Source organism: Chelon labrosus (genome assembly GCF_963514085.1).
Source record: "Chelon labrosus genome assembly, chromosome: 6".
NCBI lineage: Eukaryota > Metazoa > Chordata > Actinopteri > Mugiliformes > Mugilidae > Chelon > Chelon labrosus.
In genome coordinates this window covers 16293108-16416813 of record NC_140342.1, presented here as the reverse complement: position 1 = coordinate 16416813, position 123706 = coordinate 16293108, and the positions used below count along the sequence as shown (strand labels likewise).

General features: G+C 43.0%; 1 protein-coding gene across 3 annotated transcripts; it reads right to left on the bottom strand.

The window, feature by feature from the left end:
• Positions 1–3678: 3678 nt before the first annotated feature.
• Positions 3679–117276, bottom strand: agap3 (ArfGAP with GTPase domain, ankyrin repeat and PH domain 3). 3 transcript variants are annotated; one of them, XM_084546541.1, is made up of 18 exons: positions 116488–117276; positions 65571–65629; positions 63001–63088; positions 59748–59833; positions 57226–57367; positions 56643–56777; positions 53157–53284; positions 52760–52915; positions 47775–47858; positions 43604–43708; positions 41647–41818; positions 36207–36356; positions 30097–30252; positions 18737–18891; positions 18170–18260; positions 17197–17419; positions 7722–7977; positions 3679–7080 (listed from the first exon to the last, which is right to left on the bottom strand). In XM_084546541.1, the coding sequence occupies exons 1-18, from the start codon at positions 116855–116857 to the stop codon at positions 6856–6858; spliced, it is 2781 nt and encodes a 926-aa protein (XP_084402667.1). In that variant the 5' UTR covers positions 116858–117276; the 3' UTR covers positions 3679–6855. The 3 variants fall into 3 exon arrangements, with proteins under 3 accessions (XP_084402667.1, XP_084402666.1, XP_084402668.1); XM_084546540.1 differs by lacking the exon at positions 116488–117276 and adding an exon at positions 71883–73023; XM_084546542.1 differs by lacking the exons at positions 3679–7080; positions 7722–7977; positions 17197–17419; ... (5 more) ...; positions 43604–43708; positions 47775–47858 and adding an exon at positions 49748–50049.
• Positions 117277–123706: the final 6430 nt, after the last annotated feature.

The following is a 123706-nucleotide window of genomic DNA, read 5'->3' as shown; positions in this document are numbered from 1 at the left end:
GCTTCTGGAAGCAAAACAAAACAAACAAAAACCACTTAAAATACACATACTTTCCTGTAGAAAATAAATACAATTATTATCAGTATATATCATAAGAATTTACTCAAATTGACCTCACATGAGCAAATAAACGCAATAGGACTAGGGATTTTACAGGACGTGGCAGCAATATTAAAATAATCCTTAAGTAAAACACTGTCTGGCCGCATACCTATCCCGTTACAGGAAGGAGCAAAGAGGGTTTGATGTTTTTTATGGAAACTTTTCATATGCATGTTTCTGGGTTTGCACCGTTTCTCTGAGCTGCCTCCAGAAAGCTCTCACGTTGGAATGTTTTCACTTCACCTCAAAGCGAAGAAGAGGTGACTGGTCTCGCTGTTTCCGAAAGAGTCTCAGGCCCCGAGCCCCGTTCGGCCTTTTGCGTCCGTCGACTGACGCGGCAAGATTCTTCAAATGTTTTATTAGTGTTTCTTAAATTAACCAGCTCAGGCCCTTTTATGTTTCAACTTCCAGTCCTGACATTGTTGAGTATAGGAGGAAACACATTCTTATCTTACAACCTCACTTCCCTCCATCCTCCTCACGGACGCACACCCTGACTGACAAATATTTTTTATCTCAGTTTGACCTCAGAGCATAAACAGACACTTTGTGACCTGGGCACCCATGAGTAGTAAAGTTTATTTCACCGTCCACCTCATACATCAAGACTGTGACACTTGGATGGGGACTCAAGGAGTGATGAGCGTGCGAAGGAGCGGTGGGAAGTTTTATTATGGTCCAAGAGCTGACTAATATAGATGGTCAATTCCACAACATTGTGCCACAGTGCGACGGCTATTTCGGTCCCCATGAGCTGCATGGTGGAGGTGACGGTGAGGAGCAATGACACAGCTCGCCCCACTAACTTCACTTGTGTTGTTCATATCAAGACCCTGTGATCTGGAGTGGGTTTATTTCAAATTCTCTCCTAATGCACAGCAAAACATCCAGGTGACCTGTTGGTGACCCATTTTTTTGGAACGGCTCTTACTCATAAGCTTCCATTACAGCTCCTTTTTCAGTGAACACCTCAGTCTCAGGACACTGCCCATATTTTGCCACTCCGCTACTTGAATCACAAATTGAAATATCAGAAGTTCTTTCCAGCAGAGACGTGTAACTATGTCCTCATTCCCACCTGCAGAAGGAGGAGAGAAAGAGATAGAGAGAGAGGAAAGTGAGGGACCTCATTACCGGCTGGTTGTTTGAGTGTGCAGGCTGCTCGGCGCCGACTGGAGGCCTGACTTCTTGGGAGGGTCCGGACGGCCGTGGCTACAGTGATGTATGGGCAGATGCATCAAATCGCACAAGATAAACAAGCGATGAGTTTCATCAGGGCCATCATAGCTTTAATTTGGCTGCCTAATGAGTCAGATCTAGTGGCGGAGATAAGAGTTGTCAGAGGCCCGGCTCTAATGAATTTCTTGCCACTTGTAATCAAGGTTGCCTGTCTGAGGGGGGATGATTAATGGAACCCTGGAGGATTCCCTCGGCCCTCAGCCTTCATTACAGCTAATGCATTCTCAGGCAAATTAACAGCGAAATGCAGGCGAAAGCCAACGGGGAAGGGGAGAGAAAGAGAGAGCGAGGGAAAGAAGAGGAAGGGAGAATGGGAGAGAGTGATGGGAACAGAGCGTTTATATAAGACAAAGGAGAGAGAGGAGGGTGAGGAGGACGATGATGGCGTGGCGAGGATGAAACAGGTTGGCGGCGGGAGAGAGAAACAGGAGGTGGTGTCCTGAAAATCCGCAGATCAGTGAGAGGGTATGGAAATTGAGACATGAGTTCGGGGCAGTCAGAAAGGGCAGAGTGCAACGTGGACATGCTTTGCAGACATGATGGAGCTGAAATTAATAAATGGATGTTCAGGTCTGTGGGGGATTCTGGAGACGGGAGATGGTCAGATGGAGAGAGCAGAGTGGATATAATTACTGGTTGAAAAGGTTAAAGGGGCACAGAGGTGGAAAAAAACAAACAAACAAAAAAACAGGGAGCAGCAGTAACATATCCAAATCAAGACAGGGCCGTGTAAAATAAACCGCCGCTTAACGCCACCTTGATGTAACATTCACGTCAGGTCTGAGCACATTACCGACTGCCTGCTAAATAGGCTGTTAAAGTGGCCCGTAGCCAAGCACCTTCTACATGTTATGGAAATATGGATTTAATGTTTGCAAATATGGTCTCGTCAGGTCTTTGTGTACCCATCCATCAGCCTCAGACCCACCTCTGCAATCTTGGAGGCAATTTGTCTGAGAAGAGGTGGGCGGCAGAGAGCCCTCCTCACTGTTTAGCAGGCCCTGATGAAATATCAAAACACACAGCAGTGCAAGCAAGCGCTCTAGTCTCACCGCAACAAACACAAGTGGCCGGGGTCTGCCAAGACGTGAGGCGTGGTAATAAATTACAGGACAGATTTTTTTTTATTTTTTTGGGGGGGGGTTGGTGATATTTCTCAGGAGGTTTTTATCAAATAAGCAAACGGCAGCTCGTGTTAGCATAGCAAGGCCTTCTAATTTTGTCATTAAATACCCTGAAGAGAAAGAGTTGTCAAATATTAAATCTTCTAAAATTAGTTTTTTTATATTAAGAGTAGTGACACACGTGCAGAAAACTGTCACCTGACTCTGCAGTTTCCCCTCAGACTGTCTGCCTGAAGAGACGTATTTTTTCCACAATGTTTGGGTTTGCTCTGACCAGTAAAGACAGACACAATATGCAACTATGGTAGAATTATATTGTTAATGATCCAGCTTCTCAGAGGCAAAAAAGTGAAGGAGTTGTGGTCTTAAATGTGGCAGATTGAGAGAGCAGAGTGGATGTCCTAAGTGGAAAGCCTTATTATTGGATCTAACATCCAAACGTATTTAAGATTTATCATATACACCGAACATCTCCCATCAGATTTTGATTCAGGTGTTGCTAAATTGCAGTTGGTGCAGGGATATGAAACTCAAATGCCCTTAAATGAGCTATGACAACTTCTAATCAGCGAGGAGACCGCGGAGAAAGTATTTCTGATTTGAAATAATCCAATTACTACTAGCAAGGAAGCTGATTGAGAACACTGATTTTTTTTTCTTTAAGAGCCTTGAAGCGCGACTCGGTGCATTGTGGCTCCACGTCAAGTCAGAGCTGAGGGAGGAAGAGGAGCAACTTAAGGGAAACCAGGTGATAAAACACAAACAATGCAGGCCAACAGGGAGAGGAAGTGGATGAAGATATGCTGAGACAAGATTAGCAGGAAATAAGAAGTGGATTAGTGAAGGCTTGACTGCCCCGAACACTGAGATCTTTCAGTTTTCCCCGTGGTGTTGTGCTGCCTGACACTAAGCCCAGCTCTTTATCTTAATCCTCTTTCAGCAACTGTTTGGGGGAGTGAGGGGGGGGGGGGGGGGGGTCACACAAGCAGGAAGTGAAAAGGTTGCTTCACTTACCTCAAGAACAGGCCTGGGTGAGCGGTGTCAGACATGAAGTGTGATCAGGCAACAACATGCAAAAGAGCAGAACATGAAATGGACTTTTTGCTGCGATGGGGAGACTTTTAATTTGAAATGGGAGTCTCACCTCTTCTGTTAGGTGTCAGCAGGTCACGGGTGGATGATGAATTAACAACACTTACACGAGACAAATGTGTCGGATCTCCCTAAATCCAGGGAAGGCTACATGGTTTTATTTGAGTGTTTATTAATAGGTCAACAGTCAGCCAAGCATCCAAGCATACAACAAGTTACTCTTTAGCTTTTGCTTTGTTTCACGTTCTGAACGTAAAGGAATTACAATAGGAAAATGAACAAAAAACAAAACAAAACAAAAAAAAAAGATATTTACATACTGCATTATAAATATGTCAAATGTACATCATTATACACAAGTACCAAAGATGGCCAGTTAATGTCAAGACCAACAAAAGTACCTTAAAAATATGCCTAAGGAGAAACGAAAACAACATATCAAAATAAGGTCTGAGGGTCAAGAGGACCTAAAACCAGCTCATTTTGTTTCTCAAGGAGCATAAGCTAATATGTACACTTCATGTAGTGTTGGAGAAAAAAAACTGGCAGGTTCTCGTGTTCTTTTAGTTCTTTTTTTTTTTTTTTTTTTTTTTTTTAGTATTTTTGTTTGTTTTTTAGTCATCTACAGTAAATAAGGGTTCAGGTAATATCACTGTACACATTTCACTCCTATCAGTAATCCCTTTGTACACTGAAATGGTCAAGTAACGATCAGAAATAAGGCCAATATCACAGTACAGTACTAGTGAATTCAAAACAAATGCGGTTGAATTTGTAGCTGGTTTTGGGGACGCCTTACTGGAATCATTCAACATTTTCGGCAGTAATGCTCATTCGCCTTCTTGTTGAGAGTGAGACGAGAAGATCGATACCATTCTTGTGTCCGTGCGTGAAGAACAAACCAAAAAGCAGTTAGCTTAGCTGAGCTAGCATAAAGACTTAGCTCTGTCTCCAGAGTTTGAAAGTGTACTCAAAGCATTTCTCCATCTAAAAACAACATCCTATTTGTTTAATTTATAAAAGCAGAATTATGAAAATGTCAGTTTGTAAATTTCAAGATGGTGCAATCTTTTGCTAAACCAGACTGACTAGGCCTTGCTAGGCTAGGCTAACTGCGTCCAACATCTCTGTATTTATGATGTCATTTTGTCACACACAGAGATATTTCTTTATATTTTTCTCATAATATGCGCAGGAAATGATAATCTTCCCCATCTTTTGGTTATGCCCTCGAATTTCCTTTGTCGCCACTCGTTAGCTTGCTATATCGTTAGCCTTATTAGCTTTTAGTTGCTCAGCACCTGTGTTCTCACGACTTATACTGGCCGCTGTTACAACTTGAAAGTTGGCAAGCATTTACCGTACGAGTTCATAAAATCTTTTAGCGATATACACAGGTATCCACCATCTCATCAAACTTTTATCAAGAAAGCACATAGGCGCATTTGCAAAAAAAAATGTCAAAAAATTCCTTCAAACATCACTACCTCCTGGATTTACAGGAGGACGATATGGTCTTCTGGCCACAAATTCATTTTTCGGAGAGCTCTTAAAGCAGGAATACTGTAAAGCAACGACAAAATTGTGTAGATAAGGTACCAAATTAAAAACTCGCTCTGTAAACACACATTCTGCCTTTTGTAAACCCATAAAATTAAGAACCTCACAAATGGCAGTTGAATAAAAGGTAAGGTACACTGTAGACAATGTGCCAACTTCACCTAAAGTCTTACCCATGTTCTATTTACTATAAATGAATTGACTTATCATTTCTGTAGAATACTGTACATATGCATTAACTCAAACTAATTTTACTTCCCTCTATGAGCCTCTCTGCTCAATTTAATCCCTAAACGTCACTCTCACTTCAGTCACATTAATGCATTCTGTTAACTCCCTGCTTTTAGGCTGACAGTTTCTCAGGAAGGGGGAGAGCACATAGCTTTAAGGAAAAAGATAAAAGGGTTGTTTTTACCACGCTAAAAGTACTGTTCTTATATAAGGAATAAGGCAGAGGATCAAGAACTACTTTTTTTTTTTTTTTTTTTTGTTTTTTACAGAGGTTTGTACATTAAAACACAGTTATGTTCCCAAATCTTCACTGTAGGCGTTTTCTCTCCAGTGTCCTTTCTCCAACGTTTATGAACAGAAATGCCCAGTCGCTCTCCGCCGCGCACATTTACCGACGAGGACGTAAGCACAAACGCGTCGTACAGTTATGCATGACACACACACACAGTACCACATATGTATTTCACAGCAACGACAGTGGATATGCTCTTTAGAGTATCAATTTTACAGCCTTCGGCCCCCGGGAGGTGAATGGATATTCCAGTACGCTTGCGGCCTCGAATCTGTGTCAAACAATTATCAACACAATCTAGTCAATCGGAAAATTACTCCAACAAAGACATCATAATGGTACAATTTTACTGTTTCAATCAAACCTTTGAATTTGAATGAATTCTGATTGAAGAGGCACGCTGACAAAGCCATGAGGCTCAATGGTCATAAAACATTATACCCCTTAATTCCTTTATAGTCACGGACACTTTTACTCATGATAAGGATGGTGAAGGAAATGACTCACTTTCACCCAATAGGAATTCCGCAATCAACTCCTTTATGATGATCCGAATCCATTTCCCTGTGAATTAAGTATCTAAATCATTTGGACTCTTTAACCGTAATCGCTTTGCCTTTGTATATGAATAGTATGTCAAGAGTTTGATAGCTGCGTTGAAGACATGCATCATTACGAAAGCTTGTAACAGCCATTGATATCACGAGAGATTTAGCGTCTCCGCCACATCAGTGTTTTGTCACTTGTAAAACTATTCTTTACAGTTTTATGTTGTTATGCTTAGAAATCTGACACTCGTTACATAGTCAGTTCATATCGCAGAAGGGAAGACATAAAAGGAAATGTTCAAGCATTAGGGAAATGCTTTTCGTAGGGTAGGTATGAATGCCAAAGTAAGTCATTTGTTTGGTTGACGCTTAAAAAACAAAAAGCTTAAAGCTCATCGTGATCGTTTCAGACCAAGACTGAATAAATTTAACAAACAAAAATTATTAAAAACAATATAAAATGAACAATGTACAATGTCCGAGCCCCAAACACCCACTGCTTTCAGCGTAGCAGAATATCAACAGTAAGTCCATCGCTCCTGATGCCTCTGCGTTGGTACTGATTCTTGGTTACACAGTGTGAAAAAGAGGAGGAGGTACTGGGAAGAGAGAGACACGGACGGGTCCGGGTTTGGTTTTTTTTGTGTGTTTGTCTGCTTTCTGCCTCCTACATGATGCTGATACTGCGATTGAGCTCACACTGGGCGTTGTTGTTGTTGATGTTGGGGTTGCGGCGGCTCATGTTGGGGGTGGCCACGGAGGTCAGGCTGCCGGAATCGTTGGGGCACCCGTGTTGGAGCAATATGTCCGAGCACTCCTGGCTCCCGGCTCGCCGAGCGTAGGAGAGCGGTGTCTGGCCACGGGCGTCTCTGCTTTTCACATCCACGCCGTACTGTGGAAGGAAATGGGGGGCGTTGAAGGCAAATCAGATTTAAGAATTTGAAACAGTAAAACCTAAAATATCCAGACTAAAACATTAGGCTTTAAACTCTTGAACTGAAGTTTTCCCTTTTCAATTTCCTGTAACAAATATGTTTTCCAAGATGATATCTTACGCAACCCCTACAACCTCAACCTCAGTAAGTTTTCTTCTGCCAAGTTAGATTTTAGACTCGGTTTGTTAAATCTTCAAGGCCAACGTATTCAAATAAGATGTCGATTCTGTACTTCTCACAAAGAATTGTAGTCCTGGAAGCACGGAGATGGCATTAAGGCAACATTTAGGCGTTCATGCTGGGAACTACTACTCTGTTGTGGAAACTATGTAATCTAATACAAATCTGAACACTAATTTTGAAAACAAAACTTGACTGAGACAGCTATTTCATGCATGTGTTCAGTTAGTCGGGTTGCGTGTTTGGCGATTGACTACAGAATTTTTAAAGTCAAGTAGCAAGAAGATACCACATATGCCAAGGTTAACAAAGAGGTCAACAACTTCAGCCACTTGCCCAAACTCTTAATAGCGCAATTTAAAATGTTCACGCCGCTCTGACTACTTTTATATGTCAGAGCTCAGCGGAGCCCACTCACCCAGATGAGCAGCTGAGTGATGACCACATTGGCCATGGCGCAGGAGAGGTGCAGAGCGGTGCGTCCGTCTCCATCCCCGTAGGTCTCATTAACCTCCTCCTTGGTGCCGTGGGCCAGCAGCAGCACCACCAACCTCAGGTCATCTTCCACCACCGCCCGAAGCAGCTGCTGCCCCAGAGGCACGTCCGACTGGGGCAGCCCCACCAGGAACAGCTTCTGCTCGTACTTGGCACGGATCCAGCGCTCCTTCTCCTCCCTGGGGAGAGGGAAATGACAGGGTTGCCACAGGTCAGGCAGGGTGAAATATAGTGAACATGCCACGAGCAATTTCGCACCCAAGTTAAAGAAGTTTCAAAACATATCTCATGTTTTAAAGGCTGTGATTTAAAGGCAAAGACATGTACAAAGGGAAGAATGTAGAGACACAAGGGAAGCATTATAGTAATTGGCCTAAGAGGCTCACTGGAGTAGGGTGACATTTCCAAATTATTAGAGCACAGGAAAGTGACTAGCCTTCACTATCACAGTGGGAAATAATACAGTGAGATAGGATGGAGAGATGAGAGAATATGCCAAAGGGTGTGACGCTTTGGGTGATTATTCCAGCTTCTAGTGATTACGGTCGTCAGCGTGGCGGTTAGAGCCTGGCCGGCTTTCTAAAGGTTACACATCTTGAACAGCATGTCTGCTGCGGACAATACGGGAAGACGGGGGACGTATTTTTATCAGCGCTGTCGGCTGTCAGTCTGAACTGGTGGATCCCCTCCACAAAAGAGGCAGTGTGTCTCCGAGCCCCAGTCTCCCTTGGGGCGGCTGGGCCCTGAGTCAGATCGATGGGGCTGAATGGCAGCCAGAAAGGGACGGTGGGATGTGGGGCTCCTTCACTCCGGCCTGCAGCAGAGAATAGAGACTGAGGGAAGCTCCGTCCTCTATCGCCAGGCAGAATTCTATCTATTGCTCTCCATCTTGACCCCCCAGTTTCATTCTCTGCCCACACACAAACTGTCCAAATAAGAAAGGGGGTAAAAAAAAAAAAAATCAATATCAATATTTGACTGACTGAGCATGCCCAGTGTGGTACTAACCCGGTGACCCTGTCAGTCGGTGTGATAAGGGGAGCAGAAAGAGGCTGTTGTTCGGATTTGTGGGTGAGTGACAGAAGGGAGAAGGTTTGCGCGGATAAGTTAAAGCGGCAATGCTGGCGAGAGTGACAAGGCCCTCGTGGGACTCTCTATCAACCGGCCGGGGCTTAGCTGGCGGTCTGACTCAATTGAATTGTATTTTGTCATGGTAACGATGAAAACAAACAGAAAACCGTCAAAATTGACAAAAAAAAAATATATTACTTTTTGGACAAGAAACTGAAAATTTCATTTATCTAATCTACACAGCATAAATTACAAAGTATATCTAACTATAATATTTGATTTGAGGTTTGTGGTGCCCACAGGTTTGTGGCATTTTAAAGCAGCTGCATTTCTTATCGTCTAATAATGCCATTGAAAGACCAGAAATGTGTTCGTTTGTGAATACTTTCTGACTGCCCTACCCTGTCTGCACCTAAAAACCCTCAAGTCCATTTTGAATACAAACTTAAATCCTCAAAAACCTGGATAGTCCTACAACTAATCTGAGTCATTGTGTTTGCACAAATTCAACTCCACGGTGCACAGATGACGTGTATGACTATGTCGCCCAAAACAGAGCGACTGCTGCCAACTTTCCTCCCGGGCTGGAGGAAGTTCGGGCTGGCTACCAGGCTAGGGCATTGCTCTTTTTTTGCGAGATATTACTCATCTTGTGAGTCTTGTGATCTTGTGATTTTAATGAACAGCACATTTGGGATTGATGTGAAATAAAGTGCACTGCCCCTGGTGGTCAATATAAAGAAACATGTCACAGACAACACCTCTTTCCAGAAATAATGTCCTTGTTACACTAGCCCGACAACAAAAAGGACTTTCTAAGCAAGAAGCTGCTATTTAAAGTGAGTATTATTGAGGCAAGGGCAAATATCCTTGGGCTAAATCTCAAAATCTAGGTGAGTAAAACCAGAACAATCTGCGTGGCTCAGCACTGCAAAACAAGAATATATATCTGTTGTAATCTGTGCAAAACATCCCTTTGAGTGTATCCTCATATAGCTTATTCTCAATGACAGCAACCTCTTTAACAATAGTAACCAGCCCAACGTTAGTCACTCCTCTTTTATTACGACCTTAGCAGCCAGGTGTCAAGGCTGCATCGTGCCACAGACAGCAACCATTTTCAGACTCATATGTCAGCTGCCAGGCTCACTTCACGGAGCAGTCCGTCTTAGACTGAGAGCAGCCTGGCACCCGCCCCAACCGCGGGAGTTAAACATGTGATGGAAGAGGGGCAAGGCTTTATCAGCAGCCAAGTAGACATTGATTAACTGCAAAAAGCTCATAAAGCAACTTAACGTCACATGTTAAAATAGTCTTACAGCTACGAGCATATGGGGGCATTTTTTTTTGTTATGACCCCAGAGGAAATGTGGAGGAGAAAGTCCTTCACCCTGCTACACCATAAGCAAATCTTTTCTTAAGGAAGAGGGTATTATGTGAACAACAATACAGCCCTAATGGCAGGCAATTGCGGCGGCTCAGAGTTTTATGGTGTAAGACCTCCATCAATCCCTACTCAGTCATTATGTGTGGACAGGCCTGTTAGCAAATCAATTGCCCTTAGAAGCAGCGGACTGCTCGGAACAGGAAGAGGCTGTCCTGCCCCCTAACCATTATTTCCGGTGGACTCTTGGAAAACAAGTGTTTTTTTTGTTTTTTTTACTTTACTCCCAAAAAGATTAAGATCCGCCTGAATCCTTGCACGATTCTGAATCTACAACCTTTAACAAAAATCGAAGCGCTGTTAAAAACAATCAAGCAAGAGCTGTTTGTCCAAAGTTAGTTTCAGAAAGCTGAGCCATGAATGAGACGCTGAATCTGTGGAGCCCAGTGAATTGATATGAGCTAAATGAGGCAGAAAGTTAGCACCAAGATGCGAAACAAAAAGGCTGAGCAGAGCCATTAAGAGGACGTCAACATCTCAAAAAGGAGCCCTGAGGACACTTTGTTAGCCTCCGCTACGAAATCAGCCCCGAAGACCTGAAAGGCCTCGCTCACTGATGAGGCTGAGCTTTAAATTCAACAAATTCACAGTTCTTTCTAGGCAGTCCACTTTTTCAAATAAAAAAAGAAGAAGGAAAAAAAAAGAAAAGAAAGCAAAAGCAGCCAGGCAGTGGTTTCTTAAAAAATTCCTCAGCTGCTGCCACTTGAAAGCCAAAGTGTGAAAGGAAGTGAAACGGTAATCCCGCCTCTGTCTTTTGTTTGGAATAGAAAAAACAATCCAAACAGAGGTTGGGTTTAGACAGTAAGGGGGAAAACTGAGACCCTTGAAAAGGACACTTCCTCACCACAGGAGGAAGAAAAATAAAATCAGCAGATTTAGCATGTCAAAGCGCCAGGACAGAGTGGGAGGGGACGTGGAGGGGGGGAAAGGAGAGTGAATTTTCACAGCATGGGGGGATATTTAGGAAATTGAACTGATGGTTACTCCTATATATCTATATATACACACACACACACACACACACACGTCTAAGCTTGTAGACACCAATTTCCCCACCCAGGCTCGAGCACATACTTGCTCTAAATTTCTCTGTTGCTTAGGGGATAGAGGGGAGCTTAAAGTTCCCAATAAAAATGCCTCTGTCTCTTCCTGCTAAAAACAAGTGGCGTTTGCCTCGCTACAGCCCACCTCCATTATCCGGAGTTATCTCGCAGCTGATCGTTCACCGTTTAACTTCTCTTTCATTGGCTTCAGATTTGAATGAAATCTCGGGCAAACATCAAAACGCTGACTGGCTCTAAAGTGGAAATGGGATTCCTGTCTGGAGCTGGTGTCCCCTTTCATTTCCCTATGCAGAGCCGACTTAGATAAAGGCAGCCTTAACAGTAGAGAAAGGCCTCTTTTATAATTCTATTAGAGCTCTGTCCCTCTAGCTCTCCGTTGAGCAATGGATTCTGACCCTGACTTAATTAAGTGGCAAATGGCAGAATGATTCTCCTAAACCCAGCCCACGGAGTCAAGAACACATGACTGAATTCAAATAAAGAGGGACAAACAAGGATAATTAGTCAAGCCTGAAAGACAAAGGCGAACAGGAATTTATAGGAAGGGAAGGGAAACTGAGACGGCGGAGGCGGAGCTAGCGGTGGAGGAGACACAAAATGACCAATGTGACTGCCTGCAATAAAGGTGCATTGGTCCATAGTAAGCGGAGGATGTCCGTCCCACCACTCGCCCATCTTTCAAACACACACACACACACACACAGATTCCTCCTAAACTATCAAAGCTTCCCGAGCTCCTCCTACTCTTCCATGACCGTCCAAATACACTGTGGATACATCAAATAGACGCAGTGAAGGGGAGAAATGGTGGCAGCGGTGGCGGCGGCGGAGGCAGAGGCGGCGGTGGGGTCTCCGGGTTTGACCAGCCTGAACAGACTTCACAGTGGGGGGTGGGCGACTTGTAAGGGACCAATTCCCATGCAGCCAGCAGCTTCACTTCCACAAACCGAGGGGAGGGAAAGGAGCAGAGAGCGGGGAAGAGGGACGGCAGCAGAAAGACGGAGAGGGGGCCGAGAGGGAAACGACAGGGATGAAAAAAAAGCGCACACAACGGGGAAAGAAAGCTGGGCCCCAAAGCATCAAAGGTTGCTAAGGGCGAGAAATGAAGGAGCAACACAGTAAACGCCGCAGCAAGAGTGCTAAATAAGGCCTCCTATGGTCCAGCGGGTTACAGTGTGGACACAGTATGCTCTGCTCAGAGAATAACAACTCCGAAAGAATTAAGACAAATATTTTTTCAAGTGGAATAGATGCCACTTTTTCTTTTTCTTTTTTTGGCCTCCAGAGTTAGGTCTAAATTTCTCTTTCTTCCAGTGAACAGATGACCACAATTCAAAAGGTTGTTGTGTCGAGCTCTATAGAGAGGCCAACACGGGAGAGAGCATCTGGGTGCTGTAGGCAGGCAGAGGGGATGAGTTGAATATATTGTGACATTAATGAGGTTGTCAGACTCCTCATGATGGAGTGGCTGTGTTTTTGTGCCAGCAAGACTAACACCCTTAAATGTTCATGCTGTTAACCCCTGCTGAACCCTCGGCTCGCGCACAAAGCTGAGGGGACGACAACACATGCCCCGCTTAAAGCGCGCAGCCGGCTTCATGCACCTTTTTTTTTTAACGCCGGACTTAGAGGCTTGATCTGTTTTCTTTCAGGTAAATCACCCGCAAGACATTATGATTTTGCAATGCTAACATAACGGCAGCTAAATTGCACGGTTAAGGATGATGGGGCTGTAATGGAGCAGTCCTTCCTTCTATGTCCACCTGGCCCTGAAACCCGGTGGCATGTGGGCAATTAGCGACTGTGGTACCACTTCTCCCACACAGGGCTAATTACTGACCTGTGGGTTTCATTTAGAGAGAGAGCCAGAGCCAGAGCACGGGAGGACATGGGAAGACCCACTCGTTCATTTGTCTTAATTAATTACTCTTCCTCCAACGGGGCTCCTGGCAAGGCCGGCTATTCTAAATCTCTTCAGAGGGTTCCTGCACTTTTAACCTGTGAGCAGCCTGGAAGCTTCGCTCTGCGTTTTGGCTACTACTGTGAAGGACAGCGGCAAATTTAGACGAATCCTCCTCTTATGACCGTGGCGTTGATTTTTATGAACAGACACAAACAGCTTGAGCCGAGATGCCACTGCCGGAGCGGGAGGGGTTAAAACAGGCAGCGGGGCCAGGTTTGGAGAGGTTAGCGGTGTGATTCATTTTTATTACCACGCAACCCCTGCAGGCGGCAGGAGTGGCAAATTATTTCTGAAACAAAGTGGAGGGCTCTCATCAGAGCTATTACCTGCCTGTGGCCGAGGGCGGCGCGGAGCCTACAGAGGGTGACAGTGAGAGGCCCACGTCAGTGAGGGATAGCCGTCCACATCCGTCCACGCTCCGGGACATCTCCCCCAAATGAGAACTGGTGTCTGTGTGTGTGTGTGTGTGTGTGTGTGTGTGTGTGTGTGTGTGTGTGTGTTTCATTTTGTGTGTGTGCGAGATAAGACTGAAGTTAGCTGTTGGACCTCTCCTGCAGTATCCGTCACAATAATCTGTAGCGTTTTCTATCACAAACATGCCAAGCAATTAGAGGTGACGTGCAAAACACAACGACTCCCAGGTGCTAATTAAAAGAACAACTCCCCTGCAATATGCTGACTGCGGAGATCAGCCGCAACGCAGGGCTCCTACAGATTTATTATCGCACATTTAACTGTAGCTCGGCCAGATTATGTGTGCAGACCGCTGGCGCCGCTTTATACATGAATTAAAAACTGTAACTGTGGGTTGCCTGGTTCTGGGAGACACATTTGACTGGTGGCACCACTTCACTTCTAACCTTCTGGGAATGATGTGGAGCAAAAATCTGCACGGGTGATTTTTCAAAAACTCATTATTTATGGCTTAAAACTGAACACTGAACCGCACTTGATGTTTTATCAGTGTTCACAAACAGGGAAATAAGCAGGAAAAAATAATATTCACAACTATTCAAAAAGTATTCCTGTTTAGGACTGACAGAAAACGTGACAAGCTGCATGTTTAAATGAGATAGGAAGGATTGAAATGAGCAAAAGGGATGTTTTGCAACTTAGAAATCACAAATTTGTTCCTATTAGTGGATCATAATTGATCTACAAATGACAGGAAGCGACTTATAAATACTTTAAAAGCGTGCCTTAATAGGAAGTGGTACCATTCTTCTCTAAGGTGTAAAAACAGGTGATCAGTATACATGCATGCATATAAACAAGCTTCCCATTATGACTCCTGCAATCACTCTGATGTACGCCAGTAATCTCATCGCTGTGCGGATCGGCGTGCGACAAATCTATACGTTGTGTTCTTTCGATACGGAATATCATAAGCTAAACCAATCTTGTGGATGAACGCGTTTAAGTTAAATCTAAAAAATGCAAGGGGTAAAACTAGTCTTGCAGGAGACATTCAATCAGACACCGGGTTGATATTCAGGTAGTTACTGAATCGTTTAGATTAGGTGTCACTAATGTTTAGTGGGAGTCAGGCGCCATATACCGCCTGCCTGGGTGCCATCACAAAGCTGCTACATGTCACCAGTGTGACACAATTAAAATCCTCTCATTCGTATGTGCGTCGTTCACGTTAAGAGCAGCACGCACAGAAAGAAGAGGAGAAGAGAAAGATGCATCATATGAATTAGTTTGAATCCATCATTCATGATAAGGCATAATAACCAGCAGCATCCCAATAACCAGTGGCCTCATATGATATTTACAACTGCTGTTTTTTGTCTAGAGATTAGTTATCCCGCAAATGAGATTTATCGTTTGACAGTGAAACCTAATGGAGATGCTGCTGCGGGATAAGATCGGATTTTTTTTTTTAGACAATGAATAACCTCCCCGCTCGAGGGGACGCGGGGCGACTGACAGTGGTAGGGAGAGGAATCAACATCAATAATCTTTCATCAAGACCACAGTGGAGCACTTCAGCACAGATACCATTCAATAAACAACTGTAGGCCATCATTCAGTCCTGAACTGGCTGGAGAGCCGATGGACGGATTCAGGAGGAAAAAACTGTTCATTAGGACACTAAAACTAAAGATTAAGGTTTTAGTGCGGGCTGAACAAAGTGGACTCACTTTCACAGTGAAGAGAGACTTATATTGCTTTTTTTATTCTAGTGCTTTAAGTTCCAAATCCAGAAAATAGATAGTGTTATACGAAAACTGGATCTTATGTTTCTGTTGCAGGTGGATGTGAACAAAAACATATCAAAGTCCTGTCTGTCAGGCTGATATGAAAAAGGCAGAGGCCCTACCTTAACTACAAACTACAAACCATCTTAGATTGCATTACTCAAGAAAAAGCATTGGATTCAATGGGCAGTTAAATCATGTCACATTATGATCTAAATAAAAATGTGTTTTTATTCCAATTCCAAACGAATAAATGCTTTTGTTCTGGTACGGAAATGAAGAAAAAGACTTAAGTGTGAGATAAAATCTATAAAATCTGTTAAACCTTCTGTATTATCTGAAAGCTGGAATTAGTCGTCGGAGTGATGACGGTTTCCATCTTTTAAAACCATCATCATGAGCCGATCTGAAGCACAAAATGTTAGAAAATACATTTCCTGGAGCCCAAAATGCCATTTATATCTTTTGCATCGTTTTTGATACCAACACTAAAAAAAAAAACACGGTATCTTGATGACAAATAATTCATACCATATTGTATACCGTGTCTGCTCACTGGCATAAAAAATACTTACTCTATCAAAAATATCAAATTAATCAGCAACAAAACATGCTCCTCATGAAGCAATAAGATGGTTTAATGTTATTATATTTAAGCCATGAATGCTGTGGCTGCAGCTACGCTTCCTGCTGGTATATCGCTTTTTTTCCTTAACAAAGTTACAAACCTGTGATGTTAAAACAGTCTAATGCCACCAGGGAAACCCTACAGACAGTCTTTGCCGTGACAGACGGAGTGATGACTCGGCCCCGTGTGATGGATATGTGACAGGGCAGCTCGGGGCCCGAGGGCCTTGCTCTTGGGGTGGGGTTTAGCCATAATGGTGTGCTTAATTACCTGCACAGCCACACAGCAGGTCATTAGTCAGACTGGGACGCTAGGTCTCACCTGTCACCACGAGATAAACAATCCTCCTACCAGATCTGGGTACCTCAGAGGAAAGGGAAGAGACACTTGCCGGGGTAGGTTAGGTGAGCAAAGCGAGCAAAGGGTGGAGAGATAAGAGATGCATACTAAAATGACATAAAGGATGCACAAGTAAAAGACGCTGACTTTGCCGAGCACGTCGGGGAAAGTTCCACAGTCAAATGTTTAATTAAACTTCACTCTGCGTCTGCAAACATCCAGCTTCGGATGTGGTTTAGATTGTAAAACCTTTTCTTGATCAACGCTCACATGTCAAGTGACAAACTTGATGGATTTGTGGCAAGTCACAGCATTTATCATGCAAGTACGAAATTATGTCACACTTATGTCGCACGCCTTGCATGAATTATGGTTGAGGCACTGAAGGGATAGATGTGAAAGAGAGCAGATATGGTGTTGGAAATATTGGATATTGTAAAGAGAGCGAGTGTATGAGTCTGATACAACAAGGGCAGACATAAAATACAGTGTTTTTGGCTCGACAGGCCGACATCTATCGACCCCTGGCGCTTCTTATGGAGCATTTTGTGGAGCGAACTGCCTGCGCTGAAATGTGGGTGGCTAATAAACGGCAGCTAATGGAGAGAAGACGGTGCCGCTTTCTCATTCCATAATCTCCGCACGCTTCATTAAGCAGCACCTTTATTTGCAGAGGGATGCTAACCTGGTGCTGTCGCTCCCCGGCTTGGTGTACCCCTCCAGAGCGCCCTCCCACACGCTGTTGGCCATGGCGTTACCGATGGCGGTCATCACCATGCTGAGCTCCACCGGCCAGTCATCCAGGTCCAGAGAGCGCACGCGGGACAGGTGCGTGCCCAGGTTCCTGTGGATGCCCGAGCACTCGATGCACATCAAGGCGCCCAGGTTCAAACTGGCCCAGTCCGGGTCTGCGCGATAGAAAGTAAGAAATTATGATGTGGTTCCAGTACAAGTTGCTAAATACCGACCAGTTTGAGGGAAACGCACTGTGAAAGCAGTGTTTCCTCTGAGGCAATAGTTAAATGTACCATAACAGTGGGTGTGACGTTCTACTGGTTATTGCCATATCTAAACCTGGCCACCAAGTAAATATTAAATCCACTGGTGTAAATGCACACATAAAGTTGGCAAAATAAAATGATATCTTATCTTACAGAAGGAAATCTTTTCTTCTTCTTCCATAAACACTAAAATTATTTTGCTTTGTGAAAAATCTTTAAGCTTGGAGGCAGGTTCTTTCTATTCCACAGCTGTTACTGTAGTTGCATAAGACTGAATTTAAGCAGAAAATAAAACTCTGCCGTAGCATATCATGGTGGAAATTTAAAATAAGAATAGTAAGAAAATAATATATAAAATAACATCTGTCTTTTAATGTTTACTTTAGCTTCACTCAGTTTCTGTCTCCAGCAACACTGGCAGTGAATAAGAGAGCAGTAAATCCAAACCCAAGTCATTAAAAAATAATAACATTAGTAAATTAATGAATGCGACTGCATGTCTTTAACTTATCACCAAATGTATTTAAACCTCCCAGAAGGCGTTTCTTTTTCTCAAATGCTGAACTGCAAATACTTACTTGGAGAATTTTGGTAGTTCATTGCTGTAACTTAGCAACTATAACACGGTTTATATTAACTATAGTATATTATACTCACTGGGTGCATCGCAGTCCACACAGAAGCTGTTCCCCCTCACGTTCCGTATGGACTGAATGGCCATCGCATCGCTTTGGCTGCCTAACCGAGACTGTGAGAAATGAAGGGGAGAATAAGTCAACGGGAACTAATTATTTCAGTGGGGAGTAAGAGAAGGCAAACAATTACAGCTGGACTCAAATCATAGACAACCAGTCTGGAGGAGCGGGAGGGAGGAAGGTTTTCAAAGTCTTGGGAAAAGACTGAGGCAGAGAAAATATGAATATGAAAATGAGGCCGTGTCTCCCCACTATGCTGACACAAGCCGTGTTCTATCTCTGATGTCTGTCAGTTCTAATAAGAGATCCCCCACACTGCGGTGCACCTGTCTGACAACCTCCCACATGTGACAGCTTGAAGAGGGTGAGGAGGGGCGGAGGAGGGTGAGGGCACAATAAAGGTTGGAAAAAAAGAGGAATGTAAATGAAGCTGCAGAACTGTGGGACGGTGGCGACGCTTTGATTAGGTGATAATTGCCCGTCCCGTCCGGTTCTTCGTACATTTCTCATCTTCCGTGAGCTACTGTACCTTGTTCTTTATGCTCTCGCAGGACTGCAGGCTGGCGAAGATCTGGCTCTCTATGGCTTGGACCCACAGCTCCCTCTCCTCGTATGTGGACGCTTCAAAGTTCCAGGTCTGACTCGTCAACGACACGATGATGAACTCAAAGGAATCCTCTTGCTCTGGAAAACAAAAAGAAACCGCGACTTAGGACTTAGTCCAGAAAAGAAGGGGGTTATCTTGTTTCACAGAAGGGACTGCACAGGTTTTGGTGCATCCATTGGCTTCACATCTGTAAAGAGGAAAATCAGCACCCGTCACCAGACTGAGCAGCACGCCAGTTTGAGCAACACTCATGTTGATTGTCCAATATGACTCTTCAAGTTAGCGGCACAGTTTAGTGACAGAGGCCCATCCATGCACAAATTCACTGCAGAACGGACTTTAACTCAGCCCACTGAAATTAGTTCTGGCACTGTCTGGAAATCTCTGACAAATGCATTTTTAGCCTCTGGACACAGACGACGGAAACTTCCAGCTAGCAACACAAATATTTCACGGCCAACACGGCCATTTTTAATGAAGCTTGTCACTGGGTTTTATCATTTACAGCCACGTAAGTCTGATGTTTTAAAACACAGATCTGATTTAAGTGTACTTAATGGTGATAACCCCTAACCCCTAAACCCCTAACCCTAACCCAGACATACAGACAGATAAGACAAAAGGTATGAATGAAAGAGAAAACATGCAACAAAGGTCCCAAGCTAGACAACTACAGTTATCTATCAACTCATTCAAAAGAGTCAAACAAAAATATGCAGCTTTGTGGGGTGCAAATGGAGACAAAGATGTAACTGTGCGAGTACAAAATACGGAAAATATGATATTACTACATCCCCAGACAAATGCAGAAATACAAATGAATCCGAAGGGTATTACAAACTGGTGCAGACAAAACATCACCGTCAAAAGTTGTGACATAGTCAGTCTGGTTGACAACGAAAATGTCTCAACTTCACTCCTAAAACAGGCCCCGTATTATGCAGGTTAACGGTTATGATTGGCTCGCCGTCACGGGCCACATGAACAATATTCTGTCAGAGCAAATGAAATGAGCTCAGATTCATCTGGTGCTACCTGCAAACACAGGTGCACACAGTCAATATGTGAGTTTGCTAAATGCTTTCTGCACAGTCTGTGCTTTGGCTTTTTGTAGGTGCTAGACAAGGTCTGCATGGAAGTGTCATGAGTGCTACAGGGCAGTGACTTGACTATGTATCCTGGAGTTGCTACCTGCACTCTCGCCACCAATGAATCACTGCTTCCTCTCACCACAACCAGCTGCTGCTATTGTCCAATTCACTGGAGTGCCACCCTTTCTGTAGAGCCTACTTTATATACAAATAATCAAGCTTCCCTGGGTACGAAATCTGTGTTCATCATTGCATTTGAGTTCTTGGTCTAAATAAGTTACATTGCATGAACACTAAATGATGCTTCATTAGCGGCGGTAAGAAAGACAGAGAGAGAGTTCTGTTTAGACATCAGCGTGTGACAAATTAACTCATTTGACACTCACTTGCAACTTTTCTGGCAAGACCTACTTTTGTCAGCTTTGGTCTCAGCCCCACTTACTGCGGCAATCCCGGAGAAACATAATTTGGGCTACGTGACCGCTCACATGAGCCGGAATAGCTTTTGATAAGACTTAAAGAACTGCTGCATCGTCTCATGCGGGTCATACGTGACCACGGCAGAATCTCTCGTGCCGTTTAAAGTGCACGGCATTTACTTTTCCCTTCCACTGTATTCAAACCTTAAACTGTAACGGTGATTGCTGAGATTATTATTTTGGATGTCTCGGCACACAACATTAGGGATCTGTTTTGGGTGAATGTGACTTAATTTGAATCGTTATTTCCCTCGTAATGATGTTAGAACACAATAATCTTACAATAGAAGATTTATAGTCTTGGTACACTGAAACAGGTAAGATTATAGTTGCAGAAACCAAATGCTTTGTATATTTTGTAAATTATACAAACTGCTATTGATTCCACATCTTAGTCTGAACTAACCCCATTAGTTTAACATTTCTTCTTACAACTAAAAAGACCTTATCTTATCCCCTTTTAATAATCCTTCATCCTTAAATCTCTAAATGGTATCGCTCCGTCGATATACTGCGAAGGCTTCAAACGTAGTGAATCGGCGCCTTTTTTTCCACATCCATTCTTCGTGTTTAACTAAGATTTATGAAAATGTCACCTGTCGTCTTCAGAGGAGAGGCCTGACACGACATATGTTCCAACACATGCTGCAATGCCTCCGCTGTTCAGAAGCAATTCATTAACTGCGTACTGTACAATGTGGCTCGTGTAACGTCTCTGGTCTCTGCACATGCTCCAGCTCATAGCCAAATGATTTGTAATTACCTAATTATGTCTATGCAAATAGTCATCTCATTTGCATAAACCATGTTTTGAGGACTGGAGGCAAATAGACACAAGAGGGATGTTTTTTTTTTTCCTTTCTCTTTTTTGTCTGTGATCCACAACGTCCTGAAAATAGTTCTGCTGATGAGCTACTCGTGTTTATTGCCCAAGGTGTTGATGCCATTTATCATTAAAAGAAGTTTTCATTCCCCTAATTACATTCTGACTTCTACTACGATCCATTCTGACATTTGACGCGCACGGAGATGTTCACTATTAAACCAGCTCCGTGTGAGTTGTGAAATTGCAGCAGTCTCATGATGTTAAGACCGTAACGCCAATCATTTAATCAAAGAAATTACTACACTTTATATTTATAATCAATTCACCCTCCTTGCTGCGAGACACGGCCCTGTGCTGTTAAATGACAGATGTCTGATGGACGCCACTAATGTAGCAATACCCTGCGCCGCGGCGGAGGCCCATCTCTTCAGGGGGAAAGCAATAATCCAATTAGCTCGACACCGACTTCAATTATCTGATTTAGTTTGTGGAATCGACTCCAGGTCACAGAGAATCAATAAAGACTTGGAAGCCTCTTTATTTAGACTCGCTGAGAAAAAGTCTGTATGTGGGTGTGACATTTTAAAGCACGGATGAGATCACGATATAAACATTTGACAACTACGGTGAAAGCGCAAGAAACAAATATTAAAAGCAAACAAATGTGAGTCGCTCTACGCACAATAGAAATCAATTTTTTTCTTGTCCAATATAGCTTCAGGTACAGTAAGTAATGCATTTGATTATAATTTGTGATCCCGGTCTCAAATGTTGTTGTACTTGTGTTTTCATCTTTTTAAAAACCTGAACAAAGCTAATTATTCTGTTGGCTGCCCAGGCAATAAATTGGAGGCATTAAAACACTTTCATTATGGAGATTAAAAAAGCAACGGATGGCTGGCTTCTTAAACTGATGAGTGTACAAGGGAAAACAAATCCAATTCTCCATGCATAGTAATGCACACGTGAAACATACTACAGCCAGCGAAGAAACACTGGCGCATGTTGTGCAGGAAGCTTTTCCATGCGACGCGTGTATTGTCATTGCACGCGGCTCCTTCGCCCTGGTTGCACTTACCAATGCCGCCAACAATGTGGCGGTCGGGCCCCGTGTAAGCACGACGCAGAGGTCAGACAGTAAATCTGAGCATGAACGATGTGTCAAAGGAATCGCTGCTATTTCACAAGAACCTGCCATGATGAGCTTGTAAAAGAGCCATTAGCGCTTGCGTTATTACTCAATTGTTGCAGCCGGCGCGTGGCCAGCAGAGGAGCGATCACCTCGTCACATTAACACAAGCATTAACCTCCTGACCATATCTATCTGCGAGTCCACGATCAACAAGTTCTTGCCAATTAGAAATAAATTAACAAAGCTCTGCCAGTGGGCGGACAGGCAAGAACACAATTTAAAGCCAACGGAGGCGCCAACTGTGAGGAACGAGCAAAATATGATTTTCCTTAATTAACATGGCATAATAAAAAGGAAATTAGAGCGTAATGGCCACGGAGCTACAAAGAGGAAGGAACAGATTAAGATACACATCTTGGTCCAACATTTACATGGATCATAAAACTGGTCGGGAGCCACTCAGTTACAGATGTTGTTCATCTGCTACTTGATGTTTTCTTGCAGCAACGCAACAGCACAGCAATTGTTCCTTTGAGATACAAAAATAAATGGCGAATGGTTAAAATTTTTCTTGGCTGCATTTGAGTGGTGGGGAGTATATTAATCGAGTAGTTAAGTGCAGCCTTTTAAAGGTGGTATTTGCATTTTCCACTTTGATCTACTTCAATGCATTGCAGGCTTATAGTAGTTTTGCAGGTTAAGATATATGATAATCTTATTAAACACGGTTTACTGTTCATATACTAAACTTGAAGCTTTGGGCTAAAGTGTAACGAGCATAAAGACTCAGATTAAGATATATATGTTCATCAGCAACATGATAACAAGTAGTTTCATCGAGATACAAAAATAGATGGTAAATAGCAGCAGCTAGGCAAAGTTCATTTACTTGAGTAGTTAAATAAAGCCTCTTGAAGGATTGGGATATTTCCAGTGTGTGTTTTTTTTTTGTACTTCTATCTCATTACACTACAGAAGGAAACAGCGCACTTTTAATTTCATTACGTACCGTATATATCTGAAAACTTTTAAAGAAAACGCTGTATTGTCTGCTACGTATTAAACGTATGGCTAATCATTTTTGGCTAACGACCTCTTGTTGCATCCCCGTCTCATTTTTCTTTTTTTAAGAGTAACTTGGCCATAAACTTCTCAGATCATTTCATTTAAATATAAGTAGTTTAAATAAAATAAACTGTCCAAGAGCCAAAGATCTAAATGCGTCACATTCCACAAAAAAAAAAAAAGAAAAGATAATTATACATACAACAGAATATTTCTTTACTATTAATGAGCTATGACCTCCTGGTAATTATCATTCGTCCCTATAGAGGGTGGGAATCACCGGACTAAACTATACGAAGCAGCAACTCAACCTTGTACAAGAGTAAAATACTGCGTTATGCATCAGTATTACGGATCTAATTACTTTGATACATTAGGTGCATTTAGATGATAATACTTGTTTACTGTATAGCATTTTGAATTAAAGATGAGTTTTAATAGATTTTTTTTTTTACATTGTTGCACTGTAATAATCACATATTCCAACTAAAGGATCTGACTGCTTCTTCCATCACTGACCAGCTCTCATTAAGGGTATTTGCTTGACCTGAAAATCAAACTGGAACCTGACAGAAAAGAGAGGGTGACCCGAGGATGGTGATTCTCTATCGCTGGCGCGTGAGCAGCAGATGCACCGCCGAGGACCTGTGGACCAGATTAGCACCTCGGGCGGTTTTCGGTGTTGAACCCAGATGTGCTGTCTGTAAGGTAGACTGCACCGCGGCTTCTGTTCTGCCTAAGCCTCTCAAAGATCTCCGGAGACCGGTGTGACGAACCCTTTGAAAGGACCAGCGATCAGCTCTTCACCTTGAGAACTCCTTATTTCACCCGTTTGCGTGACGCTTGACTGAAATGATGAGTGCGGAGGTACACAAGGTGAGCTATTGTTTTGGTGTGTGGGGTGCGTTGTGTTGTGTCGTATGCATGCATCAGGCAGTCACTTAAAGAAGTGCTTGCCGTTCCCGTGAATTAACGAGCAGTTGGGAAGAACAGGCCAAGGCGGTGCCATCTGTAAATGTCACAGGCACTGCTTGCTCATTTTACACATCATTAAAGCCAATATTCCTAACCTGTATCAGAGCAATCAGGAGCAGGCCATTACTGCGACAGGGCCCCAGGGGAACCACGACCAAACTCAGAAAGAAAAGAGCAGCGAGAAAAGAGAGAGAGAGAGAGAGAGAGACAGAGAGAGAGAGAGAGAGATAGAGCACACTCTTTATCTCTCTGACACACACTTCTGCACACTTTTACATGCGCACGCACAAACAAACAAGGAGCGCACCTTCCTTACGATAAACAAACACATGAAATCAGCACCAGCACCACCACCCTAATAGCTGGTGCATTTAACAACAGAGCAGAATGAAACAGGGCCAATTATACATGTATCTGTGGGCAGTGTGTATAGAGCCCAAATGAGAATCTTGTTATTCCTTTCCCTCCATACTGTGGCGCTCAGAAAGCTAAGCCATTACAAGAGTGGAGGCTCCAGGGACAGCTTTCGGAAATGAGAGCGAGTCGGGGAGTGACAAAACAAAGTATTGAGATAAACACCCACCATTAGCACAGGCAGTTAAACCTCCATTTCCTAATCCTCAGCTGGACTCCAGAGGATATTAACCCTTAGTTTACTAAGGTGCAGGACAATAGGGTACTGGATTGAGGTGGCTGGCTCCCGATGTAAACTTCACATTATTATTGATCGGCTGCTTTTCTTTCTCATCTAAACCTGGCGACTAGCGTAGTGTAGTGAAACACAGTCGAGGGCCGGATATTTGAGACTGATCTGATCAAGGTTTTAAAAATAAACAGACAAATGATGACTGAACAGTGTTGTGACGCAATTAAATCATCTCTCTGCCTTTAAGGCTGTTGTTTCAGAAGTCAAGGAGGCGTGTCGTCTGCACCTTGGAAATCACCGTTATCACTTTTAAGAATATGAAATGGCTATGAAGGAGAAGATCGTTTATTGTACAAATGGATTTATTTTTTTCTCTCTCTGCATTTAACCAATCTGTTTTCGTACGACACACACACACACACACACAGACGAGGTAGTGAGCAGTGGGCTGTGCAGTGGCTGGGGAGCGCCTTGCTTTAGGGCACTTTAGCCATGAATGGCACCTTGACTCCACCCACCAACATTTCTTCCTATCCGTCTAGGGATTCAAATCAGTCCCAGGCCCGCTTCTCAAACCACCATCATCTTATTCTTTCTTGCTTTGTTTTTAACATGTTCTTTTGTCATTGATCCCTGTGGATCCACATTATTCTGTACTTACGGTGAAGATAAACTAATTCGTTGTTCAGCTGCTTCTTATTCACACATTTACACAAACTTTTGCTTCATCCACGTTCAGGTTTTTAAAGTAAAACAATTTAACCAACAGTTTTATCCTTCCTCTTAAGCCAAAGAAGTCCACTCCTATTAGATGTACACATGAACATTATCATGATGCTCTTGTTGATCAGACTGGTGCAGATTTCCTCTTTCTCCCCTTTAACGGTGGCAGATACTGTTTTCCACTTTCTCCAAACATAAAAATGATCCCCGCATCCCCCTGGAACTGCTGAGGAAATCGAGCCAAGCGCTTTCAATCACTTTAAATTAAATTAATTCAAATGCAACATGAACCTACTTGATAATTTAAACCGATTATTCAATTTCTAGTCTTTTTTTCCTAGTCTAAATTTCTCCTAGTAAATTGCAATCTGTGAAATAAACTGAGCTGAACCAAGTCCTGCCCCGTCACAAACGAATTCTTTACGAAGCATGTGAGGTTATTACAGGTTTGATTACAGGATTTGGGGTCTTTTAGTGTCTGTTGTAGAGAAGGTTTCAGTAAAGAACAAAAAATTTGAAGGCCTTTGTCTTCTAATTAGGACTTCTTATTTTATATGTATGGAATTTGGCACCTGTACCTGGATTAAGAAAAGGTTGAGGTGGTTATCAATGACTGTAATATGGCGTTACCTGATTTAACCGGCTGCTTTGATAATTTTACCAAGGATTAAGTGCACAGCTAAGAAAGCTAAAACCTGCTTTTTTAGCCTATATGCATTTACCGACACACTTGAGTTCCCAAAGTGTGTTGCATTTGCTGTTAAATGTTCATCTTTGTTACGCACCATTGAAGTGAATGACAACTATCATTAAATCAATCTGATGTAGAAGAATAAATAAAAACGCGATGATTCTCAGGCAAATCTTCCTTGGCTATGATTCTCAAGCGGTTTTATGGATGATTATTTACAGCAGACGTCACTAGATGAGACCGAGTCGGGGCTGATTCTGGCACCTAACCCTAACTTTACATTGATTTTAGTTACAAATAAAATCTAAATACACTTAGACACAACTGTCCCTTTTCACCTTAACTGTCCTTCACCCCCCTGAAAACATACTGAATACAGCCCAACTTTGTGTGGATGGAAACTGCAGTAATAGCACCAACAAACAGATCAAATCATAAAAATCTCCCCAAATAAATTTTACCGAAACAATTAAAAGAAAAAAAAATGCTAAACATGTTGGGGTCCCATTAGTCTACTGTATACACGTGATGAGGCATAACATTATGACCACCTTCCTTATATTGTTTAGGTCTCCCTTGTGCCTCCAAAACAGTTGTGACTCATCAGAGAATAGACATGGGCCTTCTGAGGGTGTCCTGTGGTGTCTGGTAACAGGATGTTGTTAGTGGGGGTCTTTGGGTCCTATGGGTGGAGGGGAGGGGCCTCTGTGAATCATCCCACAGATACTTGATCAGTTTGGGATCTAGTGAATTTGGAGGCCAGGTCAACACCTTGTGCTGTTTTTCATGTTTTTTTTTTAGTTGTTCCTAAACTGTTTTTGTGTGTGTGTCTGTGTCAGGCTGCATCCTGCTGGGGATGGCTGCTGCCATCAAGGAGTGTCATTGCTATGGGGTGGGGGTGCCTGGTCTGGTCTAGGTGTGTGCTACATGTCTAAGTAACATCCACACGAATGTCAGGTCCAAAAGTTTCCCAGCAGAACACTGAATTGTCACAAGATGGTCAATGTTATTTACTTCTCCCGTCAGTGGTTTTAATGTTGTGGCTGATGGTGTATTAACTCATAGCTGATTTCTTATCTCATATTGTTTTTCTTGCATAAGGCAATAAATCTTAACCATGACATTCAAAAGTCATTTTTTTAAATTTTTGTTTCAATGTGCTTCCACACTAATTCAGCCTATTTCTATTATTTATTGTAATGTGTGAAGAATTTTGCTTAATTTGTCAAGGTATAAAAAGTAGAGCTTGAGCGACCCCGGTTTGATGTCATGACTGAAGACATCTTCTGAACGTTAAAACACTCAGGCCTTCAGGTTTCCTCCCTAACACCTGTGACCTTACTCAGAATTAACATCTTCCTCCATAAAACTGGAAGCATCACCAAGGAGCTCCTCATCACAATTTCCCTCCTCTCCTACACCTCCCTTTCTGCTCGGATTGGACAAGCTAAACCCCACAAAACAATGAGCATTTGATACACTTTCTTTAAAAGAGAAATACATTAATGATGCTCCCTGACAGTCTGCATTAATCAGAAGGGGGCTCCCCCTGAACACAACTCTTTATCGGCCATCGATTTTCCAGTGGGTTTATGGCGAGCGACACACCGAGAGAGCTCGTCGGCGGGCGGCTGCTGGGAAACACATTACGGGGCTGTCAGTTGTCTCGCCATGCATCCTGCATCATTCTTTAAGCACATGAGAAGTTCATTACGCCACACAGCTCTGACAGAGCATAGGATATTAAGGACTGTGTCCCTTCTGCATATCCTTGGTGGAAGTGTGGTAGAGTAGACAAAACGTTGATGAATTCAGACTTTATTTTTACATTTTTAGATATAATTTAGACGGCTTTAAATTGATTTGAGCTGATTGTGGTTTTAAAGTTCAAATTTCTATTTTAAAGTGGGCTTTACAAAGGGAAGATTAAGCCTATTTGAAAGTTTATTCCCGACTGCAGCCTGTTATTTAACTTTTTATAATCATAATAATGAACTTGAAGTTGTAAAATAAATCTAGATTTTGTCCTACTCCAGCAGCCGCGTAGAAGAGTCTTGATAAATACTGTAGCGCCGTATTAGAAAATGATGTTGCAGCAACAGTTTCTCCGGGCTCCCTTGTTCATCCTACACGTCCCATGTTGACCAAAATGATTTCTCACCTTAAGACGCTCGCGCTGTTTTGATTTATGACGCTTCACAACTACTAAAATTCAATTTCAGCCCGCATTGCATGCCTCTGATTGCCCCGTAAATGAGATAAACTGATAGCAATTTATTCAAGGATCCCACCTTTCCTCTCCTACTTTACTCTCCCCCTCCCTTTCCTCTCGTTCTCTCTCTCTCTCTCTCCTGTTCTTTTCAACGGGAGACACAGCTCACGCCCCAGACTTGGGTGAATCCAATATTTAAGGGATACGTCTGTATTCCAGAGCGTTCAGCAGAACAGACAAGCTGATGCTAATAGAAAACCTTGCAGAGAAATATGAGAGAGATAGAAAACAATGTGCATGTTTGATGATGTGAGAAACATTCAGAATCTGCCTCTTCTGGTCTGACTACTCTTAGACTTCCTCCTCGGGAAGTCCAGGAGTAAACGTACGTGGGAATGCTTATTGATGAGATTTGAAGACGTCAAATAAAACTGATACGCAGTCAGAATACAAACGAGGATGCAGGATCAGATGTGAAGTGCTCGGGCCGAACACGGCTGCTACTACAACCGATGCTGATGTCACCACATACGACTCCAACAACAAAAAGAGCACCACTCATCTCCTACCACTTATCTCCAGCGATGCTGATGATGTTCCCTCCACACAACAATGTGGTCAACAGACCCATTCAGACTTTAAAGAGGAGCTGTCAGAGACCGTGATAAAAAAGTATAATGATTATAAATGCTAAGCCCCATTTAGGAGGCGTCAATGCCATTGTTGTTGTTATCCAGCGTATCAATCTTGTTGATTGATCATCCCGCTCGGGTGACATCAGTTTTATGGCCTCTGAAATGCGTCTCAGTGTTTTCACAATGCCATCCAATTAGGGTACTCCATTCATCATTGGGCTGAAGAATCATTATTAATTGGGTGGAGAGGCGACTGCCACTCCCCTGCTGAGAAGGGCCACATTCACTATTCATACAAGAGTAAAATAAAAAAAAATTAAATAAAAAAAAAGGAGGGCTGTGAGGGTGAACCGAGCAGGGGGCCACATGGAGACAGAGAACTACACACCTTCATGTACCCCATAGCCATTCAGTCCGAATACAGAAGATTACATGCTCTTTGACTGTCGCTGAATAAGTGAGGGTCAACTTTACGACTACGGTATTTAAAAAAAAAATAAGTAAATAAATTATTCCACTTCTCCAAGGGCATCCTGAGGTCAGTGGTTAAAATCTGACCCACCTATCTCTGTGTACGTGTACAGACTGATCATGAGTGTACATTCAATTTTACATACTGAAGTCTTCAGTGTGCAAACTCTATATTTTGTACTTGCTTTAGAAACATAAAGTCTACAACAGCAGGTGAACGTTGTACCGTTTAGGTCCCCGCGCAGCACAGCGGACAGTTTCTTTTTAGAACTTTTTATCATTTCAAAACTAATGTGGCGTCGTCATTTACTTATTTTATTTTATTTTCCGCCATACCTTCATTGCCTGCAGATAAACCGTCCGGCTTCGTGATGCCCGTGCTCTTTTTCCGTCTGTGTTTCTTGCGGTTGGCGTGCGGCGAGGGAGGCGGCTCAAGTTTGGGACTGGTCGCGCTGCCCATGCTGGAATTCGCGGGATCGCTCATCCCATTGGCTGAAAAAAAAAAAACAGAGAGAAAACGGTCATTATGAAGAGTTTGGGTTTTGAACTGTATCCCTGCATTTTAATTTTCTGCTGTGATTAATCCTCACTCATTGAGAACAAAAACACACCACGAGAAAATACAGGTGGGACGCTTCACAAATCTCTCTTCATTAACTCCACACATACTTTAAATGCACCTGTCTTGTCATTACTAGAAAATTGTAGAGTAAGCTTCATTTAGCTAGTAGTTAGCCATGGAGACATACATTTCTCTTAGAGGAAATGTGCAATCAAAAAAATAGTATGATGGGAAATAGTATATTCTTACTTTATAACTATCTATGGGGGAAATTTGAAAACGTGAAAAGGTGATCTAGGTCATGTTTTTTTTCGGTACGATGAGATTAAGAACTGCAGAAAAAGGACGTAAAGTGTCCAGTTTAAGAATTAAAAATAACTTGATGAGCCAGAATTTGCTCTGTGGGATCACGTCGGCTCGTAAATTGCGCAAATTATTCTCCCAGTTATTGCATTAACTGCTCGCAAGCTGCAGCTGAGAGTCCTGTTGAGCGCCGAGAAAACAACGTGAAAACAAAATGCAGCCCGTAAGCAGAGTGTAAAACGGAGATTGGCCTGAAATATGTTTAACTTCTTCCTTTAAACAGACACGAAAAGCGAGGAAATGCGTGTATGAATCCCTGGTATTAATGAATGAACGACATTATTAAAGCTTTGTGGAAAGTAAAGGCAGACTTGTCACAGTCTAATAATGTGTCCGCAGTCGGAAGAGTTGAAAATGACTTTGAGTGCTCCAAAAGTAACTGTGCAAGTCTGGTTTTAGACGGTGTGAAGGACAGGTATGGGGCCATCAGTGAACAAATGGTTACCTAAGTTAGCCCGCGGCAAAGCTCTCTATATGACTGTCTGAGAGTGACAGGGGGCTAAGAGCCGGCTTTGTTTCTTGTAAGTGATTTTATAAATGTGATATTAACCTGTGCTACCGTTGGGCAAAGGGATAGGAGGGATGGGACGATCGGAGGGGGTTGTCAGTTTGCCATCTTTCTGATTTCCTGACATTTGACATCACTTTCCCTTCTTTCCCCCTCCGGATGCCATTATGAATCTGGGAGCGGGGGCCAGGGGCCTGGGGGAAGCAGGGAGGGAGGGAGGGAGGGCCAGAAGATGGGCCCCATATTGCTCTCTTCTTACCACCCTGTGTGGTGCTGGCAGCCTCCTCCATTGTCTCCCATCAAAAGCTCATTGTAGTGTGGCAAACTCCATTCATTTCCCTGTGCACCGTCCCAGCCCCAGGGGTGGAGTGCAGGAGGACAAGGGGCTCAGGGATTATTGCTGTTGTCGTTGCCAGTTGCACATGCTATAATGTGCGGCAGTGTGCCATTAGCCAGTGTACAACATTAGGCCTAATTCGGTCATTACCTTTAGGGAGATGGGGCTGTCTTGGAGGAGTAAGATGGGCTCAGCAGGGGATTGAAGATGCTTACATGGGGGGAGAGCAGATTCAGAGGGCCGGGGGATACGCCGTTTGAGTGTGGGCAAAATATAGGAGGCAACACCTGAGACACACATCATTATGTCTGTCCTCGACTTAGAGATTAATCTTGTGGAGAGTTAATGTATACAAACAAGGACGTCATTAGGAAACATGAACAAATCCATTACAACTAATTTGATGAAAAAAAGTCCATCCTTAAAAATCATATTTCAGCACAAACAGTTACTTGATAAATAATAGTATTGATTGTACGCCATCCTATTAATAAACACAACACTGGTGCGTGTGCTGGAGCACATATATCGGGCTCTCTGGTGTTTTGAATGGCAGCACGCAGCCACACATGTAGCAGCTCCTAGTCGAGGCGTCTGTTTCAATTTCCCTGCTCTCTTACAACAGCCCCCCTGAGACGAGTCATTAGCTGGCTCAGACAGCTGGGGGCACAGGGGTCCTCCATGTGCCCCCCCTCCCCCTCCTCCTCCTCCCACCCTCTGCTTCCTCCTCCCTCTCCATACCAACGTCTGTCCCGCCAGCACAGCTCCGTATGGCGGGTGGAAGGCTTGAGCTCCAACCTGCCTCCGACGTGACAGCCAGCATTTGTTTAATGTCGCTTGAGGTTAAAGGGGAGGGCTGCCCCTCGGGGGCCCCAACCGTGTCATAAACACCTCTAATTATCAATTTCTGCCCCTAATGTTGTGGAAAATGACCTCGGCCCTGCTCATTCTACACCTGAAACATATACGGGGTGATGCACCTTCCTTTGTTTGCACCCATTAGGCTTTAACGCAAGTCTGTGACGTAAAGTGTACAAGCAGGAAACGGATCCGACACCAGTACGTGTCACTGAGCAACAATGTCAGTGCACCTAATGGATTTATATAAAGTCTCTCGCCTTGAAGTGGTTCGGCTCCAACCTATGCGGGAGAGGCAAATTAAATTTCTTAAGTTGAGAATTATGAAGTTGAAACTGGACTGATTCTGCAAGCAGAGAATTCACTGTGGTGTTATTAGCGAGCTGTTAGTGTGTATGAGGGCCATCAGGACCAAGCTGGGTAATGAAGCACACTGGGGACCAGAAGTCTCTTTACCACTCAGCTCAGATCACCTGGGCAGCAGAATAGGTATCAGCCTAACCTGTGATTACAGTGTATTACACTCCCACCACGGAGATGACAGTTTAAACATGCTTCAGGTTGAAGGCTGTGGGTGAGACAAAGAGGGCGCTGCTAACAGCTTTCTGCCTTTACCAATGCCACATTGAGAATGAATGGGAATGAAAATGGGTAAGAGAGCGAGCGGCGGGGGGGGGTGGCGGTGAAGAGAGCAGGGGAAGGGGGGGAGTCATTTCATTGTTATTCAAGAGGCTCCGGGTAAGGAGCACTATGATTCCGCCAGGCCCCTTGACATGGCAGCCCTGCCTGTCCTCAATCAAAGCCAACGGCTGCAATTAATGGCAAAAATTAGAAACAATCACCGCCTCCCCCTTATTATCCTCAATTAGAGCGTACTAATCAAGGCCTGATCGCGCTCTGCTGCTCTCTCCAAACTAAATGTCAAACTTCATTACGGCCCCGGCGTAGAAATCAAACGCCCCACATGCTATCACCCTCGCATCAGGAGGCCAAGGTATGAAACACAGTGCCACGGGGAAAAGGCTATCTGTGCATTAAGTACCTGTGTGCTGATGTGCAAACGTAGACGGAGAAAAAAAAAAAAGCACTCGCATATAAATAAATTACCGCAGATCAGAAGTGAGCAGCAATATTAAATTCTCAGAGATGAAAAAGTGAGTTGTGCAAACTTCACACTGATATATATTTAACATAAAAATAATTAGTGTGACAATTAGCGCGGCGTTATTTACAGACTACAAGGATAGGTTTTTTTACTCATAAGGTACAAAGTAAAAACAGTCCTCTTCAAACAGGGCTGCAACCAGTAATGATTTTGTTATCATTAATGAGTGCACTAATTAATTGACAAATTGTTTTTATACATAAAGTGTGAGAAAATACTAAAGAAATGTGAATTATAATTTCCCAAAGACGACATTTCATGAGTTTCACCCGGCCAATCCTTCAAAAATATTAAATTAATTCATATTAACAACAAAGTCAAATGTAAAAATATTTGCTTAGAAATTAATCATTGACTATAATCAAAATAATTTCCAATTAATTTCTTGATGAAATTAACGATAATTTGACAAAACTCCAAAGTTAATTCTGAAGTTGGGATTAATCTCGTACTGGGACGCTGAGGCATAATTTCAATAATTTAATCTTTTTTTTTTTACATTTAGAAAAAAAAAAATAACGTGCAACTAATTATGAAATCAGCAGTGAACTCTGACCTGCAGCAAATCTTTAGACATTCACTCACACCTTGACCACGTCTTAAGTTACCGTCATCAGCGAGCCTTTTCGCTTCTCTCAGATGAGCGTTTGAGCCCCTTGCTTTTAATTCAGGCTCCAAGATTGAGGTGTACGGAGGAGAGCGGGATCTAAAAAAGCATCCGCCGCATTAAGGATGGGTGTCTTTATGAATGCAAGCCATGGGAAAAAAAAAATTGGGCCCGGGATTTAATCAAAAAATCTGCGCTCAATATTCAAGAGATGTTGCTACCTCTGCTCCTGCCTTTGCTCAATGGGTTTACAAATGAGGACATTCTTTAAATAATATGGAAATGGTTACCTAAGATGCATTCATTCGCCTGTGAATCATCAATCTGCTGTTTTTGCATCTCAGAATCACATTTTATGTTAACCTGCAACCTTCACCAAGGATAATGGAGTGATTGGGCTTGGTTCAAGTCAATTCAAATGGCAAAACATGAGCACCCTTCACCGCGGAACACCCTCTATTGATTATTGAAGACACATTAAGATGAAAAATAAGAGGGCTGCATTTCAATCAAGTTCGTGTTTTCTGATGGGGAAGTCGCACCTTGACGCTGCACATGTATTTTAGCTTCAGTCCTTAATTGTGAGGAGACGTAAAAACAAGAGATTCAGCCAAAAGTTTTCGAGCCGCAAAGCTTTCAATGTACATTACAACCCGTTAACTGTCTGCACCGACTATGCACTGATTACTTCTCGACTTGCAACGCAATCTATCATTTGACACAACTGTTTTCTACTATTATTTTCAGCTCATTTGCCACATTCGAGCTCATTTGTGGTTACCTTAAGAAGTAGCATGGAAATAATTGAAGGAAATAGAATAATGGAGCAAATTGTGGATCTGGTTTACTTGAAGACTGGATGCTGGTTAATGAGCTATGTTAATATAGAGGGCTTTTCAGTTTACCAAACATGAAGATAGGAAATTCTAGCCTGCTCGTTTCCGCATCGCAATGTTTAGGAAGTCCTATTTGTCCTCTGCAGTTCGGCCGTTCACAAACATCCGCTATGAAGCCTCTCCCCCCCCTCCTCCCCCTTCCCGTACACACATTATAATACAGACGCAAACACGCTCTGTGGAAAAACCTCACATACAAACAGCCCCACAGTAAAAAAAATAGAAAAAAAAAAAAAAAATCAGCGAGAACACATACACAACACACGCACACATTTGCGCTCATTTATTTGAGGACCCCACGAATCTAAGTAATTCTGCTTTGGGCATGCTGCTGATGGGAGACAGGGGTAGGGGGTGATGGAAGTGCCTGCGTCCAGGCAGAATTGATCGTTTGGCAGCTCCAAATGAGAGACAGGCTTGTCTGCGGAACCACGAGGGCCGTGCAGTTGGACTCCAGCAGCGCTCGTAAAGTGCGCTCTTTAAACTGCCGGGGCCCCTGGGAGCCCATGGGGAGGGGGGGAGCCGCCGCCGTGCTAATGAGAACTACCAGAGTGCAAACATGCATGGAAATGACTGTTATTCTGTTGATGTGCATTTAAGTGCTTTTTTACTGCCAACCACAAAGAGAGGGAAATAACTGGTGATGAATGGTACCCCCGAAAAGCATTCATTTTCCTCTTCGGAAGAAAAGAGAGGAAAACAGAGGAGGGGGGGCGGAGAGTAAGATGGAAGGTAAAGACAGGACGGTTGGAGGGGAGGGTGGTGGTGGCGGGGGGTGGGGGGGCAGACATGGCGAATATATTATCTGACTTCACTCTAGTACGGTGACAAGGCGCGATGTGACAAGGCGGGAGTAAGCGGAGATGCATCGATGGCAGAAAGTTAACCTTCGCTGTTCCTCTCCTCTGAACGCGCCGCTCCTATCAAGGAGCAGCAGCCAAAAAGGTCACAGCGATCACAGCTCTGATCACCTAATTATGAAAATGAGGCCGGTCCCACCTGTCTAAGAAACCCAAGAAACGGCATCTCCATCTACACACCGCACACCTCCAGATCAAATCCCCTCAGTTACGTTTCTTGGTCTTTGTTGCAATAATGTGTGTGAATTCTGACTGCACCACGCGTGGCGAGGGACAGGTGAAGGGCTTACGGGCTCCGCTGCTTGTACTGGTGTTGATGGCTTCATTCCACTGGTCGGCGCTGGACACGGAGAAGGAGCGCTGGTGCATGCCGTCTTTGCTGCCGCCGAACGCCGACCCGCCCGTCTGGAGGGACGTACTGCTGTTGGAGTGAGGAGCGCCTGGAAAATAAATCACAAGACACAAGAAAATTACCACTCATTTCCTGCGTTCTGTACAGCCGTTTAAATTCTTCATTTAGTCTTGCAAGATTGTTTTCTTCAAACTAAAAAAACAACCTCTCTAAAGAAGTGATAATTGAGTTTTTAGGTTAGTTTCTACATCGCTGCAGTGCTGCTGCCACTTTATTTGTGCACATTTCTCTGTCAAGCACCCCCCTCCCCTCCATCACACACACACACCAAACGCTTCTCCCTCCGCCTCTGCCTCTAATTAGCCCTTAATTAACAAGATACACTCTGAACGCTAATTATCTCGCCTCATCCCTCTGACTGCCACATCGATCTCCGCTGGCGTCAGCAGGCGTTCTCTCCCTAACTTCCAATCAGGCGAGCCACGGACGCCTGGCTCTCTTTACTAATTCATGGGCTAGGCTGCGCCATGTGGGGTCCTTCCCTCCTGTTCGCGAGCAGTTGTTACAAAGCTCCCTAACTACTCTGGAAAACTCATCGATACGCTTCCAGTCACGTGAGCGGAACCAGGAAAAGACATCAACCTGAACGACAATCCTTCATATGATGCGATAACTCGTGCAAATGCGTCCCAAAAAAATAAAACATCTGAAGCTCAGTTTAGATAATTATAAGATGGAACACTTATAAATTAAAGATTTATACCAGAAAGGATCATTTTCGCAGTATTTTCACTATAAAAATCGACTCAAAACTGCAAAACTACACTGTAAAAACAATTCAATTCAAATTAAACGAGGCAAACAGATATTGCTTCGGCACGAACAGGTTAAAACGTCAAACTTTCTGTTTTGAAAAACAGCTAATTTCCCTGATTTTCTCCACAACGCTTCCTCAGTCTTACAGGTACCACACATCAAGGCCTTTTATTCAATAATTAGAGAGAATACCAGTTTCTGATTGAGGTGACAATAACAGAAAATGTAGTGTGTGGCTCGTGTGTAAAGTAAACTAAGCGGCACGGGTGCTTGTTAGGATAATATGTCCTACTCATTATCTAGAGTAATAAGTGTATCAAATTCACATAATCATGTCTAATTAGTATCAGTAATTATCTTGTTGGGCCCAGGAATATTAATCTTCAGGTCCCAGAGGGGAGGGAGCTGAATCGCAGCAAGAATGGGAGAGAGAGCGAGGGAATCACGCTGAGGAGCACTGACTAAATTAGCATGCTGAAATCAGAGCAGAGGAGGGGGAGGCGGAGGACGGGGTGAGAGGCTTGGAGTGGGAGAATTGGAAAGAAAATGTAAAACTTTTCTTTTTCAAAAAGTGATGGATGAATGATACATAAAATAGGCTCACGACTTCTAGAGACATAAAATGTCTCATCATTACCGGATTAAAAAAAAAAAAAAAAAAAAAACTCATCTTCATTTCCAGGGAAAACATTAACAACATTACGCAGAGAAATGTTTAATCACGTCGCAGTTTAAACGTACTACAATAATCGCTGGAACCAAACCCTTTTCAAGCCGTTAAAGACTTAAACATTTTAATTCACAAAGTTCAACTCTGACGTGTTCAAAAAAAAAAATAAATAAAGAGAGGAGAGGAGAGAGGAAAAAAAAACATATTAGATAACTGGAAGGCAACTTCGATTGATATTTAAAATTCAACAATCATGTCTAATTGTCAAATTGGATGCTAATGATTAATGAATTATACATGGCTGTATCCATTAGTCCCCAGAGACCACTCCTGCATAAAGGGGAGGATAATGTAATTACAGTGGAGAAATAATCAGCTTGTGGCATTAAAAGAGCACACAGCTCCAGCCAGGCCCGGATTCAACCGCGGCAACTGCTGCAAAGTCCAAATGATCGGACTTTAAAACTGAACCGGCAACTTGAGCGACCCAGTGATTTCGGTGTCACATAATTTACTGTTCAAACAATGCATTTTCATGATAATAATAATAAAAAAAAACGTTTTATTTTGACGATTGCTTAAAATTCTGTGAATGAAATAAAATTAAATTCCCATTCGCTGCTGACGACTGTATGAAAAAACATTAATTTAGTATAAAACTGACTGAAATCTAGACCGTGGTGTTTATATTTACTCAATTACTGTGCTTAGCCACTATAAGGCTACTTCTACTTTATATCCAGCTCCAGTAATATTGCATTTTTTATTTAACTGCATTTACTTGCCAACAATAAAAGTCTTATCGCACATTTATGCATCAGTAATAATAATCTAAACATACAATAATTAATATTTAGGCAGCATTTGTTTAACTTTTTCATGACGATACATGCGTATTTCAGGTTTCTGATGTTCGCGTGAGGAATATTTGGACTAGTAACGGAGTATTTTTACATCGTTACTACATTTAGTTGACTAAAATCTGAGAATGCTTTTACTTTATCATAGAAAACATTAGCACCAACTAAATAAATGAACTCTTTAAAGTACAAAGCCCCACCGCGGACCGTATTGTCATGTGTATAAAGAGATAACAAAAGCCATATAGCGGCGTACTGCAGGCTATACAGGGCCGGGGTGTTAAGTAGAGGCGATGGATTAGCGGGGAGCAGCGCTGCCTTGCCTCTCATTTCTCTTTAGGCCGGGGCCGTCAGTGGGCTGATGAGCCGTGACGAGGCCTGACCCCTCCGTGGAGTTGTTGCCATTATGTACAAGTAGTGAGATAATGAAGCATTCATGCTAATGTGGGCCGGGCAACACATCATCTGAGGCTGTGTAATCCACCGCCACCACCATCATCACGACCAACGCCCCAAATGCCCCCCCCCCACCGCCTCCACCTCTAATACTGCGTCTGCCAGTCGCATCACAAGTCACTCAAACGTTTTATACTGTAGTTTTACAAACTGTATGTAACGACCCAACGATACGGTGTTATTCCCTCGGTTCTAAGTGGAAATTTTACAGTTTTATCTTTACTTTTTTCTCCTTTGAGCTCCTCAGTGTCATCTTGAGTTGACGCTTTCAGACATTTGCAGCTCAAAACTGCAGACGAGGACGTATTTCTAAACACAAAACCAATGTTTTAACTGTAGCAGTGGCTCCCAACCTCTAGTATTTGTACCCCAACGGGCCCTGAAATGTCTTTAGTCAAACAATATTCACTTGTATGCAATTATTAGTGTTGGAAAACGGTGTAAAATCAATTCTAAAGGACACGCTTGGTTGATAAAAGGCTTCCTTAGCTCACACATCTGGGACGAGGGAGTCAGACTAAGAAGGCTGAGCATCTTTAGTACTAACAGGCCTGACATCGGTTTATATTTCTTCGATATGATCTGAACACAAACTGTGCTGAAGACTCAGGAGAGGACAAAACGCTCTCCTGAAATCTTCTCCTCTTCTTTATGGAGAGAGCGTCTCCCTCTCTCTCCCACAGGATTGATTAAAAGTGACTGGGCCCATTAATACTTTGATGCAATGTATCTGTCGCCGGTGACACGGCGGGACGCACGTTAACAGGGAGGATCATATTTAAAACGGTTCCGCTCAGCACCCAGCAAAGGAATTAAACCTGGCCGCTCGGCAGAAAACTCCCGGGCGCATGCGTCCTCACATTTACTCTCTGTCTTCTCAAACCTCTCTTCATCTTCCCATCTCCCCCATCCACTCCGCCCCTTCTTCCCTCCGTCGCTATCCCTCTTCTCCCAGTGATTATAAAGGTCTTTAGATCTAAGGAATGAATGAATTATCAAAGGCAAAGACAAGGCTTGTGATTTGGACGCCGTGAATGAAAAATTACCCCTTTGTTCCCTTCATCAATTGCATGTCTAATGAAATCAAAATCCCGATCGCATAATCAGAAGAGGGTCCTCCACCCAGAGAGAGACCTGATGTGATTTGTAACCTTTCTTTTCCTAAGTGGAGATTAAGGCAAATCTTCCGCACATTGTTCCCTGATGCAGAAATGGACGGCGACGGAAAATCTTGGGAATTTGTCATTGAGGAGTCTTTTTTCAGAGAAACGAGCATCGCGAAAAAACAGCATTGTTGTGTTAAAAGAAAGAAAAGAGGGAACTGAGGGAGAAAACAAAAACCCAGTTGGTGGCGTTTTCTCCAAAAACCTTCTCCGGCCTGTTTTTTTTTTTCCGTAGGCCTTTGTCTGCACTGATGACTCCCCTAGACCCGACGCTCAAGGTTAACAGTTTGTGGGACGACACAACCTCGATCTAACGCCCTGTGCTCTGTAAACTCCTACATCTCTCTCCTTTCGACTGATTAACCTACATACCAGAGGAAGCACCATCGCCATGCTTAACGGCAACCTGCCCGGACAGTCCTGACGCTCCCTGCCGACCCGTCTCTGGCACTGAACCCACTCTCAGCCTCTTAGCTGGAGCCTGAGCGATGGAAACACTGTGCCCATTTCACAGCTGATGAAGGACCCCGCCTCCCTCCGGGGATCACTTTGCTAATTAGTATTAATTACTCTTAATCCTAACCCCTAAATCCAATCACTGCCTTCCCCTCTATACGCCTGCCAGAGTCTGAGCAGCCTCTCGTGGCTCGGCTTGCCGGGAGAAGAGCTCTATTTTTAAACCTGAAGGTGGAGAAACCCTTGCTGTGATGGTCAGGATCAAACTGTTTTTTTTGTTGTTGTTGCTGTGACGCCCTCCCCAACATGAAAAATATCTAGGTCAGTGTCACAGTGACTGAACGTACCAGGATGAACAAACATGCGCGCCTGAAACATGGGGAAGATGTTTAAATACAAATTTAAGCTCCCTCAAGGAATCCAGAGAATTAATAGATTTGTCATAGACGCTCATTAAGTCATCATTGTGCATACAAGGAGGCAGCTAATTTGCATGAATCAAACATACAGAATGTAGATAATTAACCTGTTGGGAGCCATTTTTATGATTAATCAGAGGACAGTGTGGAATTAGCACAGCAATAAGCGACTCATTAGCATTTTATGTACATTACCTGTGATTATTGTATGTCTTTCACATTTAACATCCACGTCAACACGTTTAAATAAGCGATCATAATCATTATGTTGTACTAACTAACGTCTAGTAAAGCCAAAACAGTACACTGCCTAACTTTTGGACGCTTTTCTTTCTTGATTTGATCCATTAATGGCTTGATTCAGTGACAAGATAATGACTTTCACATTCTGAAAGCCTTCAAATCTGAAAAATGTATCAAATATCTATGTTTCTTACTTGTAGTCAGAACACATAAAGATTATTTTCATAATGATAATTGCAAAGAAAACAGTTTATAGCCGTTCATTTGGCCTGTAGACTTTGAATGGGATTCAGACCTGTGTTCCCTATGCCCAGCTGCAAGGTGCTGCGGTCCTTGGTCAGCCCGTTGGTTTTGGGACTCGCAGTTGGTGCAACGGTGGCAACTGCTCTGGGTGGCCGCTTCCCGGGCACCTTGACGGTCGTCCTCAGCAAGTCGATCTCTTTTCCGTGCACGTTCTGCATGTAGTCCTGCAGAAAGTAAAAAAAAAACAAAAAAAAACATAAGAGCAGTGAGCAGTCTACACTCGACACAAGTAAGAGTCCAAATATTACTGAATAATTCGGGCACTTGATTATACACAGTGGACCAACAGGAATCCGGAAATTATGGAGGAAAAACAAATTAGAAGACTATTCAATTTCCGTCCCCATTAGTCACAACCCATCTTAGACCTTCCGCTAAGCTTGTGTGATAGTGGAAAAATGATTGTAAAGCCATTATACATCACCTGTGCCCACGCCGTCGCTCCAAATAGCGAGATGTTAGGCTTAATGAATGCAAACTGTCTCATTCCCTTTCAATTTGGCCATTTGATTTGGTTTAGAGCGACTACCGCCCAAATGTGGGAAGCCAAGGTGAAAATCATTGGGCTCAGCAGAAAAAGACCCAGATAGAGGCGAGCTCGGCCTTTGCCGTCCCCCCACCGGCTCCTCTGCTTTATTACCGTGTCATAAAGCACTCATTTCTTTCCCAAGCCTCCTCGCTAATTACCCAGTGAGCGCTCTCATTTCATTTTATTGCTGGAATTAACAGCCAGATCGAAGCGTGCAAAGCTATTAAGATGTGTGATTAAGCCACATTCAATTAGTTTCTACAAACAATTTAATTGATGTAGCAGATAGAATTAACAGAAGGTGATTGTGTGGATGGCTTGGCTGACTGCGAAATTAAAGGTTCCCCTCTTCCACTCTCGCGCTGCTTCCCTCCCTCCCTCCCTCATCTCTCCTTTCCTCAATCTCTCTCTTCTCCCTTGTTTTTCCCCCGTTCTTACTCCTTCTGCGCTTCACTGCTCAAACTGAGCTTGAGCTGTTACCCCGCTAATGTTACTGTCTGCCTTATTTCACCTCCTCCTGTAAGTCAACACATTCATAGATTCATAGATTGCCCCTATGACCTGTAATAGCTGTAATGATCAAGAGATAGCCTATTCAGTCAATTACATACATCACTGTAGCCCGGCACTGCTCTGCTAATAACTGCTTGTAAATTAAACCGCTAACACACTGTCAGTGCAACAAGGCCACACACAAGGTTCACGTCTAACTGTTGGGCTGGTTTTCAAAGTTTGAGCTGTCTCATTAGACTCGAGGTGCTGCCGATATCTTTCATTTTGCACGGCCAAGCGATGCGGGCACGCTAAACACGGGGCGGGAAGAATCAGAGAGTGATGGAGGGAATCGGAGGGCAAAGACGGGCATTTCTGAGTGTAGCGCCGGGCTCCTGAGCTGTCTGCTGCCAGCCAGCCGAGTGTTTAAGAGGTATTAGCGGCCCAGCGGGATTCTGACAAAGATGGATGTGGGAGGCTGGTCAGGCTCTGCTGCCATGCGGTGAGAACCATTATAAATACAAGCCAGCGTGGAGTCTGGGCGCGGCGGGCACGCAGCAGCACAGCCATGTCTCCATTAAGCCATCACCGTGGATGGGCACCACAGGGTGGGCAGAGATGACCACTAGGACACCCTGTTTTTTAACGCTAAGCCTAAAGTCTAATGCAGCCATTATATACGGCAATAAGTCTCCGCAGAAATCAAGTATGCTTGTAATCCAGTTCCCCACAGCAACGGTGGTAAATGTAATCGCATCAAGAGAATCGCACTCAGCGGTTGAAAAAGTCCTGCATTAAAACCTCCGGCAGCACCCTCGAGTACAAACAGTAGTGCAACAAGCCCATAAAGGCGATTGGAAAAGAAATGGGAAGGAAAGGAGGGAAGAAGGGTGGGGGTGGGGTGTGGGGGGTGGGAGTTCAGACTCACATGTAAACTGGGGTGGTAAGTGAGGACGCCATTATCACACAGTGTGACATATTTCTTTTTCCACTCCTTGTTGAGGGATTTGCCACTTCGCTTCAGAAGGATCCCCTGTAAGAGACAAGGCATCACGGTGAGCATATGTTCCTCTCAGAGCAGCATGCTTGATGATATGAGCCATTATGTACGTTAAATACCATAAAACTGTGCTATTGTTGTTATTAAAGATTTGCCGCGGCGGTTACACTGAGAATTTTCTTCGCGTCATAAATCGAACACAATCATATGCGACAATTAGAAAACAACACAGATTTAATTGTGAAAACATTAACGCAACGAATCTTCCCCCTTCTGTCAAAGTTGTGTTAGTTTTTCCCATTGTGACCATTTGAACCTCCAAAGTTCCTCGGGCACAGAGACCTTTCAGAAAGAGAGACAATCCAATTTGCCAGACCTCCTCCCTGCATTCATACACATAACACGCTGAACTCTGGAAGACCCTTCAATCCTGGGATTAGAGAGTGTGATCTCCCCTCTTCAAAGCCCACTCAGCTCTTATTCTATTCTACTTTATCTTCCGGGGCCTTTTAGGGCCTCAGATGGTTTCCTTATCTGCTGAGTAAATCCACTGGTAAACAATGCAGTTCCTCTGCTGGAGGTGACCAAACGCTGCTGAGTGCAAGGGCCAGGAGGCTCTCTGGGGTTAAATAGTGAGGAGGGGCACGCTTAATTAGGGGATTAAGCCGGGGCAATGTTTGTGCTTTTACAGCCAGGCCCCTATGTGTATGTGTGGCGAAAAAAGGGGAGGGGGGGTCAAAGGGGTAGTGTTTTGCTAGTCAGGACCATCCTGCAGGCCTTAATCCTGATTAACACATCAGGAAGAGCTGACCCTCTGTGACCTGGGCACCAGGCTGTTTGCCGACAATCATCCTAATCCGAACCGATTCATCTGAGGGGGACTTTTGGCTGCATGCTGAGTCAGACTCAAGGGTACAGGCTTCATATCTCCTCACAGTAAACCTGCCTGGTTGTAGCTCGGAGCATGATGTAAATCAAGGCCTCAAATCTGCTCAGCTTCTTTTAATATAATTATGTTTCCAGATGTTACCCTAAAATTATTATTTTAACAAATCAAACCTAAAACAGCTGATGATACAGACCAGCAATACTTTTTAAAGACTCAACAATCATAAAGCTGTCATTTTTTATTAAAAAGTCAAACATAAAAGTGAAAATCTTGAAATTAAATGAATATTTAAACTGTTAATATCCAGAAAACCTGTAGTTGTCCATTTTGTCGCTGTTTATACTCGGGCTGATTTCTCAGGAAGAAACTCTGTGTCCTTTAATCGATAAGTTGCTGACTGCCCAGACTCTTGTCAATTTAGTCAATAAAAGAACTGTAAACACTTTTCAAATGGCTCCCTAATCATACAAAGCAAATGATCCGGTCAAAGGCCCTCTGGCAACGTTATAATGCATGTTTTACAAGCAAATATGTTCCTCGTCTCGGAGCCTTACTGGAGCATACACGAATCTATACATGCAATCAGCGCGGAGCTTCATATTATTTATCAGAGCCGTGAAGCAGATCGATAAAGATGCTCACACAATTATGTGAAAATCTGCTTTTTCTCTTGTTTTTATTTTGCCCATTACAACCGTGATGTATAACATTCGTGAAGCATATCACTTTCAGGTAATTGGGAGACGTGACGTGTGATTTGAGATCATCTGTCACACCGGATTGGGCAGTAAGGTCTTCGGTGTGATGGGATAGTTTAAAAAAAAAAAAAAGGGAAGCAACATGTAAGGAAGTCCTCTGCCTCCTGTGCTTCCCCCCCTCTGCTACGCTGCTACGCTGACACACACAAACACGCACAAAAGAGGCGAGTGTGTCCGAGCCTGTGCGACATAAGGAAACAGGCCGATGGTCAGATGCGCTCTCTTGTGTCCGCACAATTGTCATATCTACACAGAGGAGACAGTGTCTTTCCCTCCTTTTGTCAGAGGAGCAGGAGAAAAGCTGCACCCTGCCACTGTGGCTGACTGATAGGCCGGCCCTTTGTGACACGCCGGGGAGAAGGGGGCAAAAAAAAGTGTGTGTTTGTGTGTGCTGGGTGGGGTGGGGTTGAGGGGGGGCAAGAATGCGACCACTGGTGAAGAGCTGCTGGCGGCTCCTCAGCAGTGAGCGCATTGTTATCCTCACTGAGTATTTTTATAGATGGGACTGGGGTAGGGGGGTGAGAGTGAGGAGGGGGCCTGCAATGTGTAATTTGGCCTGATGGGGTGAGGAAGAGGGGGGGACACTGGTAATTAAGCTCGCATTGATACTTTGATCTCCTTGATTGAGCATTTGACTGGCCTGGAGATCAGCTAGACCCCCCTCCTCCTCCTCCTCCTCCTCCTCTTTCATCCCTCCCACCACATCTGAAACCAAACTGCCCCCTCTAAAAAAAAAAAAACCTTTGTATATAAAGCGGGGGTTATGTTGTCAAAAGTTGCCACGATACTCAAGGAAACTGTCCCTGGACTTTTGGAGGGAGTTCCCGATAATGTGTTGGATAAGAAAGGGTGAGTTTACAGTAAAAATTTGCTCAGAGGGGGATACTGTTTAAAAAAATAAAAATAAAATTCAACCTCCTGCTCACCTGCAAACTCGCCGGGTTCTGCAGGGAATTTACCTCCAAAAAAAAATAAAAGCTGACATCAAACAGAAATGACATGTTTGCAGAGTGGCCTTTATAAAGTATTAAATTCCTGTGTTTTGGTTGAAAGTATTGTCGGCTGTTTTAAAGCCACGGCGTGCACTAACTGAACCATAATTTCAACTTTTATCATCTTAATAAAATATGACAAAAAAGACCAAAAAGTTTTCTTTTTTTTCCTTTTTTAAATTTCTCAACATCACCGAGTGTTTCATTTATTACACGACCGCCCGCCGTCATCACGCGCAGACAGCTCCTCTGACAGATACCGTGTCTGTTACAAATACAAAGAGATGTGTTCTGATTGAGCGAGGCGGCCTCGGAAGCGTCACCCTGCCATTATTTCAGCCGGACCAAAAGCCTTGGCAATTTTCTTTCCGGAGAGAATGAGCAACGTTTTCAAAAGCAGGGCATTATCTCCTGTCATTTGCAGGTAAAGAGGATAATACGAGGATGCTGACCCATTTTCAAAAGCCCTCGTATAATCATGAGTGATTACTAATCAATGTGTCAATTACTTCTCCTTGGGTTCCTTTAGAAACGATCCCGACGAGGACGTTTAATTCAGTGTTCACTACCTCTGTATGCAACTGGTCAGCACTTACTGCAGTGGTTAAGGAACATGAGAAGGGAAATAATACTGGGACATTGATGGAAAAAAAATTAAATCATAAAGAATTCTTAAAAGACACAAAAAATGGTAAAAAAAAAAAAAAAAAACATTGAATATCAATTAAGCTGTAGCAGTGTGTGTATGTTCAAACTATAAAATAAACTCATCAACAACCAGAAAATTACACCTAATGGGGATGTCTAATTACATTTTTAGCTGATTATGGCTGCTTCACTTGATCACATGGATACGCACGAATGAGATTTAACGCAAAAATACTACCTGTACACAATTATAAGCAATAATAACAACAAAATGTCCACTAAAATAAAATTAATATTGGATTATGGTAAAGTTCTCTCAAACTGACTGACACTTTAAACATAAAATCTATACGTTTTGGTGCTTTCTGCCGCTGTGATAAGTTTATTTGATCGTTTTAAAACAATTAAAATGGGATTATACACAAAATTACATTTATTTGCATAATACAAAAGATAAAAAAGTTAGCTAAACATGTTAATTTGAGCAATTCATGAGGTATGATCTATGGTTTATGGGGCAACATATGAAAATCTCTTATAAGGCTTTATATTTTTTAATTTGATAAGTGGACATATCCCTGTAGTAGTAGCTTGCACAGTTGTGTGAGGGTTGAGGCTTTTGTTAAGTTAAACTATGCCGCCATCTAGTGGTCACATTAAGACACAACATTTCCCAAACTGTTAATGAGATTAAATCTTTCTAACAAAGAACATTAGGAAAAAAAAAAACAGTATCTCTTGACATTAGAAATAATTATACTTACCCAGGGAACTATAGGGAATGTAGGAAAACGATGTGTAAAACTGCTTACCTGTTTGATAGGTATGGCCCTTCCACTGCCTATGCTGTCTGTTTTACTGTCAACGCTCTTTGCCTGCTCACTGGCTTTCCGCGACTGCAAGAAAACAAGAAAGTCAGTCAGAAACTGCAGCGGCACACTGAAAACAAGGCAGGGTGGGATCTGCGGGAGGTGTGAGGTGGGGGGGTGGTGGGGTTTGGGTGTAGTTGGGTGTGTTGAGGTGTGTGTGAGGGAGAGAGTGAGAGAGAGCGAGAGAGAGAGAGGGGGAGAGCGAGACTGCGGGTCAGAGGGGGAGGCTTGTGTTTGTGAGGAGAAACTCGGCGTTGCAAAATAAAAGTCTCAAAAAGAAGCTCCAAATTAACAGACAAGCAGACCAGCGCAACAAACAGCAGTAACACCGACGTGCAAGTTAAAAAGTAAATAAATAAATAAAATAAAAAGAGACCAAACCAAGACCACACTAGACACATCTCAACACAGAGGAGACCAAGGACGACCACACATTGAGTCATGACTCAGCCCTGAAACCCTTTGTGGGTGGGATCCTTCCCTCTGTTTGAAACCCAGAGCGGGCCCTTTAGTGCACCTGCAGACCAACTGCTGCTCTACCCAGTGTAGGATCACCTGTGCCTTTCATAAGGTCACAGTGATAAGGGCTTTTGTAGCACGACAAATACGTTAAAGTTAATATCAGGTTAGAGAGGAGAGAAGGGAAAATGGTTATTTTAAAAGAAAGCACAAGAAGCTTCCTCCGACGTCCCACCTGCAAAACCTGCCAGGACATAAAATCATTTTGCAAACAGTTCAACCATCAAAAGACAAGTAAATTAACCTTTTGTGCCTGCGGAGGGAAGAACGGTCAGACAGTGGATATACCTTTACATTAAAATAAATCATTTAATCACAACTTTCCCACCCCAACACAAATAAAGGGATGAGGTACAGGCAGGGACAGACATGAGTGTGTAATGGTCTCACTCAGAACATGAGAAATGTCCAGTCACCAATGGAGTAGAGGTAGAGTCTGAGTTCAAGTAAACCAACTCTGGTGTTTATATTTTTTTCCAACATTTTATTTTTTTTTCTTTAATGATGACTTGTTTAGCTTCTATACAGACACCATACAAAGCAAGTCACAAATTCACTTCAAAATATTCAACAGATTGAGCCAAACATTGCAGTTCCCACAAAATATAGGATGGACAATAAAGGCATTATTTCATATATTCCTTATATGTATGTACTTTTTATAGAGTACCATTGTAAATAAAATACAATACAAGATATACAGCAGTCTATAGTTTTTTTTTTCGTCAATCCGTTCATGATAGAAAAGCGATTATGCAAGAGTTCATAATCTCTGATCCAAACCTGAACCGAAAATAAATAAATGAATAAAAAATAAATAAACGAAACAAAACGGAATGTGCAAAAATAAATAAAATAAATAAAAGCAATTGTTAAGTTTAACTACATTCATACAAGTCGGTGCAACCCAGATTCATTTGTTGGCAAGTTTCAGTATATAATATCCCTCTGTAACACCTCAACACCCTGACGATCTACACTAGTTTTTTATGAAGGCCTTCATAAAATAACCCCATATCACTCTTATCTAAAATACCTCTATGATAACACAGTTATACCACATTTTCAGTTCCATTCAATACTTCAACGCGCCCTGGAAAATAAGAAGGAATCAAACAAAAACAGACGATCTGATGATTACTCTAAAACGAAGAAACAAAAGAAAAAGAAAAAACTTGGCACCTCTAGTCCTTGAGTCCTCATTTATGGCAAAAGGCAGTGTGATGTCATGTAAGGAAAGGTTGCGTCCTTTGGGTGGCTGGATAACAGTTCCAAGAGTGACTTGACTGTACAGCGTGTTTTTGTATGGCGTGTCTGAATGTGAGCGGCGGGTAAGACGGGGGCAGGGCAAAGGGGGGGGTGGACGGGGCATTTCCAGAAGAGTCCCTACAGTCTGTCTCACGTCGTGATATTTGACAGTCTACTTTGAGTGCTCTCAGACACTCGAACGGACTCGACTTAAGGTTGACGCAAAGTCCTATGGGTCTCCGCAAGTTCTATGCATTACCCTAAATGCGATAAAGCACTGAGGGTAAAGCAGCAACAAGCTGCAAGTCCTCAACCAATAACCTCCTCTCTATCAGGACTGGCAAAGCAGGGGGACTCTTTTTTTTTTGTTTAAAACCATCATGCTCTTCTAATTCGGAAGGAGTTGGAAAGCCCTTTTTGTTGAAGAAAGGTTGGAAACAGAAGCACAAATCTGCAAATATTAAAAAACAGTGTCAAATGGTTATTTTTTTTTTGTTGTTGTTCTTGTTGTCGTTTTGTTTAGTTTCAGACGTGAAGATCCAATGACAAATTAAGGGACTAAAAATAATGAAATGGGGAACACCGGATGGCCGACATGAATAAAACGAGTCGATGAGAATGAACGAGTGGGATGGAGTTAAGTATAAAAAAATGCCTTATTTTCATCTAGATTCCTAAACAGTGTGCTTTTCAACACAAAAAGGGACAGACAGCCTGAAGACATCAGGACACCACAGACAGGTTACAAAACAGATCATTTAGTTATTGACCATGGAAGCACTAGGAAAGAATAATGTGTACTGTGCTGACACCTAGTGGCCGACGACAGTTAATGGTCAATACTGGCTTGAAATGATTGTGGTTGGTGAAATAGGTGAAAAGACTGAGTGATAAGATCCTCTGATGTAAAGCTTTGACTTTTAATTACTTACTTTAATAAAACAAACAGCCAGGAAAAGATGTTTCTTCTATTTTAAGGGGCTTTTCTATTAAACTAGATCTGATGGTTTTAGAGCCAGATTTAATGTGGCTGAAAAGAAAAAGAAAAAGAAGAACCCAAAAATAATTAGTTGCACTCAATAAACTGCACGTTGCAAAGGATTTTTTCTTAATTTTAAGAGTCCCAATGCCGGTGCCATGAATGTAACGCCTGTTACTTTTAACTCTGGACTGTATCTTGCACTGAGAGTCTGATATTGTCAGAGTTTGTCTACTGGTGACATTAAGGCATAATTTCTTTCGTTGCGTGCGTCTCTTGAAATCCCAAAATCAACATGAACTACTTACAAGACTGTGGCTTGATAACATGAGTGGCAAACTGCGGTCCTCTCAGTGACTAGCAGGGCTATTATAGATCTTGTAACACAGAGGTCAATTTATTTGTGGAAATGGACAAAGCTCGGTATGGGACGTCCTCGACATTGTTGCATTGATGAAATATTTTCTGTTGTTTTGTAAAATGGCAATAAAAAAAAAGGGGGGTGGGGTTCTGAACTGCGAGTCTTCCTCTCCTGAGCCCATCGCGCTCTTCAAGTGTCACTGAAGAAATGTCGCCCCCGTTAACTTTCCTCCTCTTCCTCCTCCTCCTCCTCCTCTTCCTCCCTCACCCTCCCTCCCTCCTCCCACCCTCGGCTCGCTGCTCCTCAGAAGGTCATGAGCTGAAACTCCCGCTCGGCTTGCCACTCGGGCACCCACACTGGGTAGGTGGCGTGCTTCGGCATCTCCATGACGCGGACGGGGAGAGGATCGTGTCTCTGGTGGACATGGTTAGTCACTACCTAGCGGGGGGGAAGGGAGACAACAAGGGGAGCTAGCACACAGCTTGTACTGCTCGGAGGCCACAGAGTCTGCGGCTCCCACAGCAGCTGGGGCAACAGGAGGAAGGCGGTAGGAGAAATTGAGGATGGGGGAGTAGATAGGAAGGTAAGAGAAGGAGTTAGAAGGAAACAGGAGAAAGAATAAGACAGGAAGAGGGATACAGAAGAAAGAGAGAGGAAGAGATGGGATATTTTAAAGAAAAGGCAGAGGCACCAGGGAGGAAAGGGGTAATCTCACGTAGCCTGACCTTTGTCTCATAAAGCTCACAAAGCTCTGGAGAAAAAAACAAAAGAAAAATGAGGACTGAACTTCAGTCGTTGAGTTTGTTGGGATTTTGAAAACACCTGGTTGGTTTGCTTTTTGGGCACAGAGAGGTTTGCACTGATTTTCTGATTTCTGCAGACCCCCCTGAGCTTGAAGACGCTCAGGTCTGGCTACGTGAGATTAGAAAAGGTTTAGCAGCAAAGAGGAAGGCTGGAGTAGGAGGGAGAAGAGAGGAGGAAAAGAGGGGGGGCAGGCTGGGCAGAAGAAGAGGGCAGAGGCTACAAGTAAAAGACAAGCTTAGGACAGCTAAGGAAATTAGAGTGGTTAGTGCAAACATATGCTATCGGTTAGAGCAGAGGGTAAATATGACAGGACATGGGGTAAAGAGCAGGCAGACAGGGGTCGGGGGGTAGTGGCGTGGCCGTTACGTCGTGGAAAATCGAATGCGAGCCAGAATTGAAGTGGATTGGGGGAGTTATCTAGATTCAGCAAGGTGATGAGTGGGAAGTTAGAGCGTTTCTGTCTGAAGCTGGAGGGAATGCGATATTAGCAAACGGGCCATTGGCTGGCGGGGATTTTCAGTTTGGCTTGGTGGGGTAGGAGAAGTGGCACTGGCGGCTTGCTGCTGCCAAAAGGAAAGTCACTGCAAAGAAAGGATCTAGCAAAAAATAAGAGGGGTAGGGGGAGGGAGGTCAAAGATTTAGAAAAGCGCAGGGCCCAGTTTGTTATGGGTGAGATGAGAAACTTAATCCATGTGCACTCACTACATCCAATTATTAAAGTAAAAGGACATGAAAAGAGTTGATGTTTTTTTTTGTTTTTTTTCCACAGTGCTTATCTTTGATATTTGCTTTTACTTTTTGGAGCGTTTCAGGGAATGAGATATTTATTTAGTCTTTTTCTCCTTTGCCCATTGTGCCGTGTGAAGACGCTGTCTTTGCCTGCATCCGAGGCAGGAGAGGTGGCTTTTTATGCATTTCGAGCTACCTGTCTCCCTCTGGCGGAAAAAAGTGCGCTTGGCAACGTGCCTCCTAGTAGTGTGAGTGGGTGTTGCTTTGCATCAGCTGTCGCATACTTACTGTGAAAATGTTGGAGCGGCGCTTTGACTGCTTGCGGATGGGCGTGGGCGTGTTGGAGGCAGCGATGGTCTCAATGCGCATCTCCCGCTGACTTATGCTGGGGGTGGAGGGAACAGAGGAGGAGTAGTCGCTGAATGCACCCCCACCATTGGCCGCCTGGGGAGCGAGAGAGATTAAGAGGAACCGACAGAATCAGAGGGAAGGAGGGAGGAGGAGAGAGAGATTGTAAAGAACAGGGAACGAAAGCAGGTCAATTTAGGATGGATATGATGTGGACAAGATTTCCCACACTAACAATGTTAGCCCTCATCACGAGAACAATTACATAAGCCAGAGGCTTTTTACGTAATGGCACGAGGAATAAAAAGCAGGATCAGTGAGTATATTTAGATCTCACCTGGTTAATGTGAACGGAGGGGATGGATGCAGCGGGGACCGACGAGTGGCTGGGAGAGTTAGGGAGCGATTTGCATGGACCAATAGAGAGCTGCTGCTTTTTCCTCATGGCCACAACCTTCTGGGCAACTGGAGGCAAAGACACAGACAGATAATTACCCCTGTGAAATAATGGATCCCACAAGTACAGCACTTCTGGAGAATGTTATTCAAATGGCTCAGATTTATTTGTTGAGCAATAATGGCATCTACAAACCTGCTTCACAATTATAACTAGTAGATAGATAACAGGTAGATCACGAATGACATGGTGACTGAGTTTATGGCCCACTGATGAAAATATTGCATAGTTTATACAAATATACGTACGTATATACACCAATCAGGCACAATATTATAACCACCTTCCTAATATTGTGTAGGTCTACCTCCAAAACAGTTGTGACTCATCAGAGAATGGACATGGGTCTTCTGAGGGTGTCATGTGGTGTATGGCAACAGGATAATGTTACTGGGGGGCCTTTGGGTCCTATGGGTTAAGGGGAGGGGCCTCTGTGGATCAGGCTTGCTCCAGTGCATCCCACAGATACTTGATCAGTTTGGGATCTAGTGAATTTGGAGGCCAGGCCAACACCCTGTGCTGTTGTTTTGTTGTTCCTAAACCGTTTTTGTGTGTGTGTGTCTGTGTCAGGCTGCAACTTGCTGCCATCAAGGAGTGTCATTGCTATGGGGTGCGGCTGCCTGGTCTGGTTTAGGTTGGTGTTACATGTCCAAGTAATATCCAGATGAATGCCAGGATTGAAAGTTTCTCAGCAGAACACTGTATTGTCACAAGATGGTCAATGTTATTCAGTTCTCCTGTCAGTGGTTTTAATGCTGTGGCTGATCGGTGCATTTTCATTATTAATATGAACTGGGCGTCCATAAGTTACTGATGTTATGATCTCTACAAACAGATGCAGTATTAGGTATGAAGGCAGAATGTTAAATCAATGTCAGACTGCAGCTGATGAGTTCAGAGATAACTGCTGATTCAAACTAAACATTTCCTACAGCTGGAGCTTCACATTAAACGCATTTAACCGACTCTAAAAAAAAGCTGACTTTTGTTACAAAGTAGTCGCAGCTACTACAATGTGTTATCTTGAAATGGACCAAGAAGGATCAGCTCCAGTGATTAGATGAAGAGCTGCAGGCGACAGACTGAACACCTCCAACTTGTAAAATCTAGATTTATGCTTCTGTGTAGTCTGTCGCGTATAGCCAGACTTGAACCTCCCTATAAATGTAACATTTAACACACTGGGACGAGACTGACCACTAAAAGCTGTGACTGGTCCGAAACGCATTTCCTTGTGAGCGACTCTCAGCAGCCGGACAAGTACAGAAAATTCTCCCTCCTTCAGCCTCCTACACACCATCTACTTGTCTGTCTTTTTTTCCCAATGATGATGGCAGTGATTTCAGTAAAAGTAACAGTTGTTTCAACTCCAACATGAGCCGCTCGGTTCCAAATCCTGTTGTTTGAAGAACAAAGAGAAACTCAACAGAACCGACTAGGGCTTTAGCAGCGTAATTACAGAAGAATGCCGACACAGGAGAGCGCAAGTATAAATGCTTAGGTCACCCAGTCAGGTAACCAAGCCACATGCTTCTAACCTGGAGTTGTAAGCCACATTTGCTTACAACTACAAACACCAGAAACTAGAGGTGTCGCCATATCAACCAGGAAGGAAATGTGTAAGACTGAACGCATCAGCATTCAGCAGCGTCAATTAAAGTGTAACACTACTGTTAAATGTCAACACATTTTCTTGTAGCTTCAGGTCACGTAACAAATGACAACTGCTACCTCGATATTCTGTTAACAATGTCTTCACAAAGTGCTAAAACAAAGAACAAACCCTATTTTGTGTTTCATTATCCAAAGAACACACGTTATCTAAACCACTTCTGGCCATTTGTTTTCCACTCAGGTAAATAGGAACACACTGCTTATGCTTATCTTCTCAGACAAATATGTACGTCTATTTCTGAGAAATGTAATTACACAAAATGATACTTGCAATTTTTTCCCTGTCATTCACTGAGCTCTGCAGTGTGATGCTAGCCAAATGAGACCATTGTCACCATGTGAACAGGCTGATTTGCCGTGCAGTTGGTGCAACCCGTCATTTAATTCAGAGCACCCTCGAGCACACAGCACACTCCGCTGGGTGGAGCGGAAGAGAGGGAGGGGATGTTCATGGTTGCGTGACGTGAATTAGCATTGAGGGAAAGAGAGATGATCTGAAGTTGCTTTGACAGCTGGGACCATAACGCCCGGCTGCCTCCTGCAGCAGGGCAAATACAAAAAGAAGGCAGGAGTGATACAGAGCGACTTCTCCAGACAGCCAGCACCCCTTCATCTCCTTTAATTATTTCAAATTGGGCTTCAGGAAGCAATTAAGGCAGGGAGGGAAGACAACGCGCCGGAGCATCAGCAGTCGATGACATGCAAAGTGAACACTGCGTTACATATTCAGATGTTTTCTGAAGGGATGACAGCCTTTCAAAGAGCTTCATCCTCGCAGAGGATAATGTGGCGGAGTTGAAGCAGCCGAGTTTTGCGATTGCCTGACATCCGTTATGAATTCAGAGGAAAATAAGTTTAGAGCTTCGAGCTCCCCATTTGGATTCAATTCCACATCATAACTTTAGAGACCCTAGAGAACTTTAGCTCCTGCAATTAATAATGATGACTATGATGAGTATTTTTAATTGAATTTTAAAAGTGCTGAGTACCAGTCGCCTCAGATGACGAGAAAAATAAAACGTCATAATTATAGATCTTTTAACACAAATTTTACTCAAAATGTTGATCTGAGATGATCAAATTGAGCTAACATGAGCTAAGCTGAGCCAAAAGCACACTCTTTGACCTCTTTATTTAATTATCTTTGTTTTAAGTAAATCTCTTGCGTGGACTCTTGGGTTGACTCCTCTATTTATGAGGCAGTTTGTGAGCGAGAATACAACAGTGTGGTTAATTTAAATGTCTGAATGTTGCCCTAGAGTTATTTTGATCTCAGTTAATAAATCGAGCCTTTGGTTTTGCCGGGAGTGAGGCCTGGGAATAAGGTGAAAACTCATATTCCTGTTTTCCCAAAGGCTAACTCAACTACTTCACACTGGTTGTCACAGTATGTGTGAGCAGATGTATGAGGAGTTGAAACCTGTGAACTTCTGGGACTTATAAAACATACTGAAGTAACTGGAAGTGCAGCTGTAACTTGTGGATAGTCACATCCAAATTGGAGGAAAGGTATATGAATTACAACGAGACAACTGACTAACTGTAACTTCAGTATGCTTTGGTAAAGAAGCTCTCATGTCCAGGGCATTAAAAATGACTTATACTGTCACCTGAGCCATCATTGCGTCAAAGCTACAACCTTATACTTTTCATTTGACACATTTGAAACTCCTTTTAAATGCTCCCTCTCACCGTCCTGGAAGACTCTCTCCACGTTCAGGCCGTAGGTGGAGCAGGTCTCATAGTACGTGCAGCGCTTCAGGTCGTTTGACAACTTTCTGGCTCGTGAGTCATCTATCACTCTGGGGTTGGCGGCACTGATTGCATCTAACAGAACAAGGGAAGACAAAAAACAAAAAAAACAAAACATTAATTAAACATTTTATGTGACAAACGAGGCTGAAACAGTCTAGATTTTTGTTACGGTCGACATATTTTACAAAAGCGGCAGACACAATTACATAATTTCATTATGAAAGCAGGTTCGTGATTCATCTCCTGCAAAAGATGTCCATAAAATTAAAGTAAATCGAACATTAGGTGCACATTAATGGCGTGTGAATTCATTACTGTGCTTAAATAGTTTATGGAGGACAAGGGAAGTGTAGTTTACTCAGAAATAAGTTGAAAAATGCAGAATATGATAAGAGTCATCTTTTAATGGTGTAGTTTAAGACCACAGAGTACTTCCTGTAACTCCATTATGGTGGAAGTAATAGAAAACATACAGTATATTAAATGTATATACTGTACAGATCAGATGTAGGGCAAACACCTTGTGTTCCAACGAGGACCATTGGGACCTCAGCTGTGTTCCTGTAGCTGGCTAGGCGCAAGAAGTAATTGTAGACTGTCTGGAAGCTGATCTCATCCTCCAAGCTGAAGACGAAAACCACCGCGTCCACCCAGGCAGCAAACTGTGGACAGAAAGAGGAGAGTGTGTGTTGGAGCGCTGTGAAATGAGACAATCGGGATGAAGGAGGCTGAGAACAAACTTTAACAATGAAACTGAACCTTTTCTGTGGTAAAACAAAATTATATTTTTTGCTTTTAATAAATATAGTTTGCCCTCTCTGAGTAATCTGTATTCACTTCAGCTGATGCAAGTCATATCTCCACTGTACTTCACATAAACAGACAGAAGGGGGCAGTGTAGCAACAGCCATCGAACACTGAATATATTTGATGCAAGGCACCAGGTGCAATGAATGATTAAACACCACTACTGAATGGTATCTGTTTTCTGGATTCCCACTGCTATCATAAGCTAGGAATCTTTGTATTCGCTGCGTCATATACATTCATAATCTCCGTTAATGATCGAACGGGGGGGAGAGAGATTTTCCTTGAGCTGAGGAAATCAATCTCAATCACCATCCATTGTAGGAAAGAGCCCAAGCAGGAGCCAGGGTAGTAGTAACAGTGACGAACTATTCTCCTGTATTACCCTTTTCTTCATTGAGTTTTCACATTTGCCAGGACCCCCATAGGGACTGAATGGCAAATCAAGCCTCAGAGCCACAACTCCGCTCAGCCTCCTGTGAGTGGGAACGTAATGGAGGCCTTTAATTAAACCACTAATTATACAGGCAGCTGACGACTGAGCCGAACCCTTTTCTATTCTCCAAGCTTACCGAGCGTAATGCAAGCGTAAATCGAACCTTTTGCCAAGCCAGGCATCAGTGGGCACTAAAAGAATCGCATGGTAAATCCACCAGAAACATCAAATCTTGTGAATGAAGCCAGCAGCCAATCTGCACCCATCCGCCAATGTTGAGGTTTGATAGCTAAGCACTTGATTAAATCTGATCATTACACTTGAGTCTTTTCAAATCCCTTATGAAATTTAGATTTATCAGCATTTTTAAGCAAAAAAGCAAAAAAAAAACAACAACAACATCAGTAACTTTATATTTGGAAGAAAGAAGAAGATTCACTGGGCTGTTTATTCAAGGTGTGCAAAATAATATTCACATTTATTCTAGCTCTGTTTTGATCTACACCAACATGTCAGGGAAATATATATAGCTTTTTAGCTGTGTTAGCATCTTAGCTGCTAAAGCATAAACGACACACATGAAAACTAAAAAGGTGAACCTAAACACTGAAGTTGTGTTTTTAAAACCAAGAGAAATACTGTATATGGCTGTATCTGCAAGTGCTACACTATGTTAGCATGCTAGTCGCTAACGTTAGCCATCTGCTCTTCGTTAAAGCTCACATAGCCAATTGCCAATAATGCAGATAAATGCAGATCATATTAAGCAGCGTTAATCATTTGTTTCTAACTGCCAGACTAATGCATCTAATATTCACATAGCTGGGTTTTTATCTCCTCCAACTCCTCGGGGAAACATATGGCTCTTTAGATGCTAACTGCTCCAGTATGTTATCTAAAAACAGCTGGATGCAATGCTAGTGAGAACAGTAAGCGTGAATCTAAACACTTGAGTTTAATGCTTTAAAACCACAACTATCATTTGAGTCTCTTTAGGGTTGTCAGTACTTGCAAACCCTCTCACATACATGTAGTATGTATGTGAGAATTTTATTTACCTATAATTATATAGTACAATTTTTTTGAGATTTCCATCTTATGCTGCTTCTACTCCACTACATATCAGAGGATAATATTGTCCTTTAAGCTCCATATCCTTTACCATTATTGTACGGATAAATATCATGGATGATTGTATGCCATCCGTCCAAGTGAATGTTAACTCTTTGTACAACAACTCATCTTTCTGTAACTGATAGCCTAACTGACTGTTATTCATGTTAATGCTCCTCTATCCATATTCTATTTCTTGTAGCTGTGTGCATATGCAATTTTTTTCCATATTTTATTTTATCTTTCCTTTTTACTAGTAGTTTTCAAGAGTGTTTTTTTATGTACAACTGACCAAGCAATTTCCTCGTGGATCAATAAAGTCCAAGTCGAACCCTTAGTCGAAAGTCTAGCATCATCAAGGATAAAGTGCTATTAAACACAGACAAACTATGCTAAATGGGAGGTAAGATCCAATACAGACGATGCAGCCAGCAGCGCCATTACGCTTCATATTTCACACACTATTAGGATGATTGGCTGTTGTCCCTTTGACCACAAAAAAACGATTTTGGCTCGGCTTACTCATTGATCTATTGCTGCTTTTGGTAGAATGGCCGCAGAGTGCTGTCACACCGCCTCAAACAGTCCTGTGGAGACGTAATGGTCTGTCTCCAAACTATTTGCGTCTGCACGATGGTTTGCAGACACATCATGCAGCTTTAGGGTGAAGGGATCAAAGCTCCTACCTGTAATTCTGGAGGCCCTCCTTCATCTCTGATCAGAAGCAGGTAGCTCTGTCCATCCACCACAATTTCCTTCTTGAAACGTCCACCTAAGGAAAACAGATTTATTCAGAGAAGTTATTCCAAGGTCACTCTGGCAACATGTTCAGTTAAATTGTCTGTGAGGATGCAATAACCGACCACTAAGCGGAAAAAGACTGCAGACACATTCCATTAATCAGAAAAAAAACGAAGAACGGACCAAATGAAGCAAAATTCAATATCAAAACACAGCTTGACTCGTCTCATAAAAGTTGGGGCGCAATGCATGTGAGTTTAAGTGCAGCTTCTCAATTTAGACCTCCTGAATGCGGCGTTGTCAGGATCATATGCCGAAGGGAAACCAGGTCTCTCTGGAGCCAATTATGTGGGCGAGAAATTGCCATTTAGCGTGTCTAATGCACAGCTGCTGGGGGGAACCAGTTCAGTGGCAGTGTCACTGCGCAGCCACAAGTCACGGTAGGGCCCAACTTTCACTTCACAAACATTATCAGGCTGCTTATTCAGTCTGCACCACCTCGCTGCATGAGGCTTGGAAGGCTAGTTAAAAACCAGTACGTAACTTTGCAATGAACTCTTATGACAAGAAGATTCATTTTAGCAGAGATAATAAAAGGGTGGAAAGTAAGTAACGAGGGATTAAAAGCAAAGTCTAATTTATTCCAAACTGGTACGCTTCAGGTCAAACTTTGTCCACAGGATAGTAGTTGGAAGCTAAGACTTAGCACCCATGCAGCCTTGACTTTCTCTCACACTATCTTTTCTTTTTTTTCTTTTTTTTTAAATTCATATCTTTTCTAATAGAAATGCATTTTCCTTGCCGCTAGCAAAGCTGGCTGCAGATAAAGAAGAGACCAATGGGAGAACTGCGCAGTAAATTAGATTTTGCATATCATTTGAAAGGTTTGCGATCCTGTGGAGATTAAAAACATTCTAATGAGAAAGTTGCGGGGCTAGAGATGTCCCTGGGAGTGAAAACAGTGTCTTATGAATACCAAAATGTGCCGAAAGCAATTCGATGAAATTGAATAATGCACAGGAATTATCATGAAACATATCAAAAAGGAATTTATGCTGAATACAGCAGATGTCGAATAAAAGTACACCTAATACACTTGTCTAGGAAATTTCAAAAGCTACGACGTTCATTTAATTAAATCACAGAGATCATGCTGTTCAACCAACCTACTGAGAACTACTTCTCTCACGTCACAGAGGAGATATAAGGGCCACAGAGTAGCTGGGTCTTATAATTTTTAATAGGTCGACGGTATTCCTTTGTCAGCATGTAATACATATCCACTTGAGCTACACTTCCACCCTGTTAAGTCCACTTTAGCCCGCTTGGCAAACAGGGGATTCTCCCAGCCTTTTGCACAGGCCTGCTGGATGCTGGATGCTGGTTGTGTAACAGAGAGAGAGCGAGAAAGATTCATGAACCACCAGTCTGCTTCTTTTTTTTTTTACTGAAGTCACAGAGCTTTGGAGATTCAGACAAAGAGCTGAGAAACTATGCGCCTGTATGTTTGAATCCAGCCCTAAAAAAGCGACAAAAAGATGAGGAGGATCTCATTACAGAGTGTGAAAGCCCGGATCAGAACGATGCGGGGAACCAAAGATGTATCAGAGTTTGTATGGAAGCTGGCAGCACGTACACACGCGCCACAACAGATTATGGAAAGGGCTCTCAGAAACCAGCGTCTGTAATGAAGGCATACGGCTCGGGCGAAAACGTGGACGGAGCTTGAAGCAAACATTTCGGTTACATAATCATCCACGAGGCCGTCTTGTCTTTATTTAGAGCCGATACAATGCTAGGAGAAAGCCGGGGCTGTGAATAAATGAGACACACCAGCTCTTTTTCCTGGCACGATGGAAACAGATTACTTGAATCTGCGTTCGAGTTCAGCCTCACGTAAAAAAAGAGGCGTTTAATAACCTTGCACGTAGTCTACTGAGACACGGTGAGTTGGTAGGCATGGTTAACACGCAGCGAGCATACTCTGCTTACACGGAGGCTTAGACCTTGACACAGAGCCACAATCCAACGGAGCTCCATCCGGTGTTGCCATAGCAACACACCCCAGTACCTTTTTTCAGATATCATAGCGAAAGCCCAGGAACAAAACAAGCGAAGGAACAGCCACAGCTGAACCTTCCTCTGCTGGGCGATGCTTGTGCAGCGTGAATACTCGATATGGAGCAAGGCCAGTGTTAAAGCACACATGACACTAAGAGAGCTCGGGCAGCTGCTGCTGCTCGTGAGGCAGGTATGTCGTATCGCAGCAACCAGCAGCGGAGTCGAGGCAGAAATGTCTGAACCGACGCGTTTCCTTGATTACAGCATCAACATCCCTCGTTCTGTTTTTCCAGCATTTCCGCCACTGATTTCTCAAGGACTAATTAAGCTACGAGGATTTTTCTCCCTTGGTGCAGCAAAATGCCAGAAACTAATTATGCGCTTCATGTCTCATCCTCACTATAATTACACAAGAATGAAACACTGCAAACCCCTCAAAGATCAGCAGTTAACTCTGGGTTTGCCAACACCCTTTCACGCCAGAAGGGGGCATTCATGTTGATGAATTGAAAATATTAATTCAAATCACAGGGAGTGCAATAAAATGATAAGGGGTCATTTTTTTTGTAGATTGCAAATCCTGCACATGCCTGGGACTAAAAAAAAACAACAGTATTTTGTTTTATTTGTTATCTTCAAATACTCAATTTATTAGAAATATTATGCTTTGAAACTTTACAGAAGGAGAACAAAGAAAATTTATAAACTGAACTAAGCCAGTTATTAATCTTGGCCACTAGAAGCAAGACAAAAATCCAACACCAAACATTTTAATGCAAACTAATTAGAAAAATACTCTCGCAAGCAGCAAACAAACTAGCAGCATGCCTCATGTAAATATCCTAATACACTCCTCCTAATATGGTTATCCTTCTGCACAGTGCAGCGACGCCTGCCAACACGCTCGACTTTCTTCTGGAGGAAAACAAAGCAAAGCTAATTTACCAGCCGGCAGCTTCTTGTGTAACGTAAAAACTGCTTTTTGAAAACACGGGTTCACCTAATTTGTGAGGGGCTGACAACACAAGGTCAGCAACAGTGTCGTCTACAGCATATACTGCTTAATGAAGCTGTGAACATGCATATGCTGCGTTAATCTGCATTGTTGCGCCTGCACCTCATTCGGCGGACTCTTACCTTCAGGGGACTCCTCCTGCACGTATGTGCCCGTCAAGTACCGATGCACCAGGGCGGACTTCCCACTGGACAAGTTTCCCACAATACCCTGCAAGGCCAAGAGCAAAATACTGAGGTTATTGGTGACACGGTACATCGCTTTAAAAGAACATAATGGTGACCTGGGTCAAAAAAAAAATCTAGCACAAGGTTGTTTTACTTTGCAATTCTGAAGCTTTCAGTCTTTCTCAACTGCAGAGTCAAAAGGGTGTGTGTGTGTGTCTGAATTAAGTAAGTGCCTCGTGTTGACTTCAAGGCCAAATATGAACCTTTAAGCTCAGTAATAACAGCGTGGAAGGTTTTAGCCCCATTACCTGAAAACTGTTCCTGTCCGACAACAAACCTTTGGCCTATATTATAAAAGAAAAAGAAACCATTTCTTTATTTCTTTCGAAAAGTTTCTGTTTGGCTGGTTAGCATCAAATCTCGTCTTGAACGAGTTTCCTTGAATGCAACACTGGCTTCACAGTTGTCATTGTAATTCCCTCCGGCTGCAGCATTACCATAAGAGTTAGACATATAAACCAAAGGCAGACATTATTAGTAATATTAGTTCGTAACATATACACTTCAGGATACGGGTACTATAGCTCATCTTAAAACAACTTGGATTATATTTTATGCTATAAAAATACAAATGAACTGAACACAGTATGAAAGAGTCTTAATCATTTTAATTGCTGTGGATGGAAAAAGATCTTGATCACATTTACAGCACTTAAACGATCAAAACTATTCCTAAATCCAGAGATGATAAAGGTAGGCTGCGTGTGTCTAAAAAATCAATGTTGAAATATTAGTATCTGCCTCAAATATACCGCATTGATCAGGCTGTAATTACCGCAGAGATTAATGAAACTTTAACACGAAACAGAGAGATGACTCAGCTTCCACAGAGATTGCCTTTGCTTCTCTGTAAGAAGATTTGGACTGCAACCAGCTGCCGCCCGGAGGGTAGAGAATTAAACTTTTGGTGCACCTTTATGCGGCGCATGTTGACGCTCAAACATTTCGTGCTCTGGCCCTCTAAGGCCCCTGACATACGGTACACCGGTTCGGTTACAATCTTTCCCCTGCCTCCTCTCCCTGGCGTCTAGACCACAGCTGACTGCAGTGCCTTCAGGGCTGATGCATGATGGAGGGTGGGCTGATGATGCCAGCATGTCTGGGAAGAACAAAGGCTGCAACGTGCCTCATCCCCTCCCTCTCCTCCTACTCCACCTCTACCCACCATCGCCCTCTTCTTCTTCAGATCATTAGTGGGTGTGAAGTCAGGTATGGTTCTAATTATAGGGAAGTCTGAAGCACAAGAGAGAAGCTCCATTTAAGGCCTTTCCCAGCCCACCCTCTCTATATATGATATATATATCACGAGGCACCTCAGCAGAATAAAGTATGAATAAGCTCTGAGTTAGCAAAAGTTGTAGGCCGTGTGCTCTAAAAGCAATGAGTCAACAAAAATCTGACTTTGAATGTAGCCCAGATCCGGTGTTCCCGCTGGTTTAACTGTTTTCGGCTTTGTGACCTGCTGGTACACAGGCGTCATGAAATCAAAACGCCGCATCAGCACTAATCCACTACAAAACCTTCCCTCTTCTTTGCAGCCATTTAACTCTGATCAGGGCGATCAAAGGACGTCAGCGAAATAAGGTCTGACCACAGATAAGTCGTCGTTCCAAAATAAAAATACCATGAATTAGGGGTTTCTGTTCATTTCAGGAATCGTTTTGACCTCAGTTCCTTTCATTGTTGTTGTAGAATAAAAAAAATAAGAAGCAGATTTTTGCTGTCACGCTGAAAAGAGGCTCGTGACCGACTTCTTTTTTTAGCACGACCTTGTCGCCGAGCAGCAACTGTTTGAGAGTTTTAGACAGAAGCGATCGCTAGTTTGCGTCATTTAAATCAGTCTTTCCTGGGTCCATTTAGCAAAACCCTGTGTGGAAGCTGCCAATTAACACCTTGGAAACATAAAAAGAACAGACGCATTTACGCTTTTTGAAGCAAATAAAGCAAGTTGGTCTTTGAGCTCAATGTGAATTCCCCCACTTATTAATTCCATTGAAGTTTTTCCTTCTGCAAGGTGCCACAACAATGAATTAACCTAAGAGGGAAATATTATGTCCGCTGCAGCTTTTCAAGGCTGCTAGCCTTTTTGAGTGGAAGGCATTAGCTCATGTAAGGCCGGTAGTTGTGCACTTGGCAGTGGCTGCGTGTTGTGTGCGCTTCACTGGCGGGTGGGATCCGACCCAGGATGTGTCACCGGTCTAGCCCAAAACTGTCACTCATCCCGTGTCCTGCTGCAAGCTACCCTGCATCTCCATGCCAACGCATCTCATTAAAAATCACCTACTACTTGCCAGGGAAAAGTCCAGCCAGTTTCTCAAATGCTCCCTCTCATGTGAAATGCAAAACCAGTGTTACATGGACAGAACATGCTTTCCCACTGACATTTAAATCCATCAGCGAGATGGAGGCTCGGAAGGCGAAACGACAGTGGGACTGTGAGAAATAAAAAGAAAAACGTTACTCACCACTTTCAGCTCTGGCACTGACCGACTCAATGTCCATTCCTGGCTGTTGACGAAAGAGTCTGAAAAGACAAAGACAAATAAATAAATAATTAGCACTGAAACGTAATCTGTTTTATATTCCATTCGACCCCATTTATACATGCCATTAGGAATATTTCCTACTGGATGATGACATTAGAGCTACAGATTACAGACTTTCTGTAGACTCAGCAATATATTTTATTACAGCAATATAGATATGGCAAAGCTTATCTATAGACAGTTCGGGTACATTTTACCTACTCAGCTATCGATTAACGTTATGCATTTTTTAAGGGATGTTCATTTCACATTTTATTTCCTGCACGAGTTAACTACCAGTGGGATTGTGTCACAGGTTTATGGAGTTTAGTCTCCCGGATGTGAAAGTAGTTCACAGATATGGCCTTTCAGACGAGAAAACTTTGACCCTTGTTGGTGCAGTTTCCACGTATTATGTGATTTTTTTTTCACACTTTATTGGCTATAAAGTTAAAACACATACCAGCTGCAATGATTAATTAATAGTTAGACTTTTAAATAATTAATTCATAAAAAAAAAAAATAATACAAAAATTAGGGAGCATAAGGAAGTATATGAAAAATAGATATAGTGAAATATTGTCTTGGGTCAACTTTGTGCACTCGTGACACATTTCTTTTTATTAATGAAACAATTACCTGAGATAAATCTGCACGTTAATAAACAGGGGAATTAGTTGCAGTCCTAAAACTGATTAAAAAAACAACAGATCAATAGAGATTTTTCATCTCCTTGACTAATTTGTTCACTCTAATTCTATATTTGTTTTTTCATCAACCACACCAGAAAAAACTAATTGCGAAACACCTCTGGTTAGTGCGCTCTACGAAGCCATTTCAATATAAGGTTTCAACACAGTGCAATCGCCAAGTAAAGGGATTTGGCTAATCTAGTTTAAAAGCCAGCTATTATCGGGCTTCACTGCTCGGTTTTCCAGTGACATTTGGAGACTTTGTCTTGATAACAGTGCTTTGAAAAAGGGCAGTGGGAAAAAAAAGCACTAAAAAGAACAATACAAAGCCTTCACAACCAAAAACACACACACACACCACAACTCCACAAGCTGTGCCTGTTTCCCACAGAGATGGAGTACACGGCTATGTGTCATAACAGCTATTAGAACAAAGACCACCTTCCTGTTTTGGATCGTGGCTTTCTCACCATCTGAACCCCCCAAGAAGATACTATCACTAACACAGGAGTGCACACGCCAACCTGGTGACCCCCCTCTCCACATGGGCAAACCATAACAATTAAAGTATTCAGACGCTACCATTATACTAAGCCCGTTTGTTGCAAGAATAGTGGTTTCCCTTTGTACTGCAGGTGACGCTAATATGAAGAGAATGACAACACAAACAGTAAGGTAACCCCAGTTGATATATTGTTTCCATTTTCTCTCCAAAATATATGCTAAAAGCTTGGATGACTCATAGCCAAATAGCCCTGAGCCAGAAATTCCTTCACCTACCACAATTAGAGTAAAAAAAAAAAAAAAAACCCTGCTAAAATGTTTACTTATTTCTGACCTCCATTTACAAAGAGCCTCACGCTGGCCCCGGTGTCTCACTTATTGTGAGAGAGGAGGGAACAGTAGGGCCTTTCAGCGAGCATTGTGTGGAGCTGAGTAGTCTTTAAACAGCACGCCTCCCGTAAAGCCCTCCCAGTGTGGGTTTGACATGTTAGAACATGAGCGGAGACATCCTTCTGCCTCAGTTTTAAAGTGCAGGAAACTCCATATAAGTCGCAGCTTTGGCTCTGTTTTCCAGAGACCTCTTCTTTTTGTATGAATCAGATCTGTTCCGTGTATTTTACACAAATATAAAGGCATATATATTTGTTTTGTGTTGTTCCTCATGCAATTGGAGGGTTGATTGAAGGTAATAGTCACAAGTAGCAATTATACAAACACATTGCACGGTGCTGGTCTTTACCACTTGCTACGGCGACGTAGTAATGTTTTAAAAATGGACAAATACAAAATCCGCATCGTTTTTTTCCCACATTTTCCCAGTCTACACAGTGCTTCTCAGCGAGGGACGCGTTAAAACAAAGGCCAGAGCACAGATAACCATGCCTGCCAATTAAGTGTCATCAAAGGCCAACACAGAAATGGGGCAACAAGCACTGCATCTCATCAGAACAGCACATTCCTTTGTTGTTTAGGCTCAGAACAAAACCACTTTCTGCCTGTGCTACCCCAAGATTAAAAAGCAATAGGAGAAAGTTAAGGAATAGTAACACAGAGGGGGCTGTCGCCATCCTGTGTGTGATATAGTACAACTGGTCTGGTCCCGTCCTAAAAGAAGCAGCCCTAATTGAATCCATGTGCGCTGCGTTGCGTCACTCTTCAAATATGAGCATCCCCACATCACTGTGTCCCAGAAAGCCTATGGAAACGCAGAGCCGCAGCATTTGTGATGCTATAACAGAGGACAGCAGTGTCTTTGTTTCCGCGTTGGAAAACTGTGTTGTCAGCTTGTTTGTCAGGATTTTCACTTCACTGCTCGCGTCTGCTCAGATAAAAATGACCACTCAGTCGGAGGCTGGCGAAGCACAATCCACCAGAATTATTTCATTTCACGAGGAAGCGTAAACGCGAGTAGCAAGCCTGTGCGTGCGCCAGTTTGAGCGTGCACGCATACACATACACGCATTTCTACGTGCAGGGAATGTGAAGTGGTTTCTGGAATGAGAGGGGACAACCTTGAGGTCTAAACTTCCACTCGAGGTCTGACTGACTTTCCAACCGCGCTTTCCCACTGTCATAAATTACAGAGTGAGAATTTAGCTAGCAATTACTATTTCTACTCCAAAGGTTCGCCAACCCCACAGCCAACCGACATTCCTTGTCTGGTAACTTTTATCATGCAGGTCTTCACTAAATGGTCCTTTAGCATCTTCACACAGAAAACAACGCATTAAATGCTTTTATTATTGTTGTGCTAAGCTCCCAAACACCAGCCAGGTCATTCTATCAAAAGGAGGAAAGCGACAAATACAATCAGCAGAGAACAAGGTAAAAATCTTTATGCCATGCCCCTACTTAAGGCTCTTAAAGCTTTGTGTTGTCTGCAGACAGGCATTGATCGCCTCCCTGAATATAAATTGGACACCGTGGTTCAAACAGGATTCCCACTTTAAGCGAGATTTGCAAAATGGGTTTTTGTCTTGCAGTAAAACGCTGAGGTTGACTAACCCAATTCGTTGGGGTAGCAGAGGAACTTGTCAGAGGTTATCTTGGAATGTAGGAACGTTTTCATATATCCTGTATCTGTTGGATAAACTACTGCACTGGAGAACCGAGAACATTTGTAGTTCTTAAGCTTGGTTTAAAACTCCCACGGGATCAGGTATGTCCGAATCGTCCTATAATTGTGGTGCTATAGCGCTAATGGGTGACAAGTTAGCAGTGTTGAGTTTCTCTGTGTACTTCAAACAATGGGGACTGAACTGAGCAGCTCATGTTGAACAACAGTTACTTTTACTGAAATCACTGCAAAACGCAAAAGAAACACGGCGTCTGGGAAGGCAGTGTTTAGACAGAACAAGGGAGTGGGGATTTTAAATGTTTGCCACCGAGAGACGTGGGAGCAGTCTGCTTTGCTGCAACGTATCGATCCATTTCTGGGGAGGTGGCATCGGTATGACCGGACAGCATAGATCTGACAGAGAACATAAATCTGGCTTTAGAACTTCAGGTTGGTATTTTCACAGTAAAAGTAGAAACTTTGAGTGATGCAACCACCATTTTGTATGAACCAGTATGAACATCGGTGATATTATAAACAGCTCTCAACGTTAGCCTTACAAAAATGGAAGAAAGAGCTTTATTGGCTGGGCTTCATTGAAGCTATATGTCGTGCAGAACTAAGTGACAGTGCTACGCCAACCACCGGCCAGCTGTTACATCAATTCACAGTTCCTATTGGTGATGTGAACACCAGATATGCAGTTCTTGAGGAAGCTCCCCAGTGGGTAGTTACCTTCAGACAGTTCCCAGAACAGTTTGGTCCAAAAACCACCTTTGTTGTTACCAAAACCATGCAAAAGAGCAAGAGGATGAAAACAGTCAATCGTGAATCAAAAATCAATAAAGGTAATGGAGGACCTAGAAATTACTGAGCCCACCTCATACTTTCAGAGTTTGTAGACTTGTTGGGTGAAACCGTTTGTACAACAGCAGAACGCAGCTCAGCTACTGAAACACAGTCCTGAAGAACAAAATGTACTCAAGCTGAGATTTGCGGTGGCAGAAGAAGCTATGATACAGGTTTTATTCGGTTATTAACAGATTTCCCTCCGCTCCTGACCAGACTGTGTATGACTCAGTGATTTTTCAATATCTTGTAGTCTACCCACATGTCCTGCAGCAGGTGAGAGGGCATCCTCATACCGTTACTGTTTGTCCAACTTTCTTGGAGAGTGTCTGTTTACCTTGAGCATTACTTCCCACTGGGACTTCAGGCTCACCCACCTCTGCCGGTATGAGCGACATAAACAAATGCATCTTTTAAATTATTTTTCTATATATGCAGGCCTTTATTTTCCGAGCAGGCAGACAGATTCCTAATGCAAGGTAGAGCTAATACAGGTAACTGTGTTGGCAGAAATTCACAGGAAGGCGGTATCGAAAGTGACAGAGTGAATAAGAAGTACAGGGAATTTCACCCATTTGCGTCAGATTTAAGATAAAGGAACATGTGTCACACATGAGGGGAATTTTCTTCAAATTATCAAGAAAGCAAGTCAAGGCGAGTCCAAATAAATATGCATCACTGAGCGTTTCTTTGCCTGCTACATACATTGGCGAAACTAAAATGTATTAAGGAGTTCTGTCTACCGTCCCATTCCCAGCGTTTCAACCTCAACTAGATTTATGTGCACTGCTAACCTCTCCTCTAACCTGAAGACCCCCGTGAGCTCACATCTCAGCACACGGTTCACTGATTCACTCCGGGGTCTACAAGCACGACAGAGTTGCTTTGTTCAACCACAGGTGGGGGTGGGGACACCTCAAACTCCTCACCCAGATAAACTCCCATCCCCCCTAACCTGACCCACACGCCTGACAACAGCTTTTAGTGTGTGTATAGCTGGTGAAAAGGCTTCTGCTTTCTGGATTTAATTTAAGAACAAACACTTAGGCAGGTAGCGACAGGCGCAGAGTCCCGCCCAGGGCATTGAACACCTAACTACACTGATCGGCACACCTACATTCCTGCAGCCTGACCGACAAGCTCCACAGTGGAATAAATGGAGAAACACTAGTTGACGCTCCACCAAATAGGAATAGGTATCCATAGTAACAGGTCACACGAGAATACAAATAGACAAGAGATCAAGAGATCAGCCATATTGCCCCCTTTGTGAGCTTTATTTAGCATTAAAAAAACAAAATCTGCTTCTGTTTGACTTAATAAGAATGAAAAACAGGATGTGTGCAACCTGACATTGCTAGGGGTCATTAAGTTGTCACAGACGACTAATTAGGTCCCTGTGAGAAAGTGTGAAACTGGAGCTTGACGCACAAAACGTAGCAAATCACAGCCATTAATTCAGATAGTTACAAATATTTGCCTCTCCCTGCCTGCTCTTCCAGGCAACTGGACAAACACACTCCACTGTCAGAGTTAACCTTTAAACACAGTGCTTAAGTCTCTTTCTGCTCTTCCCATCATTATAGCACGTAAGCCCTCTTAATTTAGCCCTGCTAGACTGCCAAACGCATCCCTCTTACAGCCACTAACCGCTTTAATGCTGCTTCTTTAAGCTGTGTCTCTGTGCGGCCAGCGTTATCAATGGGCGGCTCAGAGGCAGTGCAAGGACTGCGTTACACCACAGTTGCCCCACTTTAAGCCAAGCCATTAGAAGTGTGTCCTTATCACTCACTGGTGATTTCAGTTTGCTGTACTCAACTACTCATTTACCAAACTTCAGAAACCTTATATAAGGCAGGCTAATTGCTGTGTAAGTGCGTACAAACAGGAGGTTCACACATGAAAAACACTGGAGAAATAAAGTACCCAAAATAGAAATTCCAAAAGGACCCGCTGGAACCAGACGTTTTTGAATGCCATCCAAACTCACTATTCCCCACATGGTTTTCATTTCCCTGTACCTCTAAAAAAATGAAAAGAAGAAAGTAGACTCCAGCATTTCTCTTGAGCTGCAACTTTCTGGGCAGTAAGTGAGGGGCTGTAAATGAGAAGTGAGAGGACAAATAAATTCGGCAATCTTGCAGGTCTTACCTTGACCTTTGTGGGAGTCAATGCCTGACAGAGTCTCTATGGTGACTGGCTGTGACTTATTACTCCCCGTTTGGGGATATTGGCCACTACTGTCTTTGCTCTGGGGTGGCTGGGATTCACATTTGCCACTGAATGGCTGCTCTTTCCTCCTGAAACGGTTCACTATGAGCTGCCATATGCTTGGTTCTTCCTCAACTGGTCTGGAAGACAGTTTTGTTGGACAGAGGGGTACTTCCATAACCTTGACCTTTCCCTTGCTGTGGTAATGAATGTAATGCATGCCCCCATCTTCTGTCTGCTCACTGGAAGTTGGAAGCGCTCTTCCTGTGAGGTAAGAGAAAGGTCGTGGAGGCGTTGTTGTCTCCTCAGAAGCACTTTCACACTCCTTTGAGTCCTCCCCAGACCCAAGATTAATTTTGTCCCGTGGCCGATTCCTCCTGATTCGCATACTCAAGCTCCGCCTTAAAGAGCTCAGTGTATTTTTTGAAGCATCAGATTTGCTGAATTTAGGAGGAGACTTTGTATCTTTGTCACCGTCCTTCTCCTTGCTTGTGTCTTTAGGTGTTTTTCCAAACAGCCTCCAGCGGAAACTCCCTTTGAGAAACCCTCCTCCATCGTTCCCTGAGTGGTTGCAGCTCCTCTGGCTGTCGATCTCATCATCAGAGCCCCTCTTTCTTAGCTCTAGTACTGTCATACTGACAGGCCTGGGCCTTGAGTTCCTCTGGAGGCCCCTGAGGGCCACCTCTGGAGGGGCTGACGGCCGTTGAGCCACAGCAGAACTGAGGCCATCCACTGCTCTCAACTCAGCCTTCCTGCTCCTGTACTGCTGGTTTGTTTCCAAAATGCCTGCCCTTTTAAAGGACTGCTGGGTCTGGGGCTCTGACAGCGCTGTGCCTGGGCCTGCCAGCATGCAAACACTCCTGGGCCTCCGCAGCCGTCTTTCTTGTTCAGGTTGAGTATCTTTTTCTTGCTTGACTGGGTCGCCATACATGCTCATCGCTCTCCTGCCCGACTGGGCTTCATCTTGACGCGGCCTTCGTAACACAGCCCGAGGCAGAGAGCTATGTCCTGTAACAGTGCCATGATCCCCGATGAGAAATCCTTTAGCATGGATGGTGGCAGAGCATAGCGTTGAGCTCCGAGTGCGTTGCTCCCGGGTGCTGGTCTCAACTGTTGACTCTACCACGTCTCTATCATGTAGTGAGGAGTTTCCTAAGTTCTTGGAGGGTTGTTTCACAAACCTGTCAGTCCTCATTTTTCCCTCCACCTCCTCCAGCTCCTCCTCATTCTCCTCCACAACTACCTCCTCTCTTTGCCTCCCAGCCCTACCCGTGCGGCTCAGGGAGGGCCACCTGTCGAGCTCCTGTCGTGCCCTGCCCAGCCTGGGGCTGTTATCCATTGGCACCAGGCTAATTAATTCTCCCTTTGACTGGTACTTCTCCACCAAGGTGTGGGTGACCCGGCCCATTGCCACCTCTGACACAGATGCATCCCCCTGTGTATCTTTCAGGACTACAGAGACGTGGTAAACTGTTGTCTCCTGCTGCTGTTGGTCAATAGCTGTACTCCTAGGAGTCGCATCCACAGTCCCACTGCTGAGGAATAGCATCGCACTTTACTCAAACTGATTCATAGATACATCCTCGTTCACTCACAAAAGCAAGCGTGTAGTGCAGGCCACTGTTCACATTCTGCCCGAGAGTCGAGATTCAGCTCATAAAGTCCTGCATCTGAGGACTAAATTCCTGTGCCAGGCATAATCCTTCACCTTTGACATGTGAAAAAAGACTTCAAACAAGTTAGTGCAAAGCCTCGCTGCCACCTGCATCCTCTGGCTCCTTTACTCAGCCGACTCAGACACGCATAGAGATGGTAGCTGCTTTCTCTCCACACGGTAACAAATGTCCTGTGTGAGCAGATGTACAAAAGAAAAACAGGTTCACCGCTGCCTATTCTGTAACAAAGCCCTATCTGTAATAGAAACAAAAGTTACAACTTTAAAAAAAAAATGAATCATCCTTCCTCTTTGGCAAAGTTGCGAGCTGTGAGCAATCCTTGTTGTTGGCGGTGCAGACAAACCCCTTAATCTCTGAGCTCTTGCCATGCAGAGCATGAGGGAGTGTGTGTGTGTGTTTGAACTTTCAGCTGCCTTCCAACCCCCGGACACATGGAAAACAAGGAGTGGATCCCAGGGGCATTAAACACGCCCTCTTGATTTCTCCAGAGCTGCCAGTAGCCCAGAGAGACATAAACAGACTGAGAGGAACATGAGATTGAGAGAGGACTGGGCTGATTACACACTGCTATAATCAGACTACAATCCACAACAAACAGCCTTGAAAGGACACTTTGTGTTCTTCTGACCAACGACAAAATCCATAAAGGAGGATTCTTTCTCATGTCTACCGGAGGAAGAGGTAACAGAGTGTAAAAATCCAGCAGATAGTTTGCTGGCTCACCTACATTCCTGAAGATTCATCTTTTCTAGAGGTATCTAGCTAAGGTCGTAATTCCAACGTAAAACGAACACAGCACAACCCGACATGGAGCATGCATACAACCACACACCACACTTCCAGTGGCTCCCACTACAACCTACACTCAGAGGGTGAACTTAAGCTTAATTGCAAGATTGGCTGACAGCTATTTATGGTGAGGTAGCTCAGAGGCAGTACCGATGGTTACTGTGCAGGAAAAAAAAAAAAAGGTACATTGGACATAATGTAAAACAGCATTCGTTGTATCTCAACATAATTACACATTCACAGCGTAGGCTGCCCAGCATCTAACCCCATTGAGAAAATTAGCACACGGAGCAACTGGGAGTTCTAGCATCGGATGAAATGCTAAGAATGAAGAGTCTAAACATTTCCTGTTTCGTGTCTCAGTGACGCTTCGGTGAGCTCATGTCTAAGGCCATATATTACATGTGTACACTGAACCAAGCCAGATTTTACCTGCAAAGCTCTGCAGCACTCTAGTTAGAATGGTTAGGGCTAGAACAGTGCCCCTTGGTGGTCAATGAGAGGAAAATTATATCAGCACAGAAAAGTGGGGTAAATGTGAGGACATATGAATATCTATTAATCATTAAATCAGAACAAGCCTCTCTATAGTTGGAGATTGAAGCAAAAACGTCCTACTAAATTACTTCTTATTAAAAATCATAACAAAGTGAATGAAGTTAGCATTACTGCTTGTGAAGGATTTAGGAAGAAAACAGAAGATTGGACCATTTTGTAAATGTATTGTTGTGTAAAATCCAGTGTTTCCGGCTGAAATGCAGCTGTGAATTCATAAATAGTTAATTAACTTTTTTTTCTTTTCATAAAAACACTGTGAATACCTTTAAATGCTGAAAAGATGGATCATTTAATCAAGCTGAAGGGGGGAAAAAAATGTACCCCAAATTACATCGCTTTAAGGTCATTTAAATAAAAGGCTTTGCAATTTCATGCCGTCTACAGAATGTGCGAGGACATTGCTGATATTGGTTCTTGGTGCATTCTTTCCTTTTGTGTTCTTATCAGCAAACTCAGCGCTGTTAGAATGTAAAGCAGAAAAATATTCTAGGTATTGTTCCAGGAAACATTTTCAGCACGCACAGCAATCACACACATGCATGCCCTATCAGGGAAATCTTCTTACGAGATTTAAGCAATCAGAGATCACAGCGTTGCTTTTTACCTTCGTCTATGAAGCACGGATTTGGGATGATTTGGGTCTCATCCTGAAGCAAACTGTCCTTTTCGCTCCACTGGATCTGGTGGTTTCGAGTTCCCCTGCGACTCCCGAAGCACAGCAACATAGTCTACCTGTAACTTCACTGTGCTTCACTGTGACTCACGATATATACGTTAAAAAAGAAAACATCCAGGTGTCTCTATGTCATATCATGTATCAGTCCATTGTTAGTCATCTTTCCGTTCTTTCCCCTCCAGGGTTTCATCTTCTATGACAATCTCCTTGCAGCTCAGTCCTCAACTCCAGCATGTTTGTTGCCTTTGTGGTGTGCCCTCGATGCAGACTTGGTAATGTGGTTACCATCAGAAGCCTGAGTGGTTACTGGACAGTCTGAGGAAGTGGGCCAGAGGGAGGCTGCGTGCTGTGGTTCACTTGGAGTCGTTTCCTCCTGGTAATTCGTAATGCAGGTGTTGCTTCGCAGGGTCCAACATAAGAAACACTGAGAGGATTAAAAGCTAATCCACTATGCCTGTTGTCTTTGTTGCGATCCTGTCGGGAGGAAACCTGCGCTGTGGGAAATCCTGGGATTTTCAAGTGCTGACCAGGTAACAGAGCCTCTCTTGTGTCCCCCCTCTCTGTCTTCCTCTGTCCCAGAGCTACACGTTTCTCCCTCTTGTAACCGTATCTCTGAGGCAGCCGGGAGAAAAACGTCTCAGAAAAAACTGGATTAACGTGTTTTGAGGTTTCTGAACTATCCCCACGCCTCGGTATCTCTGTGTGTGTACATATCTGCCAAATCGTGAGCGGATGTCAAACTGTGTGCGTTGGCCATTTATCACATTTGTGTGCGTCATTGTGACAGACGCGAGTGTGCTGTTGTTTTGCCAACATGGCTCTGACCTGACTTTTTAAGAACAAAGGAATTCCTGGCGCTTTTTAACGTCTCATCGTATTTGTAGTCACTGTCACCTTTATAAGCAACCTATCTTCGTCAGTAAATGTCAACAAAAACAATCTGAAATTGACTTTGTTCAATATCCCTTTTCTACTATTCCAACATTTTAGAAATACATTACATTACTTTACTTGTATCGCATACATATACCCTGGTCAGACTTATTAACTTACGTCCTAAGTGACTGGATCACAAGTAGCCAGCTTTAAGTACATGCTCTTGAAATCAGATCAAAGTTTTACACTTTATATGCAACAGGGGAACAGTAGAAAATTGTGCCAACGGCTGCTGTCTCTAATGAATCACTACCTTCTGCCGTCTCAGAACAATGAACAGCGCTGTTTGCTGTGTGTCCACCATGACATGGGGATAAGATACAAATTTGAAAACATAATGAGCCGTGAAGTTTCCGATCAGGCATTGTGTAGGTCTCCCTTGTGCCTCCGAAACTTTTGTGTATCATCAGAGAATGGACATGGGCCTTCTGAGGGTGTCCTGTGGTGTCTGGCAACAGGATGTTGTTAATGGGAGGCTTGAGTCCTATGGGCTGAGGGGAGGGGCCTCTGTGGATCATCCCACAGATACTTGATCAGTTTGGGATCTAGTGAATTTGGAGGCCAGGTCAACGCCTTGTGCTGTTCTTCATATTTTTTTGAGTCGTTCCTAAATTGTTTTTGTGTGTGTGTGTCTGCGTCAGGCTGCATCCTGCTGGGGATGGCTGCTGCCATCAAGGAGTGTCGGCTACAGGCAGATGCTACATGTCTAAGTAACATCCACATGAATACCAGGTCCAAACGTTTCCCAGCAGAACATTGTATTGTCACAAGATGGTCAATGTTATTCACTTCTCTTGTCAGTGGTTTAAAGTTGTGGCTGATCAGTGTATGTTAAGTTATGGTCTTATTATTCATTTTCAAGCTGGACGACAGTTATTGTAGAGACCTGCACAAAGCTTGAAACATAAGTCAAACTCTGGAAGACTCCATACCCACTATAATGTCCCTGTTGCACTGTTAGCAGCAGTGAAAGAAACATTTCCAGTTATAAAGGTTAATAAAGACAATTATTGTGGAAAAACGGTAACTCCACAATGCATGCATCAACATGAACATTTAACTTAACGAACCACATGCTGATTCACGATGTAATTACACACAGCCTATGCACACTCAATCACTTAATCCGTTAAATCTTGCTTAGATTTATTTAATATTTGCTTAGGTAACAGCTGGATATTGGAATATCTTAAAAAAGCTTTCCCTACTAATACCAGGGCAGGGCACATGTGTTCTCACTATTAAAGGAACGTGGCCCAGACCATCTCCAAATGTCCCAAGTCATCCTGAGCGCGTCTTGGGTGTGCTCACACTTGTATTCAAAGATGGTCACGTGGAATCAGATCGCTCAGGACGCTAGGATGGTAATACCAGACCTGAACAGGCCAATCATTTAAACTAAATAAGAATTTTTGTTTGATATCAAATGGGACGTTCAAATTTAATTCAGGTCTTATTATATAGCTTTGCTGGGAAAACTCATTACAATCCCTAATTAGATTGTGCCAGTTTCTGCCTTTACTCATTAACAGTGCGAATAAATACGTACACACTTCCTGAAGGAAGCAGTCACATCACAAACACTGAAAGCTGATTACGTTAGTATTTCCTAATGCAAAAAGTTCGGGCTAACTTTCAAGTTTAAGCAGCCTAATGCTGCAGACTAGAGCTACGGTAAGCTTGGGGTTAGCGAGAGGCTGAGCTCTGAGTTCACAGCAACATCAATTACCTTCAGGGATTTAGCAATTTCAGGGGCTGTGTTAACTTTTGAATGCTCATTAGAAGGAAGCAGAGGGGAGCTCCGCGTGAACAGCAGACATGACAGACAGCGCTGGTGTGTTTATATAAGGACGCAGACACTATGCGCGACAAACGCCGGTGTCGTCTGGCAGACTGCATGATGCATCCGACGCCACACGAGTAAAGCTTACTAACCCCTCGTCAGTATTAGAGCATGAGTCAGCGCGAGGAAGACAGCCATGTGCACATATGCGCACTCTTTCATGAAGATGGTTCACTTCCTCTGACAAGACAGGGTAAGAAGCAGTGAATGACGGCGGCTTCCTGGGTTACGAGGCAGGTAGGTGGATGTAGCCGAGCATTGCCCAGTTCCTTTTTTTTGCCAGCAAGGCGCCGGTGACCTCATTCACGCGTGCTCGGCAGCGGCACGACTCGCACCTGCAACGAGCGCTCTCCCGTGACACGCAAAGATGAGGCCGCTGCTTTTCTGAAAGCACACAAACACAAATTTGTCATCCGCGATATTTAGAAGTGTTCGGTGAGAACTCTGCATGACGGATCGGTGTCAGAGCTCGCTACAGTGACTCACCCAAGGTTTAATGAGAACAAAAATGTTCATGGCTTTTCATAAGTGCTGATGTCATGCTTCAAATATAGCCACGCGTGAACATGTGAATGTAATGTACCGTACGGGGGAGCTCGGCGCGGAGAAACCAGAGGAAACCGTTCACAGCTATCAGAAATACTCCTGGACTGATGAGACGTCTGACCTCATCGGGAACAGTGATTAGCGTCACCACAGACCAGGCGCATGAATTGTTAATCGACACTACACAAGATTCTGCCCGAGGCTTTTTATCATATCAAATGAGTCCTGAAGCCATATTTTCCTTGCTGCTCGCACAAGATGCTCGCCGGTCCCTCGCTGCAATCTTTTTGGACAAATGAAAGCATCAGACACAGAGGATATTGTACTGCGAGTTGCTTTGTCTCGAATGATAAAAACATAGAACATCGTAAGACTGGTTGTTGCAGTTTCCCAGGGGACCGCTCATTAAGGCGTCAGAAAAAAAGGCTTTGTACAAATATATAAAGATGAGCAAAATTAGGTCACTCTAGTGTGCCATGTCTGTTCTTAGTGGAGTATGTTCTCCAGCTCCAATAAGATCAGAATTATTCAAACGTGTTTTAAAGTATTAAGCCTCCTTCTTTGTTAATAGATTTCAAAAATACAGTAACTGCTGAGCGACATAGCTGGACTGTGACTCTCATCTACTTAGCGGTTCGAAACCTTCATTATAGTAGCTTATAACATATACATGGATCAGCCACAACATTAAAACGGGAGAAGCGAATAGTATTGACCATCTTGTGACAATACAATGTTCTGCTAGGAAACTTTTGGACCTTGCATTTATGTGGATGTTACTTAGACATGTAGCACCCACCTAGACCAGACCAAGCACCCCCCACCCCATAGCAATGACACTCCTTGATGTCAGCAGCCATCCCCAGCAGGATGCAGCCTGACACACACAAAAACACACACACACAAAAACGGTTTAGAAACAACTCAAAAAACATGAAAAACAGCGCAAGGTGTTGACCTGGCCTCCAAATTCACTAGATCCGAAACTGATTAAGTATCTGTGGGATGATCCACAGAAGCCCCTCCTCTCAACCCATAGGACCCAAAGGCCCCCACTAACAACATCCTGCTGCCAGACACCACAGGACACCCTCAGAAGACCTGTGTCCATTCTCTGATGAATCACAACTGTTTTGGAGGCACAAGGGAGACCTACACAATATTAGGAAGGTGGTCATAATGTTAAGCCTGATCGGTGAGACAGATAAAATGATTGATTATTTGACTTATGTTATAGTAAAATTACACTTGAAGCTAAGATTGTCAGATAAAACCATTTTTGTCTCACTTTGCAGAAAATATCCTAATTTTAAATGTCTGATTTACTCCGTCTTATAACTGACAAACTATTTTAGGTTTTAATTTGACAGGTATTTTAAGAAAGCGATTTCAGAGATATTACAGAGCAAACAATGCATCTGGAAAATAATAATGCAGCCGTACAATCATGTGAATGACTGAAGCCGACTGACAAAATATTTCTAATTATAGTGTATTATAGTGTTATTGTTAGGATTTCTCCTTAATTTAACACATTGATGTGAGGTTTCACAACACCCAGGTGTTCCCTGACTGATTATGCTGACGTAACTACAAGACATATGAGTAAAAATTAAAGCTCTGTGCCTTTATCTTTAAGGAGGAAAACTGTGAATAAATTATCACCGTGAACTCCACGGGTTGGCAGCCATGGGGGGGTTTTCCTGGGTGTAACTATTCAGTTCTCTGTGGCACAATTAGCACATCGCGGTGGCCCCTTGTTAGAGCCAAAAACTGAGAGAAGGTGTTCCTCCCTAAAAATGCATGTGCAGCAGTGTTTTTTCCCCCCGAATGTCGCTATGAAAATCGGACATAGAGTAAACAAACAGTGTGGAGGACAATCTGTGCACGCTAGAGCACATGTACCAGCATAAAACACACACACAGTGAATATACACAAACAAATGCTTTTGATTCCCCGACACACGCAGGTGATTACACGGCCCCGGCAATTACACAATGACCTGCCAATTTTCAGAAAGACATAAATTTACCAGACCCCTCCTTTCTGCCCTCCCCTCTGTGCACTGAATTAATGTCTGCAAATGAATAAGTCGAGAGAATCGCGCACAGGCGCAGAAGGGCTACAGACAGCAAGGAAAGTTTATGATAATTATGCTTGCAGTAGTGGCATTGAGCGTGGGTGTAGAGCTTTTTAAAATTCAGCTGCACTAGCGACGAGCATACGTCACCATTGCTCCACTGCAGAGAAAATGATAGGTTCGAGGACGTCTGTGGGAGGCTGTGAAAAAATTCCAGACGCTTCTGTCTCTAAAATTCAGGTTTTGTGAGGGAGCTTGTACATTTGTGTAGCGCGTGTGTGAGAGAAAGACAGAGATGGGCAGTGTAAGAAATTGAATGGGAGAGCGACAGTGACAAGAGTGTGTATTAGTTACGTAACCTAAGCAGCACGGTGCGCCCTTATCAAAATGTTTAACAGCCAAGATGCTCACTGCTCATCTCCCCGCTTCCCTTTGACAGACAACAAAGCAAAACACAAAGCACCACGGATTAGTGTATCTTCGTGTGTACTGTACATGCATGGGTGGACGAGCGGGTGGGAAGCTTGACTTTTTGACTCTTGCTTCGTGCAATCATCACAACCACGATGTGTCACATGACTCAAGGTGCAGAAAACTGTGGGTGAGGTTTGCGGACTTGGCCGGAGAGAACGCAACGACAGAAAAGGTCGGCCTGAATTCCGCTAACTGGGAACGGGGAGGGAAACACGGAGTACTGGTTCGTAGAAGATGACAAAATGACCACAGAGAGAACGTAGGAGGAAGCTGTGGAGACATGCACAGTTTTTGTGTGTGAGTGAGTGTGTGTGTGTATGTGCGTGTGTGTGTGTGTGTGTGTGTGGGCTGGTGGCTCCCAGTCTTCCTCCTCCTCCTCCTCCTCATCCTCCTCCTCTACACATTAGTTTTCAAACCCCCGCTTACTTCTGCTGTCATCTTTTAAAACTTGCTATTAAACTCACTTTTATGGAGCAGCTTTGATGTTATATTGCATTGTAGTGTAGAGGTAGTAAAACCAGCATTATTTAGGATAATGTTGCATAACGACAATCCTCGAATGTGTGAAGGAGCGGGAATGAGATGTGCTTTGTTTTAGTGAATCCATCCACTAAAAATAATGATACTAGAATCTCTACAAAGCACTAGACTACAACCGATTAGAGGAGGTTAGAGGTAGGACACTGTATATGAGATGCAATTTAAACTGAAAGAGATCTCTTTAATCAGGCTTTTGTGAGAAGAGTTTGAACAGTCACTCATTGGAGCGTCACATACTTCAATTACTACACCGATATTTGAAGCCTCCAAGCAACCACATAACCTGGATCATCCTTTTTCCTCCAATTTCCTTCTTCCAGCAGCAGCAACATGTAATTTGTCATGCGCCATCTGGCTTTCATTCTTGTATCTCACCAGGATCCTGTGTAAAATAAATGGATCTGCCGATCACGGCATCAGTCGAGCACACATTGACGTCACCTCGCTGTACAATGGAGTAACATTTTGTACGCACACTTCCTCCTTGACCCAAGGTAATAGCGATGCTCTTCAGGGACAAACATGAACCATCACAATCATCTCAAAGGTGCCGTGTTTCTTTTTGCTGCACTTTATTCCATATAAGATTATAGATCTCCAGTATACTTCCTAATTCTGTTCTTTGGTCTTCTCCTTTTTTCTCCTTTCAGGGTTTTTTCTTTCCATGCTGTTCCGGGAAAAAAAAACAAAAAAAAACATCCAAGAATAGCGACACATTTGGGCACATGCTCCCATGTAATTTCCCACGCCTTTTGTCTCAGTTCCTGCGCCACCCATGCATGCTGAGACAATAAGCTGGGAGCTTCTTTATGTAGGTGACAACGACATTTTGTCAAAGAAGTTGGGAGGAATACAGTCATTCTTACAAATGCCGCCCCATCGGTGTTAATAACATGCAAACCTACGGAGCAGGCCGCGACTGATCGGAGCTCACGGAAACCAGGGTTACAAATTAACGACTCGTTTGCTTTAAATTCAGAGGGGTGTAAATGCAATCGGTTTTGATCAGATAATGGCTCCAGGAAGGTGACACACCATCAGTTCTGTATCCAGCATAGGATTAATCATTGTTATATTCATCTAATATGCATATCTGTGACTGATGAGAGCCTCACATCTTCAATCTGTGAAAAAAAAAAAAAAAAACCTCTGGGAGACTTATTTCCACAGGTGACTTACAATTAATCCACGCTCCAGCAGCTCAAGTTAAATGATGCTCAGTTGGACGAGCACCATAGTGACGTGGTTACTAACATGCTGACATATTTTCCAAAAGACATTCACTTATAATGCTTCAGTATCTAAAAAAAAAAAAAACGGCAAACTTAAAGAGAAATTCTCATCCTGCTCCATGCACAGGCCTGAAATCTCTCTGGGGCATCAGAACTGGGGCTCTAGCGTGAAATTGAATAACCTGAAAATCATTTATAGTAAACATTGTCAGCCTCTATCAGAAATTACAGGCCATCAGTTTTCGGGATGAGAACATGTCCTCGGTCAGAAAGGCAGACACAGGGGCTTAGTTCCAGCTCAGTCACCATCCACAGAGGCTGAAGGACGGAGACGCTGTGGCTGGAGAGGCCAGCACAAACATCTGTATCGTAATTGGTGAAGTTTCCTGACAGCTCCATTTGTCAAAGTCAGTACGGAGCCGTTACATTATACGCTCCTCGTGACAATTTCAGGTGCCCTCAACGTAACGACACATCATCCTGTCCCTGCCAGGTACATTGGAGGAGGAAATATTTCATCATGCTTGTTGCTTCAGTCCAGAACGATGTGGGCATGAGCAGCAGGTCAAGATGAGCCAGAAAACATGACTGATTAAAGCGGACGTGGAGACAATGAGTAATGGTGCCCAACTAGCAGTTCCTGGAATTTTGCATTAGAGAAGCGAGGCCTGCTGGAGGGCTTCTGTTACAATGTCTGAAAATGACGGCAGAAAAATGGAGCGGAAAACACATACAGCAGCTTGGCACATTCACAAACGCAACTATAATGCACACATAAGCTCACTTGTCATTTGTTTTTTCTTTTTGCCAACTTAAATGTGAGAAGATCAAAACTGCTGATCAGAACATCCGGCTCTCTGCAGGGCACCACACTGTGCTGAACACGCAGTTTCTCTGCCTCCATCTGATATTTTACTGCAAAGCCTTTGTCAGGTTTTGACACTTACTAGACGAAACTGAAACATATCAAATCATTACAAAGAACTATTAGCTATCAAATCCTCCCTCAAAGGAAAGGCACGTTTAAATCACAAAAAATCAGCGAAACCAAAAGTACACAAGAAACCAGAGATCAGCCGTTTGGTTTGATGAAACACGAGGGGTGCGAGACGTCATGCGAAGCGACAAGTGTGATGTATTCAGCCTCAAGGGAAAATAGAAAATGTACTTGGAATTTGTATTAACCGATATCCATCTAAACTCACTCTTTTCAGAGAATCACTACAAAAAAAGATCAGCTCTTCATCCCAACCAGAGATTGAATTCTTTCAAATGCTGACAAGCCATCTTTATTAGACAAGGGGGAGTTCTCCCTCCTGGAAGTGTCAGAATCTAGTCGATTTAATGGGTGGCACATATCTCCTGCACCAAAAGGGATTCATTTAATAACTTCCACAGCTCCGAGTGTCCGAGCAGGCAGCCGAACACAAGCGCAGTCAAGACCCGGACGCAAACATCCGAGAGAATGACGCCGCCATCATCGTCTCCCCACTTTCCGCGATGAGATGTTAAATTGATGCACATCAAGCAGCCAGAAACGCCACGGATGCTAGGCTTAGCCTGCACAGATTCCAGTAACTGAGCAATTTGATGTACATTTCAGCATCTTTCCACCTGGAACGAATTATTGGAAGCAAAGAAAATTGCATCCAAATTGCAAGAAATGGGCATTTAATGAGCAAGAGTGAAATATGCTGCACTTGAGAGGCTGATGTGCCACGGTTTATGTATTTCATTTAGCAGAGGCCTCTTGAATGCATTTAATGAGAAGTATCTTGTATGCAGAGCATGCACACTGTACATTATTATTCAACATTAGGGCCTCATTGAGATTTGAAGTGTCATAACCTCCTACACCTACAATCCATGCTAACTTTTCAGCAATTGATTTTTTTTTACCCGGCCACTAAGGTTTAATGTGTTTGCATATTATACGCACACATGCACCCCCCCACCTGAACTCTATATCGTCCCTTGTGTACTCCAAAGTGAAATAAGCAGCTTAATGAGCTGAGGACTTCAGTTTGGTCTACTGGAAAACGATCCTTGGCAGAGCAATGACACAAGAATGTGATCTCCTTCTGGTTCTGGTTCTCCTCCTCCTCCTCCTCCTCTCTCCTTCTGCGTCTCTTCATCCTTAACTCAATCCCATCCGCCCACATTCCTCCACCCTCCCCGTGCTTGCTGAACACTGCATCAGCAGCATCCCCAGGAGAAGGGAGACCTGTTCTTTAACTACACCGTTACGAATACCTGCCACTTCAAAACCACCAAGATGCATCAGTCTCATCTGCACCCACACCCTCTGGGAAGATGCAACTCTTTAATCTGATTCTCTCAGTTACATAACCCCGCGTGATAAATAACTGCACACACTGCAAGATTAATGAAATCCAGGGGAAGCCCCCCCACACTGCCTGATCTACAACGCCAGGAGAAGACAACAGCTCTGCTATTTTTACTCAGGCATCTCCATAGGTACTATAGTTTCTGAGGTCACATGGCTTGCCCACCCCTGAGAGAGACACACTGCTGCAGTGCACTATTTCTGGGCGCCTGGCAGGAAGAGACAGGTATGAGGGCTTGTGGAGAGAGAAACCTGCTGAAAGGTGCTATAGCACTCCACCGTTCCAGGTCTGAAGGTGGAAATATACTGTGTGGTGCAAAAAATAGCCGGGATCCCAAGCCTCCCTCCTCGATGCAGTGTGACGGAGGCAGTTTAAACAGCCACTAGTCAAGGTCAGTGTTTAGGGATTTAAAAGGTAAAGGCGCTCGGTGCTTGCTGTTATTTTTGACTGATAGGCCCTTTGTCTGTACTGAGTCTGAACCGACTGCCTGGCCACTGCTGCTGCATGCCAATGAGATCAGCACAGCCGCAGTGTCAGTTTTTGCGCCTCATCATAGTGACAGCTGCAGGATGGCCAGCATTATGTCGGCATCGGGCTGCCTTTCCTATAACCCGAGCTTCATTTGGCCAGTGAAGCACAAGACTGGTAACAATGAGCCAATACAGGGTTTATGAACTACAGCACAGAGCTTGTAGCCGCCAGAAACTGAGAAGTCTTGCGGTGATGCATCACAAAACGGCACGAATAATGGTATCCAGTACAAATTATGTGAAGGTCAACTATGAAATAAGTGTGTATGTTGAATTAAAAACTAAACTGGATGCACAGCACATTGATTAATGGCTTAGGGCAGTGGCTCTTAGACATACTGGCTTGTTGCTGCTTGAAAAGGAGCAGTGTCTACTTGCAAACCCTTGTTGTGACCAGCTGTTGTGTAGCAGACAAGTGTAACAAATGTTTTCTCCAACTTGTTAATCCTCTCTCAGATTCTTCCAACTATCCGCTGTCGTAATCCACAAGACAAGCTTGGGAACCACTGACTCTTGTGTTAAATTGCCTCATGTCTTCTGGATGGCAGCAAATGCATGCAAGTCAATGATCCAAAATATATTTTTTTGCATTTGTTTGTTGTTTCTTTGAGGCAAAACCCTGCCAGAGGCACAGACGACCTAAAAAGTCTGATGCAGTCTTGGCATTTGGGACATTTCGAGAAATGATGTAACAGGAAAGGAAACATAATCAAAATTGAATGCGCTCCGCTGAGATGATCACAGGCAGCGGTGGGGGAAAAAAAAAAAAAAAAACAGGTTTCCCCAAGAAGTGTGTAACACGTCGGCCCAGTCCTTTGATGTTCCTCCTTTGTGTTGGTATGCAGTAGACTACCTAATGGACTGGGTACCATTAAACGGGATCAAACAGATGATTCAAGTCGCTGCAAGCTAATAAAAACACAGACGTTTTAACTGAAAACAAGTACGTTTTCATATGAATTCCCACGAGTAAAAGGAAAAGAATGACACCCATTAAGATTTCACTGATGATCGGTACAAATCCCTCTGACTGCGGCAGAGCGTATTTGATCATCATTAGCTCGCCGCCAGCCGAACGTCTGCGCGCGTGTATGCGGGCGACACCGCTGCTCTAGTCTTGCTCTGGCATCAGGTGATCATCGCTCAGCTAATGTGCGCGGGAAAACCTTCTGTCAAAATGAGTGACTATGTTAATGATCGCTGATTTAATCTAATATGCTGTAGTAGCATCAGCAGCGAGGCGACGGGAGGGAAGCAAGATGGATTTTATTGCAGTGCATTAATGAAATAAGGGAGGATCGTGTCAGCCTCGCAGAGTTCATTGCAAATAAAAGTGTTTCTATTCAATGTGCGTTTAAAAAGCACAAAACTGCCGTGTAATGGTGAATGAAAACCCAGAGTAGTATACGTGTGTGAGACAAGCGACAACTTAGACATTAACAGGAAACAAGATACTGTATATGTTGTCAATCTCTATGCTAATTTCCCGCTACTCAACTGGCAAATTATCATCCTGTGTAAACCGTCTAAGGAGGTAAATACATGTTTGCTCGTGGAATACTTGACAGATAAGCAGCTGCTCCCTGGATTGGGGCATGATTTGTGCTGGCTTTCAACATTCTCAGCGCTAAGTCGACTTTGCTTCGAGAGCACACACGCTGAAAAAGTCATGACACGGGCACATTCGCCGTGGAGCAAACACCGCAGAGGGCCCATGACTTACGCCGAGCGCACACTTGCTGGGCTCCTGCGGGGCACCGACTGCGGATAAACTCTCTTGACTATTCTGAAGTCTGTTCTAATAATAAAAAATATGTGGGAGAAGGATGGCTAATTATCCTCTTCACGTGTAAATAGCTGTTCAGTCCTCTGTAATCCTGTCTCAATATCTGCTGACGGTCCAGCAATGACTCACGTTGCCAACGGATCCGAGGCCTAGAGAAACCCTCCATCTACCAAGGTAATCACAAGTTTAAGCTTACTCACTCAAAAGGGCGCCTTTGGGAACGTTAGCAATAGAAAGTCCAACTTATTTCACGCCTTATTAACAGAGAAAACCTGCACACACTTCAAAGCCGTCCACATTCAGATGTGCAGCACGAATGTTTAGATTTGTTTCCATGTGCTGCTGTTCTAATTGATTTCTTCGCTCGGCTGGCGCTGCTTTCCCACTTCTCCGTGAGCATCTGTGTCATCAAACACACACAGCAGCTCGGGGCAAAGTCACATCACAGTCACTTAAAGCGAAGATGCCGATCACATCATCTGTGCCCGAGACGCTTGGGAGCTCTGTGAGAAAAGGACAACTTTGAAACATACAGGTGCCGGTTTGCTGAACCTCAAACAAGCGGTACTATATGAGAAATGCAGTCAGTCAAGAGATAAAGACAGAATTATTCTCACATGCGTTTTAAATATTGTCAAGATACGCTGCTAAATCCAAAGATTAGGACCAACTGCAAGGAGTAAACAAATCCAAATTTCTAATCTGACTTCCGCAAACTGCTTTGACACAATAAACGAAAAGAGATTCATCTAAATCCCAACATAAGCTCTGCCCACGTCGCACGTAGACACGACGCGGCACCCTCTATTTCTGCTTCCCCCAGGTGCTCGTGGGTAATACCGCTCTGCTACAGTCTCTTCGGTTTCGTGCAGCGTGCCTATTTTGCTGCTCTGTCAGCTGAAATGTGCAAAACGAAGGTCAAAAACCATCTCTCCAGTTGGGTATGTGATGGCAGAGCATCACCACAGGGGGCCGCTGTTGCTGCATAAAAATGGTAAATGCATGTGGACAGAGAGGAATAAAAAACATTTACTTCCTGCACTAGAAAATAATGAACAGATTTTTCAGTGTACAGCTATACTTCCTGCTTGTTTATACCCTTTAAAAGACAGCCGAGATATTGTCATGTTTAAATATCACGTGCAGATATTTCTACAGCAAGAATATACAGAAGATGTACGTTCATACAACTGTAAAATGTGCCAGGCCGTGCTGACTGTGGACCATCCAGCAGCAGCAGCAGCAGCAGCAGCAGCGTGCACTGAGAGCCTGGTAGACGGATATTACATAAGAAGCTCATCAGTGGGGTAGTGGCCCACGCACTCCGCATCCTCAGCGGAATCTCTCACTGTTGATCGGCCTCTCACTCAAAGTAAGAACAAAATGGCTGAGGTGATTTGCCTGAGGGGAGTAATGCAGCAGAGATGCTAGAACTGTACGTGAATAATTAGCTATTAAAAAGCCGCGGCTCCATGCAAATGAACTGGGCGGCCGTGTGGCTGAGGAGGAACGGCGGTCCCCGTAAGCTCAACATATTTACACACAAGATCAAATGGGAATGCTAATTAGGGTCTTACTGCAAAACAAATATTATTCATGAGCAGCGATGTGAACGTACCTATGGAAATCGCTGCCGTTGTCTTTTTAGGTTAAGCCACTAAGAGTGCCACTTACATAACCTGTAAACAGACAGCAGAGCGTGGTCAGTCTTCACTGTGGTTAAAGTGCATACTAATATATATATATATATATATATATTAAAAAAAATCATCCTTGACCTTCAACAAGAGGCGGCATTTTTCTCTATACAGTAGTTTTCTTATGATTCACACTTTCCGGTGTGTTTCGGAGAGAGAAAGCGTGAAATGAAATACTGGGATTTTGTTTGCAAGCAAACACCACTGCACGGCGGAAACAATTTAAGCTCGGTTACGTTTCAAGACCGGCAACCGGTGACGATTTTTAAAAACCCGAATAATCCTTCTTCCAAGCAAAAATGGCTTTGTTGGTCAAAGGTTCTCTGTCGTGAGGACGTGTCTTGGATTACAGTTAACTGGAGCTGCAACAATTAAATGACTGATTTGTCAATCAATTAAAAACTAATCAGATTGTATTTACTGTGTTGTAAAAGGTTGTAATTTTCTCAAGTGCTTCTTAAATATCAAGATTTTTTTGCAGACTTCTTAAGGTTTTTAGAGCTTATATAAGTTTTTTTTAACCTAATTTTCTATGATTGTGTAACAAATTAATGAGAAAATAATGAGTTTTGATTGAGACGACCTGCAGCTAACAAAATATCTTTGGGTTTCTTACACCAAAAATAGCTCAGCTCACGACAAACACGTCTGATGTTAAAAGCCACATACTGAAGCATGACCTTCTAAACACTGCACCCACAGAAGACAGAAATCTAAAGCTGTGGCTGCACAGGGTGTTCTCTGCTTGTGATGTTTTCACAAACCGCTGTCGGCGTCCAGCTGAGGCGCGGTACAAAGGCGAAATGTGCGCGCCCTCCCAACATGTCAGGCTGTTGTGACCCTCCTCATCTCCCAGCAGATGGCCGAGGGTCAACACCGCTGTCGGATCATCGGCGCTGAGCCCCCATGCGGCGTGCGCTGTGTGCCAATCGCCTGCCTCCGCTCTCACCGGCCCACAAACCCCTGTTGACTCCACGCCCACTTGCCCATCCATCGCATCCAGGCGAACCAGTTGCCTAGGCAACCTCAAAGCCCTCGCGCCTGTTTAAGTGTCAAGACAAATTCTGTTTTACATTTCGCTCGCACAGCCGTTCGCTTTCCATTCATCCATCCATTCATGATTCTATTTCCACATCTGTCCGTCTTTTTCTGTGAGCAAACGCTAACCCCGCAGATTCCGGATAAAAGCTCGAAATTTGTCAGAGGAAACTGGGGGAGCAGACACCAAGATGCTGCTTTGTAACTGAAAAATGTTGCCAGTCTTCGGTCCCCACAAAGTAGGGCAATGGGAAGCGAAAGAAAATTGAGAGAGATCTTCAAATAGCTCAGATGGAGGAGCATGATTTGAATTCAAGTCACTGTGCGCCGTTTGCACATCAAACATCAAAGTGATTTATACGTGCGACAATGGAGTTGAAGTGAAACACGGACAAAGTCATGATCAAATTGAGTTATCAAACAAAACAAGTAGGAAGGCAGATAACACCTACTGGCGTAATTATATAAGAGGAGCAGGAGTTTTCGAAAGCTGTTAGAAAATGTTATTAAATAGACTGAAATCAAGGGTTTATTGCAAACTTTAACACTTTTTAAGTGAGGTTCTACGACTAGTGGTATTCAAAGTCTAACTATTTGACATTAAATCAAACGTAGATGCCTTAAATGTAAAAGTATTAAGAAGGGTTAAGTATAAATGGCACCGTTCACATATTTATCCATTCTGCAGTGATTTCTGCACAGTCACCCATCACCTAACTAGCCATGGCAGCCTAGACTCCACACCCAGTTTGACTGCTGTGCCGCCATCCGACATCCGACTAACCAACACCATTTCCTCTCTCTATCAGAAAATAACACGGGTTAGGAAATTGGAAAAAAAATGTCTATCTGTTGTTGTTTGGTTTTGTGTCAGACAGCAGGAAAAAACTGAAAGACAGAGAGAGAAAGAGAGACAGAGAGAAAGAGAGAGCCACAAGTAACATTCAGTCCGGCCCAGCTGCGGCTGTATTTATCAATGCCATCACACGCTGTCAAAGGGGGCGTGACACACACACACCCACACACACACACAGACAATCTCACTATGAAGCACGCGCCGCCGCAAACACGCAGCCACAAACACACACGCCCACAGCACACGCACAGCTGGAGGCTGATGCCGTGCTCATCAGTGTCACTGTTTCCGAGCCCCTCGCTGCACAAATCACAGCGGGAGCGCAGACGACGGAAGAAAAACGACGCTTACATAAAGGCGAATGCAGAAACAAAGGTTTTATGGGATGCAAACATTCCCTGGCACGAACACAGGCACAGGCAAAAATAAAAATATACAGCACGACGGAGGAAACCCATCAGGAACTGCAAAGCTGGAGATTTGTGTACAAAAACGGCACCAATGAAAGACTTCCAATTAAAAAGTCTCGCAGTCCTCTAAAAGTAGGCATCTTGCACACAAACAAAATGGTGGTGCAACTGTGAGCTCAGCAAATGCGCATCTACTGCACTAAAGACAAAAACGCACCATTATCAAGAGTGTCTCAGTGTTTCCATGGGTGTTGTATTTCTTTATTCCTCATTTCTAGTCTACATTCAACAGAGCACTGCTGTCATGCTCTGTACAGCCGCCCACGTTCACCCTTGCAGAGTGGAGAGAGAGAGAGGGAGAGAGAGAGAGAGAGAGTGGGAGGGAGGGAGGTAGAGGAGAAAACCTTGCTTTCACAGTGAGAGACCAACGATACATTATGGGAGGACAAACCATATTGCTCCATGCTGTTTTTCTTACAAACGACTACGTGACCAAACAATGCGCACACACACATTGTACAAACTGAAGGCGGCATATGCAAGGCCCTGATTAATACGGTCCCGGTCGGGCAGATGAAAAAGGAGGAAAGAGGAAATGCATAACTCTAAATCTGTACCCCAGTAGGTTATGTTTATGTTCCTCGTATACTGGGAACATGCTTACTCTTCCTAAACTTTTCAGTTTTCTGGGTAATTAAATTAAAGGAGGAAAAAAAATCCTTGTAGCTTCAAAAGGCATTTCAAACGACTCAGGTACTGTTTATCCCTCAGGTCAGAACAACATTGATTTTTAAGGGGGGGTAGGGGGTCGAACAACAACACCAGCTTCCATATTTTTTCCCCAACAAACGAACCCACCCTTAGAACGACTGCTCTTCTGTCTAGACAAGATTCAAATTTCATATCCTGAACACTGCAGCATAATTATGAAAAGTGTTTCTGAACACAGCTTTCATAATTAAGGAGCCGAGGAAGGAAAGCAAATCTAAGTCATGTTATGTAATAATTAAAAAAACAAAACGTGTTACACATCAAATTGGTTTTATGGTGGATGTGGAGGCACTAACAATAGAGTTCAAAGGCTCTACTTGTTGTACGTGTCCACCTAATGTGCTAGAGTGAATAAACCATAGACCACCTCATCAGGAGAGGCCAGCTCTGACTTCCTAGCGCCCTAGCCTCCAGCTAATATCAACTCTTTCCCCTTTTGAATCAAGAACACCGACTATTACCACCTGCTGGTATGAAGAGTTATTTCTCTTTGCACAAACACAGAGCGTCTGTGCCAGCTGGTTGTTTGTTGTAATCTTTGCGGCTTGTTAAAGTGCACGTTTTTGGTCTAGACGCGATGTGAAGCAATGTCACCGTCAATTTTTGTTGCTGCTAGTTCTTTGATGTCAGTTTAGTATGTCTCCCCCTTCTGGCAGTGACAGTAATTACACAAATACCATTGGCCTGCAGTCTACTGTCTCTTCTCCTCTTTCAGATATTTTCTTTGGGTGCTTCTTCAGCTCTAGTTCATTCTTCCTGACCACCCCGCATTCACAGAACCTCAGTTACATTCATAACTCTCACTTCTCCACCAGCTCCGCCATACTTCTGGTTTCTGCAGACTACTCCGTCTTTGTTGCCAAGGCCGTGCCCCTCTACAGATCCAAAATATCAATCAGTGCCAGTCGACTTAAGACGAATTGGTATGTGTGCCAGTGTGTCTACAGGGAGATTTACCCCTTTGTGCGAACTTGTTTGGCAAGCACTTGAATGAAACGGACGTTCATTTATGCGCAAGAGTCCAGCGCGATGGCTCTGACTAAAGAACAAAATAATAATTCAGGGCCGTTTTTGGTGCCTGGTGTAAGGATGGTGGATGATGGAGTGCAACAAAAGTTCAGCATTTCTACAGTCCTGGCTACGGCACATACTGTACAGGCTGCTTACAACTAAATTGTACCAGTCTAAGTGAATTGGGAATCATGTTGGACTTGACTGATCTGTGTTATCATCTGAAGATCCCTCATGACCATGACCCATATTACAGCGGGGGGGAGGGAATCCATCAGTGGCAGGTTACCAGTGAGGATGAGCTCCTCTCATGGCTCATATTCAAGGCAGCTCATTTGTGAGCACACACAAACGTTGGCATTCTCCCCTCCACAAACGGCCTAATATAACTTCCTGTCCTCGTGTCCTCTCCTGGCAGACCGGCAGGAGCTGACAGGATATGAAAGGGGAAGGCAAAGCAGCGGCCACCAGGTTATTACAGCTAGTTCGGATGGTAGCTATGAAGGAAATGGGGGCGCAGAACGGGAGATAATCAGACATTCTGGCAGCAGTGGACGACCGAGTGAAGTGAAATTATTTCTCCATGCAGCCTGAATTCCATCTGGCTTACTAACCACACTGAAAAGAGACAAAATGTCCCTTACTGTAGCTTGCTGTAGGCATAAAAACCTGGGTAACCATGGAGAGCGGATAACTTCACTCTCCATCTCCACTCACATCACCAATTAGCCAACCTGTATTGAATCAAATGACAAGAGGGCCAAAGTGGACAGTGTCTGATGGAGACTCCATTATATGCTGCAAGAATAGCATTATTTATAGATGGTATAACACCGTATAAATACAAGCACACGTCCTCAGTGCCTCCTTGTACTCATTATTTTTGAAGCCAGGTACTAGATAGCTAGCACTCTCATTATTTAGAGAAAGACAGTTCTCAGCAGTTCAGTTCTCTCCAGGGGAATAGAGCTCAGAAAGAGAGTACCTCAAATTTGACCTCAACTGCTTTGAGTTGGGCAGTATCTGTAAAGGAGGTTCAAGGGAACAATATGGTAGGATTACAGAATAGCAACACTGATCTGGGGTTGCAGCTTCTTTGCAGCAAGTGACTAATCCACAATCAGGGGTTTTGCTCTCATGAGCATGTTTTGGATGCTAGATGAGATAGATGTTGTTTTGTTGAGAGACAGGGCAGCCTACGTCAGCAACGCAGGCCGGCGTCCAATACCACAGAGCAAGGACGCAGGACAGACAAGCGTGAACTGCAAAAAGGCCTTTTCCCTCCAGGATTTTCTTCTCGAGCCTGGCAGCGCTCCGGGCCCGTGAGTCTAATTCTGCCACCAGGCCAGTCCCTGGCATCCTCTCCAGATGGTGGTGAACAGGGGGGAGAACAGGGAGATTAGGAAGAGAGTGATGACTGGTTCCTGACTACACATCCGGTGGCTGAGTCCCGTTCTCCTCTTCCTCCTCCTCTTCCTCCTCCTCCCGCTGTATGCCAACCATTGCCATGAACACCGGATGCTCCCCTGTCTGTGTGTTTCAGCGAGGTGTTAAGCTGTTTATTAGTAGCATGACAATTATTGCTATGTAAAGTCAAACGCATGCAAAATATTAATAGTAATATATGGAAAATAAGTTTTAAAACAGATTAAAAACTTGTATTGCTGTAATTAAAACAGGAACCCATTAGAGATTAGCTGCTCTGTCTGATAGCACCCAGACAATTTATTTACAAAAACAATTTTTTTGTAACATAAAAGCTGAAAATAGATTTCCCTTAAGCTCAATTATGGAGAATTATTGTGAGACGGACGAGAAAATTTAAAGTTATTTAGGGGTCTGAGTAGCAGTACATCTGTGTGAGAAATGGTGGATTGAAAGCAGGTTATGTAGGAAAATGAATGAAACCGCAAAATACAGAGAGAGCGGACCACAGCGAGCAAGAAAGAGAGAAAGCGAAAGCGCGTCACCGCGAATTTCACACCCCTAGACTGGCGCGGTGAATCATCTGGCCCAAAAAAAGTACGATAAACTCAACTAGCGTGTAAGGAGTTGCGTCAGCTTCTATTTCCTCGAAGATCTGGATGACTTTCAAGAGATGCTCGGGCCAAACTCCTGCGACGCGACGCCGAGAGAAAGAATACTTGAAAACGGAAGGAAACAAAGAATCTGAGACTTCCTCCTTTGTTTGGAAAAGTTGATGAGAAAGGAAAAGTGGCAACTCCTGCAAAAGAGATGGGCGTCACCAAATTATGGGCTCAAAGCGCACTGCAGCGAAGAAATGTGGACAGCGACGGTGCCGTGACAAAGGAAAAGAATATGTTCACTCAAATTGCTATCATTAACAATATGCATAGTCAGAGAGCCTCGGGACAGAACAGCAATGATTCATCAGAACTGGTAGTCATAAAATCTTACAGTCATTTCCAGCTCCTTCAAATTGCATAAAGAGAAGACTAAGAGAGGAAAGTGGGGAGCAAGGAGGAAGATGAAGAGCACTCAGAGCAACTCAGGCAAAAGTTGCTGCGTTGTTGTGACTGTTCCGGCTGATTTATGACTCCCCTGTTTAAGTGTGAGCCGGCATGTCTTACATAACCTCATTCAACTGGGTGGCAATGAACCTGCCTTGATTATATAGTGTAGTTATTACAGAAACAGGGCTGAAAAAGTAAAGAGCAAAGAAAGACTGGAGACGCCTGGATCACCAGATGCAGTCATCCAGCTTCGTGTCTTCAAACCAATCATGTCACAAACAGTACCTGATGGGACGAAAAATTACGAAAAAAATATAAATCACCTGAAAGCATACTTGATGCAATTTTGTCCTTTGATCTGACGCAGCAGCCGGCTGATGTGTACTTAAGTAAATGAGGTAATTTTCACAAATACTCTTTGAAGAGCTGAAAACAGAATTATAATGATGTGTGATTACAGGCAGCGAGAGGGGGGCTTGTAAACGTAAAGAGGTTTCTTCTAAAAGCTGGAATCAAAAATATGCTTCGTCATGAAGAAAAGACTGAAAGAACAGTGAATGATTGTATATGAAAAACCATTATGTGTTTGGGAGAGAAACACATTTTCATGGGTTTTAACCATAGACTGTATAAAGATGGGCGGCGGAACTGCTCCTCTAAAGTGAAGCCAAAGCAAGTAGAGCTCCCCCTGGTGGCTGGGTGCAGTATAGGTCATAAACTCCACCCCCTCCATGTTAGTGGACTTGCGCCGAACTAAAACACTAAAATACACGTCAAATAAAAATTTTTCAAGGATGGTTTCAGTCATTTTATGTAGTTAATACTGGTGCATGTTCAAGTGTTTTAGTTATTTGATGCTACAGAAACAGGATGTGACATCCTGAAGACTACAAGTTGCCATGTCAACCGCTTCATGAAGCGGTCCAGTAGGAAGGTGAGAGTTGGAAAAAATAATAAAATAAATAAGTACAGTATATAATTCAGCATTTCCTTTTAACTGGTGGAGGCAGAGCAGAGCGCAGTATTAATTAAACGAAAACATGAATGAGTCTGGCGGAAGTGCAGCCAGGTCACTGAGATCGCACTCTGGCTCCAGAGTCACAACTTGGTGCCGCCCGTATCCCCAGGAAAATAGCGTCAGTTTTGCCAATGCAAAGAAGCGGGGACACTTTGTCCATATTTATATACAGTCTATGGATTTCACGTATTGACAGCCCATTTTAGCCCAGTCATTTTAAGGCTTTGGTCCCTGCTGCTTAAATTTACCAAAATCCTCATATCGAACAGCATGACTTCATCACTGCATCACTGACTGGTCAAGTGATGATTGGTAAATATGGGATTGTTGAGACCTAAAAGTCTAGTTTTAGGCTTACCCTTAAAGTGCAAACACTGGTGAACCCTGAACCATGAGCTATTAGCTGCAAGTACAAAAGGCTTCGCTGCTAAGTGCCATTAATATGCAGAGCCAAGTCACTGAAAGATAAATCGGTTTCACTGACACAGTAATGGTGGCAGGCTTTCTGTTTAGTCCTCTAGAAATAAAAAAAACACTGAATAGACAAACACTAGAAATTGTAGCAGCTGAAAGAGGTTTGAGTGGTACGATTTGCTCTTTCAATGCGATTCATTCAGTTGAAGAATTGATCTTGGGCACTCCTTGCAGGTAAACACCCTCGTAATCCCTTAAAACTTTGCTGTTAGACATTGATATGAGTAAACATTACACAACGTTGTCAGTTGTCCATCTCGCCCAGTAAAAGTCCTAAAAGTAATTTGATGTTTTATTACTCACGGCCCTTATATACATGTTGTTTGCGTGGCCAGCTATTGCCAAGTCCACACTGTCCGTGTCAATATGTTAACAGCAAGCAATTAAGAGGAGTAAACAGAAAGTCCTAATCATTCTGCAGGTGTCAGCAATGGCTCCAGACAGCTCCAAACCACAGACTCCAACCGCAAGCAGTTTAAAAATGAGAGTCAAACGGGTAGGTGTTTGATTTTGACTTAAAGTTAAATAAGAAAGACTCCGACAGGTTCCTCGACAAATAGTGAACACAGTCACGACAACATAAATTCTTCTCTAGCTCTTCTAATCTCAATTCAGCCACCTGCACATGAACTCCAGACTTGTTAGTATACAGTCAGCCTCATATATGCTTGGACGTAAACACATTCAAGCTACGGTTCTATAATGAATACGGACCCGAGTGCAGACTCACCGATTTAATTTGAGGCTTATTCATATCCACGTTCCTTCTATCTCTCGGATGCATTAATTTTGTTTATGCAGCCCGTTTCACTTACAATGACAGCTCCGCCTACACGTATGGGTTCACAGCAACAGTTACCAAATGAAAAAAAGTAGCCACCTTTAGCAGCAACTGCAGATCTTTCACCTGGTTGACTAACAAATAAGTGGAATATCCCACACCCGTCCATTAAAAAGCTTTTGTCTAAAACCTTTTGAGGCAGTGTATAAAAATGAGTACACCTGAATTACAGCTGAAAGTCTGCCCTTTAACACCATATGTATCCCGTAACTGTAGCTCCAGTAGGTTTTGGTAAATAGCTAGAATAATAAAACAAATATGGACCTAGCTGCTCCCACTTTTGAACCCTCCATCGAAGGTTATTGCTATATGTTGTGCCACAAAGAGCAAAGTTCCCTTTCCAATGTAAACTAACATGCACTGATGTGTACACACCAAACTGTGACACGATCACTTCCATTACAGTTGCGTACTCACAGCAGCAGACACTCTACTTGACCTTAAATACATATACGTGCTCTAAGGCGTATTTACAGCTACACTTCTGTCAGGGTTGTAGCTCCAGTATTCAGCAGACTGTGGTTTATTTTCACCCCTATGTTCATGTTCTTACTTTTTTTCTAAACAATAACAGCATCCCCGTAAACCACAATTGCTCACAGTATGGCGACGAAGCCGTATGGCAAATCTGCATCCAGTAAGATGAGTGTCTTCCACTCCAGCAAGGCCAAAATGTACACAATAATTACATGGATGGCTTAGCAAGAGAAGTGGCGCAGGCGGATTGGACAAATTACTATGTGTGACAAGTGGCAGGGAAGTAGGCCAGCTGAAAGGATGGCATCCCCATCTGGGATCCTCTCTGGAGGTTATCATTATGAGCAATCCCCATGCTCCAGAGGAATCTGCAAGATCCAGACACCCTTGTGTTCCTAAGACCTCTACATACATCACCAGGGCTGCCCTGCTTACAGCCAGCCCTGGGCTATGTGCTTCTTTTCTTTCACAGACCATATGTCAGAAATCTATTCTAGGCCAATAGGGTAATGTGCCCCCCTTATTTGCACTCTCTCCTTCATCAGATTAAATCAGCTGGCTGCAGAAAAAGGTCAGAAAGGAAAACTCTTAGGGCATTTGAGCTCATGAAAAACAAATATTGTGCAACTTGGTGTTGAGTCCTTTTTGTGTCCTGTGACCAGAAGTGTACCTGCTGTCCCCCATTATATGCAAATGACCACAAACGGCAGCGTTACTGATACACAGGTACTCAAACAGAGAATTTAACAGCTGGCTTTTAAAGCCACCGAGACGATGTCAGGGTGAACTTTGTGAACTTGAAGCTACACAGATGGTGAAACCCAGAAAAAGAGCAGTGTGTCAGGTTAGCTGACCCACTAAATATGTATGAACTTAGATATCTCGATGGACTGTTCCTTCCTAACAATACAGTCTTGAGTATGTGTCCATAATAGTCAGTGTTTTCAAGGCTTACCTGCAGAGGTTAATGATGTTTGGAGACCATGGAGATGCAGGCCAAAGGTAGCGAAGGAAAAAGGGAGAGAAAGCAAAGAAAATTAGTAATTTAAAAATAAAGCAGCACATTTTATTATGGAATCAGTTATTAATTTGTCTACACCGATCAGACTTAACATTATGACCACCTGCGTAATATTGTGTAGGTCTCCCTTGTCCCTTCAAAACAGTTGTGACTCATTAGAGAATGGACATGGACCTTTTGAGGGTGTCCTGTGGTGTCTGGCAACAGAATATTGTTCCTGGGCGTCTTTGGGTCCTATGGGTTGAGGAGAGGGACCTCTGTTCCGGTGCATCCCACACAGATACTTGATCAGTTTGGGATCTAGTGAATTTGGAGGCCAGGTCAACACCTTGTGCTGTTTCTCACGTTTTGAGTTGTTCCTAAACTGTTTCTGTGTGTGCGCCTGTGTCAGGCTGCATCCTGAGTGTCATTGCTATGGGGTGGGGGTGCCTGGTCTGGTCTAGGTGGGTGCTACATATCAACAACATCCACACAAATGCCAGGTCCAAAAGTTTCCCAGCGGAACATTGTGTTGTCACAAGATGGTCAATGTTATTAACTTCTCCTGTCAGTGGTTTTAATGTTGTGGCTGATCAGTGTATTTATATAATCTGATAGCACATGGACCATGAGCCTACTTCCTCAACCACCCTAAAAGCGTTATTTCAAGCGCCTAAATAAAAAATCTGCGGACAGAGTTCATATTCTGCCAAAGTGGGGAGTCACCTCTTAAGAGTCTATCAACAAATGTGATATTTTGATATTGTTTATTCTGATCACTTCTTCTTATTCTAGACAATATCATCCAAAGTTCGAAGTTTCACGTCAAACTCTCAACACACCGCCTAATGAGTTTCTTTTCATTAGTGTAATGATTATTGTGTTCAGTTGGCGCCGACTGACTTTACTCTGTTGACAGTTTCTTGACACCTGCTCATGACGCAAGCTGTCACAGGTAACTCAATAATAGAGTAGCATAAAGCATCGGAAAATATTAAATGAATAATTCATGAAAACCGTCGCAAACAGGCGCCTTTAATCGGGATAGGATTTACCCGGTGTGGGCCCCCATATGGAAGACATTTTCAAGGTGTCAAAAATACGCCAAACATGTCACTCTGAAGCTTAAGTGATAGACAGTGCAGGCAGTACTGTCGGATTTAAATAGCAGCATTAAAAAAAAATAGCTTTTTGGCAAAACTTGATACATATTCGGTGACATTATGTCAAATCAATCACAGACATTAGAGATGTTCCTTGCTGTGTATAGATAATCTGTGTAACCTCCAGTCTTTAACAGAGGTAGCTGATTCTCCATCCAAGCCATCTGTCTAAGCCCTCTCTTGTCTCTCTGTCATCTAGCATGATAAAAAAAAATGTCTGGGCAAAAAAAATAAACTAGATTTCAGAGAAATGCAACTGAACAGACATTATGTCATAATGCTTGTAGTTACTGCCCTGCATTGACAGTCATTTTCTGCTCATCTAGAGCCGTCCAGGTCTGGCAGATTAAACATTAAACCCAGAAGTAGTTCAAGGTAACTTCTATCCAAACAATTTCGCCACAAGCTCAACTTCACACATAGAAGGGTAATGTGAGTTCTCTACTGCATCAATTTGCAGAACTATTTCTCAAGATTTAAGCAACAAAAAGATTTTCATGAAGGAAGGATCCAGCAAAAAAATAAAAAAATAAATGTTAGAGTGGGTGTTATTTTCTCCAGATGGACACAAGAGGACAGATTATCCAGGATGTTCATGTGAGGCTCCATAGGAACAACCAAACAAACTAAACTGCTCCCATCTTGAGGGAAATTAATGTGCAATGGGTCGTGATGGTTCCACTGTACGTCCAATAACTCACGGTCACCCAAAAGCGCTCCATGTTTGGTTTTGCAGTAGCTATCCCCGAGTCCTTGAGTCAGTGCAGACTGAGGTGTTGCATTGCTCAGCACGGGTCATATGCAGCAAGAAGAATTTTCAGTGACTCATCAGCACGCCGGTTAATTCGCACAGTGCACCATGTAATAGCCTGCTCGGTTCCTCCTGCAGTCACGTAGACGTGTGTTGTGAGACACAGTGACCAACACGTGCATTGGAAAAATTAAAGCAAACGAGCCATGAAAAAAAAACTCAACTAATGGCTTTGTCTGTAATTTTTTAAGAGCGCCCTAAGTGGTGTCAACGTTATTTTTATATCTCAAATAAATGTTAATCCAGAAAATGGCAGAAGATACATTTTCTGCCTCAGCAATTAATAGACTAATCAGCTGAGCTGTTAAAACGACTAAAAGCATGCAGACCAAAATAACTGGAGACAGTGTGAATGTGTTTGTGTGGAGTATGTGATCATCCAGTGACAGGCAGACGATTTCTAAGCCCGTGACCTGTTCTCTGACCTTAAACGAAACTAAATGGATATAGAAGGTAAATGAATGGATGAATGTTTAAGGGTGAGTGGAAGGTTAAAATTTCTCTCATGTGCAATTGCACAAAGTGCACCGCTGCAAACAAACCTGTGTGGACATTTTAGATAACAAATGCAGCGCTGAATTATCCCATCTCTCTAAATATACCAGAACAGGAGCACAGGCTCAGACAACATCAGGTTGACCTGCCCCCGGGACACTCTGTCTGATGAGATCTGACTCCTCCTTTGTCAGGAATGAGGGTGGCTAGTCTTGGACCAGCTGCAAACAAAGGGGTCTGAAGCAGCAAGCACTGTGATACAAGGGGATAAATTATCTGCAGGCTATAGAGACACTGAGAGCATGGTTAAAAAAAGACGTTGTTATAATCCCAGAAAAAAAGGTACAGGTTGATTCTTACAGACAAGTACTGTTAAGAGGCTTCCTAGAAGGAAGGCCAACCCCTGCAACCCCAATTCCTGACCCTCCATCGCAATATGACACTACACAAATAGCTTGTCACTACTCCTCAACAAACCGAAACTCCCATTACATCCATCTCCTCGGGCTATTGCGCTGAGCAGACACCCATCCAGGTCAGGGGCAAAGGCATATCTGTGGGGAAATTCACACATCCAGAAAGCACCACAAACACACCCCCACACAGAGCTACTCCAGCCACCTACTTGTGTTACATAACACAAGCCGCTGCCTACCCATGCACCAGCGGATCTGCGTTACACTCAGCCACCAACGGGGAGGCATCACCAGAGATGTACGCTGCAAAAGTGCGACTGACTTCTCAATCTCTCCGCCTGGGAGGCTCATTTCAGACATGAGGACGGGGAATCTGGGCTGCTGCCGGTGCTAAATGACCTATGTGTGTGCTGACGGTGTAAAATTGAGATTTCAGTCAGATGAATGTTTTTATTTTTTTCCCCAAACGTGACATCTGACAATCCGCAAGGGTGAGTTTGGCTAAAGGATTTGTTTTTAAAGTGGACCACTAACCATGCCCAGGTTCTCATGTGCCAGCACACTAAAAGGTAGGGTCCTATTAGCTAAAAGCCCTCTTGGCATGAAGAGACCACAGGAAGATTTGTTTTGTTGTGTAAACAGACAAAATGCAGCTTTGAATTAGTCCGGGCTACGGTTAGCTGCCAAATTTTTAGGCCAAACCCAGATTTGGTGCCAGATTCTGACACAACAAAAGGCACAACTTTTTTTGAGCCTGAGAAGGCCTCTTGAAGCCAAATATGTGAAAAGCCGCAATTTAGTAGTGACTGTCCTCAGAGAGGCCTTACACAAACATTAGTAATGTAAGATATACTTTGCTTTAAACATATATTTTGTGCAAAGTCATTGGAAACGGACCAAATAATAGACTCCTGCAAGTCAATGCTGCGAAGAAAACCAGTTTTCTTAGGGAATAAATGTCTTGTAAATGTCTTCCAAAATGGATACAAATGGCTCACTGTGCTTTAATACAGCAGCAGGGTGCATCTCTAGACACCAGTTGGTCCAATTTCACAACAGAATGGGCCCAAGAGCACAGCGGGCCGTGAGATATACTGTGTGGCAACGCAAGTGTCATAATTCCTCCTTTTTAACTGTACAGCGTTTTATTCGGGGGCCAGCAGTTTGTTCCAGTATGCAGCACAGAAAAAGAACGAGGGAGAGCTCATCTAGCGAGAACAGTGTCAGGCTGCTGAACGGTGCACTTTTCACGCCAGACTCCTCAATGAGGGAAATCTCATCACCCAAACCGAAGCTGTTGAGAAGCCGCACTGACGCAGCCCCGAGCAAGACTCTGAAGAGCGGCTTATTTCAAAACGGGCGCGGCAGGAGCATCTCTTCACACGGAAGACGATACAGTCGCTCAGTTTGCAGCACTGTCTCGTATCTGAAACACTGCATTTAAAATTAAAAAAAAAGGAGGAGGACCAAATGGTGCTCGGCAAACACTGTAGCATTCTGGTAAACTTTTGCTTCCAAATCTCCATAGTAACATCGCTCATAACTGGCAGCCTACTAAGAATGTGACTCTCATGAATGGCAGCTACAGACTTTACTCGCATTTTACCATCTGATGTTTGGTGTTGGCCTCTTGTGTCCTGGCATTTGGTGAGCTACTATCGTCTTTTCATTTGGCTGAACTCTGAGATAAATTGTGCCAGTGACTTTCTTAACATGGGGCAACACATCTCCCCCAACACATCATGACTTCTGCATAAGGACACAAAATACTACTGTGAATAATCATTGGGCGTAAAATTTGTATACGCCCCCGAGTTCAGGATGAGTCGTCGTTTTTAAATCGTTTTCCAGGACTCTAAAAGCTACTAAATTTTGTTTTTTGGGGGCAATTTTTGGTCAGATATTGGTACACAGGTGACATATAATGCAAGAAATGACACTTAAACATCAAACTTTATTTTGTGGCGCTTTAAAGACATTATAAAATGTGTTTTTAGACTTAAAGGGGAACTACTGTTTTTTTTCTGGCATAAAATACGATCATTTACTCACCCATATAACTTTGGTGTTACTTGGTGTCGTTCGTCAGATATTTACATCCACGTATATCCATATGGTGGGAGTGACTGGGGCACCGAAACACAGCCTCTAAATAACGCATTATCTGCTGCGAAACTTGTTCATTTCACAAATATTTTGTTATTCTACGCTAGTGCTATTCCCCGCTGAGTCCGTAGTTACCTGTTATCTATTCGCGGACGTGCAGCGGATTGTTGTTCTTTGGCCAGCTGTTCCTCTGTCTGCCTCCGCATCCTCCTTTCAACGAGCTCCTCATCCGTATACTCTGGCTCAAAACGGTAAGTACGTCCATCATAAACAAAGTCGTCATCCACAACCTCAGAATCGGAAAAATATTCAGCCATGTTGGAAAAAACTAGCAGTTGCAAATTACAGGTAAACAAGCCGCGCAGGGTGCGCGCAGTGCTCAGAGATGACATCATCCAGGTCAGAGGTTAGTAGGTCAATCTACAGACCCCGGATGATGATAACAGGTAACTCCGGACTCAATGGGGAATAGCACTAGCGTATCATAACAAAATATTGGTGAAATGTTTCGCAGCAGATGATGTGTTATTTAGAGGCTGCGTTTCGGTGCCCCAGTCACTTGCACTATATGGATATACGCAGATGTAAATATCTGACGAACCATACCACATAACACAGAAGTTATATGGGCGAGTAAACGATCGTATTTTATGCCAGAAATAAGGTTGTAAAAAACGGTAGTTCCCCTTTAATTTTAGAGGATTATCCCATTAAAAAATACAGATTGAAGTTGTGGTTACAAAAAATAAATAAATAACATTAGGGTAACCAAAGCAGATTCAGATATGCAAATGTTAAACAACACTAATCCAAAGAAGTACATATTTACTGAAGCTAACGTCCCATGCTAACAGGGGCCATTCTGAATCCCCCCCTAAGATGTCGGACCACGACTTGGAACTGTGACTGTGTTCCTGTAGGGGTTGTAGTACATGCAGTTCACATACTGCACCACATGACGAGAGCCCTGGGTCACGGCCAGAGGGATTCAGCAGTGGAACAACTTCAGCCTATTCCAGTTCAGGAAGGCAGGAAACCGGGGGTATAAACAGTAAATGTGGGGTCACATTACACTTCCTCTCCAGTTATTCCCACAGAATAAAACATCTCTTCACAACAAAACCCCTCCTCAGAGCGATGATTCACTAAACAAGTGACCAAAATATCACTGCTGATCCAGACTTAAGCCGAGTAACAGATGCTTCAGCACACACAAACTTTTTTTTTCCTAATATACTTTATCGAAACCAACTGTCCAATGCAGTATTTTTCTGTTCTACTTGTGGGAAAATACATAGTGGCACTTGTAACAATCAGCAGCAAAATAAACTGGGAAACAATCACCTGGAATGCTGCCCGACCGCGCTCTTTGAAGGCAGCGAACGACACAAGGCCAGAGGACATGTCGAAACACCATCAAAACATTGACATCCACCAAAGGAATGTAGGACCCGAGTGATAACGCTCAGCTGGCACATGTTAAACAAGCTGTACTGACAAGAGGACTAACCTCAAAGAAGTTATGCTGACAGTGCTCTCCCAACTATCCTCACTACAGTGAAAACAAAGAAGTAGTGATATATAGTGCATGATATTCTATTTATGGCGCGAGTGTGAGCGCAAATGTCATACTGCTGCACACAAATCTCTGCCTTAACTGCTACAAACACACCACATAATCCTACCTTTAGTAGTACTAAAGAAAGACTTGGGTATAATAGAAGGGTACTGTTTTGCTATATCCATTCACGCAATTTAAACTTTCATGAGAAACCATAAACTGACCTTGAAGACTGACTTACACCGAAAAACTGTGACATGTCCCTCAGCTATTAAAGGAATTACACTGAATTTCCACGGCCCTGCAACCTTTAAATAGTCTGCATGTTCTCAATTACACGGCTCTCGATGAGTAGGAGCAACTAACTCCTATGGTGTATAGTTTATGCTGCCATTGCGGCCTCACACACGCTGTAGGCCACACTTCCTTTATTTTCTGCCGAGAAGAAAATGTGCTCCCTGAGGGCCAGAAAAGTCCCTGTATGATATTGTTCTTCAAAGGAAAAAAGGGCACCCAAGTTTCCTTTCCTAAAGCCCTTGATAACCTAAACAAGATCTGCATTTGCTGACTAACGTTCCTGTGGCAAAGGTTGATCTACTGCCACAATTCTCCATTCATCCCCAATTAAATGAATTATCCCACAGTTGAAATTCCAGAGACAAAGTGGACTCCGATAACCCTTTCTATTCTGAGGACACTTCATTCCTCACCGTGATCCTCTATCCATCTCCAACCTGGACGAGGCCAGAATCTTCCCACAGTTAGTCACGGGACTGCTGGCAAGCTGTGGGGACTTGGAGGCATATGCGCCTTTCCATCTGTTGCTCACTCACTGCTTTCCAAACCCCTTTCCTCTGTCAGCAGCCATCTGCTTCCAGCCCTACCCCACTGGCAGGAAACATGAGCACTTCCACCATAGGATATGGCCGATGCACAAACTGAAAAAAAAAAAAGAAACGGCCTATATCGCAAATTTAAATGACCACCATGTCAGGGTTGGAACAAAACAAGATGGTGTTAAGAGAGGGAATCACAAATGTCACAAGACAATACAACCTCAGTTGTTGTTTTCCAGATTATTTACATTATCTATCAATCTGTCATTTATCTTCTGGATTAAAATTGTTCATACAAACTTGTTTTTGCTTAAAAATGACTTTTAATACAATTAATCAATTATGAAAATTTGCCAATTATTTTTCGGTGAATCCAATCAAAAGCTTGTTTCAGCTCTCTTGGTACACTGCACTTTGCTGCAAAGTGACATCTTTACAATCACACAAAACACAATCCTGCAGGTGGAAATACACCAAGCATATCACATCACCTCGGATTTTCCCCCTCTTTATTTCATCTAAATCTAATAATGCTGCTTAACGCTCAACAACCACAGATTAATGCGCGGTTGGGGCACTTTCTCTCATTCTGTATTGAAAACCCGGCCTTCCTCTTCAATAAAGCATCGGATCAGAACATGACAGTCCTCTACTTTACTAAGAGACTAGGGTGAGCGTACTCTAAACTTTCCTTTAAAAACAAAACAAAACAAAAAAACCTGACTAGCATGTCCTCGCCCCTCCACATTCAGAGCACAGGAAAAAAATTAGCTGTCCATCAATGGGAGAGAGAGGGCCTTTGTTCAATGGCACAATGGAGGACATTCTGCTGTGGAGGATAGCGTCACATTCAATAAGCCAATGCTATGGTGTGGCAGCAGAGAGAGGACAGCACGGCTGATGAAGAAATGGCACCCTGACCCTGCAGACCTCCCAGGCCCTCAGACCGAGGCTCTGTTTACAGCTCACCAGCTCTGCTCATCTCTTCTGACCCGCGGTCAAGAGTCGGGTGCAGCGCTAGAATGAATTCTATGGGGTTGTAATGAAGCTGCACACACGAGAGAAATTGTACGGGCTAAATGCAAAACAGAGAGTCTTTTGAGAGCAAGGCGTGTGCAAACCCTGTTATCTGGCGAGCATCTGTCGGAGGGGAAAGTCTGTTACTACCACACTCCTGAGAATAAACCTGTGACGTAAACTTGATGTGAAGTGTTTTTTCAACACTGCTCTCAAGGATTAAACATGGCGGAAACCTGATACTTGCCATGCACAGCAGCACAGAGGCGGTTCAGTTGCTACAGAGGATCTGAAGATGTCTTCAAGGAAATCAAAAGGAGCTTATTCTCCATCAGTCCCACACTTGGACGACTGACGTGGGAGCTTCACGCACAGTTCAGGTGTTCAGATTAATACTTGTTACATCACATCACTAGGCTCAAATGAAAGTTTGACAGTGGCCCTGCAGACCTTGGAGATGCGAGACTTAGCTCAGGAGCCCTTTCCACCTACAGTTGTCACTCTTTTATCCGACACAGTTAAAAGTGTCTAGTGTTCTAGTTGATGTGTGTTTTAAGACATATTCTTAAGCACCAAAATAAACCTGAGTTAAAAGGACACCTCATGGTCCATCCATGGTTCAAATGAATTTGTGTCATGTGTCAAGAAAACTATCACAATTTGGTGTTTAGAAATTATTTGAACTAGCCTTTTTGGAAATACAGATCCCAGTCCCTTTAGTCGCTAGCTACTTTACTTCATCCATTGTAAGTCGGCTTAGCATGCAAGAAAACAGCAAAAGAGGTGAACAGCCTGGCTTTGTCTAGTTCCAAAATTATACTTTAAACATCACAAATGAACACTTAAGCTATTTATTTATGTAAAACTGAGCATTTGAGGGTTTTACAGGGTGCTAGGCTACATAATGTTGCTGTTTGTTAGCCAACAAAAAACACATTAAGTTAATTTTTGGCGGTTCCTAGTCAACACACATGCTAATTTTGAACTTTCTGTTTATGCATAGAATAAATATATGATATAAAACATATTGTAAGCTAGTGTGTAGATTTATAAAATTTGGATAAAGGCAGGGCAGCTAATTCCTCCTATACGATGCTAGGCTAATCGCTCCAACTCCATAACCGAGAGACATGAGAAAGGTATCAATATTTTTATCTCACCCTCACAATAAAAGCAAATCAATTCCCAACATGTAAAACTATTATTTAAGAAATAATACTAATAACAAGACTTTATAGAGTGAAATAAGCTGCCAGTAGATTCATTTATTCTTACTAAAAATGTGACACAGAGCTACACTGCGCTACACTGACAGACAGTAATGAATATAGCCATTCCACTCTAGTGCATTTAAAATATCGTGATATATTTATCAATGTCAAATGGTGACAATTATTTATTCCATTTTTATCTACAAGATTTTCTCCTCGCGTACGGTTTGGTTGTTGGGCTTTGTATGGGCCTCAAGGAAAAAAAAAAAAATGAAGCCACAGTTGGGTCTGTTCCATGCTTCGCAGATGTATTTATGCAAGGCTTTATTTAGGCACAAGATCTACAACTAGTAAATACTTACTGAGCTACTCTATAAACACCAGCATTCCACATTACCAGCAATTTACATTGACATACTGTGTAAGACACACAGCTGGTGCCATTGACTGACATTTTCAAACTCTGTAACAGTTTCTAATCCATATTCACGGATACGGTTTTGAAATATAATGAGCACATTGCGAGGCCTTCACTTGCCAGGAGTAGCAGCAGCGGTAGCATTCTCCTGACACAGATGGCCCACAGCCCGGTTCATCAACTGAAATCCGAACCACACACCCATAAACTTTAAACTGTTACTAGTCACAGGGAAGCCTCTGTGAATTAATTAATTAACGATTCTTAATCAGGACTACATTTCCCACTGTGACTTTTGTATTAAACTATACAAACTGCATTATACTGTACATGATTTGATACAGCATGGCAATCAATAAAAACTGTATCTCAGTGGCTGTGAGGAAATGATTCCTGCTACAGCAGCAATGGAAAGATGCATTATCGTCGTCATACCCTGCTTGTGATAAGCAGATGAGGACTCTGCTCATGCTTTTAACAACTGGCTACAAGAGGGATGCAGTGTGTACCAGGGAGCTGCTTAGGTGCCACACAATGCCCACAGAGAGCTCTGAGTCTTCGGTCTGTGTGCTTTTTGTGTCTCTCTGTGTCATCCCTATTGCGATTTGAGCACACAGTGTCCCATTGTGCGGGCTTATTAGTTCTTTCTTGAAATCCCAAGCACCCCTCTTGAGCAGCAGTGGATTTAGGCGACTGCCCTTGCCCTGACATTGGACCGTCAGTGGGAAATATGAATGTCAGCGTGAGTTTTTGCAGCGTTATGAATTTCAGGTATTACTCAAGAAACAGGATAACATTACAACAACGTAACATCACGACACAGAAAATGTCAGGAAAATACACGGAGGTCAGTGCCTTGAGATCACAACCTGCAGCTGAGAAAGTGCCTTTAGGCTAAAAAGCCAGGAAGGACTGAAACCTCACTGATCTGTGCGATACTTGACCTTTACATTTCATGCTGCGCCAGTCTACAGAGGTTACACCACATACCTGCACGCCTACACATCTTTTCAGCTAGCTACAGAATCAACTAAAGGACATTATACAAGTTTGATGAGAATATAAATTAGGATAACAACCAGATCTCCCACTGGGAACAAACCCGAAGAAAACGATTCCCATGGCACACTCATTTTAATAGAACTCTCCTCTACATTGACATGAATACCTAAAAATAAAACTGAAATCGCATCACACGTACCATCCCTGCAGCTGTCTCCTTATCTCAGCGATCTGGATATCGCTCTTCTAAGGAAGCCCCATACAAATATTATCTCTCCCAAACAAATTCTTCAACTGGTGCGCTAAGTGTTTGAGGAAACCTTTAAGGTCAAAGTAAGTATACCTAAATGTGAAGGCCTATCATGCCACGCACAGAACATATTGCGCAACACTCGCCATTTATTTCATTTTTCCTATGACGGCAGTGTACTGTCTGGAGTTTGGCTGGCTCGATACCAGTCGATCACTGCTGTGGTGCAATCCCCAGTTGGTTTAACAGCTCCATGTGTGCAAACAACTCTTGCTGTAACTTGGTGCTGTTTCACAGGGAGGCTCAGAGGTGACCACTGACAGCAGGACTGTCCAGAGTAATAGCTGTGATTGATATTAAGAATTATGTTTCTATGTAGACCCAGTAAAAATTTTAATTTAATTAGACTTATTGTTGAAATATAATACTTCACCTTACCATGTGCAGTTTTCTATTCTATTCTAACTGTGATTCTGTCCTGAATTAAATTGCAGACCATTTGTTCGGTTTGTTGTCAATGCGAGTCAGTCTGTCTAACCTATATTTTCCATCATAGAAGACAATTACAAAGAGGGCTGGTTGACTGATCACTTATCCATGACACACCAAGCCGACGGTCAGCTGTTGTCTGCTGACGGGTCATCAGTGAGGATCTATGGGCCCTAGTTTTTCCTGGTGTACCCTGCACCATTGACAGTAGTCAACATGTTGAATGAGCAGCAAAAGCTTAGCGAACCAGTGCACAAGGAAGTGACAAAAGTAGACAAAACAAAATTCAAAGGGCACCCAGAAAGCTGATAAAGTAGAATAAACTGTAGATCAGCTGATCAACATGACTCAGGAGAGGCCAGCTTTGTACAGCAGTTTGTTGCTCTTCATAGCTTCCAAGCCTCCCAGCTAATAGCAGCTCTTCAACTATGAACAATGAATACAGACTACTGCCACCTACTAGTATGAATATTGTCAAGCTGCCTTTAAAGCATGCATCGAATATATAGTATGTGCTACGTGGCCAATGGGTTTAGCATTTGCTGTAGGTTCAATTGCAACTTTTTGGCCCTGACACAGGCGACGCAAGGTGGCGTCACAGTCAGCCTTTGTTACCAGTAGTTCTTTGGCGTTGGCTTGGTTTGTCAGTACCTTAAGACAAAGTCACAAAGTAACTTAAGGGGATTTTTAAACAATTTTGGCTTTGGTCAGTAAAAGTTCACTCGGCCATTCGGATTTGGGTCACAGACATTTGGTAACTGAACCAGAGAGGCACCAAAAGTCCCATGTGTAAGTTGCTAATTGGTAATTTGATAATGGAATTTCCACCACTAAAAGGCACCTGGGTGCCACATTACGACATTATCTTGTGGCACTGTCTGGCAGAGCGACCCTGTGTCAAAATCTAGGTCAGACACTTGTATGACTTCACTCCGGCTCACATGGTGCATTTTCCAAGACAAAGTTAGGATTCATGAAGCTCCCACAAACTTAGACAGAAGCATAGAAATACCGAAGCCCTGAAGCCAGGTGCTATTCCCGTATAGGACGCTCTACAAACTATAAAGAAGCCGCCATTTATCTGTTCTGTGTACAAAAGTTTGCCCCAGGGCTCCCAAACTGGTTACCCGGCCACATCTATCAAAGCCTGTTGGATTTGCAGTGTAACATGTTCACGACTTTTACAGTGAACCCACTGCCAACCACTTAGAGCTCCAGTATTTCAGCCCTGCTTGCACATTTCCTTGCGTGGTCAGTGCGACAGCTCATCATGAGTTTCATGCTTGTCCAATTTAGATCGGCTTCAGTTGTCCTGTTTTCACAAAAAAAGGTTTTTTTAAAAAGAGGAAAAACAAACCACTACTTGTTCTAACATGTATTTTCCCCCACCGGCTGTAATATGAAATGTTTTGCATAGACGAAACGGCACTCTGAATATCAATCACTGCAAAGGGAACAAAGTGAAGCAAAGGAAAAAAGAAAACATACACAAAAAAACAGCATGGTGTGTCATCATCATATAAAGGTCTTATTAATCAACAAAACAACAGGGAGACCTTAGCATCGATGGGAATTCATTTTGTAAGGGGTGTAATTTCTATTCACTCTTTCTTCAGCTGAATGCATGAGCCACTGGTTCCTTAGCAACAGACTCCGCAATGATGCAAGATTGAAGAGGAACAGAACTGCAGCTCCACAGAGCAGGTGAAGACAAGTCAGCTAATGTCTCCTGTTACAGCTCTTCAAAGCTTCTTGGACTTGCAGTCATTAAGGCAACTGCATCTCATTTATCATAATGAGAAATGGCCTAAATTTGCATTGAACAACTGCAGTGATTTCTCAGCAGGATAACACAAATCTGTCAAGCCTTTTAGCATACAGTGTATCTGTAAGATTATCAATTAAGCATCTTTATGCATTCAAGGCAAAGTCCACCCTAAACAGCACATGCAATATGCTTCAATCGGTTAAAGGAATATAAATTGCACTTCTGAGCCCACTGTATTGCTTAGTGTTAGATTTTTGCTAAATGTAATTTCCCAGCCTCAGGTTTAACATACAGCACATTGTAATAGAGAGCAAAGGCACATTTCTCATCTTTTTCTGGCTATGTTATGTTTAACAATCACACAGCACAGAAACTGTGGAGGATGTCACACAAAGACCAGTTTCTCCACCGACGGAAGCTGCAGTAGACATTAATGCTGTCCATATGGCATGTTTGGAGAACAATAAAAAGGACGCCACGTCCCTCAAACACGACCCCGTATTCATGAACTTGCTGGCTAGGTGGCTGTATATATTTAAATGCTAACACACTATTTTAACTTCAAAGATTCAAATGTGCATTCTTTGCTTTCTGAGGATTATTTAAGGCCACAATGGGGAAAAGCAAAAATCCTCCAAGTGGAGAAAACACACCATCTTGAGGGAGAACAAATCCACAATAAAAGCTAAGTTGAGCACCACAAAATTACCCTTTGAATGCCTTCCAAATTTATGACCCTACAGGGGAACGACACTAGCGGTTTGAGTTTTCCTTTGGGCCGAGTGTTTGCTCGTCTTTTTGGAAGAAGAAACAAAATATTTGCACCAAATCTGATAGGGGACTAAAGTGAGCCGTAACCTTTCCGTTCTAAAAGAGGTGCATCTGAAACATATCTCATAAGAGGTTCCAGTGTTTTCCTATCAAGATCAAGAATAAAGACACACTTTCATTGAGAAAATGATGTAATCAGACAAAAATAAAAAGAAGTAATTTGTTCCTCTAAAGACTGAAATTAAACTCAACAGTCGCACCAGTTGGTTTTCTTACTTAACATGGAGATGATTTTCATTCTGTTCTGGTCATAAACCTCTTCAAAATGCACAATACTCTGATCCTGCTTTAATTTTCATGCTGGTGTAAATCCAGGTAAACATCACAACTCAAACAGGTTTAATTTAAAGAAAAGCCAACTGAAAAACAAAACAATCCTAAAGCACCGTGCTTGTATTCCAAATGAACCAAAGTAAATGCTGTAAATCCTGACAATTCAAAGCCAACATTTAATATCAGCGTTCTCCGAAAGCTTTTCTAATACAAGGATTGTCCAAAAGGCAGATCGATACACCAAATGGAGATGAAAACAGACTTTCATTTGCCTCCAATAAAACGGCAATAACAAAAACATCCAAACCTCAATGACCCCATCAACCGCTCTGTTGTAATATGACAATCCTGTTTTGTGGCGCTGCACAACCAGTGTCGAACAAGGACCACTTTCAAAATGATGCAATTATCTATATTTTCAACACATGACCTCGTCCTATTGAATGGGTGGTCACACGCGGGCAAGAATCCCATGTGCTCCAAACTGAATTCAGGTCAGCATAGACAGGCGTCAGCATAGACAGCGTCAACAGGGAATCGGCGAACACCTGAACCGACAAACTGTTGAGTTCATAGAGGTTAGGAAAAGACAGGGAAGTTGCACATGTTTAGTAGATTTAGCATTCAGCATAATGTAGCTTGGACATTGGCGTGTAGTCAAAGCTTCCTGGGAATTGTAGTTGTTGAATGCTAACTGAATAAATGTTGCTTTATGCTTGTTTAAATTACAATTTCTCAAATTGTAAAGGCCACTGCAGTCAAATACTAATTGAAAACACATTATCTTTCACACTTTTCCGCTGTCAACTTTTCTGCCAAAAACAAACCAAAAGATGGTGAAATGTATTAATTGCAGAAGATTAACTTGATTCCAACTGCACCTAAGTGCAGATTGTGCCACCAACGTTAACGGCTGATGAAACGATGGGAACATGTACTTATACAGAGCTGCTGTACCACTCTTGAGGACCCATGACAGCCGAGATTTGATGGACAGTACACTTTCACACAGCCACCGACTGAATGACCTGTAAGAAACTGATACCACAATTTAAGACGTTCGCATCTGGCAGTGCATCCTTTGAGTTTGACATGACGCTTCCCACATGCCGGCGGGGCCTGGTTTATAGCCACTGTCACCATTCCTTGGACAGCTAATGATATTTGGACTTGATTTCCACTGTGACAAAGAATATGCCCACTGAGTGCCTTTTAAAACCAACCCAATGATGTCCACCATGCCATATGACACAATATAATCCCCCCCTCTTCCGCTCGGTCTGTGTGCGAGTACTGTCTCTGTGTAGTTGAGGGCAATCATTACTTTCATGTGTCACATGTTTTCACATTTGGCAGCCTCAATTTCACGTGGGTTCAATATTAAAAAAAAAAATCTCAGATAGCCTACTCACTGGAGGTCAGTATTGTGTGAGACAGAAAACAAGGCTCCCAGTGAGAAGCAGAACTAATTCTGGGGTGCTAATTACAATCGTACAGGCTTGTCTGTTGTGAGTGCAACTGAACATTTTATTGTTAACACTGCAGTGCATGGGTGCAGCTCCATCCTTGAGGAGGACTTAAGGGATCGGCTACGCCCCCAGCCTCTAAGTGTGATTGTTGACACTGGGCTGTGCGTCCATGACAATGTTACCAAGTGTGCATGAAAGGAAGGAAACGAGGACCCCCACACTCGCCTCCCCACCCCCTATACCACAAGAAAACAGACACACATCGCCCCCATTTACTCTAACCCTCAATGAATGAAAAGCACCAAAACGACAGAGAAAACCCCACAATGTGATCCCTCCCCGCTTACCTTCAATGGAGATTACATGCTCTCTGATCTGGTTCTGCAGGGCCAGGTCATCAATGCGCTCGATCAGGTCGTAGATCGCGTAAATATTCGGGTGGACGGACTCGAACCGATGGATCTCTGCTCTGATGGCCGCTGAGTTGGACAAAACAAACTGAGAGCCCGCTGGGCCGGTTTGTGCAGCCTGGCCCGAAACAGTCCCCGAACCGAACTGGCCAGCCCCCGAGCTTGCAGACGATCCGGATCCGAACTGGGACGGGATGGATTGCGGGACTGGGACGGGAACGGGCGCCGGGACCGTTCCTGGAGTGGGCATGGCTGGCTGAGACTGCTGCGAGAGACCGGACACTGGGACGCTCGACTGGAAATTCATCTTGGTTCCTCTTCTTTTTTTTCTTTTTTAAGGGGGACAACTAACTCTTTTACACCGACAGATATGCAGACTAGAAATTGGGATTCAAGCGATGCGAACAAAAGAAGTCCGCGCGGTTTGATGGTCTGGAAAACGATCGGCGCAGAAGCATCAATAGTTGGTCGCCAAATGCAACAAAACGCGGCTCATATTATTAAAACTTGACTGTGATTCATTTTCCGTTATTGGCCAGATCTGTCCAGGGCCCCCTTTTCTTTTCTTTTTTGTCTGTGCCTTAAAACCCGCAATGCCTACCACACTAGGACACTCCTCTACGGGCAACACCGCTGCTTTTTGGTCAAACCCGTTTTCCTTAGTTGCTCTGTTTGAAGGAGACAATGGGGCTAGGCTTCAGCGAGGCGCCCTGGTCCACTGCCTTGAACGCGTTGTTTCTGCGCTGAAATGAAATAGTGTTTAGTCCTCTTTGGTCCAAGTGGTCCCTGCCCAGAGCCCTCCTCCGCATGCTGAAACGTCACCCATCACGTAATTGTACTTGAGATGGGGGAGGGTGTGATTGGATTTGGTGGAGGGAGAAAATCGCAACGTGCACATCATCATAATAACCTACCTGACAGTTATGCAACAACAAATAAATAATATAAAAACAGAAATGTTAAAAAAATAAAAAATAAAATCAAGATATTAAAGTAGGCCTATATGCAGTGATTACATTCCGGATGCTCTCTGTTGCAGTTGTCTGGCATGGATCAGGTACCTCAAAGCTATTTTACCCAATGCAGACATACACGTTCACACATACATGCCCGCGCACGTGGTCGCGCAGGTACGCATAACCAATCCTCCTGTTACTCCTAAATTACGCAGTTTATTCAATTTTACTACTGTTACGAGATTATATCACACGTAGAATACAGTTTATTTCATCTGGAAGGTTTGTCTGCCCCATCTTCTTATCAAACACATGCATTATTTTGTTTAATTCAAAAATAGTAATAATAATAATGGTCATCATCACAAATAAAAAAGAAAATCTCTGGGTTAACAACACCAAACACTGATACTTCATTTTTGAGCACAGCATGCACACTTTATCAAAAGTCAGCGCATGTCTAAAAGGTCGTTGCATTAAAGAATCCTGTAAGAAGTGGGGTGATGTGGCTCATATAGTGGATCTTTCTGCATTGTAAAGGAAGAGGAGGAGACAGAGTCACCTGCTGGCTTGAATGCACATTACAACAACAGCTGTCCAAGATGACTGTCACCGTCAGTCAAGATGTTGTTGCAGCCGTGTGGTGCTGCTGATAAGGACTCATTAAACAAACTCTACCTAAAACAAAAGGCGTGACTGTTAAGTCTGTTAAGTCGAGCACATTGACTCTTTAATGCAGGAGAGAAACACTGCGCAATAGATGTGAAACTTCCTATTTGAAAAATGGAAAGTCATTCAAATATAATACAGAGAAAATTAAAGTCTTTCAGTCTGAGTTTTCAGGCTGCCTGCAGCTTAGAACGTCTTTTCCAACACATTAATAATACACAGTGAAATAATCATTTTTTATTCTACCCCCCCAGTGTTACCACTGGAAGAACGGCCTCAGACACTTACTGCCATTTCGGCTCAGATATTTCACATTTTCGGAATAAAATGCATAAATGTAAGCTTAACGGGTCGTGTACTTATTCTGCTGCTTGTGGATTCACATTGTTGCATGTTTATCTAATTGTGTTTATCTGACTTATTATGTAACCAGACCTGACTGCAGAGATGAACCGGAGGCACAACATGGCATAAGTTCTTGTTGTAAAGCAGAATCGTGTCTGAGCATTAATAACTCCTCCAGCAAGAATATTTTTTGAAGATTGTCATCGTTATACTTAATTTTATGATGTTGCTTTATGAAGTAGACAACTTGCTTTGTGACTACATCCTTGCATTGTGCTTCTCCATCAGAGAGACGTGACCAAAACTGAGGAATCCTTCAAAAGATGCTAATATTATCTTCTGGAAACACATTGTATATGACACACCATCACAATGTGAAGACAGCATGCTGCACAGTGCACTGTATGTCTTGTGTGTGCTTTCTTCAGCCTTCTGCCACCATCTGTTGACCACATTTGGAACTCCCCCTTTATCCAAAACACATTACTATGCACATCCTGTTGCACTCCATTTTGGTGTAAACGACATTTATGGCAACAATGATTGTTTAATCTGCTGTAAGGGTTTTGTCACTCTCCGGTTCATTTCATAGCAATGTTCCCTTTGCGTATTAGCATAATGATGACAATTACCTGCCCCACTTGTGGATGAGCACTTCTGATAAATATAAAGCAGCAGGGAGCTACAAGTTAAATTTGGTGAATCTGAAAACAATTTGTTGTTCAGATACGTTATTGACTCTGCCGTAACTTCCTATTTCTGATTACATGAACTGTGCAGTCTATTCTCTGGCTTTAACTATGCTGACATGTGTTAATATTGGCATCGCTACTGGCTCTGCATCTTTTAATCCAAGCAGTTTGCATCATCAGGGATGCGACAGAAGACCGCCTGCAGGGCTTCCCTTTTTGGCAAACGGTTGACAGGACGTGCTGCTATGGCAATAACTACAGAACAGTATAGCTCAAAGATTCAGTTAATTTCTAACAGTAATATACACCGATCAGCCGCAACATTAAAACCACTGAGAAGTAAATAATATTGACCATCTTGTGACGATGCAATGTTCTGCTGGGAAACATTTGGACCTGGTATTCATGTGGATGTTACTTACCATGTACCATTTACCTAGACCAGATGAGACACCCCCAGCCCATAGCAATGACACTGCTTAATATCAGCAGCCATCCCCAGCAGGATGCAGCCTGACAGAGACACACACACAAAAACGGTTTAGGAACAACTCAGAAAAAAAAACATGAAAAACAGCACAAGGTGTTGACCTGGCCTCCAGATTCACTAGATTCACAAGAGCCTGTGGGATGGACTAGAACAAGCCTGATCCACAGAGGCCCCTCCCCTCAACCCATAGGACCCAAAGGCCCCCACTAACAACATTCTGTTGTCAGACACCACAGGACACCCACAGACTCTAATGAATCTCAACTGTTTTGGAGGCACAAGGGAGACCTACACAATATTAGGAAGGTGGTCATAATATTAAGCCTGATCAGTGTATGTAAGAATGTGCAGGCTATTTAAAATAGTCATCTTAATTATTTATTTTAGATAAACACACACAGCCGATTGTCACTGTGAGCACAAATGTACAGAAACAGAAAGAAAAACGGAATAAAGACTCAGTTTTTAATATGGTTTAATTATTTAGCACTTCTTCTTCTAATCTCTTTTCTTCTGAATAAATGTAATTTTCTGAAAAAAAGAAAAACTTTAAGTGTGTTTCACAGACATGCACGGGTTGAAATGATGAGCGCTATATCTCCCGGTTGACTAATTTGGATTCATGCTGCAAATGATCTGCGGTGCCTCTGAGAGCTGCCCCAGTACAATGGAGGCTGTCATGAATACTGAGCAGCCGAGCTGTATGTACGAAACCCTCTAAATTATTGATTTTAATTTTTACTTGCAGAGAAGAGGGCCAAACGCAATGCTTCCAGCTGAATCTCTCCCAAATTAATAATCACTTGTGGCCAGAACCTTCAGGTGTATCTCCAAAAAAAAAAAAGAAAAAAAAAAAAGACCTCAATATAAAAACCATTTGAGATGGAGCACATCCTGCACTTGAAATATGATCACATTTTTACTGAAGACAGGATGGAGCCACTCTTAAACCACTGCATATTTATCCATCAACCACATACGACCCTGTGTAAAACATCTTCTGGCAAACTATCATGCATACTAAATGATATAAGTTATATTATTATTGATTATATAAAACGCTTTCATTACACATAAGCAACTGAGAGGTGTAATCATCATCCTGATCGAGGCAAATGTAGATTAAATATCATACATGTCCAGTTTTAGCTGGGCCATTTCACTTAGTGATTACTTGGTTAGGTTTTCTCCACTAAAACCACACAGTATAAAGTCTTTACAAAAGTTTAATGGCAAGCAGTGACATTAAACTCCTAATATACATACAGCAATGTTAAATATACGTATGTAACTCATAGTTTCCATTTCATGTGATCGTACGTGTCTTGACATTGCATCCCTAAAGCAAAACTATTAAACTAAAACCTCTGATTCATCCTTTTTAAATAGTAGACCTGTAATCGTTTTCTTTGACATGGAACAATTGCTTAATACAATATTAAAACTTTACATTTACTTTGGACGACAGGTTTACGTAAAAAAAAAAATTGGAGACTACCTATTAAAATGATGAAACTAAAGTAAGTGGTCAGGACCAATTAATGTGTGCATATGGTAGCTCAAGGCTTCATTAATAACCCAGTGTATGATTTAAAATGAGCTCTGTTCATTTCACAGATCCCAGAGCTAAGATATATTGTAGGCTTAAGTGAAAAACTTTCTAAAGCTAATACTAATGTGACCCCATTTACTTTTTAAACTTCTTTTATGAACTTTAGATGACCTGGAAGTGTTGTTTTGCCTTCTTTCTTTGTTTCCTTTCCTTTTCTCTTGGCTTAAAGTCATTTATTTCTCATGGACAAATGATTAAATAAAACCATTTCGTCTCTCACATCAGGCATGTTGATCGTGCTCCAAGTTTAAAGCTTGAAAATCTATAATTACATAAACACAAATCGTTCTGCACATCATAAACCTGTCAAACATGAATTTATGAGATAAAAAGGGGGGATTAAAATATCCATCTTAATGAGAATAAATACATTTGTTTCTCTGGGTAACATCTGACATCTGAGCGTTAACTAACTGCAGAAAGGAGAGACGACTCCTCATTCATGTTAGGGCACTCTTGGGTGCCATGCAGACAAATCCGTTTAAACTACCATCTACGGATGTAAACCAGTGGAGTGCAGAGAGCCACTGGCCTTGCTAAACACAGACCTCTCAGAGATTTGAGATAGCTGAGCCTGGAGCAGCCCACTGACCTTGATGGCTATTTTGGTGGAGCTGCGCAGTCTCTATCGCTTACTGAAGTTATTAAACCAAACACCCGAACCAACTCAAATGAAACAAGGTTATCAGTTTAGAATACATGTTTTCAGCAAGAAAAATAAGCTGTTTCATAACTTGTTTCAAATTGAATTTGTGTTGAATTGCTTTCCCTTTCAACATACACCGATTAGAAATAATATTATGACCACCTTCCTAATACTGTGTAGGTCTCGCTTGTGCCTCCAAAACAGTTGTGACTCATCAGAGAATAGATATGGGCCTTCTGAGGGTGTCCTGTGGTGTCTGGCAACAGGATGTTGTTAGTGGGGGCCTTTAGGTCCTATGGCTTGAGAGGAGGGGCCCTCAAGCCCTCCCATAGATACTTGATCAGTTTGGGATATCGTGAATTTGGAGGCCAGGTCAACACCTTGTGCTGTTTTTCATGTTTTTTTTTTAGTTGTTCCTAAACTGTTTTTGTGTGTGTGTCTGAGTCAGGCTGCATCCTGCTGAGTGTCATTGCTATGGGGTGGGGGTGCCTGGTCTGGTCTAGGTGGATGGTACATGTTTAAATAACATCCACATTAATGCCTGGTGTAAAAGTGTCCCAGCAGTTTTGTCACAAGATGGTCAATGCTATTCACTTCTCCTATCAGTGGTTTTAATGTTGTGACTGATTGGTGTATTTCGGTTATAAGTGGAAGCTTTCTATTGTAAGCATTTGTTCTATGTTGGCAGATTTGATTAAAAGTTGTTATGTTTTAGATTCATAAGAAGCACTGATCTTTTTTTAGTACCCATTAGCACCCCGATGTATTTAAAAGTCTCTACCAGCTCACAGTCAATGCACTTCACTGCTTAAGTCTAATTAGCAACAATAAGAAATAAATGCTATATCAAAAGCAGGGAATGTGTCATTATCACATTTAGAAGCAATACTTTTACAAAAGCAAGCACAATATTCCTTTATGCTTAATATTTTGACTAGATTTTAAAATGATGTTCTGTGACTTTGAGCAACAGTTGTGTGAGCAACGAATGCAAAAATCACAAAATTGCAGTTTGGGGTCCCTTTATATCCCTAAAACAAATCAGGAGATCAGTGCAGGTAAAATGTGAGACTTGTTGTTCCAAGGATTTTTACAGAAGCACTTTGTTTGCTTCATTGACTGTATATGCAAGGTTTGTTTGAAAGAAATTATTGTGATACAGTGACCTCTAGGGGACGTTTGGCTTAAAAACACCACAAACATTGAGTATAGTTTTAATTATGAGTAATGGGTAAAATTGTTACAGGAATTATTGTGCAGTTTAGTTTGGTTCATGCCTATGCCAGTGATATTGCTTTACATTTTGACAAAATGTTGTGACTCACTGACAGTTATTACTGAATAATTGTATTGTACAATTGTATATGAATGCAGAATATACAAAGAAATTACATTTGAGATAATGCTTTGATCTCATTATTCCTTATAAGCACACTGAATTTAACACAGTACATGTTGGGAAGTAATACTATTATTGTGTCACTTTCATATAAACTTTATCATCTATTCTTGAGTAGGTCTTCTTGTAAAAGTATTTAGGTAAAGCTATAAAAAAAAATGGATGAATGACACCATGTCAATTGACCGTGATCGGTAATAATCAGAAACAGCAAAAATAAACACTCAAGGACAAAGCAGTATTGATTTTTATGTTCAATTTTAGAGATGCCAAAACAAATCAAAGTGAACTGTTCAGGTGTATTTATAAATTTTTCACTAAAATGATGCATACCAATGAATAAATGT

Bases quoted from the DNA above. Each gene is read 5' to 3' on its own strand.
- agap3 (XM_084546540.1), bottom strand. From the start codon at position 72,879: ATGAGCATGTATGGCGACCCAGTCAAGCAAGAAAAAGATACTCAACCT. The intron at 53,285-56,642 runs GTGAGAGGGAGC...CTTTGCCTCCAG, and splicing joins GGAGAGAGTCTTCCAGGACG to TTGCCCAGAAGGTTGTGGCC. The intron at 52,916-53,156 runs GTGAGATCTAAA...CTCGCTCCCCAG, and splicing joins CCTCCGTTCACATTAACCAG to GCGGCCAATGGTGGGGGTGC.